The 144,179-nt window shown below is 41.7% G+C and overlaps 1 protein-coding gene and 1 long non-coding RNA gene across 2 annotated transcripts; one reads left to right on the top strand and one right to left on the bottom strand.

The window, feature by feature from the left end:
- The first annotated feature begins 11,979 nt into the window (after positions 1 to 11,979).
- sox9a (SRY-box transcription factor 9a) lies at positions 11,980 to 15,869 on the top strand. The gene is made up of 3 exons (XM_034143142.1): positions 11,980 to 12,722; positions 13,100 to 13,347; positions 13,643 to 15,869. Exons 1-3 carry the CDS (start codon positions 12,295 to 12,297, stop codon positions 14,401 to 14,403), a joined length of 1,437 nt encoding a protein of 478 aa, XP_033999033.1. The 5' UTR covers positions 11,980 to 12,294; the 3' UTR covers positions 14,404 to 15,869.
- Positions 15,870 to 59,470: 43,601 nt separating this feature from the next.
- LOC117492708 lies at positions 59,471 to 115,811 on the bottom strand. Its single transcript, XR_004556884.1, has 4 exons — positions 114,560 to 115,811; positions 78,388 to 78,449; positions 62,340 to 62,404; positions 59,471 to 60,314 (listed from the first exon to the last, which is right to left on the bottom strand). It is a non-coding gene; the product is annotated as an uncharacterized LOC117492708 (long non-coding RNA).
- Positions 115,812 to 144,179: the final 28,368 nt, after the last annotated feature.

Genomic DNA, 144,179 nt, shown 5'->3' on the forward strand with positions numbered 1-144,179 from the left:
CTCTCTATTCTGCATGTTAAATGAGAGCCGCTGACAAATTGAATATAAGTGCCTACTGAGGCAAGGGACGGAGCTGGGTGGAGGGGGTTAGACGAAGAAATTAGCTACTGGAGCCTGGTCTCTGTTGGCTTTAAGTGAATCTGATTTGCTGTAAGGGAGTGTAACTGAACCAAATTATGTCAACAACAATGGTTAGCATTTCCTTTCCTTAAGGTCTTTTTAAAAAGTTGGCAATACTGTTAACAAATATTTAAAATACACCTTATGTTTTAAAGCAAAGCAACGTGTGTGTCCTTATGCAGCTGTCAGGGTTTCACTTGGAAGTAAGTTGAAATTGGACGAACCTCTCAATGTTCATCCAATGCCAATGTAGGAAGTCGTGAGCTTTTGAAGGCTGAGGGTAATGGCCGTCTTTAATGTGAAGGATAGGTATTGGCATCCCCTCACAGACCAGTAATCATTTATTTACATTTTTTCATTTAACCACAATCCTAAACCTAAGTCCTCAAAGTGTTTGAGTTGCCAAAGTCTTAACCTTAAAGAAAAACTATAAATTATTTCAATGTGGGTGTCATCCTCCATTGTTTCTATCGGTTGTGATAACATTGTTTTCACCCAAGTGCTCTCTGTATTGCTAACATTTCTAGGTCTACTTTTTGGTCTTAATAAGTCCAACAAAGCAACAAGCGTGAGAGGCCGTGGTCTGCTCAGGATGAAAACAAACCCACATGTTAGTCAAAACATGCACAGAGTGCTTCAAACTTAGCATTCCTATTTTTTTGGCAGCAAGAATATTTATATCCAAGTCTCAAAGGTCTCTCCTTAGGCATCATACGTCATGTGCAGTGGCAACTTCTCCGACCTGTCTCAGCCAGACAGCCCGTCCACACACATCTGTTGCTGGTTTTAGAGTATTGTACTCTTTCGTATGCAATCCCTCACATTTTGCAAAGGATAAGCAATAATTGGCAAGACAACTGTAAAATGGTGATCAGTTGTTAAGTGTTATAGAAACCGTATGACAGCATGATAAACGTGCAGGTTGTCCAGCCTGCAGTTGTCTGGCTGAGTGACTGGCTCTGAGCTTTCATAGGCTGGATGTTCCCTCAGGGCAACAGCAGCCCAGGCTGACAGCTTTAGGGCGGTGGGGGCTTTGGGAGAACAGGAAATAAATGGTGCAGAGCATTGGAGGCAAGGGCCACTGGGAGACTTTGATTTGGGAGGGACACTACATCACTTGATGTTGCCTAAATAAAAAAAACAGGAATGGAATAGGGCCAACGCACGAGTCCAGCGAAACAGGGAGGTGAAATGAAGAGTCCAGCAATGATGATGATGATGATGATGATGATGATTAGGCTTCCTTTGGCTAATGTGACTGCTTCAGGCTGCCTCGCTAATCAAACTCTGGATTTTATGGTCGGATCAGTTAAGTAAACTTCATCTGGCTGCTGTCTGCTCCAGCCTCGTGCGCCTCATCGTCGTTCTGTGCCCTGCTTTGTTTCCCCTGTTCTTGGCCCATGAAGCTGGCAGAGACAGGGACTGAGACGTCAGTCTGTGTGTGTATTTCTCTTGATTACAGACGTCTCTAGATCAACCCCCTTCTGTGAAAATCAAGAGAACAGAAAAATATAGAGTTTCATCATTTCACAGACCATTTATATGCCCTAGATATCATGTCATTTTGTTTGAAACTCAAACCATATAGTATTTGAACTCTTATGATCTTAAAAAATAATATCTCATATGAAAACTTTTCAAAATATTCCTATGTAAACATGACCATTTTGCTTCCCGATACATTGACATAGCTCTTTATTGTGCTTTTAATTTATTTCACATATGCTATGAGTTTAAAGCCACATTTAGTCTATTGCATATATAGTAGGCTTCAAACTTCAAAATAAGTTTAAACCATTAAACCAAAGCGAAAGAAGCAGGGTCTTCCATCCTCTCTACGTTGAACATTTAGGCAGATGACAAACTCCAAAGAATAAAGACTTAGTGTTCAAAATTAAACTAGAATTGCTAACTGCCGTGTTGACAGAGTTCTTGTGCAGCTCCATTTGAGACACTTGTGTTCACATCTAAGCAATTTGCAGTAAAAGAAAAAAAATTGGAAGACACTTTTTTTCCTCGGTTCCCAGGAGGATAATAATGCCAGCCCATTCCATGTTTCCTGAGGTGATAGTATCAGAGAAACAGACTGGCTGTCATTTGGGATGTCTACACATGGATGAGATCATTATTATGTAATTGACTCAGCCTTTGCTGTCTCTCCCAATGTTTAAAAGCAGACATCACCCACACTGGCACCCTGTAATGCACTACACAATACTTGATGGCCTCCAGATTTCACTAAGCACTACAGGATGTCAGGCAAGTACAGTAAAGGGATTACATTAACCATTAGCTGATAAATGTTCATAAGAAGTCCATGTTAAAAAAACAAAACATGGTTTCCATAGTAAATAAACAATCTCATCACTGTATGTGTTGTGGATTAACATTTATGTCGCTATAAAGAATCATGGAGGAATATACATGAACATTCCTTAGGTTAGTTTGGAATAATTATAAAAATAATTCATATCAATTTCAAACAATACACACTTTAAATTAGATCAGTGCATGTAGGTTAACATAGTGGCATTATACAAATCCCAAGTTAAATGAACAATACTCTGTTTTATATATAATACTTCATTTTGTTGGTCATTCTCAACAACAAGTCCTGTTGGAGGTGCCAGTTTTTAAATTTGAACAGACTTTATATAAAAACAACATGGTATTAGAAAAGAAGAGATATTCATAACTTAGACTGCTGATGGAAGATTTGGAGCCAATATAGAATTACCTGTTATCATACGTGTCAATAAGAAATGTATGCAGAACCCCAGAGAGAGGTTGGGGAAGTGGAGTCAGTTTTCAAAAGCGATAAAAATCAGCTGGCGCCTGTTGAGGAGGTGCCTGTGTATGTCCTGTCACCGCCACGGACAAAGAGTCTCCCTAGTCACGCATAAAACAGGGATTTCTACCTTAATACTCACATAACATTTTGGCTACCAACTTACTAACTTTAGAAAAAATGTCAAGAGTTCCTTAAAACCAAATGTCAATTGAAAACATGATTTTGATACAATACTTAAATTGTCTTCCCACACTTTAAGTCAAATGCTGCTCTCGTTCCCCTTCCATCTCCTATTATATGTCATTTTCCCATGTTGTTGTTATTCCTTACTATTAGCCATAACCTTCAACTGTAAATTCTAGCCCCCGGTGGGACTGCACACCCCTTGTGTCGCAGTTTCTCCCTCCCTGAGCTTGTGATCTTTAGGCTGGTGAGAAACACACAGAGGTGTTCCTTTTTCTTCCTGTTCCATGCACAACTTTAAGTGGTGACCCGAGGGACTTAATATGGGCTTACTGACAAAACGTTCCACTCCCCCACACGTGCACCACGCCGGGTTTATCCATCGGACTTCATCTGCTCCTTCTCTGGGTCTGCCATCTGCCCGCGTACCCTACCATTATTAAGGAGTTAGGCCTCAGTGAGCAACTTCAACTAAACTAATGTGCGCTGAATCCACAGTTCCATCCACAGTGGTGCGCTGAGGTGTAGGTGCTGGGTAACTCTAGATTTTTAATTACAGAGTGTGTATGGCGGTGCGATAAGAGGGTCACGGCTTCCTGATAACCTGTTTGGTGAGTCAGAGGCTGTTTGTCGCCCAGACTGAGACAAAGCTGTGAGAACGGTGCAAAACCTCATCTTTGTGTAAATACGTCTCTTTGAACTTCCTATAGACTCAAAGCAAGAGCCGCCATCTGCCTTCACCTCAGATCATTGAAATCACACTTGAGTCTTTATCAAATTATTTATTTGGCATTGTCATAGTTGTAAATGGTGAAGACCATTTCCTCTGTTGCCTGCATACTGAGTTTATTAAATTACATTATTTGAAGGAATTCAGGCTACAAATACTCTCAAGTACGTGTTGTGCTACATGTATCATTGAGAAGAAAAAATTCACTCCAGGAAGTCTAGTTGGAATTTTTTTAAGGGTTATCAGATGTCAAAACAAAACACCTTTGACAGCTCTTAAAAGTCATTTTACTATTCGTGTCAATGATTGTGACCTGAAACAAGGGTTTTCCCACTTATGTTATGAAATAATCTACCATGAATACGTGCTTGCAGTGATATGTTTAGTCAGTGCATTGCGTTGCCAAATGACATTGAATATGTCTGCTGGAAATGTTGCTGAACAACCCTGCATTTTTCCACCAGACCACTTTGGGTTGGGCTCAATCATTAAATTCAATGAGATGTATGTTTAGATGATCTGAACATGGCCTTATTTTGTTGTGCAAAATCTCCATTTTCGATTGGATAGTTAAGATAGTTTAAGAACAACTTTAACAATCTTTGGTTCCATTCAAGACACTCTTTCTCTGGTTTATTCAATCATGTATTTTTTAATCCATATTACCCTCTTTAAAGCGTCATTCCATTAATCGTGCCAGCTAGCTAACCTGCGGTGCCAAGACACAGCAAGCTACTGCAGGCAGGACAACATTTGTGCTCTGCTGCAAATCTAATAAACCAGTTGCAGTTTTCTTTCTCCCACCAAGAATGGTAACCAAGCCGCTCAAATATTAGATCTCCGGAAATAGTGGAGGACAATTTCCTTCAAGCGTAACATTAGAATGCACAAGCCTGGCTGCCGGAGATTTGGGGCCACCACAGTTGGACCGCTCCAATTAGATGGAGCTTCCCTGCTGTGGCTGAGCCAGTCTGGACACAGGAGCACCAGAAAAGAGCTGGAGGAAGAAATAGAGGAAGGAGTGAGGAGAGACAGACACACACACAGCTCTGAGTGCTGTGTTATACTTGGCACATAGTCGGCCTAACGTCTCTCCCTGTCTACACTTCTGGGCCCTGAATATGCAGCAAAGTAATCATAAGACAGCAAAAAGAGAAAGAAAAGAGGAAATTCGGAGATGAAAACATCTCACGTTTGGGAAAGTAAAGACAAAGCTCCTACTGCTGTACAAGAAATCTCAGTTTTTGCACATGTTAATATATTCAGGAATCTCTATATTTTTTCTTCCTGGGTTTCATTGACAAAAAGGAAAAGATGCAAATACAATAAAAGTGTCAGAATTCAGTGGTAAATCAACCCAAATGGACATTTTTTCAAAAGTTTGATTCCAATTTCCAAAGTCAGACTCACATCTGACTCCCATCGTAAAAAGTGATCCTGGGTGGAGTACAATTCATTAAATAGCAACTTGAGGGCTCCATGTGGCTTTGTAGAAACCACATTTAACAACTGTTGATTCATGGACAATTATTTTAGACACAAACTTTTGAAGTAAATGGCATTTCTGTTTCTAAACATAAAGAATAATATAGACCTCCATGGAGCAACCAGTCCCAAACTAAGATTACAATTGAATGATGAGTTTCAAAATGCATATGAAGATGTTCATTTGAAATTGGTGCATACAATATTCAGTCACTGAAATGCAGATTGTTGACCTTCTCCTTTTCTTTTGCCCTAAAATAGGATTTATCAAGAATAGACTTGGCTTTCCCCATTGAAATAAGACACTGTTTAAAGCCCTTGAAGTATGCCATTGTTCATTTCACCCCTGCCCTTTCTAAACGTATTAATCCCATTGCCGCGGTCTAATGCTGAAATCCCCTGTGGAAACACCTAAGAGGACTGGATCTGCTCGACCACACAAGATATTCCCATTTCCCCAGCAACAAGTGATATCAAAGGTAGAACCGTGGTCACTGCTGAACCGCTAAAAGGAAGTACTACTGTAGGCCATCCACTCGTGAGCATTCAGCAAAGGTTGGGGAACTGGCTCTGATGCAGGTGCTATCCCCTGGAAGGTGATTAGATATCATCACTCTTTCATTACCTCAGAATTTCTAGTATCACGGTGACTGTGTGGAAAGAATGGGCCTTTTCATCGGTCGTACCAACTAATGAGCCCTGCTGAAAGGACCAGGTTAAGGTGGGAGGATAATGAAACAAGAGAAAGGGGGGAGAAATGTGACAAAAACATGACACCAGGGATTTGTGAAACAGTGCAATGTGGGTGTTTTCTAAATATATTCAACATTTTAATTTTAAATGTATATATTCAGGTTGTTTGAGCAGGACACTACGATCATTTAAAATGTTTTTTCAGAGCTAAAAATATTATTGTGAGAAATATATATGAATAAAAAAAGGATGTAAACAAGGTAAGGTGACAGGAATGAGAAGGGGAAGTTGGGAAACGCATTAGAGTTTATTTTTAGTTTATGAAACCACAGGCGACAACAACAGTTTCATTTACACCTGATCATAGAAACAGGTAGGGGAGGAGGGCTGAATATTCCATTACGTAGACCAGACCCGAGGAAATACAGGTTCCTTGTGAAAGGTGTCTCTGTGTGCAGGCAGAGGTGCCACACTGACATCATCCAGAGCTGCGGATGGGACTTTTCATGTGTAGCGGTGCCAGGGAGCTGCTATAGTACTGTCAGCCAGCCTGAGTCAGCGCTGCGCTCCAGACACGACAGTGTAAGAATCCATGACGGAAGAGAGTTTCACAACTTACACCACATTTCTGCTCAAAACTACCTTAACATGAAGTCTGGGCTCTGAGGGAGGAGTATATTTCAAAAACATTAGATTTTTTTTGCAGTCAGATGACAAATTGGAACATTTATTATTATTTTTCTGAGAAAAAGATGGGTGATATAAGCCATGATGAAATTTGAAGATTATAAAGCAGCTAAAACAGTTAAATAAAGTTTGAAGTGTTGTAGTGGTAAGCAGGTTGATTGTATAAAACATTGGATAACATTTTAAAGCAAGACTGTGTACATTTTGCAGAATGGCATCGACGGCCCATTATATTACACCATATTGATATTTTTTATTTCAATACATTTTTAAAACAGTGTGAGTTGCTTAAACAACAACATGTTAGGGTGTAAGAGCACGTTCTTAATTTGGAATCTGTATTTTAAGAAAAGGAAATTATACATTAAGGTGTAATCGTTTGCTTTTTCTGGAGTTTTCAACCCCATTACACAGTCTTTCTCAGTGAAATTAATTAGTTGTGAAAAGCTATAAGATAAAGAAAGAAAGACAAATGACACTGCTGCTAACATTAGATACTGGCAGCAATATCCCTTCATCCGTTGATTTAAGCAAGAGTATATTTTATAAGAAGTTTTCTTGGAAACAGGAAGGATTTTTTTTACTTGAGATGTCTAAAAGTTTCTCTCTGAAAAGCAATCGTGTTGCATTTGCAAATAACAGCAACAGCAGGATATGAGTGTTAGTTGAATTCACCCTTTCAACTTGTCACCTGCTCTCTGTTAAAAGGAGCCCTGTTGAGGATACGAGCCCAATGATTAGCCTCTGTGAAGACCCAGGTAATGCCATAACATTTTGTCACCACTTCAAGAATGAGCCATTGTCATTCAGACATAATAACAGGTCAGGCTCTATTATTTGAAATGCAGGAGAGTGACCTGCAGAGATCACACTCTGCTTTAATACCATTTCATTGTCATTTGAAACAACCCAGAGGTCACGCCACCTGAAGGCATTGAGGGTAATATAAAGTCACTCAGCAGAGTTCAATATTGGTTGTGCTTTTCAGGTGTGCTGTCAAAAAGGTTAGAACGGTGAATATTAGGATGTCAGGCAAGCAGCTTAAAGTAAAGCAAAGATTAAAAAAACAACAACTGAATTAAATGAACTTAAATGAATATTTTCACTAGTGAAATGATGTTGTGTTATCATCATAAGACTATGGGTCATGGCACCTATCCAACATTGATGATGTTTATCAAAATATTTTTGTTTCACTGCGTTCCCACATCTGCGTGCATTTCCTTCCCGGCTGATACACTATCAATGAGTGCCCAAGGTGTTTCAGTTTACTAAAAGCCAGCAGCAGATAAGGCTGAGATTACAGTGGCAGTATCGCCAGAGAAGGCCGGAGAAAGCGGAAGATATACAAGAAAGCGTGCGGCAGCAATTGCCAAACACTGCTGCTCACAGGGGTGAAGGCCGGAATACATTTGTTTCCTAGTTGGAGTTCCTTAGCCGCATAGCCAATGAGTTATCTGACCTGATGGTGGAGGTGGCAACTGCCAGGTTAATTAATAATTGAACAGTTATCAGTGCAAGCTTAATAATCTTTTTTATATAGCTGTTATGCGTTGTTTTTAGATTCTAAATATGCAATAAAGTATTATGTAAGTGTTTTCCAGAACAATTGAATGAATCTCGAAATATGCAATACAATATATAACATATCTTGTGAAAGTGTCTGCATGCTTTCACCCCTGGGTCTCACTGGTGAAGCCCTGGTTGCTGTTGTGGTTCTACGCAGGCTATCAGGGAGGTGCGAGAGAGTCAGAGCAGGGAAAATAAGCCCATCCTTCTGAGGGTGTCAGGGCCGTGATAAGTCCTGTTTAAACTAAACTACCCTTTGCTAAATGTGTCAACAGTCGCCCGTGGCCACAGCTCTCTGATCTGGTTAGGCAAACACCTGAGGCAGCGGGTCCATCCCTGTCTCGCCTTAACTTTTTCAAGAATAAACAAACTGCCATTTTGACCAGGCACCAAAAGTGGAAGCGGCCGGAAAAGGAAAGTTCACATGGTTCGCCGTCAGGATTTTTTCAGTTTTCCCTCTGCCATGTCTAGGGCAGTTGGCCCTAGTTGTGGAAAGTCTCAGACAGGTGTTATGTCGGTATTTAGTGGTTGAAGCCACCTCTGCCTCCACTGCCTCTGCAATTTTTACTCAGCGAAGTTTTCATATTCTTCATAGGTTTTATGTCACAGAATATAAATACTGAAAATGTGTTAATGCACGTCTTGCTGATGGAACATGTCTAATGGATTTCCGCATTTCAGAAGGTCTCCACCTAATCATGGCTCCCATGGTGATGATATAAACATTTTGCTAACTATTATATTTACTTCTATGAATATTACACCGAATCAAGCCGTTCTTTAACAAAAAAGTAATACAGGAGAAAAAATACAATACATGCTTGCCTTTTTTGATTATATTGTTTTGACAAACACTCTTCAAAGGCATTGACGCAAGACTCATACTGTATACTCCAAGTAGTAACACACCCACACACACACACAACACTGAAAGTTTACAAAAAGAGGCGGCCTGCTCAAACATTTGCAGTGGAATCTGAGCTAGCTCGGAGAGGTGGAAGACATGATTTGGCAGTTTACCCCCAGTGTTTGACTCAAAGTTTTGACGCCATGGCTCGAAGTCAAGCTGAGAAGTTTCCCAAGACCTGCTCGGCCTGCAGGCGGGTACTCCAGCTGTGTGCCTGGCCCCTGAGGATATGCGACCCCCACCCCCCCTGACCGACCGTAAGTCAGTCTGTAGGGCACCTCAAACCCTCTGCAGTCAGCACTGCGGGGGCGCGAACATGCCCCACCACACCTCTGATGCCTCGGTGTTAGCCAGCACTGGGTTTCCTCCTCTACATGTTGAGACCAGTCATCTCTCAAGCTCAACGATATCAAATGGCAGCAGTTCAGCTCAAAAACTAAAACGAAATGACATGAAATGTTCACCCTCTAATGAGACGAGTATGCTATTTTGTACTAACTTACGTTAAGAGTATCACATGAGCTGCAACCCTGAGAGTCATCTCAAAAAATTACTTTTCATTGGGGGAAATGGATCAAGGATTTCAGTCCAAGTACAGAGAATCAGGTTACTTTGAAGTGTTACAAAATCAACATAGTTATACCTATTAAGTGCCTATGATACAAAAACAACTTACACCCCTTTTAGTTTTTCCAATCCACTCTATTTCACATGTACTTTGGAAGAACAACATTTCCAAAGTGTGTGTTTTCCAATTGTATGCCGGGTAGCTGACAGGGCAGCCAGCCACAGAATTTAGTCAACCAATAAGACAAGGGGCAGAAAAAGCAGATTTATCTGACAGGGATATTAGGCTGTTTTTAATGAAAATGTCAGGGTCAAGCCAGACTGAAGGCTTTACCAGGAAACCTTGAAACGCTGCACTCTTTATAAAGAAATATGATATTCATGGCAAAATGTATATTATTAGCAATGAAAGGCCCTGCCTACTGACAAAGACAATCACTGATCAAACTTTTTCTAAAACAGTTTATGTAAAGTATATGGTAAAGTCTGATGCATAAATACTTAAAATTCATTTTAAAATGTTGAAAAGTTTATATTTACTATTCGGAATATATTCTTTCCATTTGGTAGATCATTTGCACAATCTTCATTTAAGTTATTACAGTTTACTGTTGTCTTAGAGTTTAGCTCATCAGCTTTGTTTTATTACCTATTCTATAATTGATAAAGAATGAATGTGTAATTAATAGTGTGACTTTCTAAGCAGGATTCAATGGGTGAGAGTCTTGTTATTGCTAAGATTAGCTTAACTAATAACATTGCTGTACTTTTTACTTAATCATTACTAAATCATAATGTTGTGATAAAAATAGAAAACGTTAAACTTTTCATGACTATATGTGGACTCATAAGTAACAGCGGATTTGGTTTCTAAAATTGAATACATGGATTATGGTGACTGAACTCTCTCAACAAAGTGTTCTTTGTCCGCAGAAAACAAGTGTTGGAGCAAATCCAGCAAAGTAGATTTTACTGCTGAGACACATTTGATTTGATCCACTTTTTCTCAGACTTTAACTAAATTGTTTTAAGAAAAACCTTTAAAATATAACATTACATTTTATATTTGAATGCACTGGTATATTAATTGTAAAGTGATGAAATGGTCATCATCAATAATATTATTTTATTAATGAAAGTATTTACATCATATTATTTAACATCAATATTCTTATTGATATTTATTAAAACATGTTTATGTTAATCTTCATGGTTAAAGTGGGAGATACAGTCTCTTGTTGATTCTTTGTGATAAGAACATTTTTAATAAAACATTTTTGTTTGTAATCTGGTTTGTCACAAATAAAATGTTAAACTTAAAGTCTTCAAATATAAATTTAGAGTAGGATGTTAAAATGTTTTTATATTTTCTGTATCACCCTTATACTTTGTTTTAATGATGGCAGTCAATGCACATGTAGCGAGGCTGCCCCCAAGTTTCTGGACTGTTGTCTCCCCCTATTGGTCCATGTGCTCACTGTGCAGAGCGCGAGACGCTTCCTGCAGACTCCACTGTATCTGTGCAACAGCTCAACTGCACGCGCTTATTCAGAACGAAAACAGAGTTCTACAAATATTGGATACGATTAAAAACGACACGACAACTGCTTTTATTTATAGATTATCCAAACAGTGTATTTTATAAGTACATCATAAAAGCAGCTGACTACTGCTTTCAGATAGAACACTTAGAATCACGATGTTTGACATAAAGCCAGGGATTTGTAAAACTGGGGACAAGCTGTATTAATTTGCAAATGAACCTTGTCACTATTGTTACATTTAAATAAGATGAGTTTAGTCAATGACCACGTATTAAAACAAAAATCAAAACTGCAATAGCAATAATTATGCGCTTGTAACAGTCCTATGTGGATTAGACCTATTGTAGGGTTAATGATAATAATGTTGTGTCTCGAAGAAAATTCAAGAAAATGTATTTTATTTCCTTTAATATTGCTATATCATTATAGTGAAACTATAAAATAACACTAGAGTAACCAGGCTGCAGTTATTTGCTCTACGCCCTAGGTATTAACTTTTAAAATAAAAAATTATACCTCAAATTGAAATGAAACCAAGATTATAAGGGGAAAAACACCTTTTTCCAACTCGAGCTGGTTTTTCGCCGTTGTTGACTGCAAGAGTTCTTCAGGGGAGAGTCATATTAAGTCTCCGCCTACCAAAAGTTTCCCCCAATCCTTTCCCTTGCCGTCAAACATAAATCCAGGCTTCGCCTCCTGTGTCTCTAAACTCTTCAGCAATCCTCCAAGAGTAGACCTCTCAGTCACCATTCTCTCTTCAGTCACAATTGCAAAGTTGACCAAAACATAGCGTTAACTTGCAATTTGCCTTCTTATCTGCAAAATTGTGAAAACTCGAAGGAGCTTCAAAAACTTTTGTTTTTTGACTTTTGTTTTTTATTTGAAAGGATTCATCTCTGCAAGTGAAGCTGTGCGCCCTCACAGCCTGTCACTGCAGACTCTGGGCACAGCACTTGGATTTAGAAAGAAGGATTTTCTCCTTTTTTTACTGCGAGCAGTTATTGTTTAATTTCTTCGCATGAATCTACTCGACCCTTACCTGAAGATGACAGAAGAACAGGAGAAGTGTCACTCTGACGCTCCCAGCCCCTGCATGTCTGAGGAATCCGCAGGCTCACCGTGCCCGTCCGGCTCCGGCTCGGACACCGAGAACACCCGGCCGATCGACAACCACCTCCTCTTGGGTACAGACTACAAGAAAGAGGGAGACGAAGAGAAGTTCCCCGTGTGTATCAGAGATGCGGTGTCCCAGGTGTTGAAGGGTTACGACTGGACGCTGGTGCCCATGCCGGTGCGCATTAATGGCTCAAGTAAAAATAAACCTCATGTCAAAAGACCCATGAATGCATTCATGGTTTGGGCTCAAGCTGCACGGAGGAAGTTGGCCGATCAATACCCGCATCTGCACAACGCGGAACTCAGCAAAACCCTGGGCAAACTTTGGAGGTAGGTTCGCTTTGCATTCTCAATCACTTTTTGCATTGAGTTGTACGCGCCTCTGTGCACAGTGCACGATTCCTTCGATGAAATGCAACACCTGCCTGCTGTTTCACGTAGTGCTTTACAGTCAACTCATGCATTTAAATTATATTTCTCTCTATTATTGAGTGTTAATTTTTGATACACGTCGTCATTCTATATTTGAGTGCATGCACGGCTAAGAATGTGCACATTTCTTATGTGCTTTTTATGTGATTATTTATATTGAAACAATGGATGCAATAATTCAGTACACTGTTCATCTATTAACTATTGTAAAAACCATTTGACGTGCTTGTTGTTGATTGGTCATTTTAATTTACAATTCTCCGTATTATTTTCAGACTGCTCAACGAAACCGAGAAGCGCCCGTTTGTGGAAGAAGCTGAGCGTTTGAGAGTGCAGCATAAGAAGGATCACCCCGACTACAAATATCAGCCAAGGCGGAGAAAGTCTGTGAAGAACGGCCCCAACGACCCCGAGGACGGCGAGCAAACCCACATCTCTCCAACCGCGATCTTTAAGGCTCTGCAGCAGGCCGACTCTCCAGCCTCTAGTATGGGAGAGGTGCATTCTCCAGGAGACCACTCAGGTAAGAAAACAAATAAATATATTAAATAATGAATTCAAGAAAAATAAAATTTTTTTTTAAAACGTAAATCATTGTGACACAGTTGAACAAATCAATATTTATAAGCCTTTTGCAGACAGCTGTTAATGATTCATGATTACAAGCCATCATGTATACACCTGTCAGTTTAGTGCCAACAAACATCTTGAAATCATTTACATTTTTCCTGGTATTTAACTTCATAACCAGCCCATCATGCAGGTAAATGTGATTTTAATTTTGACTGTAAAGCTAACAGTTCCTTTCCTCTACACAGGTCAGTCCCAGGGCCCACCAACACCCCCAACCACCCCAAAGACAGAGCTCCCTACCAGCAAAGCTGACTTAAAGCGTGAGGGGCGCCCCATGCAAGAGGGCACCAGTCGCCAGCTCAACATCGACTTTGGCGCTGTGGACATTGGGGAACTGAGCAGCGAGGTCATCTCCAACATGGGGAGCTTTGATGTCGATGAGTTTGATCAGTATCTGCCCCCTCACAGCCATGCTGGGCTGAATGGAGCGGCGCAGGCCGGCTACACCAACGGCTACGGCATCGGCAGCTCCTCTGTCAGCCAGGCGGCCAATGTCGGGGCCCACGCCTGGATGGCCAAGCAGCAGCAGCAGCACTCTCTGACCACCCTGGGTGGAGGAGGAGAGCAAGGCCAGCCGGGCCAACAGAGAACCACCCAGATCAAGACAGAGCAGCTGAGCCCCAGCCACTACAGTGAGCAGCAGGGCTCCCCACAGCACATCACCTACGGGTCCTTCAACCTGCAGCACTACAGCAGCTCCTCTTACCCCTCCATCACCAGAGCACAGTATGACTATTCAGACCACCAAGGTGGCGCCAACTCCTACTACAGCCACGCGGCTGGCCAAGGCTCCGGCCTGTACCCCACCTTCAGCTACATGAGTCCCAGCCAGAGGCCGATGTACACCCCGATCGCAGACACCACCGGGGTGCCCTCTGTTCCCCAGACCCACAGTCCGCAGCAGTGGGAGCAGCAGCCCATTTACACACAGCTGTCCAGGCCATGAGGCGGCCCTCGGCACTGACTGTACAACACCCATCACATGCATAGACTTCTCTCTGCCGGGTCCTTTGTGCCACCGTGCCACCATGCCACACCCTTCGTTGCCAACAGAAAAACATGAAAGGACTTTTTTTATAGTACTGAAAATATATCTTTGGATTGGCTCACAACAGTGCCTTTTGTATCGGTTGGAATTGTGATTATATTTTTTTAGATATAATGTTTAAAAAAAGTGAAATCCTCTGTGAGGACATACTGGTTATAAATATGTTAGTATGTACTGTGTATGTGTTCTGCTCTTCTCATCATCGTCATAATTTGTGTCATCAGCATCCTCATCATCACGTTTAGAAGATTTAACACATCTGAACGAGCGGGAATGCCGGGTAAAAACACCCTCAGTGGCCTTACTTCTCACTAATGTATTTTTTGTACAAAAGCAAGAAACATCAGTTTACTGACACTGCCGTCTTATTATACCTAAAGCCTACATTCTGCTTTGAATTGTTGTACTGTACATATTTTATTGTAATTTCCATGAGATGCAGGATTGAGCAATGCAGGTTTGAAATAGATTACATTTGTTTGGCCATGATATGACAGTGTCAACAGTGACTTAGTTAAATGTTCTTGTTCTTTGCTTTAGCTCAAAGTATTGTGTTGGAAACGCTATAGCAGGTGCCATGTTATTCTACTAGGGGCCTTACCGTGTTGCTTCATGTAACTGAGCAATGCTTACTTTTATCTGGGTACTGCCTTGATACCATTGGTGCCTCTGGAACCACAGTGGAGAGGCTCTTTCCTCTGGCATTGCAGTGTCAAAACCACAGCATAGTTCTGACTTCCTGCTTGTGGAGATGCAGGAAGTGACCTTTGACCTGATTCTCCTCAGCAGCCAGCAGGTCTGAGTCTGGCGTGCTTCTATCATTCCTACAGCTCCATCCTTTTTTCTAACCTTTTTCCTAATTTATTCTTTAGAATTAATTTTATTTGGAAATAACTATTTGCAATTATCTTTTTAATTACGCAGCAGCTAACTGAGATAAAAAGTTCCTCAGTGGATTAGTTTGCTGTCATATGTGGTACAGATTTGTTTATTTATCATTTGTAAATGTTTCCGTATAAAAGTTTCTTTTATTCAGGATTTAGTTATTGTACAGATTACTTATATAATTACACAATGAGTCTCTCTATAAAAAAAAGAAAACTGGAAGTGTTCTCCTTTTCTTTCTAACAAATGAATTAATGAGTATGGAAGTTGCGACGTTTGTTTTTGTTAAGGATTTGCTGGAATCAACAAGATACTTTTTGTTTTTGGAAAAAAGTTGTGTTCCTTATTTTTTATTCTGTATCATTAGTTCCCATTTTGTCATCTCCTTAATGCAGTTTCTGTAGGTAAACATGGCATTGTCTTAAAAGCTTATCTTTTGTATTATATTGTTTGCAATAAAAACAAAACCCTGAGAAATATATGATTGTCTTGTGCCATTAATTCTGAGCATGTGAAATGCAGACAGTGGTCTTATTCTTATGTTCATATAAAGTGATAGAAAATAAGAAGATTTTGTTTTAATGTGACACAGATAATCACATTTCTGCATTAACCAGCGTAGGCTAATCGGATATTTACTGCAGCAGTTTGCTAAAGTTATTGTTAGACCAATGTAAAGCAGAAAAAACAAACTGGTTATTATTATTATTATGCTACTGGGAACAGTGGTTTTGCTTCTGGCTGCTCAGACCATGAGGTCACAGTTCCATTATTACCATCGAGAAGACGTATGTCCACACCCCTCCCCCGCCTGTATACAGGACAGCTTAAAGAAACAAACTAGACATTGAATATTGTTTATTATTTACTTGCCAAGTAATAAAGGAATAGAGCTGACCTTAATAAATCAGCTGCAGTGTAAACACAATCAGGTACTATAACTTTGTGTTGAAATGTGAGGCTCATTCACAGATGACGTCTCTTTCCTCACATCAACTCGAGTGAACCTCTCTCTGCCACCCACCACTGCTTCTCATCTCACCGTGATGACAGGACAGTTTTACAAAAGTTCCCAGTTCCCTGTTGTTAAACTAGATTGCACAGGTAACTCAATTAAAAAAGATAATTATAGTGTTGTGTACAAAAAGTTGTCAAACTTTGCAGTTTTTGCAATTAAACCGTTTTGATGATCATTATTCAATATCTCCTCTGTAAACTCCCTAATGAGTTCTCCTGGTAAAAAGGAATATTTGTTCGTTCTCCAATACACCAACATGTAAAGAGGAATACATTAAATACTACTTGAGAAGAGGTTTAACATACTAATATATTGGTAATGTTAATTATTTAGCAATGCATGTTAGTGACTAGTTTGAATTTTCCAGAACAGATTTACATTTTTATCTGAAACAAACTTTCAATATATTTCTAGGTTAGGGACATGACATTCACTGACTGGTGACAGGTGTTCAAACGTAAAAGTATATCTACAGTTAGAACTGTGATTTAAAGTCAGTCCCATTATGTAACGTTATTCTTTTTTTATCCTGGTACAATAAAATGTCCGAATTTGTTTATTATGTTTTTCTTTGTTTTTGTTAACTCTGCTTTGGCTTTTTCTGTAACTTTGCTTCAAACTGATAATTAAAACAATATTGTGTTATATAAACCAGTAAAAAAAATAGAAAAATAAAACACATTAATATCAAGACAGTGATCTTACCACATGCTTTACTCGACTGTCTCTGGTTAAGAATGAAGGCTGACATCTCCCCCTGTGACGGTGAGGAGCAGAGTGTGTGAGCCCACCTCCCACAGGGAGCCCCCCTGAGGCACATCCATCACTAGATCCCCCGCGGCTCAGACCTGGAGCAGGGCAGCGGGGCCTCAGGGCCTAGCAGGGCACAGGGAGGCCAGTTCGTGATGGCTCGGGGGAGAGCAGAATGGTGGAGCATGAGGATCACAAGGAAAGAAAACGTATTAAGCCACCTTTTTTACTTCTACAATAAGGAATTATTGACTGACAGGACTGAGATATTAAGATGATGGGTTTCTTATTTTTATTTAAAATAGTTCAGAGTATGGTAAAGTGTCCAAACGGAAACACAACAGACTGTGAGAAAAACTAGTTGAATGGCATTATGGAGCTGATTTAACAAATACATGGACAGTTGTTAGGAGGAGTTCTTATCCGACTCAAACCATTGGCAATCGTCCTCACTATATCCTGATGTTGTCCGAGCAAAGTAACTCGCTGTTCAGGACATGATTGGCTCCTGATGGAAGATGTTGCCTGAGAGGTGAACTAAAGCCAACATTTCTGTTCAGCAAACAAGGGGAAAAGTCAACTTTAGTAAACACAGGTCCATGTTCCTCCAGCTCGAATGACCAGAACATTTCTGCTCAATTGTTTCATTCTCAGGTTGTTGGCCTGGGTGCAAAGTCTGAAAAGTTTACATGAGCATGTCCAACGCTTCAGAAAAATAATCACAATAAAGTCATTCTATTGTTTTGGGGAAAAATCAATCTTTCAAAATTATATAAATTATTACTTGAATTATTCATAAATAATAACTTTGTCGGACAAACATTGATTCTAAATGTCCCCTTTAATAAAATCCAATCCCAATGTATTTACTGATTTAAATGTAAATTAATAAACTGCAAATGAGTGTGTTTACATTTACTTCTCACAACTGGAAATTGTGTGCATGGGATAAAAGTTTATTGAGTTTAGTGAAATAAAGTTATACATGTAGTATCCAAACCAACCTTTGCCCTCAGAATAAATACTTGGGAGGTGTTGGCCACTTTCATGGTGTTTCATCAGAATAGTGTCACGTGTGTCACCCAAACAGGGAATGACATCATGATCGAGGCTTTCCTTCTGTGAGACCATGGTGACTCATTTGTTGGGCTATGATGTGCCGACAGCCTTGCCCAATAGCAGCACAGACACAACGATACATTGAATTTGTTCCACACATCAGCTCGTGAAGAGTAATGATAATGTGCACAGCAATAACAAGTAATGTGACTTTGCTTTCAAAATGAACCCAGATGTCTGTGTATTCTGGAAGAAACCCACTATATGTTTAAAGATAAAACAGAGCAAACAAATAAAAAGCATCCTTTCTAAACGTTGTGCCACAGATTTCTGACTTTGACTTGGAAAGGCTTGGCAGTGGCAGAGTGACCCAGCCAATGAGTGGTTAGGGGCTATGATTGGGACTGCTCCCGTCCAAACAGCAGGAGTGCCCTGATGAATGTTTCCAAGAAGGATCGGAAACAAGACCAAATTTTTCTTTCTTTCTTTTTTCAGACAGGCCTTTCCATGGGCAATTTTCCCAGGACGACCCCATTATTATTCCAAAGAGACGTCTGCCCCCTCCGAACCCTATGGGTGGTCTTTCTAAAGGCAAAAGGAAGAGGAAAAGAAAAGAAAGCGGGGAAAAATGTGGTGATACACCCACTGAGACTGGACAACAATAAAATACACAACAAAGTAAAACAAGACAAAACAAGATGAAGAGGCAAACAGCAGTCCGACATATTGCCACCTAAATCACCGCTAATGTGTAGTCTAGCATGCATGTGTTGCCTATTACAGTATTACAACAAAAACTGTTTATATCAAGGCAAAAATACATGATTTCAAATATAATCTCATAAACCTTATGACAAGTTTATTGTACTTTTTGTTCTACTGCTAACCATTCCTCTGTTTAGGTTACCTACAGGGACAGTTCCAATTGACCACCACACTGAGTTGCTTTTAAATTGTCCAGTCCATAAAATCCTTTCTTATACCAATAAGAACCATGCAGTGGAGGAAACCCTTGCTAAATCACAGAAAAAGACAAGCTGACCACAAGGCCGTTTCCATGGACGCTACACCCTCAGCTGAAAAACTGCTATGTGCTCATTCAAGTTGGGAGCAAAGGGAGGGCACATTTCCTACATCCTGAAGCATCTTGATTATTGTATACATTAAAACAGAAGAGTTACCTGAACAACAGTCGTCTGAGTCGACTCCCTCTCGGGGGAATTTTATTTATTTAAGTTTACAGTCCCACTGTTTGATTTTGCTCCCTGTTTGAGTAGACTTAGGAAGTGAGACTTTGCCCCCCAGCCATCCATCTTACTCTGGGCTCATGAGGACATCAGCCTGTGCCAAGAGGCCGAGCTGGGCCAGGCTGCTGGAACCCTTGGTGAGCTCCCTGCCTTTGTCTAAGGATGTGGAAGAAACCTGGCACCGGCCCGAGGTCAGCGTCACAAAATTATATTACCATAATCCCATTAAGTGTGTCTGAGGCCTCATGAGCTCCAGCTCAGTCTGGGAGCAAGGTAGGTTAGGGCTGGCAGTGGGTGGGTTTGTGCCTAAAGAACTCAGGGGATGCTATGAGATCGTGGCTTACCTGCACTTTATAGATTAGCCAATTTGATATTGTTGGGAAATAATGTGCAAATGCAAAGATCTATTATAAACTCACGTATTATTGTAGGCCTCATTTCAACAAAGTATGTAAAATCTTATGACAAACATATACTGCATAACCAAGTAACTAAATTAAAAGAACACATACATTTGCCAAAAATAAAGCCTACTCTCCACAATTCAAGCCAAGGGCCCATACAAGATGATGAATCAAGTAGGTTTGTCTATAAGCTTTACATAATCAAGCTTTCTCATCCTTATCTTTACTATCCCCCTTGCCTTAGAAAAAGGATTCTCTCAAATAATAATGAGATTTTCCATCCAACACTACATTTGTTTCCAATTAAAACACAGAGAGAAAAGTTCGGTCTGTCCAACCAACCACGGATACAGTAGTTTGTCTTTGCTAATTCCCTTGTCTGTACCTGGTACATCTCCACAGATCATATCGTTTTACAGTGCAGATGCCCATTGGGCAAATGTTTGAAGGGATGCAAATCGACATGTCAGCAAAACTGATACTATTCTCACAGGGCATGAGAGCTGAACATAAGCCGGGCTCTGGCAGTTGATCCTTAAAGCAAAACCCGTAGCTGTAACACATATGGAGAGATTATATGACGTGCCAAATAGGAATACAGCATAGTTTCTGTGTTGTTTCATTCCTTTAAATTGTGACCACTTCTATGTATAAAATACCCAAGAGCTCAAATGTTCTTCTTATCTTTTAAAGTTGCAGCTATCTCATTTTCTGCCATGAATTGTAAACATTTTTATTTTATTTGTTTAGCTACTGAATCCTTAACAAGAGGACTCTTGTAAAGTTTCTGTTTGCTTTGCTTTATAATTATCTTTCATGTTTGTCCTCTACTGGATAACAGCGTGAAAAACAATGTCGATTGAAGACTTCAAAGCGAGAGTAGGAAGGGTCTTACTTGCTGTGGGAGTGTACGTATTTGTAATATGTGTAGTGTATTTGTGTGTGCTTTTTGGGGGAGCAGAGGTATTAGTTACTAGTTGTCGCTGTGACTACAGTGAGCTAGGCTCCAGAGTATTGTCGTCAGCCATCTCTTTACTTACAGGGCCCAGTATCTCAAACATACCTCCCTATGTTTGTCCATTCCATCTACGGGGCAACCAGTGAGACCTAATCCCTTGTCCAAATAAGTTAATACCTCAACTAACATGTACAAGTAGAGTTCAGGGCCAGATGCAGATTCCTGAGAAAGACGGTGCCTAACCTGGCAGTAAACCAATTAATTACACACAGTGACTCAGTTTGTCATGGAGACATAAAGAGACACACACAGACACACACACACCCTGCGGGCTCTCTCTCACTGAGTCACACACTTACCAAAGGAGGAAATGAAAAACAGTTTTTGTTTTGCTTTTTCACTTTCTTTTGTTGTTGTTCTATTCCACCTCTTTTCATCCCTGTGTGTGTGTGTGTGTGTGTGTGTGTGTGTGTGTGTGTGTGTGTGTGTGTGTGTGTGTGTGTGTGTGTGTGTGTGTGTGTGTGTGTGTGTGTGTGTGTGTGCGTGTGCGTGTGCGTGTGCGTGTGCGTGTGCGTGTGCGTGTGTGTGTGTGTATCTGGGTTCCTTAAACTCCCTGGTTTTCACTCCCTTCTCTTTAGTGACCTCCCCGATACCCGGGCATGTGTTCTGATATGGTTCATTTCTGCTGCCTTTTCCTTTGGGAGAGAGGCTTAGTGAAATATGGGCAGAATGCCTTATGGTCAATGGGGTCTTCACTGGCCTAATTTCCTCCATGCAGAGCTCTGTCAGAGAGCGCTAAGCAGACCCCCCAGGCCTGGATGCTGACAGCACAAGGAGAAGCAGACAGTTTTGAGTTCCCTTAAAAATAAAGCAAATATCCCTTAACTTTAATATACAGAAGCAGCAACTCAGTTTGAGTAAAGAGGCTAAGAAGACGAGTCTTGTGACTTGCCGCTTAAGGTTCGCAGGGTAGATTACTGTGGCAAAACAGCTGACTGCTCACATAACCCAGTGACAATAAGCTGCAAGTTAAATATGCATTGGCTTTAAAACAAATATCTGAAGAATAATTGGAATAATTAGAAACCTCATTTGATGGATTTTTCCAAAAGAGAACGGAATCCTTTGCTCTTGCTTCTGTCCTGCAACTTTCACAAAGTTATGTGTGCTGCCTCCTTAGGGCATTAATTGGTAGCGGTTTTGGGATGGGGGTTGGGCAGGGCTTGGGTTTGTTCTGCTGTGTGCTCCTATTATTTTCTCCACAGGCAGTTTAGTGCTTTCCAACTACCTCTGAAGCATCAGCAGTTTTGGCCTCATCGTGTGCAGAAGGGAATACTTTGAAACAGGGTGCAGGAGGGCTCTGTGCAGGAAGCTTTTATTCAATTCTAATTTCAGAGAGTGGTTGTTATTACAGATGACCATTCCACTCATCTGGTTAATGGTCATGTCTCTTTTCTGGCAGGTTATCGTTTAGTAAAGCTCGACATACAGCGCCCTGGAGAGCTCAACATTGCAAATTAAGAAAGAAATCATGACGACACAAAAACTCATGTGATGTGATGACACATGCACTAAAGTTTCAAAAAAAGTGCTGCAAGAAGCTCACACCATGGAAACTAGGTCCAGGGAACACTTTAAAAGGGCTGTGCATGCTTGTTGTTGGATTGGTTTCTGGTTTATGAAGTTATTGAAGTCAGTGTGAAACATGATTCAGTCATTAGAGTAAAATGAAAAAGCTAACAGATATCTGCGATAATATCTGAATCATGCAATCTCAATGTTAAAGTGGACCTATCATGCTATATTTGAATAATATATTGTAGGGCCATACCTATATAAGGTATATTTATACGTTTTCTTTTTCAAAATACCAAACAGATCATGCATTTTAGCCATGCCTCATTTCGCTATATTTTGCTCTCCTCCACCCTGTCTTTGCATGCGCTGCAGCTGACCACGCCCCCCTGCAAAGGAGGGGGCCGAGTTACAAGCGTCATGTTACCATGCTGTTACCATGCCACGGCAACCTCTCATTCCCCTGATAGGTCAGCTCCTCCGTCCTGACATCAGAGAAATGTTCAAATCTGGATCGGTCTGTATCAGATCCGTTGCAGCCCCGTTTTTAGAGATTTGGGTATGGAGGAAAAGAGAGAGGGTTGTGTTTTCTGACACTTGGTGAGTTCCCTGGAACACCGGGGACACATATTCATGTATAAAAGATGTACAAAAGTGCATTTTGCATGATAGGTCCCCTTTAAAGTAAGCCAAACGTACTTAGAGCGCCAACCTTAATAACACCATAAGCCGCAGGGGGGTCCCAGCAACCATTTTAAGTGACTTTTCTGAATAGTTTACATTTTTCTTGTGAGCTTCTTGCATAATTTCTACTAAATCCTGTTCATGTCTTGTCAAAGTGGTGTTTTCCTGTGTTGTCACAATGGGGAAGATGTTTTTCCGCTTGTGTTTTCTTAATTTGCAGTGCTTTGAACTCTCTGAGGCACTGTTTATAGATGATTTAAAACTCCTCCTAATTTGGCAGCTGTTAAAAAAAAAGTAATCTTTTCCATACGCTTTTTCTCTGCCAGGGGCTCAGAGAAAATGGTATTAGTATGATGTCCCAGAGTGCCTTGCAGCAGCAGCTGTAGTTAACAGGTGTGTGTGTTGAGCACATGGCGAGGGTGATGAAGTCTGCCACATGTTAAATGCATAAAACAAAACAATGCTGCTTAACTACAGATAATTAGGTGTACTTCTATTGGACCTATGTGTTAGGCCAATGTTTTGTGTGTGTGTTAAATTAGGAAACTAGCCAATACCTTCGGAGGAAGAGACAGTAGGACAAATAATAAAAGCGAAGCCTCTGTTTGACATTAGCTAGATGAAGACAAAATGTGGATCTTTCTGGATCACAAATTGGGATGTCAATAAACGAGTGCCATGCCCAAATACAGAGTCAAAGTTGCCAGGTTTCTCTCTCCCTAATTCTCCATCTCTTTCCCTTTCTCTGTCTCTTGAGAAAAAGGCTGATTTCTCAAGTCACTTTCTGTAACTTGCTGTGAAATTCCAAGGAGACGTCAGGAAAAGAAGAATCTGGAGGCAGGCATTTCATGTGCAAACTTCTAAAAAAGCAAGTACATGATTTAACAATAATTGTTCTTGCAAAATAAAATGCAGCTTATTTTTGTGTCTGTTGTCTTTAAACACTCCAGGTTTCTCCATCAATGTTAAGATTGACCTATAGCAGATGACAGGGAGAAGCTTTCGAACTGCAGAAGAACACACACTGGTTGTCATGGTAATAAAGCCTGCTGGTGTTTGTTGGGCCTCGATGACCCAATTGGCATTAGCCAAAGGCAAGTAAGATGAAGCTCCTAACCCTGGGAAAAATCATGCCCTCTCCTGATTTATGATAGCTGTGAAAACTTCTAAATTCTCTCCTAGACGTGTCAACAAACATCACAGTACAGGTTCAGCTATGCGTGTGCTCATGTGCAAAGATCCAACAGGCCTGTTTGACACCTTGTTAAGGTTTTCCTCTCCTTCCTCTTGCCCTCTCTTCCCTTGCACATCCATGCCTCTGTGGCCCTCTGGGCTTCGGGCACTGACCCCAGAACTCGGAGGATCACTCAAAGAAGCCCCCTATAACCACCACAACTATTGTTTTTTTCCCCATAGTTTTCCACATGACCCACCTTTAAAAGTTTCTCTTAATTTTAAAAGAGAAAATTGATATGTTACCAGTGTGTCAGCTGAACCCTGTTATTAAGGCTATTTAATAATAGAGATTAAACACAACCTCATAAAATAAGAGGTACTTTATTGATTCAAATTTGGGACATTTTCGTCACCACAGAATCACAAATTCATAGGATTGGGTACACAACTTGTTGCCCTACAGTTGCTTTCTTTTTTTGTGTCCTTTCAGTTTTACAACTGCTAATTCAAGGGTCTGTTAACCTCTACATTACAGGTTTTATGTTAAACCTAGACCATGACAAAAGTCCAAGGACCTGTGTCCCTGTGTCTAATCTGCCAAAGTACGCCAGAATAACCATGAGAAAAGGCTCTCCTGTAAGATCCAGGAATGCACTGTTGCATATCAATGACCCACATCAACGGAGAAAGACAGAGAGAAAGAGAGAGAGGGAGAGAAAGAGAGACAACAAAAAGAGAGGATAAAAGGGCCCCTTCCTAGCACAGTCACACACACACACACAAACACACTACAAACACACAGAGGCAGGCAAGTCCGTGAAATATGACAGCCCCACGGTGAAGAAGGTGGGGGTGAGGGAAGCCATATTGTAACAATCTTATTCTGTGGTCATTAATCGTATCCTGCTGTTCCAGCCTCCCCGACCATGTGCGCTGAGCGTATGTCAAACACATTTCCCCTCTCTCGGTGGGCGCACTCCCAGCCAGCTCAAATGCTGCACAAAGACACAAACCCTGAGAGCTCCTGAAGGCAGACAGCTCAGATAATCTCCCCCTCGGACTCAAGCGCCAAGTCCAGAGCCAGCCATGAAGACAAGGAGCGACACAGGGCCACAGGGAGCGTCCTCTGGCCTGGCTACGGCTGATGCTACCACGCCACATTCACAACAAACTGGCATCCTCACATAACTTGTGAATAACAAAGAATTATTTCAACAAATCTCGTTACCTCTGTCCCTGCTGGCTTCATGACCGAAAGTTATGTAATGATACTGTTTAAATGTACATTGCCTCACTGCTGTTTTGTTTTTGCCATGTCTACATGGCTTTCCATAAGTGAGTTTCAAATATAGATGGATGAGCTCAAAAATGTGTCCTAGGTAGGCCTATATGATCAGTACCAACTCTTTAATGACATTTTAATGCAAAGGAAAATTATTTGAGATGCTCTTATATAACTGATCACAGTTTCAGCACTCCAAAGCAATCCAACATTCTGGTCATTGATAAACTTTCTGGGCAGCCATGGGTATTTGGCAACAGTAAAGCGGTCTCCCCTCTTCCTTTTTATCCTTCTCTCCCTCCATACTGCCTGTCTTGCTCCCTCTTTCCCCCTCCTGCTGGGAGCTGCCTCATTAGGGAAGTGATAATGTAACCCCTCTGTTTCATCAAGCGCTGCCATTTGTCATTATGACTGACAAGTGCCGAGGTGGGCCAACTGAGTGACAGGAAGAAAGGCCTCCCATTGGCCCTTTAAATAGTTGTATATATATCGCTCCACCTTTCTCTCCCCTTTTCTTTTAATGTCTCAGTGTATAAAGAATCCCAGACTTGGTTTTCACTGAATGCTACCCAATATAAATGCATAAACATATTGTTATTATCAATCACTGTCTATATTTCCATACTGTAAGTGGTTCTACATATGTCTAAAACTGCAACTGAGGACTATTACCAGACATTTGAGATGTCTCTTGACAAGTGAAGTCTCCAGAGCAGAGGAAACTAAGTCTAAAACCCCATCAATCACAGCACAGGAGATTGGTTGAAAGACGTGCTTTTCACTAACATTCTGGTCTGAGTTCCTGACAAGATAATAGATTGTGAAGCTGTCAAAATAGCCTGATTGTGGAGATGTATTGATCGTAGATCCAAGGCTTTCCAGACAGCGCAGCTAATGTAAATGATTTATTGGTATGACTACTGTTGCTGTTGGAAGAAAATCATTTATTGTGGTTTCCATTAGAGCTGCGAAAGTGGATAATGCCAATCACAGAATGGGATGTTTTATCTTACAAGTAAACTTGGTCTTTGTGACACCCACACCACTTTTTCAGTTGTTTACCTTTTTCAAGAAGCTATAGCTGAATCCCTTTTGCCTAAAGTAATAGAGAAACGTAACGCCATGGGTAGCAGTTCACTAGGAAAACAAAGGAGGTAGTAAGCACAACCAGTATAATCAAAACAATCAGAATTTGACTCAAATAAGTAGATGCACAATGTACACTCCCAGCATAAAGAAACACTCAACATGATCAAATTAGGCTTTTGGCAAAGGGACAAGAGTAAGGAACTGAAGATGCCTTGACAGAACCCTTGACCTGTGGGTCTTAGTTGAGGTGGGTTCCCCCTCAGTGGGGACAGGAGAGGGGTGATTGATTGGGTCGCTGTCAGCAGGCTCAGCTGGACATCCTAGAAAGATCTCCCCATCCATCAGATTGCACAGACCCAGGAGAAGCTGTTTCCAGATGGGCAGCATTGTTCCTGGGCCACCCTGGCAGACGTCTGGAAGACTCTGCAAGATCCACAGACATCCCACAACCTCTGCATCTGTGCCTGTCCGTCTAAGAGCTTTGGGATTCATAGCACACACCAGACCTAATCGATACCATTCAACAGATAGTCCTAGCAGAAACAATAGCTGTCATTACAATGACTGGCCGTAGCTCAGCGATCATCCGCAGAGTGGGTATGAGAGGTTGCAGTGATGGTGCGCTGGCAGCCATCACTGTGTCTAGTGCTTAGTGAGGCGTAACATGGAGTCTTAATTGTGGTGCAAGGCCTAATTGCACGGTCAGGACAGGGGGTAATGAGTTAATCCCGAGCCAGTCATCCATGATGAGAAGAAGCAAGTCCTCAGCACAGTAATTACACTGCAGCTCATTAACCTTGAAGCTGCAGGACACAGGAGAGCAAGATGTGTTTGATATTGATGATCTTTTATATTGTTAAGGAGGTTTGATAACTGAGAATTAGTCCTCATAGCATCCACAAGCCAACCCAAGGCGGCCAGGAATTCAGTCGTTGACATCTAAGAGCTTGCCAGGTTGCAAGATCTGTATTTTTTGTGTGAAGGGCTCTCCGGAAGAAGAGGACTGGGGAGATTTTCTGTGGAAAGGGTGGGGATATACGTGATCCCATGGCCCCGCTATGAGAGGCGTCACGCCACCCTCCGCGTAATGATCTCTTCCATATGGATCCAGGAATGGTCAGTCTGTGTTTACATGAGCTGATCCTTAAAACGTGTCCCGAGACTCGTTCACTGGCAGTGCAGCACAGGAGGAGAGCAGACGAAAGGCGCTTGTGCAATCAGAACACCCCCTACTGCAGCTCCATTAACTTAGACTGCACAGTGGCACTAAACAGAGCAGCAACCTGCCAAAAACACCCCAGCTCCATACGCACGTATAAACATAGACTTAAACACACACCAAGCACTCTTAAAGATTACACCCATCATATTTTCATAATTGTTGGAGGCACCTAGAGTCAAGGCCAAGTCAACACTTTTTACTGGCAGCCTATGAAAAGGGCCATTTATGTGGATTGTATATCAAAAGCATTTCATCTGTGTTTGCTTCAGTAAATGTAAGAAATATCAGGGTGTCACATTCAGATGGCATCTTTAATGGATCTGAGCTGCTTTGTCAGCCTTGGACTGAAAAAGGTGTCAAATAATTTTAACAAGGTGGAAGTCTAAAGTCTCTTAAGATTTAATGAAAAACTAAATTCTGGCAGGTATACTGAAGACCAGTCATTGCAACAGTACTTACAACCTTGTGCTCTGAAAGAAAATGCGAAATTTGGAACAGTTCGGACTGATTGGTTTGCAGGTGAATTATGCAGTCTAGGAGATTCATCATAGTGATATGTGACGATCTAACAGTGTGACAGAGACGTCTGCAACAACTAACATGAATGAAGTACCTTCAAGAGCTTATGATTTCATCAGCAGTGAAAGAAAGAAGTCTCCTTGATAGCCTTTCCTCTATTCAAAACACCAATTCACCTCACAGTATAAACCCCTCTGTGGATGTTTGGAAAAGGGGGCTCTCCCCATAGTCTACTTAAATAACCACTTCCCCTGGAATGAAAACAGATCCATTATAGGACACTGGTATCTCCTCGCAAATTGGGGCACCTCTCTCAGTCCTGACTGAGTTCAGGGTCTGGGCTTAGCGATGGGCGCTGTGATGGCGGAAAACTGCCCCTTCTCTGTTGACTCAGAGCTGGAAGTGAGTAAGCTGAACTCAGGCCTTGTCTCACTAGGGACCAGCCGCACCCCGCTAATGACATCCAGCCCTTGACATTCTTAAAAAGTCTTTGGTTATTAAGGAAAACAAACAAGGACATTGGACTCACTCACTTTCTGTGCTAACAAATACTGTCCCCAGGCAATCCGGTAGATTGCTGGTGCAACTCAATAGTCCCCTGTTGAAAATCAAATCAGGTTATGGTGATTTGGAATGTACAGCGAGTGTAGCCCAGCATACTGTGAATGAAGGAGACAGCCGTAGGTTTGATAACAGGCAGGAGTGTGTGCAGGAAGGGAGCGTGCCTACCTGACTTAGAGACTCAAGTTTTCCAGCTACTATACTGGGAGGAGCAAAGCACACACACACACACACACACACACACACACACACACACACACACACACACACACACACACACACACACACACACACACACACACACACACACACACACACACACACACACACACACACACACACACACACACACACAGGGTTGTGGTTCTCATCCCATGGAGGGAGCTTTTCCACCCCCTCCATCTGCCCCCACATCTCCTTCCTCTCCTCCCTTCCTCCCCCATCTTGCCACACATCATTGCCCTGCTAAACGCTGACAATTGGTGACAAATGGACTGCACTGCACACTGTGCGTCAGTTGCCCCTGGAGACGGTGGCGGACTCGGGGCAGGGAAGGAGAGCAGAGGAGGAAGGGAGTGGGGAGTCCCTGTAGCAGCAAGGCGCCTGGCACAGGTGGCTGAAAATCAATACAGATCCGGCCTCTGATTGGGCCTGACAGCACAAGAGCAGTGGAGTGTGGGAATCCACTGTGTGCCACACACAGCTAAATTGGATGATGGGAGGGTAGAGGAAGAGCATAGGAAGGGGGGGGGGGGGGCAAAGACACGTTACTACACATTATCACAATGACATTTTGACAGGGTGACTAGGACTCACTCCAAACGCATGCACACATATAACAAGATAAATGAGAAAGACACTTTAACAGATGGCACGTGAAGACTTACTCAGAATTCATATTTTGCATGTGTCTGTATCTCATTCAATTATACAACAGCCCCGAGGGAATTCAATGTTCAGGGTTAACAATTCAGGGCCATGTTGAGCTATTAGGGGACTAAATGCTCTGGTTTAGTTTGAATAACAGCGACTCATGCATGCATAAACACACGCACTTGCAGGCTTGCTTTCTGTCATGCACAAAATCACAATTGCTGAGCTTGCAGTCACACTAATTTGACCTAAGGCTGGATGCACGCGAAAGTGTGGCAAAGTGGCCACTGCTTGGCCTTGACATGTGACCAACCATTCCTGCAGGCCCAGAGATGTGCAGCAAAATGAAAGAAAGGAAAGAAGAGAGTGAAAAAATAAATCTAAATAACAAGAATAAAACTTGATCTAGAATAGGATAATTACAGTTCTTACAAGGTTGTCATCAACGTTGGCTTGGAAGAAATGCATTGGCACAACATTGACACAATTGTTTCAACACTATAAAGCAGAAAACATGTTCCATTGTTTACTTCTCTCATAATTAATCAACTTGTGTATGCAATATTTCCTCCAGGATGCAGATTTAAGTCCACATATCATATCAATCAAACTTGATTAAGTGCAGGAAACAAACTATGTCGTACAGAGAACGAAAGTGAAAGAAAGTCTATTAAGATTTGTATGGAAAATACTTGCCATACGTGTCAGAATTTTGTTTACCATGACTTAATAAACAATTTTACACAACTGTACTTTCCGGCTGCAGATAAGTCATTTGTGCACATTTGATTCATTGCTGATTAACTGCCTAAGCCAAACGTTTCAGAACTCACTCATGGAGACTCCATTTCACTGTCAGTCCATTTGACAGGGAGAAACCCAGAGTAAGTGACATTCCCACCCTGCAGCCCCCGGTGAAAGACCCCTCCCACATATGACAGTACAAATTAATCAAGATCGCAGACAAAACCTCACCCTTCATGCAACAAAAGGATTTTCCCCGGCCCTCTATGGCCTCACCAGGCAATTAAACTGCAAGTGCATGTGCGCATGCTTATTTGCAGCTATATCAACAACATCAGCCAATGTCATAAATTATTTCCCATGCATTAAACATGAGCAAATATCTATGTCAAAACCAGCAATGCATATTTACGTGCGTGAGTGTTTGCTTTGTAAGAGTGTGTTTGTACATGCATGTTGAGGAAAGTGTGTTTTGTTTAAAAAGGGGGGCACAGAGGGGCGCCGCGATCAGCTGTGTGCAGGTTGCCGTCTTTGAGGGGTGGCAGGGTGGGGGTTTGAGGACATGTCGGCCCTGTGTGTGGGAACCCCGCGCTCCTCACTTCTCATACATTGTTCTCTTGCTCCTACAAACCGTTAATGCCACAAAAGATGCTCAGCCTATTGTGGCCCGGGACAGCTGAGGAGGGAGGGCAATGGGGCGGAGGCAGGCAAGGGAGGAGGGGTCTGGCCTAGCCTGAGCCTGGTATGGCTGCCTTGGCTACCGCCCCTCCTGTCCTCTCCTCTCCTCTCCTGTCCTGTCCCTTCATCTCCTCTTCTCTCCTCTCCTGTCCGCTCTCCTCTCTGCTCCCCTGTCCCATCCTCTTCTCTCTTCACTCAGCTCTGCCACTTAGCCCCTCTCAAGAGGATTTGGCAGGGCCGGATTTAGGGAGCCGATGCTTATCATACAAAAGAATTAAACCAACTCAAGGTCCGAGCTTTCTCTTCTAGTCTGCTATGGCTAATCTGAGAATCTGTGAAGGAGGGCTTAGGTGATGTTACATTTTCATTAGACTTCTGATGGCAAACGGGCCACTAATGGTAAGAGCCCTGGGCGCCATTGTGATGCAAATCCTGATTATTTATTTAATTAAAGCATCAGAGGGGGGCAAGAGGGGAGAAAGGGGCGGAGTTGACACTGACAGAACTGCATGTCCTTACCCATACTAGACAAGGATTCTCACGTCCGTCCCAGACTGGAGATCTGGGGCTCTGGGGGATTTGGCTGGTTTGTGAAAGGCTGGTTGGGTTAGGGGATTGAGGCTGAGCCTTTGAATCTGTGACACAGGTCACCTATATCGCCTGAGAGGTTATAATTGTATTTAAGCCCCAAACAAGTTACAAGTTGCTGCAAAGAAAGCAGGCTGACAGTATATCCATTGAAGTGCACATGTATTCAAATGGCGCTCTGCAGTGAGCGGCGTCTATCTGAGGTTCTGACTGTTGTGCCTTTTCTCTTTTACTTTTAAGCTTGAGGTCACATTACTTCACAATTACAAAATGTAACTCACCACCATTTAAAACATATTATTGTTATGATTGCAATGTTAATTGCTGGAAAACTCAAAACCTCGAAGAAGATGGATTGAATGGGATCACTTTGAGCTGAACTGGAACCGCTCACAACAAACTTGCACACAATTGATAGCTGCGATGACCGTCTGTAACTACAGGGTGAAAAGAAGGCAGTTTCTGCTGGTTTCTATTCCCCTGAGATGATGTGCGCCACAAAAAGGGAAGGCAGATAAACATTGAATGTTGGGGTAGATGAGCGATCCACCCTCAGGATCTGTATTGTTTGTCCTCGCCACGGTTCTGGCATTCATGGGAACACTTTGTGTACCCTGTGCGACTGTGGACCAGATGTGTTCCATAGCTAACTGTGGGGCAGGACAGGGACCACTGTACGCACTGGAGACAGATGGGGGGAAGAGGGAGATGGGGGAGGCAGAGTGGTCAAATGTGAAACCCCCCCAAGAAGCGGGCGAGAACTGTGCGTGTGCACACGTGTGTCATAATGTTAGTGGGTTACGCGCGCTGCTGGTGATGAGTGTTCATGGTGGAGGGATGTTTGGGGGAGCGGATGGCAGGAGAAGAAGGGGTGTGTGTGGAAACCCTGAGAATTTTTGTTCCCTTGGCGTAGCTGCGCTGCTCTCCAGGACCACGGAGTGTTGCCCCCCTGCAGTTTAAGCCTCTGTCTCTTTTTGTCCCGAGCACAACAGCCTGTGGCATTCCATGGCAGCAAATCTGGCTGTGCTGTCACATGGGGGAGATTAGCCAAACTAAGACCTCAATAGAATGCTCACTTTACTCACCCATTCCAGCAGTGGCCGCCCCCCGCGCCCAAACACCCTCACACACCCAATTTAACCGTTCCTCGTCTAGACAGAGTGCAAAGCGATTATTATTGGCATTATTAAGTCTTGTAGGCAATGCTCTTTTTTTTCATTGTCACATTCCCAGCAGTACACATGAGCTGCCAAGCAATGAACCCTATTTCCCACTGTGAAAGGCACTTCCTAGTCAGTCGGCCTGTGCAGCATGCCACCTGGCCAAGCCCTAGCTTCTGAGACTTTAGACTCAAACTATGGTGCAGTGGATTTACATCTATTTCCTATACTTTTTTCTTCAGTAAATGTGGTTTCTCCTGCCTTCTGGCTCCTCCGGCCCACCTCCCCTCCATAATGCAGTTATTCTGGGCTTGGTCACAGATATTTAGAGTTATTCTAGCCACACCGCCACTACCCACACACACACACACACACACACACACACACACACACACACACACACACACAAACACACACAAGCCTTATCTGGCAGGGGGACACTTGGAGGAGGATCTTCCAGGAAACGAAGCTCCAGCAGGCTTTAGAGGTCTGTGGCTGCCTCAAGGGACCTAGGGTGAACTGGGAAGGGGACAGGGGGGAAACATTGAGATCTGGGTTGTACAGAACCTTCTCCTAGGGGGTACTGCTAGAACAAAGCCATCTGACTGCATTTATAGACAAAGAGGGAAACACATATGGTTCATGTTTGTAGCATGTCAGACTTACACCATTTGCCCTGTTTAAGCAACCCCTCCAGCCTCATTTACATATGTATTCATGCCCAAATGGGAATTATTAGATTACGATTTACCAGATATATTCCCTGGAGTTCTTTTTTGCAAACCCGCTTACATCAAGTTGGAGTTAATGCCCTGAAAGAGGACACCTAGTACTAGACAGAATCTGATGATGGTTATGATTTTAGAGTTAAAACCATTGTTCCAGTTATTGGTTAATTGAATCAAACGTACTTTTTTGCTTTTTGGGTTAGCTTTACAGACATAGGCAAGGCTGAGCTTCATGAGGACCAGGAGCCAGAGCAATAGTCTGAGTTTGCAGCTGGAGTCTGGGGGCCACAGTTGCAGTGGCACAGAAAATAATTAGGTTTATTTTCATGTAATGGTCTACTGCTCAGAGCAGCACCATTGCTAAGCATAGGCAAAAAGCTATTTAATCGCTGCCACTTAAAAGGACCTCTCCTACCGCCTCCTAAAATGGATATCATTAATGGACCAGGTCTGGTTGAAAAGGGGTGAGGGTAGGGACATTGCATGGGGGGGTATATATGGGCAGGGGCTGCCCAATCCAAACGGGCGAACCTCTCAGGCCGTGCCTCAGTGGCACTGCCTCCCTCACCTGTTTTGCATTACAGGCAAAGCAAAAGCAACAGTAAACCATGAACCATGACGTTTAACCATTAAGCATTGCAATATAATTGCGGCATATCTGCTCTGAAGTCACGTACTTGACACATATTGCCAAACGGGAACATAAAATATCTGAGCTGCATATAGACCACAAGGGAGGATAATCTAAACCTACGCTAAACTACAATCTAAACACAATCTCCTGCCAAAACCGTAACAGGTCACCACAAGCCATCTGTCTGGATAGCTATGAGAACATAACTCACTAAAGTTATACATCAATATATTGTTTACTTTCATCAACACTAAGATAGTTAATTCTGATTGAATCAACATATTTTGGTTCTAAACATAGTGGAGTGATTTTGTTTATCCTCTTCTCTCTGTCTATTGCCTGCTTCTGACGCAGCTATCTGGCAGCTCCAGCCATCTGCAGCCAACCCAGCGCACAACAGTCCCAGCACAGTGTCAGCCAGGCGTAGCCAGGCCTGCTACAGCAGTGGGCCTGTTGGCTTTTACTGGACAGATTAATTCATGCTTTTGCGTCTTGGAGAAATGTTGAGACCTGGCAATCACCTAAGACACCACTAGTAATGTAACCAAACCAGTAAAGGGGAGAACCAGTGACGTTAGTAAAGCCCATCATGCAAACCTCTCTGTCTCCAAGATAACACTATTGCCTAGCTCTTCTTGCACCCCTGGCTTCAGTGCTGAAATCTACAGATAAGTCATGTTTGTCTGTGTCTTTTCCATTAAAATGCTGTATGGTCAAGAAGGGGTAATAATAAAGTATAAAATGGATAGGCCCAGGAAGAAAGTAATAGCTTTGGATCAATGCAGAGCTTGAGGTCATGTGCGTGTAAATGTTCAGAGAGGGGGGAGCACTCAACCCTTGCAGTTCTACAGGTTTTGGGTGGGTGCCTTCATCTTTCACCTTCATGAGAACTAAGGCGCATGAGTTAAGTTTACCTCCCTTTGTCAGGCTTTGGGTGCCTGTCAAACAGACAAACCTTAATCACCTCCTCTTGGCAGTTGACCCAGTTCTTATAGTCTGGCTTTGAAACATGGAAGCTGTGGGCATATCCAACATATCCATTAACTATGCTTTAATCCCAACTCGTTGCATCCCCAGGGGCACAGGATTACAAAAAAACTAGGAAAATAAGGACCGGATTATTAAAGGGGAGACCAGTGAATGTTTTTGTCACAGATGTCCTCTTGACACTTTTGTGACGCACGCACGCACACACACACACACACACACACACACACACACACACACACACACACACACACACACACACACACACACACACACACACACACACACACACACACACACACACACACACACACACACACACACACACACACACACACACACACACACACACACACACACACACACACACAGTCAGGAGTAGGAGTGAGGTCAGAGCTTGGCACATCAAGCTAGTGTGGGTACCTGAGATGTCAGGGTACTGGCTCTACTCATTGAGGCGGTTATTGCCTGTTATTTCCACCCACAACAGCAGTGCTTTGCCAGTGGGGTCACCATCTCACACAACAGTCTCACAAAGCTGTATTGTCTGTAATATGCTAATATTGGTGGTAATATCACGTGCTTTTAGACAAAAATTGAATAAAGGTTTGTGATGTTGCTCAAAAACAATTTCCCCCCTGTTTAACAGATTCTGCTATCAGGCTTTTTCCATCTGTCTCATGTGGTAACCCTTCGGCTAATAGCATTAAAATTAGTATTCATGAAGCATCCTGCACTTCCCTGCTTGTTTGCTCTCTGCTGTGTTCTCACCATAAATTTAGCGCCCGGAACAGCAACTCACAATGGTTTAAATACTTCTTGTTTTGTGACTGCGTGCATATGTGCATGTGTGGCTATATTGGATACACATGCATAGGGGTAATGTGCGTTATTTTCCTTTTTTAACTTATTGACACATGTTGCCCACAAAAACATGAAATCTTAGAAGGGTTTTTGGAGTTTCCATAATAACCTGGGACATTTTGATGTTTAATCGTTTTTGTAGTTTACGGGGAAGCTTTCAGTTCTGTTCTTGTCAAATCCTTGACCTTTTGCATGACACACACTTTTATTGCAGCTTTTAAAAAAACACATTAACTGTGATTTTGAAAGGCTATTGGGATTTTTTAACCCATGCTTTGGTGTGGAACACATACAACCACAGCCATAGGTTGGGCATGAGAACAAGGGAGTTAGCATGCTGATACAGAAACTGAGAATCCCCACTCCAGAAGGCTACAGCTGGTAATGCGTGTGTATTTTAGTCCCCGTGGCACAGGGAATGCACCTCTGGAAGCCATCTCTGAAGAAAAGAGAAGCAGCAAACCACAGAGGTTATAATGGAATACTACTTGGAAATCTTCACGTCACCACACAGTGGGAATGACTGACAGGACGGTGTGTTCAAAAACACAAAGCAGAACTTCCCCTTCAGAAAATGTGTCTGCATGATATCACCCATGTCAGACATGACAAAACAGAGAGAAGTGAAAGTGCATATTATTTGTGTTGAGCCGACAGTGATGATGTCAAAGTGTCTCAAGAAGGTTAGCCATCTGACCATGCTCAAAATGTCTGCACCAAGTGAAATATAACTTGGAAATAACATGAGCTTGGATATATATAATAGGGTAATTGATTTTCTCTGACTGAACTGATGAGGTCAGGTTTTCCATGATTTTTATAACAAGTAAGTAAGTAAATGAAAATAGAGAAATTATCATATTCTAATCTAAAGTGTAATACACTTGACGTATCTGTTTCTGATATATAATATGTCCTTTTGTGAAATAATATGTTATCTAAATCATTATTAACCAAGCTGAGTTACTTAAAATCAAGATTGTAAAAGTTTAAATTTAGATAACATCTTATTTATTATGTGTAAATATAATAGCTGTTATTTATATAATTATTAGATTAAAGGTTTTCAGAATGTTGATCTTACAACTTCAAATAGAACATTCCTGTTATACAAAATTAACAGTTATTATTGATTACATATTTATTTTGTGTGTTTTTTTTTCCCATTTGATTTTATAGAATGGACCATAAAAGAAACAGACACAGAGCAGATGGAAAATTGCTTTCCACTGCTGGAACTTCAAAATGAACCATAATTGGTATTCTTGGATGTGTTTTTAGTTACTGTATGTGTGAACATTATATCCCTGAGTCTGCCCTGATGACAGTAACAGTAACCCTGGCACTATACCGGCTTCTGTCCCAGACTCACTCAACACACCTCTACCATTGTCATCGATTTAACACAACACATTGCACAACAAATGTGTCACAAAGTGAAAAGCAATACTGCACAGTGCTATGAGAGAAATGCAGAAGTTGTGGCCTTAGCAGACAATTTTTTTTGCAGCACTCTTTTCCTGAATGCAGTGGAACGAAATTCTCATACCGGGTATCGGTTTTCACTTTCCAGCTCCCTATAATTGAACAAATTGCTTTGAATCAGATTTGCTTGCATGGTCTGTTCTTTGTTATATGGGTTCAGAGTGATTACAGGATCATGACTGAGCTTTACCTCAAATGATGACAAACTACATGGATTCTCCTCGTAATGCGTTCTCCCTGAGCCAGCAACATATGATTGATATGTTGCTGGATTACTGCCGTATAGCCATATAGCTCAGATTAAAAAGGAAAGATGAGAGAAATGTAGATTGTTGTTACTAATATCTAAAGGCATCAACAACTCTAAGGGCAAATCATTGAGAGCATGATCCTTCAGTGTCCACTGAGCTACCGGCCCTGAGAAGCTGCATCTGAATTTACAACAAACACGTTTCATAATAAAATCATTTGGAAAGTATTTTTCAGCCAAACAGCTACATATTTATTTGGCCACTTGTTGCTTGCTACTAACCAGATTACTCCATCTTTCCTAAAATGTATATTTACATTATTTTCCCAATTCACATTTCACCCTCCATATGAACTCAGAAGCTACACTCAATCAGGTGCTGATACATGAAAACTAACACACTCCCAAATATACAGACTCACATGCACTTTGCCTAAATCTGACTATACTTGTTGAAAAATAATAATAGCCTGCAAGAATATCTTTATTTAGGAAACTTCAGAGGGGCGACCATTTCGATAAAGACACTATTTTAATCTTAGTAGTTTATTGATAGATAGCTATTTGTTCTGTCACGTAGATAAACATATTCAATGAAGATGACTCAAAACAAGAACGTTGTCATAATATTTAAAATCTTAAGGGCTTAATTTCTTTCCATCTTTCTTTCTTTGTAGTCTTTCTCCTTAGTTTTGGCAGAAAACTGCTGTACAGCAGTAAATGCAGCATGACGTATTGGCTTTATCAAAGCATGTACTACGAGGACAAATGAGGTTTACACTGTCAGCCTCACTGTCCAACAACAGTTCTGTTGGCATGTGACTATCGAATGATCCACCCGGTGCAGGGAAGAACAGTTGATTAGGAAGAACAAATTATAAAAGCCATGATCACAACAATCCACAAATCCTGCAAGCAATCGTGTTCAATTAATGAAACAACGAAAGGTCCATTAGGTTACCCTTTCCCAGAAGAAGAACACCGCTTCAACAATGTACTCACAGTAATACTGGCGAGTGCAATAATAGAAATGCCCTGAGTTTCAATTTGATAGACATTCCCATGGTTTCAGCTGTCCTAGGTGCCTGCCAGGATGTTGCTGGCCCATGCAACCACAGACAGCCATTTCCTCCCAGGCCCAGGTGATTGACAAAGACACAACAGGCCGCAGAGCCAAAATGACCCCCTGCTTCACTGCCAAGCACTCGGGGTAAAGTGCCATTCCCATACTGAACAAAAGCGTCAAGCAACTGGAGATAAAGAGCCATATCAATTTCAGTTTTAATAAGCACCTTCTGCATTCAAGGTTAACCAGTAGAATTATAGGCTATTATCCGAGTGTGAACGTGAAAAAAACGCTTTTTATGATTGTGGTTGTTATTCTATGGTGAACGTGAAGTCAGTCGCTGGCAGATTTATACTTTGATAATGACAGCATAGTTTATATGGAAGTGAGCACATCTTGCCTTTCAGCTATCATATTTATCTCAACACAGTACAAAACGGGATTGTGAGGTGTGACGCATCGGAAGTGAGGGAACATCATTTGCAATGATCAAATACAAATAAAAGTGAGCAGACGCAACATGGGACAAAACCCCGGGATTTCAGAGCTGTAAACAGCCGCATGTTATCAAGCTCACAGCAATGAGACGTGACCAAGCCTCCCTCCCTGGTGCATCTACCAGGATCACTACAAGGATGAGATACCATCAGGGGGTAGTGATAGCATCAGATGCAGGCCCAAAAACATCCCTCTGCAAACAATATTGCTAATTTGTTCCTCCTTTTACTTCCCCAGAGTTCCAACGAATGTACGTAAGCTTTTATTTTGTCAAGCGGAGACAGCGAGACAGATTCCTTGTCAAAACTCTTTACCTTCAGGCCTCTTTCATGAAGAGTTTGACTTCCAATCTGTTGACTGCACTGATGACTCCACTCATCTGTAAGGGATGTGTGTGTACAGTATGTGTGTGTGTGCGCATAGCCATACATAAGCATGCACACTTCCTTGCAGTAGCTGTTGAGCTCATCAGGCTTGCAGAAGACGGCTGCTCTGACAGGTGTCGTTAAAGTATGAGTAAGTGTATCTGTACAGGGGGATGCTCACGGGCTCACAGTTGCCTATTATTAAAGAAAACATTCGGCAGTCACCATAGCAATGGCAGCACTCTCAGATGGCTGCTGGGAGTGCTGACAAGCCTGTGTCAGAGCAGAATTTCCACCCCGCCATTAAGGATCACTCCATCTCTCCACCCCTCTTGACATTTCTTTTGTCAAACCACTGAAGCTTTCTCTAATACCACGTATACTCTCCTACCCCTACATACGGTATACTGTCAGTTTTCACTGTACCTTCCTCTGTCCACACACACACACACACACACACACACACACACACACACACACACACACACACACACACACACACACACACACACACACACACACACACACACACACACACACACACACACACACACACACACACACACACACACACACAAGATCCTCAATTAGTTCTTGAGAGACAGGCAGCAGCAGGTAGAGCTGCCTCAGTTTTAACACTCTACCCCAGGCAACTGAGATGTCTTCATATTTACCATACAGTCCCATTATTTCACACTAAACAGAGCTGTCATCTCCATCCGTCTCTATAGATTCAAAACAAGCTAAACAAGTTTTTGCATGAAAGTAACACAGATGTACAACTGAAGTCATACAAACACACCTGATAGTGTAGAGTTGGGGATGATCTGAGAAGAATTGAATAACAGTGCTTTAAAGAGTTCAACAAACAAAAAGTCAGTCAAGGACACAGAGGTTGCATTCCCTCAGTGCAGAGTTAGGCCCCGCTCACACGGGACCGTTTGCGTTTATGCACAGTATGCGTATTCAAAAGAGTCTTCCGTTCACATGCATTTGTTTCATTTAACTTGTCTGTTCAAACGAGGCCGCTGGAAACGCTGTAGTACATATGCTGGGACTGTAAGTGGCGCTGTAACTTCCGTCAAAATACACCAAAAGCCGCGAAGAAGAGCAACCCGAGCAGCCCCGCTGCAATGTTGCCATGGCTACCCTTCTGTTTAAGCCCCGAAACTGAAACTGAAACTGAAAGAAACTGAAGCACGTCTCCGTGGAGAGGACGGCTCAGAAAGAGAGAGATATTCTCTACAAACACCGGGTGAGATGCACCTTTGTCAATATAATGGATCAATGCATGAAATCTGACTCTGTTTATTTTGTTTAAGGAGTATATTGGGCGTTAACAATTCTGGTTTGCCTTTTATAATATTATTTCATTCAAGAACCCCTTGTGCGTTTAATTAACACAGCTATTTTTGATAGTTGCTACAGCAGTGAGCAGGAGAGGTGGGGAGAGGTGGGGCTATCACTATTTTTTCAGGAAATATTCGTATAGAGGTGATTACACGGACTCGGTTGACCCCCCAGAGCGTTTCGTTTGCAAATCTATCCACCTTGGGACCCGTTATTGTTTGTGGGGTCAGTTTCTATCGGCCTCGTGTAAATAATAGGGCTATACGCACGCGAAACTATGCAGATACAAGCAGTTTTCTCCTCGTGTAAACGGCGCCTTAATCTGCTCAGGTATAGCTCAGCATTCACACCGTCAGTCACTGTAACATGTTTGGAGTAGGCAAATAATGGTGGCTTTAGATGCTTACTGTATGTTGGCATTAAAGTAGCACATACCGGTTTATGTGTCTCACCCCGCCAGTATAGTTTACTGGGCACAATCTGTCAGTTTATGTGTTCTGCATGACTCAGATTTTCTGATTAGTGGCCTGTTTGCATAGAGCGCAACGAGGGAACAAATGTGCTGAAGAATAACTGGCATGTTTGGATGAAATAAATGATTAAATGAAAATCGAGGTTCAAAGTACGGTCAGTGACAAGTACATTTCACTTAAATAAATTGATTTACATGACTTAGATAAATTACTTAATACATGATTTGAAGGCAAGATCTCCCAGATATCATTCATTTTCTCATCTTATCTTCTGACATTTTATGATACACGAATAAGCAATATTTCCATTCACCTTTTTGTTGTAAAGCAAAACATAGTTATTACAAAATCCAATGAATATGCCATTGAATTATCTTTCTTGTAAGTTGGACACTGGAAGACATTTCTTATTTAATCGATTCCTTTTTTTTGTCACACATATTTACTTATTTTAGGTTGTTTTTGTTTGTTTTGTTACTTTTCTTTGGTTATTATTCATGCTTGCTAGTGAGTTTTGTGTAAATCGATATAAACTGTAAAGTCTTATAGAACTTTGTGTATGTATTTGGAACCTGGAATGACTTGAAGCGACAAATCTGAGGATCAGGGTGCTGGAAGGGACATAATAATTAATACAATCCTAAAATCGAGTCTAAAAATAACATGTAGCCAGTATAAAGAAGCCTGGCTCTTTATTAGTGTCACCTCACAGCAGGATACATGTCAGTCTAAATATGAGATCATGTAATATATTGGCAAACCATGCAGTGTTTTCCCCTGCATGCTTGGTTAGGATGCAATTGCCGGATCTTTGTAAAGTAATAGGCAGTATAATACAATTGCGAAATGAAACGTGTTGTTTATGTTGTGGCACATGTTTAATCTACCCTGAAATTCTTTGCATGGTGTTCTCCCGTTTCGTTATAGTTTGAACCATTGCAAATGCATTTGTTGGTGTATTGCATGTAACGATGCATTCAGCAAGCTGAAAATATGAATGTGGAAAAACCCCAGGTTAAGAACAGAAGGTAAAGATTATTGTTTCGCTTGATTCAAAGTTTGTTGTAGTTACAACAATGCATAGGAAAACACTGTTGCTACATAGCACCTTTAGTAATGTGTTGACGTGTCACCTCACCAAAATATGAATCTCCACCCCCTCTCAGTGGGCAAGCTGCTCAGTCTATAAGTGAAGGTGGGAGAATAGTTGAGTGGGCTCAGTGTGGATTATATTCCTCGAAACATATGATGCTCCCAACAGCCCTACAGACATATTTCATTCAGTCAGACAGCATTATGACTGATGCTATGTGGGGATTAAGAGCAGAGCTGTATCAAACCTTCACAAACAATGCATTTGTATAAGCTGCTTATCTATCTGTGATCTGTTGTGGCTGATCACAACATTGGAAGTTACAGTTTCGTATGAGTGGTTGTTGAATGGATGACAGTTTTGTGATCCATCTTTACGTTTCTGGAATAATGGAGGCAGACTTGGTTGCAGAAGCATCCACCCACCTTCCTCTGTATAATCTGTCAAACCGACATCTTTTTTTAAATAGCTTTTGACTCCCTGATCTATTTGCAAGTTATGGTCATGCAAAATGGAGCCTTTGAGAAATTTGTCATAGTGCAGCTACGTGACTTATGAAGGATTTTCGACTAATGTGAAATGATCACCAGTGTGCATTTACAAGCAGGATAATATCATAACATGTTGGAACCCCCCGCCCAAGTTCTTTCATCTCATTTTCTTCCTCCCCCTTAATTTTTCTCTTAATTATTAAGGCGTGTGGTTTATAAAGTAGCAAGTAAGATTTGGAAAGACTGCAATATGATGACAGATTCATGGTGAATTTAGAAAAAAGGATTTTCATGTGACGCACGATGAAATTGTTACATTTCAAGGCATGAATGGAGTTTGGAAACCTTTCTGTATCCAATCTGTTAATGAGCCACAACTGTCAAAGTACCGGACGAGGAGAAGTATGGGTTGTTGTGCCAAGATATAAATGCAGGGCAATTCACATACTTTATTCCTCTTAATAGCTCACCTTTGCTCTCTCAACCAGCTCACACACGTGCATGTGCAAATACGCTCACACACGTGCATGTGCAAACACGCGCACACACACACACACACACACACACACACACACACACACACACACACACACACACACACACACACACACACACACACACACACACACACACACACACACACACACACACACCACACACACACACAACACACACACACACACACCATGCAAAGAGACATCAGATACAGAACTGCTGACAGTTCCTTTGGACTGATACTCTCCAGCTACAGTGACAGGCAAAACAAGTCTGAGCAGTGCATATTCATACACTTGTCATTACCCTTGGCCTGAGGCCTTCGGCACATTAGGCAGGGCAGCACAATACTCAAACTGCTGGGCTGGACTCTTTTAGAGTTAGCACATATGAGTACTTTGTCTAAGCCAATCTTAACCAATGATATTTAACATTTCTGTTTTATGTTGTGCATGGAGGTAAAGGTTCATGCACATTCGCTTCAAGCTCCCTGACAAAAATACCTGAGTCCTGCATTTTTTACAGCTTTGCAGTCGTACACTAGCTTAAGTAACTGAAGACGTTTCAACACAAAGAACTGCACCATTCCCTCATACACATACATGACATCCCATAATTTGAACCCTGTCTCATTCTCGAGTGGATGTGTATCACCAAGACAACATCTATAAAGGCCTGTCCTCCCAGTGAACTGTGCTCTGTGCTCTGACGAAGCGAAGGGGAACAACAGCCCTCATGGCTATGGGATAGGTAAATTGCACTGCGAGACAAGGAGCTGTTTGTGTGAGACAGAAACATGACACGTTCTGATGCAGGAAGTGAGTTTTTTTTACCACTGTAAAATAAAGAATTAAACCCTGGGAAGAGAGAGCATTATAGAAACAATGCTGGCACCTTTGTGTCTGTGAAGGTGTTAGAACAAGGTGATGTATGACTGACAAGCAATATGTTCTCATGCCGTGCATGTCTCATCAAGTATAAAAGTGCAGCACAGTTTGTACAGAGGCATATTACCATTCAACACTGTATGGTACAAAAACAAATAGCCTTTGGAGCTTGCCCAGGCAGTAATTGAGCTGTGGAAGTGTTACAGTCTTTTGTGTGCAAGTCATTGCAGATCAGGCCTGAGAGGAAATCTCAAGTTCTCCTCTTTCCTATTTACAATTGCTTGGTAGGCTTTATGTTGTTGCACCGGGCAACATTGGTGGACAAAATACTAGAAAGCGGGATCCAGCATGCAGGATATATATTTGTATTCAGCTATTTTATCTCACCCCATTGCCACTTTTCAGCTTCCTCTTGTCCCCAGAGAGAAGTCCCTGTGTCTCTGAACATGTAAACCAACACCTTAACCATCCACAGTCAATCTCTGTGTCTTTATGCCTGTCTCATAAAAAATACTTTATGCCGCGTTTCACGATACAGCAATTATGAAATGAAAGGGATATGTTGCCTTCTGAGAAAGCTATAAGTTTGGCTCAAGAGTTGATACCCGTATGTGATGTGTAATAGTATCTGAATATGAAATCCTGTCTGCCTTACCATATAGCCCTGTTTTGGCAGCACTGATGTTAAGCTAACATATCACGTCACGGCATAGAACCATTTGTAATGCCAAGATGTAGAGACTCTAATGATTTTTGCTGTGTGGGAAAACTGGTTCACTATTGGTCGATGAGATCTAAAGATATTCAAAGAAGAGTAATATATGACCATAATATAGATACCATATGTTCGTAAATCGAAGGATGATGAGGTGTGGGAAGTCAGATCCTTGACACTCAAAAAGGTGGGTGATAGAGGGTAGGAGAGGGAAGAGATGGAGAAGGAAAAGTAGAGGGGATAGGAGGTTAGGGGTGCTGAGAGAGATTCAAAGACAGTTCCCATGCATCATGCCAAGCATTAGGCTGGGGCATACAGTCTATGACCTCACTGCTCTGCGGCTGGGTAGAGCTGCTCAGCAACCTCACTGCATTAGCTCCTTCACTTTTGTGGTTTTGTTTGGGACGGATCAAGAAAGCCCAAATGGAGCACAGAACATGGAGGTGGGCTGACAGCCCAAAAATGAGCCGGAGCCAGCCAAGTGCTTGTGGTCGTCTAGTCAGGTCAACCCTGGCCAGGGTAGAACATCGCCCCATCCATACAGTAAAAATGGCTCACCCTGCCTCTGTAATAACTGCGTCACAAGAGAGAGAGAAGCCCCCCTCTCTGACCAAGGCCCTTAGTCTGTGCAACCCCCTTTGGACTGAGCTGCCATGCTGCTGTACTGGTGCAGATGCTGGAGCCAGAACAAGGATCACAGCCAACTGGCAATGGAGGTGGAACCACTGCTCTAAACCTGCAATAATGTGAAAAGTTGGGCTGGATGTAAGAGCAAGAGGAAGGTCCATTCGGGGATTAGGGCACAGTAGCCTTTGTGAATAAATTCTCAAGTGGTGATGGAATACATCCCAATGACAAATGAATAGAAAAAAGCAATTGAGATGAAAGATAAATAGGAAGGAAAAGGGGATTCAATTTGAAAACCTGTTTTAAACACAGTGAGAGTGCTAAACACAAGCATCTCCTGGTTGCCATGCTCTTTATTTTTAGCAACCCTGTAAAAATGAATATGCTCTTACTCTTGGTAATTGTGATGAAAAATAAAGAAATTATTCTACAGACATATATAGTTTTGGTCCCATTTTCTGTGTACCAACTGCTTGATTTACTTCTGGTGAAGTTTGTGTGATAATGTGAGTTTGTTAACCCTCCTGTTGTGTTCGTTTTCCCCCCCTTACTTTGGTGTTCGCGGTCAAATTTGACCGGTCCTGTTTTAACTGCTATTGCATTAACACAAAAACCATTAATCATCACCAAATTTCATTTAACACCCTTTCAAACTGTAAATATTGTATCAGAATACTGGTATACATGATACACTGCAGTAAATATACAAAGAATAGACACTGAACATGTATTGTGTGTGCCAGGTGTGATCCATGTGGGGGGATGGGCACATAAGAGCGGGAAATGTATCAAATTGTTCTGTGTGTGTGTTTGTGAGTGCCAGGTGTGATTCACATGGGGGGATTGGGCACATAAGGGGGGGGAACACATCTAGAGTATGTGTGTGTGCGGGTGTGGGTGTTTGTGTGTGTGTTTTATCTGATCCTGATGGTTACTAATTCCTTTTCTTTATGGCGGTCATTTTTGACCGGGAACACCATGGGTGTTACAAAGTTGACAAAATCATCCAAAATTCAATGAAAGTGCAGATCAGCAATTTCATATGTTCAAATGTCTACTGTGAAGGATATCATAAAGCCTTAATGCAATCGAATGTAAAACAAAAAAGTTATGATTGATGAAAGTAGTAAATCGGTCAGATTTGACCCGAACACAACAGGAGGGTTACATGTAAAATCAATAAGTAGATTCATTAATGTCTGATATTTGCAATCTCATCCAGTACTAATGGCATATTATTAGCGCTGTTTGCCCTTATTAAATTAACCTGTTAATTACAGCTATGTTGTATTCTTATTTCTCACCAATGTGGTTCGCTCCATTTGCAAAGCCATATGCAATGGACTTGTTAATGTAAATGAAATGTGGTCTTAGTGTGAGGCATCTGCGCTATACTGTGTATGATGTAGTACAACAGAGATTAGGCTGAACATGTGTGACATGATTTGTAGGTTTTGAGAATGTCGGCAAGACGTCGGGCAGCATTCACGTCATGCTTAAATTAGAAAGCTCTTCCTCTCTTTGTAACTTTTATTTCTCTCCCACAGAGCTGAACTTTTTCCAGCAGCTCTATCTCTAGCCAGGATGCTAACCAGTCCCAGGTGCAGTCAGAGCTAGGCTAACACAGTAGGCCCACCTACACTTTAAGGCCTTGGGTTTCACCTCAAACTGCAGGCCGCGCTCAATTCAAGATCCAAATGATACCTTAAAGGTGCACACATAAGGTGCAAAGGTTATCATGTCCAATGATTACATATATCTGCTTTTCCATCATGCATTGTGAATCTCAATCACATTTCTAAGTTCTATGGACTAAGGTTGTTTGTTCTTGTTAAGTCCTCTGTAAGCTTTGAACAAAAGGGATTGCTCAATGTGCCCTGCCAACAGCAGGGCAGCAAATAAAAGATTAAAGCAAGCCAAACCTGAAACCAAGCAGTCTCTTTCAAACCTACTGTAGAAATGTTTGCTGTCTTTTGTTAATCCTGATCTCGCTGAACCACCAGAGTTAAGGTCTTTATCTGAACTTCCTGTATTACCCACAATACTTCCTGTTTCTGTTTGAGGTGTACTGTATGTGTCTGGTTGATAAAAATCAAACCGCATAACTGAGACCAGAGATGCTGGTCTAAAGTCTACTGATTTCTACTCTTTACATTTCAGAAATGTAACCTGGATCAAGAGATGACCATGCTATAATTTGCTGTTGAAAAGTAATGCAATGCTGTTGCCAAGTTGTCTGTCAGGTGTGGTGTGTATTCAGCAATGCATGCAAATATGGTCTGCACATTGCCTCCGTGGCCTTTTGCCAGCAGTGTGTGAGGGTAATGTGGTTGCAGTCACAGGTAGGTAAAGGGAGGGGTGCAGTGGCTACGTGCATGCAAAATGTTTTATAAAGGGGCCAGGGGAGGGCGATGCAGTAAGAGAGGATAAATCTCCTTGACAGTACACAAGGCTCTGCCACCATGCTCTGCATATAGATATGCCATATGCCTTGTGCACAGGAGCATACCAAGAACGAGCAAAATAACACGTAATCCCTTCCATATCACATCCATCACAGGCCTCCCTGTGTGCACGAACTTGTGTAAACTCCCCTCCCCTCCTCCTCACCTACATCCTCCTTGAGCACCTTCCAACTCCTTATCTCTCCTTCCTCCCCCTTTTTTCTGCTCCTCAAGTTAAAGCTGCCACCTTCCATGAAACCAGTGGTTCTAGATAGCAGCCAAAACGACTTGATGACATCATTTTTTCCACAGTTTCCAGCACCCTAATTACCCAAAATCCTTTGCACCAGTGTCATTATCTCCCCTGGCATCGGGCCCATGATTTGTTGTCTGTGCTCCCTGCCACTCCTCCCATTGCCCCTCGAATATACAGGGGGATGTACGTACACACATGCATACACACATTGCCACCTCTAGCGTGGAGTCTGAGCCAAAGCCTGCAGCAGACAGCGCCATGAGAACATGTCCCCACACATCCACTTTCTTGGAGGCCATTTTAACTTGTTTAGCTTGTCCAAGCCTGAGCAGAGGAGACATTACAAAACATTTTTTCTTGACATACATTTGACTTCCAATACAACATTTTGATATGCAATATCAACACCATGCAATGAAATGCACATGGAACGGTATACATCTCTCTGACTTCAGCTTTAACACAAAAACGTATGTCACTGTGCCAAGTAGATCCCACCCCACAGCTGCAACACTGCAGCTTTAGGTCTGTATTAGAGAAAATACACAATTGATGGTGCAGAATGAGAATATAATTGAATTAGACACATCTCAATTCCAACATGATGAAGTAATATCTTTCATCTTTTTATGCCTTATTTTGTTAACCAGATCTGAATCACTTTATCTTAAATGTTATATGAATCCGCTTGATTTGTATCTCTCTGTGGCCTTTTGTTGTTGCTTCGCAGGGTCAGCTACAGGCTAGCTGATGTAATCTGATTGTGAAAGGCTGATTTGTTTTTTATAGTGTCTCTATCAGTAGTCATCTTATTCAGCTACTGTTTGCTTTTTTAACCGACACAGAGAGAAGATTCTTGTCAACACTCACATGACATCATAAGTGAAGGCAGCACATTAGCACGAGTGAGGTGTTTTATTTAGTATGAGACAGGAAGAAAAGCAGAAAGACAGAGTGACAGAAACAGGAGAGGTAGAGCACACAGTAGGCCATGAGTTATGGGGATATGAAACACAAGATCCCTTTTAAAGACATGTCCTGTGGAGAGAGGCCGTACAGAGAGTAAGGTAGGGGCCTTTGGTGCACTCTATAATCTCTTTCACAACAAGTATTCATTCTAAACCCTTAACAAATACAAAGATCTGTCTAATCATGCAAACCACTTTTAAAGGCTGCACCACTTATGTCAAACACTTAAATTAAAGTAACTTTACGGCTACACCAAAAGTAAAGAAATGTTTGTACATGAACAAAAAGGTAAGTGTTAGGTCATATTTAATTGATGTAAAAAGACAAAAACTGTCAAAAGAAGTATTTTGACATGTCAATCGCACATTATATGTCTCATTGCAAATGCTGTCTGAGTTGCTGAGTTGATTAGTGAGTGATGAATGACTGTGTGGGCGAGTAACCACTGAGGAAGAACATGAAAAACAAGTTATGTTACTTGTCTGTCGCTGGTGAGTTATATATTTAAAACAAGAACAATAAAGCATTTCCGTTCATGCACCTTTGGCAAACATCCATTCATTTCACAGAAAGTGTTTGACCGTGAAGGCTGCTCATACAAAAGCAGGGACTGTTTGAAATGTGTACTTATAATGCCAGAGGACTTCAACTCCTCAGTCATTTAAATAAATGTGTATGTGTTTATGTGTGTGTGTCCAGTCCCGTGTCTTTGTGCAGGTGCAGGACAGAAAGTGAAGGAGGGAGGAGGTGGAGGACTGCATGGTGTTACGTTGCGGGGAGGCAGTGGGTGGTAGGGGTGGAAGTGCAGCGGAGATAATCCCCAGATTTTGCCCTAAGTCCTGTGCACGCTGGGCAGATCAGGGACTGAGGGAGGAGTGGTGCTACCCCGCGGCAGTCACCCAGCCGCGAGCCTTCCACCTGACCAGCCTGGCAGTCCTGCAGCCTACAGGCCCGGAGACTGAGCCTTCAACTCCGATCAGGAGCTGCTGAACAGTTCTGGCTAAGTCTGGCTAAACAGACTTTGAGCCTGCTGTCAGCGTGACTGTGTCCTAAACTGCCCCTGTCCACTCAGCAGTTGCATGTTCTGAGCATGCAGTGCCTCCTTTCGTGGTCACCTCAAATACTTCATCATACCGCATATTGTACATTTCATATTATTTGCAAATGAGTGTCTTGAGGCAGATAATAGCTATTGTTACTACTGAGTTAGGATGAAGTGCCATGTGTATCAATAAGCAGGACAGAGGGGGGTCAGTGGGTTAATGCGTTCAGTATGGCTATGTGTTTGGCCCTGGGGAGAGATGAAGTTGAGAGGTTAACCAAGGGGTCAAAAGGTCAGGTAACCCCAGAGCACTACTCCAGGCCGAGCCCAGATTCATCTGGACACCCAGAGGAGAGACCCCTTCAACCCACACATCAACCAGCATGCATGGGAGCACCAGCTGTTAAGAGGAGCAACAGAGGGAGGGAGGGAGCTCAGCTGACAGGATGTGCTACAATCCCAAGACATACTCTTTCACTTGCATTTATTCATCCCACACTGATTGTAATCAATCATACTAAGCACTTTCTATGTTCATATAAAACCATTTCCCCCATTTGTGTGCCTTTAAATGGCATTAAATTACACCAATTTCAGAGTAAGTTCTGAATATGAAAACTCGAAAAAAATATTGTGGTGTCACAGTTAATTGGTCCCCCCAGTGTCAATAAACTGTTGCTCTTACTCTGCCGGTCGTAACCTCTCCATAACCCCACCACCACCGCTGTCATTATGGCCATCACATGAGCTCTTAATCATGTGATATGCAAAGCTTGGCTCCAGCTGTGAGGCCGCAGCTTCACACCCATGTCTATCAGCTCTGTGCCCTGGTTGTAAACACATAAACAGAAATGTAGCTATGCTGGAGGGATTCTTTAGATAGCTGAGCTGAATATTCCCCCCCTCATCACCACAAAATCCCTGTCATTTACTGTACTTCTATACTGAATAAGTCCCGCTCTTGCTGTCCCTCTCTCAGGGGAGTTCCCATGTGCCTTAAATCATTGCATGACATTTGAGAAGAAGTATCAAAACAAGAAGACAGCTTGACTTGAGTAAGAAGCATTTAATGGTATGATTCTCAGTACAAGGGACAGTACAGTGTGATCAGATTGATTTTAGTTAGGTCTCTTAAATGTAGTTGGTGAACAATGGTTGTGCAACTGGGTAAGAAGAGTCGATAATAAGTATGCTGCTTTTTCAATTATATTACCTTTATTCTTTGAGTGTGATTTCTAATTAGACCAGAAGATATTTGTTTTCTATCCCATGAGAAAATGTGCCTGATCCCAGCAGGTGCCATATTACACTCCCCTGCAATGATGACAATGTCATTAAAACTGCTGCAGGTGTGGATGGGACTATTTGCTAATGGCCACTCTCAGGAGGATTCAACGTGGGAAAATGTTTTATCCAGCAATGAGAACAATAAAACTTTGCATTCACAGCAAGAGCTGAATCAAACAGGCATTTGTTGAATAGTTATATTAAACACGCCTGAGAGAAGCACGCAAACAAAGCAACAAATTCGCAATTAGAAGTTCCTGCATTTTCTCAAGGCAGCATTAAGGCACAGAAGTCTATCAACCAGACTTTCAGAAGAGGCTGGCTGGACATGTCCAGAGAGAGAATAGCCAACTGCTGGAAAATGTTGCACAGTCTTGAGTTAGTAACGCCAGGCACCCAACCTAAAACCACACTCACCGTCAGCCATTGATGTATGTTTATAAAGGCCGCAAAAAAATCAAAACGTGCCACAGCATATGAATGTGTCACACAACACATCCATATTCAAAGGGTCTGGCTTTTGGGACTGAAAAGGGGGGATTTTACTGCTCCACCTTTCCTGATCAGCTTGTATTATGCGTCATATGTTGCCACTAACAGACGCTACCGCTGCACTTTACTTCAGAACTCTCTCTGACTGGACAAAGGCCAAAGCAATTCTCTATCCAAATAAAATCCCCTCGAATGAGTGAATTGATGTTTGTTTCTGAGCACAGTAAAAGAAACTCAGGGGAAAAGCGCAGCGCAATTACTGTGTTGTTTTAGGAAATTGACTTTCTGAGTCGTGTCCAGACACTTCTGAACTGCTAAAACACACAGAGCTTAATTTCTAGAAATACTCGACAGATGTTTTTAAAATGTCCATAAAATAATTGATTTAATTTATAATTAGCATCATCATTGGAGGACATTAAAGTGTCAACATTGAAGAGATTACCAATACAAAATCTACTCCCATTTTGCTTTACCATATGCACCGAAAATAAATGTTTCATTTCACTAAACGCTGTACTGAACTGTGCCACTTTTGTAATGGAGCCATGTTTTAAGGAGAGGGTCCCTGTTTTTGTTTGTTACCATTGTGGTTCCACATTCACACATATCATGTGGGGGATGCCAAGCCTTCACACTGTTTCATGAAACTATATGTGGAGAGAATGTGAGATGCTTTTTTTTTGCCAAAAAGGCACAAAGGGAAGAAGAACAAAAACGAAGGTTTCAAATGTTTTTTTTCAATAGGCCTTTTTATAAGTTTTGTGAGGAATTAAATACATCAATCACATTTGTTATCTTTAATGAGACACATATGTGCTCTGAGTAACATTCAATGTAAACAGAAACTCTGTGTTTAAGAAAAATTAGATCAGAGTTATACTTACAGTAACTTAATTCACCAATTTTGGTAGCTTTTAACTAGATAAAATCAGATATTATATTCAACATATCTAATTGCATGACATTTAGAGGTAGGAAACTAGAAAAGTAAAATGTTAAAAACTATTAAGTAAACAGACTTTGAGATCTCAGAACTGGTCAATTTCCATTTATTGAAAGAATAAATAACTTGTGAATGTGATAATTATGTAACATGTCGAACCATCTCAAATGTATTTAACATGATATCCCCTATAGAATTATGAATGTTTTGACCCCAGAGCTGAGATGAAGAAGGAAGCGTTTTGAATTTCTGGCGAAGACAAGAACATTCAAGGGCTCACTGATAAGATCACAAATCGTCAACTTTCTGGGCTACATTTCCAACAGGATGAACAGGAAGACAAAGCTGCCTTTGAAATACAAACGCAAGTGAAGAAAAACCCTGAGTCTGCAGTATTTTGATCACCCTGAGTTTCAAGATAAAAAAGCAGGCCCCAATGTAGTCTTGGCTTCCTCTGTTTTTTGACTAGAGGATAAATGCTAGGTTGAACCTTTAGCCTCTTTGGTGTCGTTATTAGCAGCCTAAATATCAACTCATTAAAATCAAAGCAGCAGTTTGAATTTATAATGCGTCCTGTTGCTCATTCACTTTTCCGTATAAAAAACATAACTATCAGTATGCATTGGTCCCTGACAGAAGGTGGGAAAGGCGTAGATGGTGTCGATTTTGTTCATATCTTTGTTATGTCCTTGGCTGTGTGCAAATGGAGGGGAGATAGTTATCACGGTATACGTACATGTGTGACGGGGTTGAAGCAGAAGTGTGTGTTGGAGCTGAGGGCCTCACTGTCTTTGTAAACAGGACCTGACTACCCTTAGAGCTGATGGCTATCAACCATCCCAAACCCAGGAATGACAGGTCTTATCTGGAACTGGGATTGGCTTTGTGAGATTCATGTCTATGTTTGTGCAATACCTTAATGCTCTCAGTTCAAATGGTTCATACTTTGTACAGGAAGACAAGGGAGAAACATCAGAGTCACTGCGTGAGTGACACACCACCACCATCTTGTCCGTGCTTTCATTGTGATAGATGACCGTGTGATTTTTCGTTGTTCCTCACCCCTCTGCCAACTCTACACATAAGGAGACGAAATTCAAGTGCTGCATGTAAAAAGGAACTTTGTGTGTGTGGGTCAAGGGGTCACTCTTTTCTCCGACCAGAGGATTCCTGCAGCGTGGGAGGCAAAGAACGGCTAGAAATGTATGAGATACACTGAAATCACAAGTTATAACTCTAAAAAAGACAAATAACATTGGGAGTTATTCAAATCACAATATATACCTACTTGAGTTCAAAATTCAGGCCTTAAAGAGCATTATACAAAAAGAAACTATACCTAACATGAGTTATATTTATACTAGAGGCACTGTACATTTAAATATAAGTATGTGTTTTCTGGGCATTAGTCTTGAGATAAAGAAAATTAATTTGTTGTTAACACATTAGGCATTATTTGAGGTTTCAGAATATAATTTATGTTTGTTTATCTTCAAAGCCTGTAATGCTGCAAGCATATCGCACAAATAACATAGCTAACTTATTGTAACATTTCTTTCTGACAGCTTCACAAGAAGAAATCTGTTATCCCTGAAGCTGACATGTTGACACCCTCTGTCTAAATTCACCGGCAGCATAATGAGACATCTCTATCTGACTGTTTTTCCCAAGGTAAACTCCAGAGTATCACCAGACCTTCTAAGGGAGAGAATAAGTGCTGACCTGACCTGTGACATGACCTTTCTTTCACAGTGAGAAGCAATGAGCAACACTCAAAACGCACCTCTAAAAACTGTCTTCCATTTAAATCAGATCCTTCCTCTTTGACAATCAGTGAAAGGTCAGGCAGGCACTACTAGCTGCAGTGCTGAAATACCCTCAGCTGGAAGTTGTTTTTTTACAGTTTCAAATGAAGAAAGGGAGAAAATAAAAAATCATTAGTCATAATTCCATCGGGCATACTTGTCTCTGCGGCTAGTTGGCAAAAGTACAAAATGTGGTGTTCAGCAAGCTCGGAGTGACGTTCTCACCAAGCAGGGACAACCCAAAGTGTTTGAGGTGGTTGATCAGGAGGAATTCTGAATCCAGGAGTGAAATAGCCAGTCAGGGTGATGTATGATGTAGAGGGGACAGAGGGCTGGCATCCCTGACTTGAGAACTTTCACCATGTTGCTTCATTTCATGCAGACAGGCAGGAAGCACGCGAGACCATGAATTATTTTACCCTCACACATCCATCAGAAAATCCTCTGATATAACTACATGACAAAAGTGTCATCGTAGGCAATTCAACAATACTGGATACATTGAGTTAAATTCCTAATATAAAAGGACTTGCAGTGAATCAGCATTGACTGTAATTCATTAAAGGTTACTCTCAGTCATGTTTGACCTACAACATAAAAACCAAATGGCAACTGACTTAATCAGAGATCAAATGGTCATGTACACTGACTTCATATTTGATGATGTACTGTTTAGTTCCTCTGTCTATAAATATTTCCTTTCTCGTAATCACTTCTCCAGAGACCAGACACCAAGGAAAGGGAAATGCTGCGCTGACAAATGCTGCTCACATCGTCTTTGCTATAATGGAAAGTAACCCTGTTCAACACCTCTCTCTCTCTCTCTCTCATTACAACCTCTTGGCTCCTCTGGTGATTGATTTCCATCTTGGACTGACACCCCCTCATCCCGCCCAACCGCACCCCCAAAACTCTCCCACACCCCCTTGCCCCCGCCCCTCGCCTTGCCACTGCCTCTCTGCATTGATGCTAATAATTACGACTGAATGGATCTGCAGATTCCCATGGATGTCAGTGAAGCCTTTGGCCTGTTCTGTTGCTCCCCTCCTCCTCTTCATCCTCTCCTGCTTCCCGAGTCTCCCCTTCCCCTTCTCAATGGGGATTAAGAGAGAGAGCGAGAGAGGCGCGGGATGGAGAGGGTGCCCAGACTGAGGGATGGTTTCCCATGCAACTGCCTCCTCTATGTCACCTTGCCAATCAAGGCTGTCACCATGAATAAACCACAAAGGTCGCTGCATCTTTTATGATTTTTGGAAAGTATGTAACCTTATTGTCCCTATCAATTTACTCCGGATTTATGTTGTAACTTTTAACTTTGGGAAAATATTGTCATAATAAACTCAAGGTAAATCATCTGTAAAGAACAATTGTGGAAAATACAGAGAAAAAGAAAAGAAGTGGATTCCCACCATCTCTCCTGTGCATTGAGAGTGAATCAACGTCATAGGCGATGGGAGCCCACGCACTCCCAACATGCCAGAGGTAACCGATACAGTCAGCGCTCATCCAAGCTCACAAACCCACCAAAGCTATGCTCTCTTCCAACAAAGTCCAAGGAGGGGCCAACCCGGCACACCACAGTTAATCACAAAACACCACAAGGAACAGCAAGAAAAGGAAAGCATGAAAGCTTTAATGAGGTGCACTTTAAAGTGAATAGAGACTTGGCATGATGGGCAAGATAAAGACAGAAGGCTGTACGGGAAAAGCAAAAGTAGAAAATGATTGTCTTTTCCCATTAAAACCAGTATATATAAGCACGACCATACATGACTCTAATACAATGTAACGTTCAACAAAAATGGTGGCCATACCCCAAGACCAAGAAGTAATTGTGTCATTTTCTTTTTGGGATGCAGCTCCAATTTGAGGAAATGGTTTGGAGTGCGCTTCAAGGCGTCTATGCTGAAGGAGTCTTTGGAACCAATAAGGTTTGGCTCCGGATCTGCATGTCAACCTCACTTTAAATTATCCTCATTAACAACAATTCCAAGGGGAAATGGCCATTTGTATGTGTGTGATACTCATCTTGTACTATGCCTTTAATATTCCTGGATGCAAAACCAGCTTGAAAAGTGACATTCATTAGTCAGGGTCACAGGTTGAACCGAGCTGAGCAAGTCAGCCAATACCCAGAACTTGTTACTTGACACCATACAGTGACAAACGGAGGAACACCCCAATTACTGTACTTTTTCAGATTGTGGGTATATTGTTAAATAGAGGGTAAAAGTTCATATTTCTCAATCAGAGCAGATATCCCTGATAAGATGGATAAGGATGAAAATAAAACTAAATTTAGGGCAAATTGAAGAAACTTGTCTCAATTAATTATTCCCTCTTCTAAGGCAACCCTATTCCATTCCACACACACACACACACACACACACACACACACACACACACACACACACACACACACACACACACACACACACACACACCACACACACACACACACACACACACACACACACACACACACACACACACACACACACACACACACACACACACACACACACACACACACACACACACACACACACACACACACACACACACACACACACACACACACACACCACTTGAACCTCATGAGAGAGAAAGTGAGAAACAATGACACTTGGCCGAGCTTCAAGTGAGAGCTCGGCAGTTGACAAAAAGCTCGTGCTTGACATTAAAAGTTTGTGGCTTGACAATTCTTGCTGTAATACATGTGTCATTGAAGAAGATTACATTAATGGTCCCTATAAAGGAAAGGTTAAAAGAAGATATTTGAAGAATGAAAAATATATATTATCCCTTCCCTTCTTCTATCATTTCCGAAGATTGTTTACCACAAACACAAGAGCAACGCCGCCTGAGCTCATTATGGACAGCCAAGCTGCAAATTACTGCCAAGTCCTGCCCCACAGCCAGGGCCTAACTCTGTTGTCTTGGGAACCCAGCATCCAAGAACATGGAGGGGAGGGTTGGTGTGCTTGTGCTGGTTGTGATGCGTTGGAGAAGGAGGGGGTTTGCATGATGTCATCTTGTGGCATGGAGGGGGCCAATCAAACCCTGAGAAAATTATGTCACCTTTTGTTGAGCCGGTCCATTCATGGCTATAGAAGTGCGGTGAATTGAGAGCTGCAGAGAGGTCATTTTTCCCCTGAGCTGTGTATGTGTGTGAGAAAAAGCGGGGGAGAAAAATAAAAGAGGGGGAGGCAGGCAAGTAGGGAAGTCCATTGTGGACATGCTAATGTTGTTGACCATAAGCAGGGCCATAAAGATGTCATGAAACTCAACTTTCAAAACATCAGCGCCGGGGCCTTCACACCCCTTTTCTTTTACAGATGGAGATGACCTTGTCCCTCACAAATTTGATTCTTAATATGATCCCCATGATGCTTTGAACAACTTGTCAGAACATTGTCAAGCGCCAGAATAAAAGCCCGAGCACACTGCTATAGGAGCCTAACCCGGTCCGCTTTGTTTTATCGCAGAGAGAAAGACAACAATAAGCAACCCCTCGAGGAATAATTACCCCCTTAGCAACTCTGCTTCCCCGCACTCCCGCACCCCATCCCCCGCAGGGCCTGTAGCTCCCCCCTCGTGAGCCGAACCTTATTGAATCACAGCTGAAATTGACAGTGAAAGACAGTTGAATGGGAAGTCAGTGTTAAAATGTTAAACTCGCTTAAACTGATTTTCATGCACAAAGTAGTGAAAACTCCCTGCAGTTTAATTTTGTTCATTTTGACCTAGACTGTGACATTAAGCACTTCTCCAACAACATCATACATAGAAGCTTTACAGAAACTGAACCAAGCAGCAAACACACTTTCTATTTTCATTTGTACTCCTAGAAAATATATAAGTAAATGAGCTTATTGCACAAAACATTTTAAGAAGTGTTGAAAGACTATAATCTTGACCCATTGTCACATTAGTATTAGTAGAACTCTGATTTCCATAAGCAGTTCAGATAATCAATATTTAAATGTCACATAATTCCAATTTCACTTCACTTTTACTCTGCTTCTTACTGCCTGAGCAGGAGAGAGAGAAAAAAAGAGTGATACATCACCTGATAGTCCTCCTTGCAGACGATTAGCACATACTTGCCCAGCTAGTAATGAAGCCAGCATGACTAATCCTAAACGCATATTCACACACTTAACGAACATCGTAAAAGCATCTTATTGGTTGTTCATCTCATAGATCTGCAGTTGTAATAATAAAAAACAACAGACAGCAGCTTGGATACAAGTTCTTTATTTCTGTTAGGTTTCACAGACACAACTAAAGTTATGGAGCTATAAATCATCATCAGAATGCATTCCTTGACAGGATTATTAATCGAAAAACAACAAAGGCTGTCAAAGTGTCTATTTTAAATGTAGATGGTTTTGATTTGCATTCATAAGCACCTTGATTACAATGGCTTCTTTGTGATCACAATTAGAAGGTTAAGTTCCAATAAATGAGTAATCGTCTGGGAAATCTTGATCCTATCTGTTCAAATGTATTTTACACAGTACTGTGCACATGTTTTGTGCTCTTTGCAATATAAGTTTCGTATGTTGCTGCAATGGGCACGTGCTGTAATATCAGACCTAAAAATGAAAATACCATTTGATTATTTTCCATTTACAGTTCCAGCACTTGTTCATACTGTATCCAGAATAACACAGTATATGTCACAACTGCAGTGTATGGGCAACAGCGTAAATAAACACGGAATATCAAAAGCAGATGTATATATATGGGAAAATATTAATCCAGTTTCAATTTAGAAAAAGTCAAACAATGTGTGGATCCATTGTGGTAACTGCGATAAACATCTTTCATCAAGTTCACTTTCCGAATGAGAGCCTCTCCAGACAGTGTTGACTGATCTGTTCCTTAATGTCTGAGCAGCAGAACGCACTGCACTGTCATGCAGAGTTTGTTTCACAGCATCTCCAAGTCTAAGTTGCTGGCGTTGGATTCTGAGAGCGAGATTGTCAGTGATGGAGCTCATGCTGTTTGCAGACATGCCAGGAGCAAACATCTGCTGCAGGGGATGCTGGTCCTCAGTCCAAACCAGGATTCAGTATGATCCTAGAAACATAATACACAAACTAATGATTGACTGAGGCCAAAAACCACTTGGAAAAAAGACACCAGCTTGAACAGTGACACATGTTTCCCATACCCTTAGTGAAGTAAATAAGAGGATTTAATCATTTCTGGAAACTTAACTTTTTAAATGTTAAAGTAACTGTTTAGTGCCATTACTTAAAACAACCAGAGATTCATAAAACATCCAGAATTGGTCAATGCTAGGTTATTTTCCGATAATGCCTTTTGATTTAGTTGATGTTACCATCTTTCCACACAGAAAAGAGCATGAGGTTTCAAACTGGCATAATGAATAAGTAGCGGATGAACCACGCAAAGCCTCATCATTAGCTGAAATGATCACATTACGAGTGGTGGCAAAAACTGTTTTGCTTCCAGTAGTGTGGACACAAATCACGAATCAGTCTTGCTGCGCGGCAGCTGGAACCACCTGCTTTTCACTATAAAACCACAGTTGAGATGTCAAACCTACAATTGCTTTAGGCAAGTGTCTGATTTCAATGATAAAAGAAAAAGATAAAATCACTCTTTTTCAGAAGTGCAGGAACAGTTAAGAAGAGGATGATAACAATTGTTTTGTACAACAAGTACAAAAGTTTGTTGAATATGTTGTGTAATGAAAGTGAGTTAATCAGTGTACAACATCTGCTTTCTTCACAACATCACAGAGCAACCCGAGGTGAGGTAATGTAGGTAGGTGGCCTCTTGACAACCTGTAGTCTGCTTTACTTGTGTTTGCGCATACAACCTCCAACAAAATGACATTACGTCGTCTGCGCCCACGCAACTTCCACTCAGCCAAAGTGGCGGGACCGGCTTGTCCCGCCTGTTCATTGCCTGGGGAAGGAGCGGCATGTCAGAGGATAAGTAGTCATCCATCAGTGTTCCTCATCTTCTTTCTGCCTGTCTGCACCTCTGAGCTGGCTTACCTGTGAGGAGTCACGTTCCACCAGCGTACAGGATGTGGCCTCACTCGCGTACTCTTTCTTCATGTCCCTCCTACCTCACCTCTCTCTCCTTCCCCTGGGCCTCACACATAATCATTGCTCTCTAGCCTGCTTCTCCTAACTTTAAGCCAGAGCCACTCTACTGCTTTTTGTTAACACTGTTATATCTACCCTCATTTTTGTTTGTGTTTTTTCAACACCACTCAGCAATCGTCCTTTCACCTGATTTTCTCTATGGCTCCCTTTGACTTATATTCTGTTTTTTTCCCTTCCCACGTTTCTCTCCTATGCCTCACTTCGGAGCAGAGCCAGTAGAGCAGCATCAGCATACAGACCCAGGTCCCAACCTGCCTCTGAATCTCAGCCTGCCCGTGTACGCCTGTCTGTGCCTGGGGCCTGCGACTGAAAATGGCCCCTATCGGCCTCCCTCATCAGCACATCTACTGTACCTGTCTACTGGCAGCCTGCCATCCACACACACTGTTCCCCTTCATTTACCTAGAGAACCCGCTAGAAGGAGAAAAAAAAGATAATGCGAGCCTAAAATCTATTGAAAAAGTCTACTCATGTTGGGGTCAAGCATGTTTGACCTCCATTGAGAACACCCACGGCCACCCTGAGAGGCGCACGTATACAGTACCACTCATTCAACCTGCTGGCTGCCCCGCACAAGCCCATCAACAGATTTCTTTGAAAGCCACCGACTCTGTGGTGGGCCATCAAAGCATATCTTCATTCAGTTTCACTGAAAGGATCTGAGGCTCCTGAGAGACGCCGTGTTTGAAGTGATATCTCTGTGCCACTGCATTCTTTACCATGCTGTCATGACTTGAGTTACACAATAAAAAAAAAAGCAAGAACATGGGAATTAAGCCAGTGCCAGTGCCACCACCCTGATCATGTCTCACATATATGTGAACCATTGCTACTCTGTTTCATCAGTGGATGTACCACACTCTGGTTGTTTATAGCAACTGTCACTTCATAATAAGGCTGCGCTGTGTGTGATCACATATTCCACTGAATAAGGAACAAACAACAAAACAGTCATCCCTACCTGTTGAGTCTCTTGAGTTCATGTTTCTATGACTCAGCCTCTTCTGGGTGCTCCCTTGAGATCATCTGAAAAAGATAAGGAGGAGAACAAAATGATTGAGTGAGGAGCTCATTCCAGAGTTCAACAAATGGACAAAAAAACGGATAAATCAGATGGCAATAAGTCTAGTTCTGCCCAAACTTGCATTTTCAATCACACACATATTTATATAAATGAATATGAGAATAAAACAATTATAACAGCACTGGTTTCCAACCTTCAAGTCCAAAATAAATATGAGAATTCATGAGATGATTAACAGAACAGAAGAATGGAAAGCAAAATGAAGTATGCAACACAACATTTCTAAGATTTTCTGACAATCCTCATAATGGATCATTGTGCTTCTACATGACTCTAAACATCACAATACTGTTTTGCCTTTTTTCCAAGGCTTTTTTGGTCAACCAAATCTGGTTTTACAATGACAACACGAGTCAAGACCTTCTCCAGTATCTATGACTACTATTTAAAAAGCTAAACCTGGAGTAGAGGAAGATTACCCAACTCTGTTTTTTGGAAATCTAGGTTTCAGTGAAACTCTACAGTAGCTGGCAGGTCAGGTAAAGGGAAGCAGTCAAAGTGGCTTTTCCATTTGAAATGTAGTAGTGTGTTGGACTTATTTTATAAGGTTAACAGGTTCAGGTAGATATTGGATGAAGACATTTCTCTTGATCACAGGTTTCTTAGACGTATTTAAGACTAAAGCTGTACTATCTGGACCAATGACAGCTCCAGTCCCTCTTCATCCATTCCCGGACAAAGGTGCACTCGGCTTCTTAGTTTCACTGTCCCAGACCTGTTACCTAGGCAACAAATGCACTGTTTCCGAGTGACACAAAGCCTGAACTTAAAAACCTCCTTTCAGGTTGAAGGCTCCAAGAGTTGAGGGGAAAACAGCAATAACAGGACAGCGGGGAGAGAAACTGAATACCGGCAAATTGCTTCCCAGAGTTTTTTTGAGGACATGGTAAAATGATTCTTTCTTTCCTCTCTCTTTTAAAATACCTTTCCCTGGCACCAGGCACCATAGGTAGTTGTGTGCTGGTCTCATTTCTTTTATATATCCCTTCTTATATTTCTGTTTTTTCTAGCTATCGTACTGAGCTAAGTGAGTTATCATGTAGACCAGTAGGCTGGAGCAGCATGTGGCTAGGCTAAACCTCCAGATGAGGTAATGTTTAGAGGGTTGGCAAGCCAGGAGAAGCGTTGGTCAGGTCTTGATTAGCTCAGGGGTGTGGGGCTCTCTTATATTGGACACCCCTTTGTGTGGTGAGATTACTACTTTATGAAAAACTGCCCCTGCTGACATGCCTGATGGGATCAGTGCTTCCTGCTCACTGCATCATCCTGCTTATGAGCTCTCCACACATGGGAGAGAAAGCACACAACCAAACACAGGCATGAACACGATGCAATCTCACACACAACGTGTACGTTCGGTCCATGCTTATGTGTATAACAAGCATGTACACAGACACACCAACAAGCACACACAAGGCGCCACACGTCACCTCATAGGGCCCCCTTCTTCCACTTGTGTATGTGATGACCACAACTGATGACCCCCAGATGGAAAACAACCTGCTTTTATTAACAAGGCCAGATGACACACAAACACACGCTCACTTGCTTTACTATGGTCGTCTCCTCCGGCCACCCTCCAATGAAAATCACATGATGGACCACATCCAGCAGAGAATCTCCACCCCAAAAAAACATCAACAAACAATGCTTAAAAACAGAGAGGTTTCCGAGGCGAGGCTTTAAGGGGATTTAATCTCAGTAGTCCTCTAAAGAGGGCTGAGGCTACAGGATGATTTCAATTATTTGATATAATTTCTGATGGTCCATTAGTTTAAAATAAAGCTGTGATTATAAGAGAAGTGTAAACAGAAAGTTGCAAACTGCATCAGAGTGAAAAGCAGAGCTGTACTTTATTCCAGATGTGTAATGGGCTGTTAATTAGCAGTGGCTTTACTTCCATGCAACCTTTCCCAAATAAATCTGATTTAAAAACAAGAACAATGGAATAATTGCGTAGCAAACTTCAACACCTTTCTATCTCTACTGTTTAGTGGCCTGCACTAAGACATGCTCATATTTCTGCAGGGGCACTTGAGAAAGCAAATAAATACATGTAGGTGTATAGCATGCAAGCACACATGCATGGAGCTATTCCACACACGTCAAGCTCATGCACAAAAACACACACAAACCAGTTAGGGACGCTGGCACAACCTTGCGCCAGTGGTCCTTTAAACCAGTCATGTGAAACGACCCGTTCATTTCTGCAAATCAGATTACATCTCCTAGCTGAGGTCTGCAAGTCCACACACACTTTTAAAGCTCAGAGCTCAGGTCCACATAACACACACACACACACACACACACACACACACACACACACACACACACACACACACACACACACACACACACACACACACACAACACACACACACACACACACACACACACACACACACACACACACACACACACACACACACACACACACACACACACACACACACACACACACACACACACACACACACACACACACACACACACACACACACACACACACACACACTAATCAGATTGTGTCCCACACACCCTCTCGTCTTTGTGAAAGTACGCAAATACAAGTTTCAGCGGGGCCCGGAAACACTGGTTCAAAATGTGCATATAATCTTACACAATACATTATACATAACATATATGGAATAATAACGAACTGCAATGAGTGTAGCTACAGTAAAGCCACATATTACCTTGAATAGGAACAAAACTATTTATTTGTCAACGAAAATCATGAAGGGCTGTGATAAGCCTCCTTTCAGCAGTGCTTGACTGCTGTTTGGCAGCTTTGCTATGGAATGAGCACATGTGGAAACATGTTTATAGTGCTTTTGGCAGGAATGCAAATGATAGATGATTCGCAAATGATTCAAGTCCTATTCAGATTACCAAACACTGATGTGTTTAAGCAGTTTCTTCTGCTTAAATTAATGTCAAGTGTTCCTGGGTCGATTACTTTATTGTGTTTTTTGTAATTATTCTATTAAGTGATTGAGTTACCAGTTAAATAAGGACATGACTGGTTGAATAAGCAAAGTAAGAGTGGTAATACATGGTGAGCATGCAAATATTTGTACACTTCTATCGTACTGAACACTTTTGAAAGCTCTGCACATTTTAGCTTAAAGGGGACCTATCATGCAAAATGCACTTTTGTACGTCTTTTATACATGAATATGTGTCCCCGGTGTTCCAGGGAACTCACCAAGTGTCAGAAAACACAACCCTCTCTATTTTCCTCCATACCCAAATCTCTAAAAATGGGGCTGCAACGGATCTGATAAAAACTGATCCAGATTTGAACACGTTACTGACGTCAGGACGGTGGCGCTACGGCTATTGGGCCAACTCTCCACCTATCAGGGGAATGTGGGGTGGGGCCACGGCCGGCCATTGCTGCTCGAAAGCACTGGAGACGCTGTAGTACATATGCCAGGCCTGTAAGTGGCGCTGTAGTCTGCCACAAAAGCAGCGAAAAACACCCACCTCTCCACCCCGCCTCTTCCAAGGAACGAGGGGACCGTGCGGCAGAGTTTCAGTTAGTTTTTTTTTCGCCGGTCAAGATGTCCGTTAAAGTTTAAATCTTCCGGACAAAATTAGAAAAGTGCCGGTCAAAGGTCTTCTTTGTTATTTATTGAGCTTTAAAACAAATGAATAACGACTCTATATAATAATATAATAAAACACGGAGGACGGAGATCCCCCCCTCTTCTGACAGCCCAGCAGCTGATCAGAGCACGCTCCCCTCTCCTGCAGGGGGGGCGTGGTCAGCTGCAGCTCACAGAATCAGCCCCCTGCAAAAACAGGGCTGGAAAGAGCAAAATGGAGCGAAACGAGGCATGGCTAAAATGCAGGATCTGTTTGGTATTTTGAAAAAAAAACTATATTTATATACTTTATATAGGTATGGCCCTACAATATATTGTTCAAATATAGCATGATTGGTCCACTTTAAGTGGTCAGATTGGCAACTATCTGAGTTTTCTTTAAATCTACTGTAAGTGACAATGTAAAAAGAGCTGGTTGGCTGGCTGGTCGGTCTAATTAAACCCAGACATTTGGAGGAAGTACAATTCTCTGTCCCTACAGGATCTACATTAAGTCTCAACTACTAATCAGAAAGCCTTTCAACTACAGCATGTCCCTCTGGCTCAAACAACAACACAATCTAATATGACTTTGCAACTTTCTAGGGAAACTTAAATGACTTCTCTATTGAGTCCGGAAAAAACAATTACTGTCTCTTTGTTCATCATTAGAAGAACATCCTAAATAGATCATCTGTGTAGTGAATTGTCTACACTCGTTTTGCCCTTGGTACCACGGAGGTTGGAGGGTGGGAGGGTGTGGGTGGCAGGAAGCTGAAACAGTTTTGCCTACAATCGGGTGTCAGGACTCTGTCAGTCAGCCCAACTGAAGTTCAACTCAAGCGGGTTAATTCTCTCTTCACATTGACATCTGAGAAGACCAGCGATGGAGACCCGCCAGTGGAATGGAGGAGCAGAGGTAGATTGCAATGGATGTACAGATAAAATGACAGGAAAGGGCAAATTGGGGCAGGGCCACTGGGGGAGCTGGCTGGAGCTAATGTTACCCCAGGAAGAGCTCACTCATCCCTCAGATCACCTACCACACCTGTGGAGGTCAGGATCCAATTCAGTCACACAGTTCCACTGGCCAGGAGTTGGGAATTGATCACCAGAGCCTTAACTTGGACTCAATGGAAACTGATGTCGGGGAACTTCTACAGCAACTGTGAACAATTAATAATTGTACTTGTGGTTTTTATGTGTTTTGGCTAAAATATACAAATATGTGTCTCCTTGACATTGCTCACCACCATTTTCCAAAGCATACCAAACCAAAGAACATCAAGTTTTTGGATTTAGAACATTCCTGGCAGGAGTTGTTTTTCCATTGATTTCAGCGCAGACACAAAACTTTTAGTGACTTCAAACATGCCCAACTCGTAATTCATCAAACTAATCTCTGGAATTTCTTTGTAAAAGTTAAATTGTAAGTCCTTGATTCCTTTGCGGAAACAACCAACAACAGCTTTTTAATGTAAAAAATTAGCAGATGTGTGTGAGCCTTTTTCTTTTTGTATGTCCATGTTAATCTATTTTGGGTCCGATTTGTGAGTGCACATAGATATTAATGCAACACTGACGATCTGCTACATGAAATCCTGAGTGTGTATACAGCTGCAGTACCTCGTGGTAACAGCAAAGACAAGCAGGCTTCAAGTCTCTAAAGGTTAAATGTAAACATTATTGAAATTAGGAAAAAAAAAAAGTTGCTGGCGTAGTATATAACCGGAATAGAAATGCTGTGATGTAACTCAAAATGCATATGGTAAGTACAACAGCACAAATTCCTGACAACACACCGGTAAAATAAGACAGAATGTAGTATCTTCATCTGGATTACATTTCCTGTCGAAGTTTCTTGTTTCTGTTTTACACTGCTGCATCTCTTTGTCGTAGCTCCCTGTCTGTACAGAAACAACTTGTTCACCACTAAAAACAGAACACAACTTTAGGGACAAAGACTGTAGAACATTCTAAGCAATGATCACATCTGCAAAAATCCTATATGGCGGATTATGTTGGTTTAGTGTATAGTTTGATAAGCATGCTTCTCTGTTGCGCTTAATTTTCTTACCAAATAAACATGGGTGACTATGGGTATTGATGATAGGATAGGAAAGTTACATCAAACATGTCTTAAATAAGACTTTCTCCCATGGCGGACATTCTGTGCGTGCATAACTAATTTGTTTGCCAAATTTTAGAAGGGAAAAAGTCAGGAGACAATTCTAATCGGCACCAAAAGTGGTGATGAAACAAACAAAGATGTCACCAAATGATCTCCCATCACCTTTTTAACCCAGTGGAAGTAACCAGGAGTGGTCACAGAAGCTGTTAAATGTTAGTTTAAGAGTGAAAGTAAACAGCCTCTCCCATGGTGGGCCTGTACCCTACACAGAGTAAGCAGATGTTTCCCATTGTGGTTAAAAGAGAAGGGGATTAAAGTGTAGTGGAGCAGGAGCCACAGCCATACACCCCATGGTGGGATCACAGTACTCTCAGGTCTTTCAGTACTGCTGATGCAGCCCAGTTGGAATTGACTGGTGTGTAGGGAGAAGCTGTGGCTAGATCTATCAGATGTACTAGTCAGGTTTCCCTAGAGCCCAAATATGAGGCCTTGCTTTAGGGCGGAGGAGGCAGGCATGTTACCATGTTGACAGAACTGCCTGACTAAGGCTGGCAGGCACTCACAAAAACAACGGAAAGGTAAGGCTTATGAAGAGGTGTTGAAACAAGCGGATTTAGCTTTTCAGAGGCCCAGTACTGTCCCCATGAACAAGAGATCACCTTCAAAACTCATATTAAAGACAGAAACACCAATAGAAAAAAAGAGACTGAAAAAGAAAGCAGGTTAACAGTCATTGGTTTTGGCTGCATAGATGAGGTTTTCACCCCAGGGCCTCAGGGTCAAAAAGGTCACATTCAGGTACCACAGGGGATGGTTAAAGCAGGAGACTGTGACTGTGCTGCCAATTAAAGGACACTTTAAAAAGCCAAATAGTGCAAGGGACATTGAGGAAGATATGCATAGTGGAGCATAACTGCACTTACGAAAAACTGCCAATTAACCAACACCCCATGAAGCTCAGCTGTGACCGCTTCAGCTGGACAGCTTCCATGTGCAGTGAGTAAAAACACTTTGTGTGGAGGGTAACAAAAGATGTATTGGGAGGGGTCTGATACCGTTAGAAAGGTTTACTGAGCATCATTCAATTCAAAAATCGGACCCAAGTCAGGAAAGTTATAAATTGACTGCTCCAAAACCTGCCTAAAGACTTGCATTGAGATTTGAAAGATAAACAAAGTGTTTGGTCAGACTTTACCCATAAGTATTGTGCTTATAGATATTAGGGTTATAGTTATACAAATTATCAACATGGGTTTGGAAATAAAATGTTAAAATGCTACATCTTGAATAATGTACTTCAAAAAACGTTGAACTTTCCCTGGATGTATCCTAAATGACTTGAAACTTGAGTCTGCTTTGCCCTAAATCGTGTCTACTGGAGTACACTTTGGTCCATTCAGTGACATGAGGTTCTCACACAGAAAAAATGTAGTCAAGTATTCAAAAAATGTATAAAGTTTCATGCTTAACCTCTTGGTCTTCAAGCCCACACACATAAACATAGATAATTACATGTCTGTGTCATAAATGTCTGTCAGTCTTACATTGGTGTATCTTCTTCTGTGCGTTTGTGGGAGGAATTAGGGAGGAGCGATTTTGTGCGGGGCCCAAGTGTTTGTGCAGATTTGATGGACTTTCTCACCCATTAAGACATTATGGTTAAAAAAAGTATGGCGTGTTAACGTGCATGTGCGTGGTCATGTTTGGTAGTGTGAGCTCTTTAAAGGTCACACTGAAAAAGTTAGGTCTGCTTAGTAAACCCTGTTCCCTCTATGAACTAACAATCGGTAAAGAAACCCTGTAAGCACCACTCTGACCACTTTCTCCTCCCTCATGGCATCAGTCATTTCCGATTTCCAGTGACGCCACGCTGACGTTCAACGTCTCTGATTAATTAGTTCCTATAGGGCTTTTTGTGTGTTTCCGTTTGAGAAAAAACAAAACGTTCTACAGCCCTGAATTGGTAGATCCGAACACGCCTCAAGCTGCAAGCACAGCCACAGATCAAGATGCCCTGGCATGGGATAAAGTATCAGCCACAGTAATAGAGTTTTCTTATTGACACTGATGACTGTGTTACATGGGATGAAGTTAGAGGTCAGATATCTGTCAAACCTCCCTGATTATCAACATCCTTCAGCGACACATGTGAAATGGCACCAGATTTATGCATCAACACACAAACCAAAAGCACGCCATTGCATACACATGTTTGTGTGTTTCTTGTGCATGCACATATTGACAAAAGACGCAGAACGTCTTAATGAAATGCCAGAAACAGTGGAAAAAAGTGGGATGAGGAACACATCAGGGCTAATCCGGCCAGGGATTAGGAGCAGGCAAATATCACCAATAATAAACAAATGACTAACATTCCCGGTCTGTGTGGTTACAAGCCCCAGGGCTCCAGTTCAAACCCAGCAAGGTCTGGATCCAATCCCTGCTGTTTATCAGTGCGAGTAGAAGCGGCCACTTGTGAAACCTCCGTGACAAACACTCGGAGGGACAAACACAGGATGGTGAACAGTAGGTCCGACCAATCACTCCTCCCACTTAGATTTACAGCTCAGACCTAAGACATTCACTATGACATTGTCTTCTTATTAGCTATATACTGTGGGGTGACATTTTGATTTAACCCCTAACACTCTCCAGTAACACATATACAGCTACTCGAAGCATAATTTTAAGTGAACCCTGAGGCTGTGTAAGCAAACATACAGTTAGAATAAATTGAGCAAGTTTAAAGACATTCAGTCAACTGGCTTCCCAGATATGATCAATGTATGCTTTTCTGTGTTTTATGTTTTATATTTTTTAATAAAAAAATGTTGGGTTTAGAACTCTTCTTCAAACCAAAGATAGAATTTGAAGCCTGTGATTTTTTTGTTACCATCTTCTGATACTTCACAGACTTCACAATTAAAGTACAAGTAATTAGCAGATTGATAATTAAATCAAAGTTATAGTCCTGATTTATTTGTTGGCCTTAACATGTTCCAATTTGGACAACATGCATCACATTGTGTTGTATTCCTTGATAAAATGTATAATGCAAGTCTGGAATCATGCTACAAAGTCCTAATGCTCAAGGGCAGAAGGTACTTTATGACAAGAAGTCAAAATAAGAAAGACAGCAGATCAGCACACCTGCAACGCATTATTGACAAAATATTGATTGCTTGTCTAGGCATCACCATGGAGATTATTGCAGAGGAATGTTGGACAGATAAAGTAATGGGCCATAAATTGCTTTAAGTAGGAACAGGGTTGGATAATTAGCAGCGTGTGATGAAAGGGAGATCAAAGGTAAAACAGTGAAAGCAGTTTATAATTTGGCCAGTGCAGCTACCAGGGAATATTGCGCTACAGGAGAAAGGGCTTGGATTGGAAATGCAGACACAGCACTTTCCCTCCCTCACTACCAGCTCTTTTGTCTTATGTGACATCAGATGAGATGCTCCAATAAATCTTAACCTGGGTGGATGTTCAGAGGATTAAATCTCACTATGCATATGGGGGTGTGTGGTAAGGGTGTGCTCAGAAGTATGTCTACTATTTGCTCTAATCCACTTATTTTGTTTCGGTCCACTGTTCAGATTCAAGCTGGAAAAGTGCCGAGACGGCAACGTTTTGCCTTCTCAGTGTGTCTGGCCCACAGTGCCATACCTGCTGAGCCCAGAGCCTCACCAAGCCTGAAGGACTCTGTGGCTTTAACCCTGTCACCAAATATGTCCCCGGCCCGCACAAAAGCCATCTGGGGTGCGTCTGAGAGCTTTAGCAACAAAATAACTCTTTCAATCGGCACTCTGCATGGTTCTGACTGCAGGGCGCTGAGGTCGCCAATACTAACACTCTAACTGGACCTCCTCCTCCTCTCCTCCACCCTTTCTAATCCTGGCCTACATGACTGACTTCGACTGAAAGCCCCACACGCCAGAGGTGGGAGCCAAAAGTACTGTGAGATTCAAAAAAGACCACCTGCTCATCAAACTAAATTACACTCACTGAAGGCGAGGGGGAACAGAGAGAATGAAAAGGAGGGGAAGAGGAGAAAAAAACAAGTAAGAATAAAAGAAAGACAAGTCACTGCTCTCCCTCTGTGATCTTGGCAGACAAAAGAACAAATTGCATTTCTGCGTCATGGCACCCGAGGGTCAAAATCGGCATAGGGTCCCTCTCAGTGCTGTTTGTGTGCGAGCATGTTGATAACGGTTCCATCAGTTCCCACAAGAAAGCCATAGAGGTGCACAGGCCTATGTTTCAGCCTTTCATCTTGGCTTCTTTTGTATTCTGCTACACTCTGTTGTCTCTCTCCTCTATTGGGCTGAATTGACTGTTATTATTCCAAACAGCATTATCTTTATTAATGCCACAGGTCTCGGGACTGTGCACTCCCCGGGAGCCGGGTCTGGACAGAGCTGCAACCAATCTCCCTAGATAAAAGCTCAGCAGAGAGCTGTATGCAAGCCAGACAGCTCAGATAGGCCTTCATCCTCCCTCCTCATTCTCGGAGAGAGGTATAGGCCCTACAAAGACCGAGATATAGCTTTAATCTTAGCACTCTCAGTCAGACAGAAACATTTGTACTGAGAGCAGCTCACTAGAAAGCCATCAGAAGTTGCTTCGAGCTGTTGTCTACCAGTCAGAACAAACAAATTGTATTATTAGTAAAAAACCTTTTGATAATATTTGATGAAAGCAAAAATAAATATATGCATAATGAAAAAGCTTTGACCACATGTATATGCATTCTAGGGGTGTAACGGTTCACAGAATTCACGGTTCGGTACGTACCTCGGTTTTGGGGTCACGGTTCGGTACGGGTTCGGTAAAAACAACAGTTAAAAACAAACTACAAACAGTACCACACACACTCAGATGGCCATATTATCTATAATGGCTGATGTCAAACAAAAAGGTTTCATCAAGCTGTAAAACTAAAAAGAATGTCTTGAAAATATTACAAAATAAATAATAAGAAAGTGTTTCAAGGGCGCATAGCCGTTGAAATATATATGCCAATAGCTTCCGTTATTTATTTTGGTCTCTCGGCTTTCATGTCTATTGGCTTCTTAAAAACAGCGGGGATAAGCTGTTGAACTGCTGTTGTCTTTTGCCGGGCTCCGGTGATTTGCAAATCTGGGTGATGCCTTCTGATATGATTTAGCATGTTTGGCGTGTGTTAGCATTAGCATACCGCACCGCTGTCGAACAACACCAATACACCGTCCTCGTCCGATCCACCACTCGCACTCCATCGTTATTGTAGTCCACAGGGAACCCGAAATGTTCCCACACAGCTGATTTAAAAGAAGCAGGTGGTTCTTCTAGCTCAGGGGTGGGCAAACTTTTTGGCTCGGGGCCATTATGAGTTTTAAAATTTGACAGACGGGCCGGGCCAGTAGCAGATCGGTGAAAAAATATTTAGCTGTCCACTCCTTATTAAACATTCAGCACTCATTGTCGACTTTTCTTTTCTTTGGTCAACTCATTGTTACAGATGCAGGTTCAAAGGTGAATTAGGTTCAAAGGTGAATTATTGCGTCATGACGTAACCGTTTACGTGCCTTCTTATGACCCACACAGCGTTTTGCGTCGCTGATTTTCTCCGAAACACCGCTCACAACAACATCAATAGAGAACTGCGTCGGGTAGTGTTTAATCATACGAAGCCAGATTAAATTAAATAACGACTTCTCCAACCTTATAATTTTCTCCTGAGTGTCGTGGTGCATTGTTTATTAATGTGGTTCAGCGGCATTACCACCCGCTGCAGCGCTGCTCGTCCACCGGAGTTTATTCTCCCGTTAACTCACGGCAGCGGCCGCTGTAAAGTATTCACTGTCTGACTGTCACACAAGCAGCTGATACATATCCCCAATTCCCCATAAGTGAAAGTGTGTCAGTCTGAATTGACGCTGTCTGGCATCACAACGCTGTTATGAAAGTTTCTCTGGCATTCTACAGGTGATGTTAGCATAGCAACCGAAGCTAATCAGACTATCTTGACTACTTGTTGCTATCATATTGTGGCATAAGCCGTTTTCTAAACGCATATTTTACCGGTGTAGTTTTCGTTATGATTTTACTTGTGATAGCCACATGTAGCCCATGTATTGATGCCATCCGATAGCTGCTATAATACAAAACAAAACGTCTGCCTGCTCTCCACAATGATCAATAACAGCGAACGGATGGTCAAAGTAAGGTACAAATAAACAGAATCACACGAAGCCTGGTTAGTGTTGCCTGACTTTATAAAGTGTGTTTTTGTTTACAAGTGTGTGGTTTGCTCAGCGCTACTGCTTGTTACAACTTGTATTTGCCGTACTCGCCATGAACTGTTATGGCTCAGGTTAATCTCGCCCCCCTCGGACGTAAGCGTGACCTATTTGGTTCTTAGATCTTGCCGGGTTGCCGAGTGGGGCCAGCTGAATAGACCAGAGTCCAGCAAAGGTCAATTGTGTCTAGAGTCCGCCATCTAGTGGGATCGACTGAAATGCCGGGTATTGCAGGAAAAAGGCTAAATGAATGCGCTCTTTACTATAATTTGGACAATTTTGCACCAATATTCGGCGGGCCAGATTAAAAAGATGAATTACAGCAAACATGTGCAATATATCCATTATTACAGCTCCGTGGGCTGGCAGTAAGGCGATATGGGTCTTATTGTGCATCCTTGGGTAAAGATAAACGCATGTAGTGCTGCTGCTGAACACGTAACATGAACGTGCCGGGCGGCGCGGTCCCGTGGGTTAGATGCACGTTCATAATGCAGAGGGAAATAACTCACAGAATAACGTTATTAGCACATTTTTACAACTTGAGGAACGAATGTTTTTAATAAGGGCTATACAAGTGTTCATACTGGGTAGTTTATTTAATTTAAAAAAAATTATCCAACGATTTACAGACCACTCTTTCCCCATGTAAGTCGATGGGAAAAATTGTTTCCGGGCCTGGCAACCAAAAGGAAGTGTAGTACCGCCGTTTGGCCAGCACGAATATTTTCATCTGAGTCCGGCGCACTTCCTGGGGGCTTGGTTCTAGCTCCTGTGTGTTATCTAAAATCGCCATACTAACTTTTCTTCTTCTTGTATTTTGTTTGTTTTGTTGTGTTTTCTTCTTGTTCTTCATTTGTTGTTTAAGGGCGGCTGGCAAACAGCTTTTAGGCGCAATACCGCCCCCTGGATTATATATAGTGTAATGGATACTGCCCTGAGTGACAGACTTTTTTCCCACTCATAAAAAAAGGCGTATTCGTCGTGTGACTGCATGTGCCGAACTGTGACGTCCGAACTGTGACGTCTGAACCGTGGCGGTTCGGGACGAATATGGATACCGTTACACCCTAATATGAAGGGAAAGGTTTTGGAGTCACGCACTGCTCAGGTTATAAGTTATGAAAATATATTTTCTGGTGCTACAGTTAATGATTGTGCCCTCTATTTCTACTGCGGCTCAAATTGACTTTGCACTGAGGCCGTTTACCGAAGTCAGCCATGCATGACGAGTTATTTTAAAGGTGGTGTGGAGAGCTGACGTGTGGCTAGGCCAGGCCAGGGCAGCGGCTGGGGTCTCGGCTTAGTGCCTCAAGCCCCTCGCTCCAATGGTCACACAGCATCAGCTCCCGGCCCGAGCCCGGACACTGATTTATGGGACAGGGGGATTACCTTCAAACCAGCCGTGAGGACCACCCAGATGGTGGCACAGGACGACAGCCGCACAAACACACACAGGCACACAAAATTAAATATACTTATACAATCATACAAGCACTTACTGTACATGCATCTCTTTACACAGACACCTAAATAAATCTACTTACTTAAATAAATAGTGACTTATACACAGACAAAAATCTTGCTATCAGGATATTAAATATTAAAGATTGTGGAAATAAACAAGCATGAAAACTACATATGCCATTTTTAATGACACTGCTAACCACACACATGCACTAGGAGGGATTAGTTGAGGCTTCCTCATTAGCTTTAAGATAGGAACCAACATTGCTCATCAAAGATCATATGTATCTACAGGATGTGCCTTGATAGAAGTAATTCCTCAAAATCACATCATTTTTTCTCACATAATTTAGCATAATGCGTTATTGAAGGGTGACGAAATGTTTATATTTTTTCTATCTGGACTGACCTTTATATATACAGTCTATGGGACTGACCCAAGTCCTAAACAAGAACTTTCTATGTAGTGACAGATGGCGAGCAGAAGCTGGTCCCGAACTCTGGTTTTCATCAATTTTGTAAACTCTCTAAAATTGTTGACATTTAACTTGATCATGATGTTTAATAATTAACTTTCCACTTTTGCCTGATGCAGGTTTGGACTCCGCATTTTCATTCTGAATGCATTTACTATCCCTAATACTTTTCCACCAAGTCACATTTTCATCTAGGAACATGTGCAAATACACTGAGCAAAAGAGAGAAAAAAAGAAGAAAAGCACATATTTCTCACTTGCCGGGGCACAGCGCAACTCAACTTCAAGGCATCAGATGGATGGGCTTAACAATAAGATTCAATGACAAATCGGACGTGGTGCATTCCTTGAGCAAACACTCACCTCATAAAGGGAGACGGGTAGACAAACACTCACCTGCCCTAAGCTAATAACTTGTGTGGAGGCAAACACACACCCAGCCACACTTAATCTTGTTGATATGTTGGGGAAATGAGAGAAAATGAACTGCTGAAAACTGTGCTAGAATAAAAATAGGACCTGATTTCAGCTCAAAAATCAAAATGTAGTATTTTTCAAAACAAAATCCTACCAAAGAGGAAAGCCGGATCTATTTGTACTATTTTACTGTGCTATAGAACGTTACAATTGACTAGTACACAACTATAATGTACTGCTAGTTTAAGGTTTCTCTTAAACAAAGCAAAACAATTAACATACATTTAATTATTTTAACTATGGCCAACAAAATGGCTGCAGGAGGAGGTTTGATAAGGCTTACACATAATGTTTTTTTCTGATAAAGTGACATTAAAGACCTCATGTTGTGGTCACGTGTGTGTTCATATCTCCAAAGATATTTGCATGTTTGTGTCAGAAAAACATTCATGACTGGACTTACTTTCCTCCCAAACAAACCACACACATTTTCCCCCATGGCCTTCTTTCCCAGCAAAGCAAAGCAAAGCAAAGTGACAGCACAGCTTCAGCGGGATGCACCCTCAACATTTCCTGACCATGTAATTCTCTCCAGCTGCCTTCTGATTGGATACTAAGAGGCAGCGAGGATGAAGAGAAGAGTGGTGCGGTTGTGGTGGAGGGTGGCGGGGAGCTTGTTGGCAGCGGACGCATGAGAGAAAACAAATTCCTGCCCCATTGCCATGGAGATGAGTCAACAGCAGGTCGGGGGGGGGGGCAGAGAGGGCCGGGGGTTGTGGGGCACAGGGTGACCTGCTGTAGTTAACAATTCATCCCCGTATCCGGCTCCCAAATGATTGGGCAAACACGGAGTGCTGCGGAGTCAAAAGGGCCCCAAGGGGCTGAGAGAGGTGCATCACCCTGGGGTGACATGCTGACAGGCACACACTGGTTGGGAGAGGGTGGACCAGTTGAATGAGGGAGTAAGGGATAGGGGGCACCAGTGGAAAGGGAGGGGGGCTGATGGGATGTGGGAGAAGGGCTAAGTACATTGAGTACCACAGGCTATAGCACAGTCACAAAACAGTATTGATGGCTGTGGCTTTAAAAAGCAGTGTCATTAAACGGTTTGTGTTAAAATGTCATTTTGAGGATGAGAATAATCTCTTAAGTAAACCACAACAAATACCACCCCGTAAATTATGTTTAAATTCTTTATGTTAAGCTAAATAATTAACATTTGGCTGCCAGTTGTGCCAACAGTTAAAGTAGGTGTTGCGTCACTTTTATAAGCCTAAACCACAGTAACACTAAAAGTCCCTGGCATATGTCCGCTTTGTTTAGGATAGTAAAAACAGTCAGCACATCTGCGTAAGCCACACGATCTGTAAAGTAAAACACTACTGGACAAAAAAGCTTGGCGAAATGAATATAACATCACGTTATGACAGTTAAGCTTGCCCAATAGGGACACGGCTAAGACTACAGACGTAGCAGAGGTTTACAGAAGAGAACTTTAACACTGAAACACCACAAGCACACTGAGACTATTTGCAGTCTTTAGAAACATTATATACTCACCAGAGGATCCCTGGGAAGCAATTAAAGGTTGACATCTCATTCCAAGAATTTGGATTTCTTCACTGTGAAAAAAATCAAAAGAAGACAAACGTCACTTCACACACCAACTAAAGTATAATATTCCATCTGCTTAACTCTTCACTATCCGTTTGCTCAGCTGGGTTCATTTAGGTAAAACAGTGTTAGAGCATGTAATATGAGGTACAAATGGAAAAAGTGTTCAAAGCCTCAACCCACAGGACCAGGTTCCAAAACACTGACCACTTTTCAAAGGTGCAGTGCGCTGCTTGACAATAATAGTTCAGGGACAGAAATAACAGACGGGTGGATCTCATCAATGTCACATCATACAGAATAAGAACCACAACGCTTCAATACTGTACTTAAAAAAGGCTAGACTTTTAGTAGTGTAAGGTTTTGTCTCAGTCAGCAGAAGCCGTCATTTACAACTTCATGCACTGTCACAGCTTGGTTTGCTCCCCAGAAAGGCAAACCAAATCCCATTATCCATTTGGCCATCTTACTTTCAGGGGTTGAAATGCCACCATTACAACAAACCTTTCACTGGGCAGCAGTGTAAGGAGGGTGTGTAAGCAGAGAGGACTTGTTACTGGTTCCTTACTGCTACTAACGTCAGAGCGCAGTTTTCATAAACACTCATGAAGCATGTCTTTCCTTTAGTGGGAATTAGTATCCTCTCTATAATAATCCACCCAACAAATCTTATAAATGAAAAACAGGACTGCATTATTTTATAGTGCGTCTGAAAAAGAGTGAGGAAGGAACAAAAACAAGTGGAAAATAAAAATGATGATAAAAATAGCAGATGTTGAGAGTCACTTCTCGAAAGGTGTGTCATTCAGGGAGTTTGGGATGAAGTTCTGGCTGCAGCCGAGCTCTAAATTTAGCATATTTACTAAAATAAAAAGTGAGTTCAGTCGCTGGCACTGGAACTTTCTCCTCCCCGTTTATGACCTCAGTGGTGCAGCCGGCGTCACTCATGACGAAATACAAACCATATAAAACAAAGAAAAAAGACCTCCTCAAATACCCTGAGTACATAAGCAAACAACCACAATCTAATTTCCCTATAAATGATCTTATTATGGCAGTACAAGTCCAGATAAACAGAGAAATATGGTTGTGTTCATTCTAAATTTAGACCTTTAGACTTTGAGCATGAATCACCTTTTACAAAACAACTTTTAACTGAAGACAGTCTCTATTTTTATTTGAGAACTAAAGTGATTCGCGTTTAAATGAATGTATACTTGACTGTGTGTACATAAAGGGAATAAAGGATGTATGACACATGACACAAGCTACTGTGTTTGTTTACTGTCTCCATACATGCCTGGGATGAGCCTGTGTGCGGCAGGCTGGGGAAGAGGATGCCCCTGGGCCAGGCTGAAGAGTAAGTGAAGCAGAAGTCCCATCTAAGCTCTAAAGCATGCAAGTATCAGGCCTGTAACTAAAACACAAGCATAAACACAGGCGATGTTAGGGATTACACCCTGCAATATCGCCGCAGGAAACCACAGACAGCACAGGTGTAACCATCGCCGCGGACACATTCTTCCACATCTCCGTTCTGCCAGTGGCGGTCTGACTGACAGCTCATCGTCTAACCTTGTCGGCTGTGTGAAACTTGTGTAAATATCTGCAGGGGGTTTGTATGTATCTTTGAGTACATGCGTGTTAGCCTGTGTGTGTGTGTGTGTGTGTGTGTGTGTGTGTGTGTGTGTGTGTGTGAGTGTGACTGTGAGTGTGCGCGTAGTAGAAGCCACAGGTGAGGAGGACACACACACAGAGAAGGATTACAATGGCCTAATGTCATGTCAAAGAAGCCTTGCAGCACAATACCACACACTGTACATTTTTCTTCGAGAATCAATGTTATTGTTTTTTAATTTGTATTATTTGTCTCACTTTACCTTGGGAGTTAAATCTGATCTGATATATATTTTGAAAATAAGAAAATACGCTTATAGCAATAAATCAAAGATACACACATAACATTGTAAACCTTTTTACTAATAAGGTAGAAAACATTATGTTTCTAGAGCATTAGTTAGCGTAACAAGGGAGGGGGGAGGAAAGCACATTTCCTCAGTAAACAGCACCCTCTAGAGCAACACTCTCCATGTAATCCTACCCCTCACTCTCATTGTTGCTGCCTTTCTTTATAAAAATCAAGACAGTTATACTAAGATTCATCAGGAACAGTTACTTAACATAAAATGCTAAGAAATCCATTCAATTGTCAAAATATGAAAATCCGTCAAAGCCCACAGGCTTATGTTTTTTCTTGTGTAAGGTTTACCAAATAAGCAGGTTGTTTTGTTCTTTGGCTTATTTCTGGGCCACATACGCACAATTACAGAGGTGAGGTTGAACCACTCATTTTCCCAATGTGAGTTGATAATGAGGCAGGCCGTTATTAAGATGTTTGCTTTAATCGTGTGCAGGGTTATTAGGGGGGGTTTACAGTACACAAGAGAGATTATCGTAGGCCACGCATGACGGAAAGGGCTGAGGAGGCCAACGATAAGCCAGCTACCCACAACTGTGAAGCGAGCTGAGAAATATGAGCGCACAGTAGGACATGAAATCCAGCAAGACAAACCTCTCTCCCCCTCTCTCTCTTTCTTTCTCTCTCTGTCTCATTTGCCCTCTCTTTTTCGCCTCAAATCATGTTACACAACCACAAAGGAATGCCTTGTATATCGGAGACAGATTTAAAACAAGAAGAAAGAAAGGAAACAGTAAAGAGGGGATCACAGAGGGATCTATAGAAGCAGTAGGTATTGTTTGCTTCCTTTCTGTTTGTATAAAAGTTTGTATGAGAGAACTATAAAGGCACACTGCAGTGACACACAAGTCCAGACACATACGCACCTAACTACTTCACACAAGCTTACATAAACTAAATCACAGTTGTGTGCACCAACCCGAGAGCACTGCATGTTTCATCTATATTTTTCCATTCCTTTAATAATAGACATTTCTGTTCCAATACATTTCGTTGGAATTTAGGGAGCACTTGGAAATCCATCATTTTATGAGCTTTAAACTTTCCCACAGATTTCCCACTGTTTCTTCCGTGCATTTGACCCACACACATTAAAGTAGCACTCAATTAGAGCGGCACTCGAAGCCTGAAATGTGGCACTTGTATGCTACTTAAACATGACATATAACACTCAAGTTTATGAGACCCGTTGTATTACAACAACAAAAACGTTCCATCTATGTGGACAATGGAAAATTATTGAAATACAATTAAAAGAGAGAAGTTAAAAAAACAAGTTTCAACTGAGACCAAAACTGAGTAAAATCGTGTTGGTAGGGATGGATCATGAAAATCCACACATATTATCTATTATCTTTGATAAGAAAACACAAGTTTAATTTACATCAACATTAGGCCTGTCTTCATTGCTTAAGATGATTTAGCTGCCAAACTAGCAAACCACAAATGCCTGAGATTAAAATGAACATTTCACACATATTTTTGCACAGCACAGTTTGACAGAATTAGTAAAAGGTGTGTTTGTGTGTGCGTGTGTGCGTGTGTGTGCGTGTGTGTGTGTGTGTGTGTGTGTGTGTGTGTGTGTGTGTGTGTGTGTGTGTGTGTTTATCCAAATGTGTACCAAGTTAACAGAAGGTCAGAGTAGTGAAGTATTGTTTGCTCTCTTCCATGTACTCTTGGGGACCAGTCTGTTTGAGAGTTTGAACAGTGACGTGTGAAACCAGTAAAAACAGGACATAGCGCCACTGTGTTTGCTCAAGAACACCCAAAGAATGGACTGCCATTACAAAACAAATCCCTCAGCCTGCATTCCTCCTGTCCATCAAACCTTACCTGCTGAACAAGATATGACACAGAGCGGAAGAGGTAGTTACAAGAAGATCTACTTCATGGCGGGATGACTTGCAATTTGTTCAAAAGTTGGCAGCTCTCTGACCTTCATATCTGACCTCAGGAAAGAGGCATGCATCCACACGTTTGCATAATATGCTCTTTCCCTCTCTCCTCTGAGTATGAACATGTGCACAACTAATGCAGATAAATACTGTAAAAATGGTCCCACAAGCAGGCATTAAACACACATGATATTTAGTAAATGTGAGTAAATAATACGTTACTTTAAATGTGTGATTGGTTGAATAGTGATCCTTAAAATGTAGTTATATAATTTAGCCAATAACGCTGCAGATATACTGTTGGACCTATGTACACCTGGGCATAATACTTCCACAATGACCTTGCAACATTGTTAATCATGTCTACAGCACAGTTTATCAGCTGAACAATACGAGTTTGCAAACATCATTTTTGAATTGAAAAATTGGGAACACAGCACACTTGAGTCATCACTCAAACTTCTGATGTCCAGCTGTTCGTTTAAAGTTTAATTTGACCTTTAATTTGTTTATTCTACAGAGAGCATCTAAATCCAGTCCCAACCTTCCTGCCATAACAGATCAATAGATCTAAAGACAAAACAGGTCAAAATATGAAACCATCCGAAATACCCATATGCTTCCAATAATAATAGCAAAAAATAAAATATAAAATTAAAAATCTATTTTATTTGATCTATTTTGATAATAAATATTTGTAAAATGCACAATATTTTCTAATCAGCTACAGCTCCTGAAATATGGGTTTCTTAGTTTTACATGATTGAACTGTTTATCAGATTATATCATTTTTTAAATGTATATTTAGAATTGTATACTACGTTCTGATCTTCTTTTTTTATTCTAAATGGAATAACAATGAAACAAATGGGGCATAAACTAGATATTATTATAATAATTGTTTAAACAGTTCCTTTTCTTTTTTTTCAATTATTGTATTTTATCCATGGTTAAACGTTAATTTAGTGACATGTAGATTGTAAAGAAAAAGCAGCAAATGCTCAGGTTTGTGAAGTTGTAACAATAACATTTTATCAATATTGCCTAAAAGATTTCTTTAAGGAATAATAGAAATGCTATATAATTGTAGATGACTTGATCAACAAACACTTATTGCAGCCCTGATTTATACTTTGGATGCACACTGTTTTGGTTAAAGTGCTGCAGGGTGTCATGATAGATGATATCCCAATAAATTGTATCTCACATTTTAAAACAGCAAAGGCAACAGACAGTTTAATAACCTGGCTTTTTCATCCTTCTGTCTCGCAGCTGTTTTATGAAAGATTTTAATGATGTTTTCGTGAGAGATGCCTGACCTGCTCTTATGTAACAGGTGATTCAGCCCATTAAAACAAACCGATGGATCCGATAGTAAAGCTGGGTGGAAATTCATCAACTGGAACATATGAAAGGGGAGAGAGGCACCAAAGGATTCCAGCCCCCTATGCTCCCTGCCATCATCCTCGTATCAGAGGAGCCACTGGGAGAACTGGATGTGATTTGTATGTGTGTTTTTGAAGAGGGGTGCTCATAAACAGCCATGAAAGGGGCCCCTCTATTCAGCCCGCTAGCAAAGATGCGCTTCAATGGGCAGGCCTTTTGTTTTCCCCTGTTCACAAAACCTTAAACGTGGAAAAAAAAAAGGGGTCGATTCTCTGGATGTGTGCAGGCCCAAATGATGCCATTAGATTGGTGCCCGCTTTGGGTGAAAAAGGCTTCAGTAGCACTTGAAGTGATTTAAAAGATGCAGGAGAGAGCTGCCTGCAAATCCTGTTTGGGAATAACACTGGAGGAGAATGGGGAGGCAAAATGCCAAGCGAGTGATCATTCTATAGTATGCAAAATTGCTCTCAACTCCATGAGTGCCGTGGATGTTAAAACAAAAGATGCGGAACATTCCTTTGTCACGTGATGAGGGTCAATGTGCTGCGGTGTTGCGTGGGGTCAGGAAGTTCACCAAACTTCCCACGCTGCCTTACACCATAAGATCACAACCAAACTATTTATTATTGGCAGGGAGAATTTAGTCAGTAAGAGTGCCAGCACAGAGATGAGCCATCAGAAAAAATAACAAAAAGGACTTCCTCATCAGCATGACCAAGCTAACAGACTAATTACACATTCAGGATGAAAGAATGTCTTAAAAAAACATTATTGCACAAAAAAACACAACATTTCACAAGCGATTGTGTCAGCTATGCAAGGGATGTTACAGTTATTCAATTAATAAAGTACAGCTATGTCATCTATTGACACTGTAACACTATAATGCAAAAAGACAACGCTTGTGCACCTTACTCGAGCTGTCTAGAAATATCCCAGTCAAGCGAGCAGGTGATAATGTGACAATGTGCCAACCAGTAGCATTGTGCGGGACATGCCATCATGGTGCCCGCTCACCGACAGCAACCTAATAGGCATGAGAACCTTGCAGTGTCAACAAAAGGGACAGTGCCAAACAAAACCATTTGTTGTTAGCCAGAGGGCTCCTGAACAGGCTAGGTCCGGTTCCACTCTGCTCGGCCTTCATTTCCAGTTCAATGATGTCTACTTAACATTCACTCGAGAATATTAATTAATTTGAGGTTGAATTTCTTTATGTTTATAAAGAAATTCAACCTCACAACTATCAACAGTATACACAAAATGTTTTACATATAAAAGGGTTATTATATTGGTGGCTATGACAATTGACAGGCAACAAGTCTTGGAACTACTCAGGGTTTTATCTATGCAGGTTTTCCACATTCCCCAGGGCGTGAGAAGAACAATATTTTTTATGAGTGGCATGGTTATACGAGACTCATGGGAAACGTATCTTCAAAAAGGTACAGGACATTTCTAGTCTCTAAAAACATATTAAGAAATCATTATTTCTACACAAAAGGTGAGCTAGACCGAGTGGGTTGGAGAAATGTAGTGACTCAAATGGACTCCAAACTAATGGGTTTTCCCTCCGCTTGGCATATTTGTCAGCTGTCTGGCCTGCCAGGAAACATCACCTCTGATTGTGAATGACAGTTCAGTCAATTGCCCTAAATACCTCACTTATCAGTGCTCGTTAGTAACACAGTTTCAGAAGTAAGAGATAAAGTTCCTGCGTTAGACTACAGTCACCTCTGGACAGTAACTTTATGAAGACACGCTGTTTTCTTCTTAACAACCGCTCATATCTACAGTATCAGCTTATTTTCAAGGTTTGTTTTTTTTACTCAGGAAAAGATAAAGATCTAAACAACTTTTTTTAATTACAAAAAAGTAACTAACCAATGCTCAGCCTTGACGCAACGCTTAAACATTTGAGCCGAAACACTGTGTGGACAAATTCAAACATTACACCAATGAATCTGCTGCTCCTCTACCTACTGTATGTGATACCAGTGTAATGTAATACTCTTCTGGGATGCACGACACAGATTGCAGAAGTCAATCAATTAACTTTCAAACAACCTTCCAGGACAACAAGCAATTGGATTGTTTTTTTTTATTTAAACAAAAAAATGTATGTCATGTCTAAAAAAACATTAAAACCAAGTAGATTAATATTTTTTATATGAAAATCAATAATGAAAACATTTTATGACTGTCTCCGTTTCCCAGTTTCGTGTGATTTTTCACATTAAATAAAAACAAAATGTCTTTGCAAGTTCTGTACCAACAATAATACTGTTTGGAAAAAACGGGGAAGAATTTCAAAAGCTGTCTGCGGGACACAGGACACCTTTACATGGGAGTGTATTCAAATTACAACTGAAAGACAATATGTGGTTAAAAGTGTTAATGCTGCCATGAAGTAGCAGGTTCTTGAGGGTGAAAATATAGCTGGGGAAGAGCCATGATGTCATGATGTCAGTGGAAGTCTTTGCCATGGCTTGATATGGGTCCTGTGGGCTCCTACTGATAAGATTGAGGCGCAGGTCATTTGGAAACCCTCAGTGAACTGCTTGTTGGCTAACAATGCTGCCTCAGTCCCAGCTATCGGAACATCTCACCACAGACCACATGTGGGCCAGCCGGACACAGGTAATCAGGGCCGTCAGAATGCAAGCAGCTCCTCTTGCAGAAACCACAAACCACTATCTCCACCTTATATAACTATAAACATTCATGATATAAACCTGTATATAAACATATTTTATGATTTTTATTTTAAGAGCAAGTATAATTAAATTCTGACGGTAGCTGGGCACTTTTGCAAGGACTCACTGTGTGCTTTGTCTCAAGTAAACATTTCCCACTTCTCCTCACTTAAGTGACCCTCCTTCCACAAGCAGCACCACAGACTCTCTGTCGAACCGGTTGGTGCGAAATCACTGTTCATTGTGATGCCTGTTGTCATGGATACACCCAGGTGTTGCTCCCGAGCCCAGGCAGACGAATCGGAAGGCACTCACTAATCCACCTCCATACCAAAGTGTGTCAATAATCAGGAATGCACTGTCTAAACTAAACCATTGTTCCTCTGCCAAAAGAAATCACAAATATAAAAGCACTGACATCGCCTCTGGGCACTGCCGTCTCTGGGACTGGAAAAGAAATGAACTGAAGAGAAACAACAAGAGTCAGAGTAGGAAGAGGGAGGCTTTGATAATGCTCCAGACAGCTTAATACTATCTAAATCATGAAGCTGTCTTTTACAGTGGGGGATCTATAGTGTTGTGATTGACTAAAGCTGAGCAGTAGCTTCTTTATTTGACAAAGTCTGCGCTCCTGAGAAGACCAGCTGCTGTCAACAGTTGGAAGGCTTTGAACTACCACTAAGCCCTGAGACAGAGGGAAATATCCTCTTCATTTCTTTGAATTCAGCCCCATTAGAGGTCGATTCAGAACATAAAAATGTAAAAGAAAATAATCTCACAAGGATTTATACAGATGCACCTCACAATAGCGTCTGATCTTTGTGGATAAAAGCTACCGATGTCTTCCTACTGTTCAAGTGTCCTGGAGTACATTTTTATTACTTTGCTCCGGAGAATTGTTTGAGGAAAGTTGCAAAGTTCAACATGACAGGGGAATTTTGCCCTCTGTGTCATTACTCTTACTTTTGAGAGGTTGAAAGGGAGCCGACATTTTTAAAAGTCATCTTGACATTTAGCAGCAACTTGGGAGTCTTAAAGAAAAAAAAGTCCATACTTTGAGATCAGACATGCAGACATGAGTAGCTCTAAGTCCACCCTATATAAGAAAAGACAATAGCTCGCCTGTTGTCTCTCCCCCTGTATGTGCACATGTGTATTGTTGCGGTATTACAGAACAGAGAAGCGCAGAACCGGGTATACGGATGCGGCCGTAGGGGTGAGACCACTGTGGAGCGCCCCAGCACTGAAAAGGTCCTCCTGAGAGCCTTATTGTGTGGGGTGGCTAGCCACAGCAAGTTCTGTTTCCCCGAGATGCAAGGCTTTGCTGCAAGCCACAACAATGAGCATCTTTGTCGAGCAACACTATTATCTTAGCACATTACTGTAAATGACAGGAGAGGGTAGTGTGTCGGAGATCCCACTTAATGAGCTCCAGGTATGTGCTTGTCATAAAACAAGAAACTAATTTAAACATCTGCAGAGCCAAGAGTCTTTTGTGACTAAGAGCATGTAAGTGGGGATTTGAAAACTGCTCCTCAAAGTTATTTTAGAGGATTAAGCTCCGAGGAAATTGGGATATGACACAGAATAATTTTTGACAAATGCATTTAAAACTGATCTTCTGAGAGTGAAATGGACTGTTTTTCTTATTTTCTTTCTTAAATTATAAATGAATATGTGAAATGAAATGTTTAATCTACAGCATAATATTATTATTATTTGTTTAGGTTCAAAATCTAAAATTGAAATAGTGCTTGAATATGTTTGGATGCAAAATATACTTGGATAAAACTTTGGATGCCTTTGTGGTAGTTTACAGACTTCACTTTGGCGCTCTTTAAACCAGGTTAAACCAAAAACAAATATGGCTTCAAACTTATGCATTGTAAATCTTACAAGAGATGCTCCACAGATTGAATTGTCCATTCTTGGTGTCAAGTCCCCCTGAAGGGCTAAAAACACAGATCATCTTGTTAAGTCAACAGGTCAAAGACAATCAGACGGGCAGAGGCACTTGACCCGCTGTGCTAGATTACAACTCAACCTGAACTTGAACTCTCTGTCACCTGATTCAACAACCTGTATTTTTGACGCTTGGTATTACCCTTGTGTGTCGTTTAGCTAAACATGGTTAATATTGTCTGATAGCTGAGTTTCTTCCCGTTAAGTGGGTATGACACATTAATAGGTTGTTAATGTTAAGAAACCCTGAGACACAGTTTTGTGCAATATTGTTGTGTTTGCCGCCGGCGGGGGCAATCGGGCTTACGAGGTTAAGGATCATCTAACCCCAGACGTGTCCCTCCTCATTTGGCAAGTGTTCACTTGTCCTGATGTCATGCGCCTAATTGCTCCCGCTGCGTGGGATGTGAAGTCTGATTTTAGGTACATTGTTGACTGTGTGCGCAGGCTTGTGTGTGTATGTGTGTGTGTGTGTGTGTGTGTCTTATGAGCCAAGGTAGCACTTGCCTGCAGCAACACACACACTCATGTCTTCACCCGCCACAACCTATCATTACCGCTGTCACGTAGCCACCTCCGCAGCGGGCCTCACAAGCCCCGACAACCACCAGCACACACACCTGGAGGGCCAAACACTTAGTTCCCAGCCCTGTGCTTCGTAAACACCACCTTTTAACACACACATACACACACACACACATGCACACACACCTATTCATATCCTGCAGCCTCAGCTTCTACTTTGCTCCTCCCATTCGCTGTAAAGTATGTCTTACTTTTCTATCTCCCCAAACATAAATGGTTTAGTACTTTTTATGTATTTCCTTGCTATCATTTTCCACACCAGCTGTGTGAAACAGGCTTCCAGGCTGCTCCTTTGACTACACAAATAACATGCCACAGTATGTAGTCAAGAGCAAGCACAGTACAGAGAAACAGATTCTGAGAATTCACCCTGTTAAACAAAATACAAATTATTTTCCAATCCATTTCCAGGCAGAGATTGTTATTAATCTACGAGCCTGATACTTAATCGCATGTCTTCCTCCTTGCACATTTCTTCATCTATGTTTGCTTGAGCCAGGGCAACTTGAGTGTGCACACAGTTGAAAGAACACATGAGACCACTGAGCAAACACGTGGCTGCCGTTGCACACCTGAGCCCGGCCTGCATGCCTGCCACACAGACGTGACCTTTACAAAAGCTGTCATCATGAAAAATCAGACACAAGAATAACTCTGTATGATCCCAGCCTGCCTGTTGTAGGCCCCTACACACCAGGCCGATATCGGCCGTCTTCGGTTGTTTGGCGACAACGGGTTCCTTGTCACCCAAAGTAAATTTGGTGTGTCCCGAACCCTCGGCCGTGACACGCCTTATTTGGCCTTTCACGGTCAACATGTTGAATCGGCCGGGTGTCGGACACAAGCTATCAGGCCAAGAAACCACTCTGATCAGCTGTTCAGCTAGCAAATGAGAAGCGAAACGGAAGTGAGGGACGTAAACAAACGATTTAAGGCACAGGACAGCAGCTAAACACCAGCAGGTGATACTTAAAGACATCAAACATAGCCCTTAAATGTCCTCTCTTACCTCCCACACATAGCGGGGACATCTCTGATATCGGCGGGAGCGTCCCCGGCTGTCCTCTGCTGAGAACTCCGTGATTTGTTTGGTCAAGTCCGGTTTTTCATCTCATCGTAAATTTAGCAAGAAGTGGCCATTATTACATTGCTGACTCAATAAACTACACACCCGCCAGAACACTGCGATCATCAGATGCAGGTCTATTAACTGTGATTTTATAGTATGTCTGCACTTTATGTGCTCATTTCATCATTCATGTATTTTTATATTCTAAAACATGTTTTCGATGGACGAGAGTGAAAATGGAACGCACACGCTATTTGTTTGTTTATATCAGTCTGTTCTTCTTCTCTGTCTTCCGGTTGTTGCCTATTTTGAATGACGAATACACACTACCGCCGTCTGCTGGTAAGGAGAGTTATTGCCACTCACGCATGCGCAGTTCGTACGTGCTCGGCTGAAGTCTTTGCGGTGATTTCCAGTGCGACACACGGCCAAGACGCAGGAGAACTCGTCGATGGAACTGTCGGTGTTTGGTGTCGGCGAGTTCTCTGGTGACTGCCTGGTGTGTCAGGGCCTTTAAGGGCTGCTCTGTACAAACACACACTTTAGTCAGAGTCAATCGAGGGAACAATAGGGGACCACTGGAACGTGCTACCCCAACAGAAGCCTTTGAAAAGGAGAAGAATCACTGTGCTGTTTGCCCTCCTTTGTCATGTTACAAGCTTGTCTTTGGCCTGTGCTTGCTCTGCAGCCTGTTCTATTCAGGGAGGGCTTAGTATGTAACAGGTTACTCTGATAGGTGTGTGAAATCTGAAACCAACAGGCTTTAGAAGTAAACTGTACAAATGGAGATTCCTGAAAAACAGCTTGTCACACCTTGAGAATCTAGAATATAAGGGCATTTTATTTCAAGGACCTTGGACAAAAAAATGTGTTTTCTTGCAAATTAGTTATTGCATGATGTCGTGTAGGATATTATATGCATGGCTAAGGCAATCTGTCACCAGACTAGATGCATAGAGGGTTATGGCAAGCACTTGGTTTGAAAAGAAATGTGTGTAAATAAAAGATAATATCTCTTGTTCTGATGCGTCTACTTAAATCCCTTTTTTTATAAAGAAAAAAAGATTGAAGGAGTGTTATGCTTAATCTTTGGAATGCTCTTTTGCCATTAGTCAGTTGACCGTAGGTACATTGAAACAGTTCATACTGGTCATTAAAAGATGCATGTGCAATGTAAGGATTCTGACCTTATTACTGTGCCTACAACTGTGTTCGCATGGGTTGCCTATGTGCGTTTATGTGCCGAGTGTTACAAATGACCTCATAAAACCCTAAAATATACAGCAAGGGGGTCTGGGAAACATCAGCTTCGAGCTATGCTAGAGTGCTCTGGCGGTGTCTCCCCGCTTCATTTACATACAACAATATACAGGTCCACAGCCCACTCCCAAACACACATACACAAACCATTCACAGCATGCTAAACTCAATCTCTCCCAGAGAATGTCTGTGTAGATGTGTGTGTGTCTATAAATGGGCTGTAGAAAGGGTAATGTTCTCGAGAAACATGTCACCTCCATTCAGTATGAAGAGGGGTGTAGTGAGATGGTACAATCAATATGTTTTTCAAAATCAGTTCAATATTAAATAATTATTTAATGTTTTTTTTAACGTTAAACCACAGCACAAGGGAAGAGCGGTGCAAACGTATTCCTTCTTATCCGCTGTTTGAGGCACAATATGTGATTGCTGTGAGAAATATGCAGAGCTGTCTCCAGTTAGAGAACTTGGGGAAAGATGCCTCAGGATGTGTGTGTGTGTGTGGGGGGGGGGGCTCAGGCATGATCAAACAAAGCACATCCAGGTACAGTTTGCCATCTGTACTTACCCCCAGCCCGGCAAAAATGTATTCGCCCCCGCCCTCTCCATCTCCATACAAAGTCTTCGAGGTATATGGAGTGTCAGAATGAAAGAGGCCTTGTCTAAGAGGCTAATCCTTGGGCGATTAGTCAACGCGTCTCGATTAAAAGCTGGCAATGCTGACACGCCCCGAGCCCTCAAACACCAGTGGAAATGGCAGCCCACAGGTGTCCATACAATGCGTCTCATTACAAAAAATTGGGTGGTTGGAGTTGGGTTAGAGACAACTTTCTCATGAGACAGGAGAAGAACGAGGCAAGAGTCTGAACAACCCTTTACAAAAGGCATGACAACGGCTGCAGAAATGCAAAACACAGCAACATTTATTTTTCTATTTTCTTTTTCCAATACTATAATGCCTATATGCTCTTTCCATTGTTGGGGTTAAATTAACTATTTTCATGAAAATGTAGGAACCAAGGGAAGTCAGTAAGAGAGAGAAAGAAAGAAGTGGCACTTTTTTTTGACAGATTATCCCTTCATCAGTGGATGTTTTCTGTAAACAGTCGTTTTGAAGTGGAAGGATTGAAAGCAAAGACAGGTATTTCATCTAAACAGCCTGAGCCTTGCTTTCCATCAACATTAATACCTCATCTTAGGGGTATTCCCATGCCAGAACATGCCAGCAATGACTAAAATATCCTGACTTTTACAACACTGTGCACAATCAGGTATACCGATATTTTAAATCAAAACGCACTAAGGTAGCTTGAATGCATACATAGTCAAAAACTATCTAATACAGTGAACATGTTTATTCTCAAAAAGATGACTGATGATGCCCCCGTTTTTATACTGTATTCTTTGCAAGTCTGTATCACATAAGTGATAAGGGTGATTTTAAGGGGAGGTAAGTGCTAAAGGCCCTTTTTTTCCAACATGAAAGAGAAATATAGATGCATACGAAAACATTAAAAAATCATAAATAAACCAAATATTTGTAATGATTACATTATGTTTCCCATCGGCTTCAAACTACAAACAAAGTCTGACCAGTTCTTGTAACTACTGTGTAACTACATAACTATCGGTGGCTAATTCATCCATTGTCATTGTGAGTTTAAGCCATTTTTCTTAATCTGCTCCTAGTTAACCCGTGGCAGCTTGAGTATCAGGAAATGACCTTTGGCCCTGGGGACAGACTACTGTACTTCCTCAATCACATTCATCGTGTGCCTAACCTTGAATGAAAGCTCCAAGCGGGAGGGAGGGGGTGTCTTTGGAGACCGGACACAGAGAGGAATCGCTTACCACTTTCCCCGAGAGACCCCAATGGCGTTACACAGAGGGGGGATTCATATAACAATGGCAAGAGGGAGGGCCTGAATGTTTCCTGAGATCACATGTTGTTAAGAAGATCGCGGCACTTGCTAACAAGCCAGGCAGTCCGGCTTTATGCGGAGGTCCATGGGGTGAGAACACACATGGTTTGAGTTTGCCTCTGTGTAGGACCAGGAGGAAAGAAGGGGCCTGGTAAGAGGAACCCTCCAATTCTCACTTCCTGCTTCTGCTGGAAATGTGATCTTGGTGCCCGTCGTCCCCATCAACACAGAGCACAGTGTTCACCCGGCAGCCGAGGAGATGGCATGTTCATCCGAAGGGGCACCCCATCACACCAAATCAGCTTGTCATCACCCTGAAACCCAGGCTGATGTTTCCCTAATGAGCTGGGAGGGGGGCAAAGACAATCCCATTCAATCATGCCTTTAATTCTCCAGTGCCACACAGCAAGTTAAGTGATATTTGTTTTCTATTGCAAGAATTTTTCTAACACTGGGGTTAATAAATCTGTCCAAGTTGAATGGAAAGTTTAAGAAGTATTTCTTTGTCTGCAGCAACACAAGAAACAAACGCCATAGGTAGAGCACTAAACAAGTGTTCAACAACATACAGTAGATAGATATTTGCAGCTGATAATCTGAGTAAAAGGAGACATGGGTGACGCATGGGGAGAGGCCATAATTATAGGCTAGTTCAATAGTCTTAATTACCTTTACTACCTGAAAGCCAAATCAGTGTCACTTAAAGTGCTCCTGCAGGAAAGAACTCCAGCTGACCTTGCCGTCCCTCCTTCACAGCGGAAGATGACTCACTCCAGCATACCACAGGTTACATTTAGTCAGGTAAACACATCGCACCAATAAAAACTCTCATCAGGGCTCACATGTATGGACCAAGAACCCATGTTTCCACTAATAACTAACAGAGAGATGTCAAATACGGTAAGACAATACCGAAGCTACTCTGGACAACTTTGCAGGAAGTGAAGCAGCTTTTGGGCAGCAAGAACTGTTTTGTGAGGCAAGTGTGTGCTGTTGTGTGTCCATGTGTGCTTTGTGTGTTGCCAAAGCCCTAGTTTCATTGTTTATGCTCTGCTGTGTCTGGGTCAGCAGGGCTCTTGACTGAATTCTTGCCCCAGCATGAAGAAAGTTTTAACTGTGTTGATGCAGGAGGAGGAATGATTACATTATAAAAATACACCGCACCATATGTCCTAGTGAGAGATCAAACCATGAGGTGACATACAGTAGAATCTAGCAGGCCTTTAACCCCCCTTCTGCAGCTCGCAAGGTGACACAGCCTCAACGCAACTTTTGGCAATTTACTCATCTTCGGACAAAGAACACGATGGAGTGACTTCCTAAACAGCTAATGCTTATTCAGAAAGTCCCTATAGTTGATGGTCAAATTGGACAGAAAGACATCACAAGGGAGAATGTGTGCTTTGAAAGCCTTCAGCCACCTTAATGTCTGGTTTTTAATCCTGCTGTTGTGACCCCAGAGTTTGTTTTAAGTCCAACCAAACACATAAGCAGCTGATTTTAATGATGTCCACACTCCCTTCACTTCTCCATACTTTTCTTGAAGATGTGCCAGTCAGTGCAATTAGCTGGCCTAGTGTGTTTGGTTAGGCTGAAAACACGCTCCTTGGTCTTGATGCACCATTCAGCTTACTGAGTGGGGCACTGTGGGAAAGGTGCCGGCAAAGAACAGTAAATGCAAATGCGGCTTTGGCAGCAAAGGTCATCAGAGCTACTTCACCCAAATACAAACACGGCAAAACCAACTTAGAGATGGCTAAAAAGCTTTTCCATACAAAGTTGCTTCTTCTGGGTGAACATTTCCCACAGAAGTTCATCCTGGTAAGGAGCCAGTTGGTTACCTCGATCAGAACCTCGCCCTCTTTCTTCCCATCTCCATTTCACTCTCTCTGTACTCTCCTTGTGTCTCACAACAAGACGGAGCATGCTCACTGTAAACCTCTTGGGGGGTGAAAGGGATTTGGAGATTACTTTTATTTTGAATTCCTTCCCCTTAATGTGGCAATTACCCCCCTCCCCTTCCCTCTCCCTTACCTCTTCTCTCCTCTCCAGCAGCACAGCACGGAGTTTGTTCTAAAGCACATCTCGTTTATGTTTTGTACACAGAAAGCATTTCTTTCAGCCCCATTTGAATCTAACATTTTACGGCATAAATAGCCTGCTACTCATCAATTTAAGGTGGATTAGATGTGCCTGTACGGCTGAAAAAGTGTGTGCTGAATAGGAATTCCTTAGTTTGAGAAGGATAAGAAAAGATCCAACCTCCAAGTAATTACTAATAAATGTTACCTACAATTTACAGACCTACAGACTTTGGATTAGAAATGGCATTTGAAGTGTACTTCTGTTAATCACATGTAATGAAAGTTTTATTTTAAAAAATTACAAGTACATTTATTTATAAAACTTTATTTAAATAAAAGTTTACAGAAGATTGGAAAAGGAAGCTGTAGGGCTGAACTTGTGAAATGTATTTTCCTTAATGAAAAAAAGTAGATGGCTAAAAGCTTTAAAACCATAACTCTATGAATCCTAATCACACGTTTTATGCTGCGTCATAAGCCTAGTTATTTGTGTGTAATCTTATTAAGCTGATCAGAAACTGTGTGTGTGTGTAAGATGTTACCGTGACATTTTTTCGACATCCAAGACAAAGGTCAGCAATGCTACAGTTACAAAAGTGTCTGTGATGTCCTAACTACCTGATTTAAACCATTTGTGTAACAAAACCAGCCGGGGTTGGAAGATATCTCTACTTCATTTGTGGTCCACTTTTCAACGGTCTGTGTCTAACCCCTCAGAAGTGACACAAACTCTCCTTGGTAAAAGAATCCCATCAAAAAGGCTCCATTTCCCTCTTTTCTTTGGTTGGAAGGCCAGTCACAACCCTCTTCTTGTCACTGAATTGTCATACAATCAACGCCTCCAAAATGGTCTCAACTAAACTACTTAATTGACCGTTCTTTACAGGGAGGGATTACCTGCTAAGAGGGGGCAAAGAAAGGGAGGGAAACCAAAACAAAAGAGGAAGTGAACGGTCAGTTGGAAGGAGGGTGGCAAGACACCAAAGGATTATCCCTGTCATCTGTTCTGTGATAAAAATACATCTTCAGATGTGTGGGGAGACTTTGTGAGGCATCCAAGAAAAACGTGTGCTATCAGGCACTTCTTCTAGGACAGAACAGAGGAAGGCCCCTGCAGTGAGCATTCAATATTTCCTTCAGTAGCTACAGTTAAGATACTCTGAGGACTTACAACTCTTTCCAAAGGCATGCCTTGGATATTCTCTCACAATGTTTGGCACAAATCTGTCCTGCTCTGTTTCCTTATGTTACACAGCTGCCCAGGGCCCAATCGTGCACTAAATATGTAGTTGTAATGTTATAATCTGTTCTTTCCATTGTTTGCCGAGTTGCCAGCATGTTCTATGATTTTCAATACCAACAGGGAAAGTCGGGTAGTAAAAGGAGGTTCCGTGCTGTTGCGAGGTCTCAAAACCCTTTAGAGCAAAACTGTAGAACGACTAAGTACCACACACACACACACACACACACACACACACACACACACACACACACACACACACACACACACACACACACACACACACACACACACACACACACACACACACACACACACACACACACACACACACACACACACACACACACACACACACACACACACACACACACACACACACACACACACACACACACACACACACACACACACACACACACACACACACACACACACACACACACACACACAGCCAGCTGTGCCACTGACGTAGGTGGAGTCCAAGTATCAAGCCAACACAGGCCTTTATAATGGAGCTAGATTTATAGGTGTGGTGCCCTGTGTTCTATATCCAATTACAGATTTTTACAATGATAGCATGTTAAGTAAAATGTAGTACAAGAGTGTTAGTGCCATTGCTTTGACCTAGACATAGCAGCCTTACGAAGCCCTACTGTTTAATTTCACCATATAAGGTTTCAGCAAAATGGGCTGATAGGCTTTCTCCTCAAGGGTGCAGAGGTAATGTCAGAAATGCAGACAGGAAAAGGTTTTTTTTATCTTCCAGTCTGTCTTTCCCTCAATCTGCCTCTCATGTTCAGGCTTATCGCTCCATTCTGTCTTAGCTCACTCGCTCCTCCCCCATTCTCCTTTTTTTTCTTCCCCTTTCTCTCGAAGGTGCACTTTTATCTTGTATTTGACAAACAAAGGTGCCATTAAGTGGCCTGCCTTCTAACAATATTTCATTAAACTAGTAGAAATGGCTAACTCTGACTCCAGGGAAATTCCAGCTGGGGTTTGACAGGGGCTGCGGGGCAGTGGGAGGGGTTTGGTGGGAGTGAAGCAATGCCGGAGGATGAAAGTTGAGCTCCATCTCCTTTTTGACGGATTGGTACAGACAGGGAAACTTTACACGTTGTTTATTTGACCATGCTTTCCGTATGCACATATCATATTAAAAACCACAAGTGTCGGGAGAGGATTCAAAAGAAAGGGCTCTTTCCTTCCCTCAACAATACCCGAGCTGTTCGGGCTGATTTATGCAGCACAAAGGTCTCAGCAGAAGAGAAATACACACTTTCATGTGTCACTCACTAATACTCTCTAATGCCACCGATGATCTGCAGTGACACTTCGAAGCTGCCATGTACACAGAAATATATATGGACATACTGTTTGCACACACACAGACACACACAGTTGCGGCTATTATCTTCCTCTGACACCTGGCGATCAGCAAACAATTATTAAGCCATCAAGCTATTCAATCCTGTTGGTGTTGAAACATAATAAAAAGGCGATGGGGTGAAACTGGTGACAATTTACATTGAAACTGTAGGAACGGCATATTTTCAAAAATCCTAACATAACATAATCTAATCTTAAAGGTAGGGTAGGTAATTTTTGAGAAACCAGCTCGAGTGCGCTAGACTTTGAAAATACACAACTGGAAAAAATCTGCCACTTCCTTACAGAGCCCGTCCTCCAACACACACGAACGCGCACATGACCAATGAGGGCACGAGATAAGTTTGTGCACAGATGGAAGGCTGACAGGCAGGTAGGCCATCCAGTTATTTTAGCCGGGCCGGCTAAAATGATTGGTCGTGCTTTTCACAGTATTACAGCTTCCACAGATGACTTTTTTTATGGATTTTTTGTCAAAACACTTAAGATATTCATTGCTATCGGGATGTTAAGAGCATTCCATGGAATATAACAAAAAGTGTATCTCGAGCCGGTTTCTCAAACTTACCTACCCCACCTTTAATAAGAAGCATGGTTATAAACAAGAGGCATGCATTTTACTCTTGTGAATTTAGCACACTTAGATTGAATTTGTTTCCACCTACAATAAAAGTAAAAGACACAAAAAGCATGCCCTTATTGTCAGCATTATTGATATCACAATACATAAAACTGTGTGTCAGCTGAGGAGTCCTACAGCAGTCTCCATGCGCCTTCACATTTGCAAAGCAGATGTCTTGATTTGCGCATACCAAGAACATTTGTCATTCCCCCTCGACAAGACGAGGGACATGAAAATACACACAGAAATGTACGTTTGCAAAGTCTAATGTGTTCAACAATAAAACCACTCTGTTTTTCTAATAACAACATAGCATCCTGAAGAATTGACATATAGGACGTCAGATTGCACAGTAAATAAAATATTATAGTTGCAGTCCAAGATGATTAGCAAAAAAACGAAGACCACCCGTGTTCTTTCTTATAAAAACTGTGGCTCTCAGGTCCAATCACGAATCATAGATCAGACTGTTTATGAGACAACCTGTAAAGACCAGAGGCAAAGACTCAGCCACATGTTTTACTGCTCTGTTTGAATAATCAGGTACAAGTAAAACAAACAGCTACAGAAGAGATGTTTAGCAAGGAGCTCAGGATCCAACTTGAGGTAATAAGTGTTCATTAGTTTTAATAGCATGGCTCCTGGAGCAAATGAAATGAAGACCAGGAGACCACATCCAGGTAATGTAAATACACCAAAATCTCCTCCACCGTCTGTCATGACTAATTTTCTCACTTTCTTTGCAGATTGCGTAAAAGTAAGGCAGGAACTGAAAGATTATGCCATCCTGACCTAACAGTTTGAGTTTTAGCCTAATTACAAATAGAAAACTGAACATTTACAAAAATAATTAATGCTTAATAAAACAAGAGTGACTCTTTGATAAGTCATTTTATTTTCTTGTTTTGAAGTGCTACGCTAAGACTGCAAAGTGTTAAAACTAAAATGTGTGGAACACGAGTCAAGGATTGTTTAATCTTCAATGAAAGTTTAAAAATATATATCTCCAATGACCCGATGGTTATGTTGTAAGCCTCTGTTAGTCCATTAGGCAGATGCTGGTGTTTGGTGGCACATCTTGATTCCACCTGAGCCCAGAGAGAGGCGGTGAGGCATGGCCCAGTGGTCCAGATGGCCCCCCATCACAGGCCTGAACATAAACATGGCTTGGGTCTGGTTGAGGAGAGGGAGACCCCGTTTATTTATGGACATGTCTGGGTCTGGGACACAATTATAGGAAGATAGATAGAAGAGGCGAAGGACAAAGGAAACGGGGAGGGGTTAGTGAGTCAGTATGGTCAGACAGTTGTGTGATCTGGCCGACCTACACAGTAGTAGCTAAATATTAGTGTATTGGCCAGGTTAAATATCCCTTTGCCCCTAATGCTCTCTTATCACATTCAGTCCAATGTACGAGCTATAAAGTGAAAGATATTTTTTAAGCAGGAGGGAGGAACCTCGTTTATTTGAGGAACTGACGTCAAACGTGCCACAAACAAGTGCATGTAGCCAGAGGTATTGGCTGCAAGGCGGCAAAAGTAGAGTGAGGGTGTGAGGCCGGGGAATTCAAAGAATTTTCCTGTGTGCTTCCCGGTAAGAACCAAGCCCACTGTAGGTTTATGAAAGTATGGCCCTTTTCATCTTTGCTGCACTCTCCTCTACTATATCGCTTCAATCTAGATTTTTACAATAGGGCTTTACAGCTTAATAGCCTGGCTACAGAAACCCAGACATCGTAAGGTGTTTTTATGGTTCTTGTAGTTCCTTTATGACTGGGAAAAATGTCATAACTTTACTGTACAGTACAGGGGCAGGTAGTTTTACGGAACTAAACACTTATTTCATTTTCATAATCACTATAGGATCAGTGATATAAACCTGAGAAGTGGTGGTCAGGATGAGAAAGCCTTGATAAGTACACCATTGGCTCTGGAATACACATACGCACACAGTTTGCACTCAAAGACCGCAACTACACTACATTGCCTCATAAACTCTGCCAGCTCATGTGTTTTCTGTTGCCTTCCACAAAACAACCAATTTGAAAAGCAAGTCACACACTGAGCCAAGCCTTATGGGAGCCCCTGTAAATCTGCAAGATATTTGATAGTTAAGAAAGACAAATCAGTGTCATTCTGTCTTGTTACTTCTAACATTTTTAGTGATGTAAAGGTAGGCATAATCTTGCAAAAAGTAAGATAAGGTAAGTATTTGTGCTTTTGTGCTACAAAAGCAACTTTTACATGCTGATATTAAAAGTTATCAGTCATCAATGTCACTATGACAGGCGTCTTTCTCACTACAGCATCGTTACAACATCGCGTAGGGCAATAAAACGCAGGCAGGGTGATTAGCAAGGTGGCCTGACACAGCCTGCGCACGCACACACACACTGAAGTATAAACATTACACAATCACACCAAACATACCAGCAGCTACAGCTAATTAAGACCACGCTGCCTTTTAATGCCTGTTTATATCCGACTCTTAAATGAATACTGCCCCTGGAGCTCCTTCCAAAACAGCTCAGTAGAAGAGCGCAGGAGAAGAGAAGGGAACAAGGTGATAGGGAAGGTAGGATGAAAATTACAGTAAGAAGGGAACTAACAAATCATTTTGCCCTGCAGTGCCCTAAAGGAAAGGTTTAAAAAAAAGCAAGGAAAAACTGTTGTGTTAAATGGTTGTTAATTGGGAAAGCAGTTCAGCCCTAGGTTGGTGGTTATATTATTTAAGCAAACCTGTTCATTAGATTATTAAAGAAGTCTACACTGAGGCAATTTGAGAAAGCAAGACCTTTGAGGCGCAAAGATTATCAAACGTGCCGGGCTATTCCAATTTCTTTGATCTCCATGATTCAGCGAATAGGTGAACGCCAGCAAAGAAAAGTGAACTTTAATACCCCTCAATCAGAACCATGTGGGGCTTTATTGGTGTGCTGCTGCCATTCTTGCTGCCTTGGCGGGCAAGAAGGACACGGAGACCCAGGGGTTAGAGGGACTGGCCATCGCTCGCTTACATCGTTAAAGTCGATAAGCTGGCAGCTGGCAGGAGGGAAACTTGCCATCAGTAACCACCAGGTCCCCGACCACTTCACTCACATTTTCCAAAACCTTTTCTCAAACTGCTCTCAGCCTTTTCTCCTGGTTTGCCTGGTCGTGGCCATCCAGAGGACAGACCAGCTGGGTTGATGCATGGCGCCACACTTCTGGAAGGGATGGAAAAGCCCGACCTCACCTGCGAGACCTTTGCCCTTGTCCTCAAGGCCACCAGGCTCTCCATCAAGCCTCTAAGTAACAGTAAACATGTAAAACTTTCCCATACCTCCCTGCCTTTACAGGCCACACAGTGCACATAATGCACTATTCATACAGTTTATCCTGATTTTAGAAATGTCACTGCAGTAACAATATATCTGGTGGATAACCTGTTTTAATATGCACAGATTTTTGGAACACCGGGTTTGATTTCAAGTTGCAGCTTGTATGAACTTGACTGAGAAGGTGGCATAGGCATATACTGTATGTGTGTAAGGGAGAGACAGATGTCTGGAAGAGGCTAGGTAGGCAACGTTTACAGTAGAGGAGTGCAGGCTTTGTAAACGAACAGAGGAACACACACAAACATACGTACCCACCTCATAAACTCCCCTCCTTACACCACACTGAAACCCAAGCTTACAACAGCATCGGCGCTAATGTGTTCCTCTTGGGTTTAGGTTGGTTTGAGAGTAGGTGCGCACGTCTATGTGTGCTCCAGCTTTGCTACAAGTTGAGCTCTAAAATTCCCTTTCTACAGCTGCACACGTCCCAACACACGTGCACCCCATTTAGGTCACTGCTATTTAAGAGCTGCTGTACCGACTGGGGGTAGCAGCATAAAGGGAAGATGTAGTTATTCATATAATTGCGCTAGGAGTTCCCTTGGTTTTGAATTGAAGTATTGCCAATGGTATCCCTGAGGGCCCAGTGTTGCAGTGAAGGTTCCCCCGTGGAAGGGTGAAACAGTGTTGAGCGGAGAGAAGTGGGGGTGCTGCTGTACGATGAGAAGGCCTGTAAAGGAGCTGCTGCCACTAACAACACCCTATTAACATCAACCACAGGGAGCAAAGACACAGAATCATTAGAAATAGTAAAAGAAAAAGGCTCACCATTTAATGCTTTATTGCACTGCTGCAAACATGTGGTTGACACAACAGCCAGCATATGCATTCTGAGGTTTCAAATGTGAAAAATGCAGTTAATGAACACATGTTTTCCTAATGCCTCGCTTGCCTGCAAAGTACAGAAACCCTGAGTTGATGATTAACTTGAACAGACAGAGGTTTACCTGAGAAATCGACTAGACAGATAAACATTCAGACTTCCTCCTCTATCAAAAGCTCCATCTTGACTTGCTCACTCTACCCACTCTGCCATGCCTCAACACATTGCCTCAGCTTGGGAAAAACATGGACGTTTCCCTGAGGGCAAGTGAGCTCCTTCTCTACCTGCCTGGCTTGGACACGTCTGGTCAGGTTCTCAGCTCCACTAGCCCGCGGTAGGGGTTATCAAAAGCTGCCGAAGGATTTAGGTGATCGATTATTATGAAGAGATGAGTAATTTTAGGAAAGCTTATACAGAAAGAGATGGGGAAGATAAGCAGGTTGCAGAAGTGTTGCAACCATTCACTGCTGTGTGGCTTAGCAATTGTTACACTGAACATTTGATTTGACGCAAGTGCCAATGTCAACAAGCTATCTGTAAAGGCAAACCTCCACTTTCACTGAGAATATAACAACAAACTAGGAGAAGAAACTGATACGCTTCGTTTCAAATTTGATTTTGGTAATAAACAAAGGACACAGTTTATAAAATATCACAAAGGTTAGAAGGTTAGAAGGTGTAGGGGGGTGTGTGTGTGTGTGTGTGTGTGTGTGTGTGTGTGTGTGTAACTTGGCACATGTCTTCAAGGTGGATAAAGTCCCCTCAGTGACCAACCAAAATGGAGAACTCTGATTAGCTGATTATGGGAAAGTAGACTTTTATCAGTGCTAGAGGCTTGAATAAGTGTGTATACATAAACACAATGTAGTGATACACACCCTTACCTTGTGATTCTTACTACACATGTTCATAGATACATAAAATGCAGTATGGATAAATGAGGTAAAACTATTTATAGTGAACATGTTTTATGTGCACATGGCTGCACAACACACAAATGAAATATGTGTAAACAATTAAAGTTCTGCTCATGCCATTTCCTCCAATGATCTCTAACTGACAGAAACCTGAATAACTTCATATTCATAACTAGAAATCGCATAAGCTTAAAGCAAATTGGTCAAAGATCAAAAATGTAGAGCACACACAATGAGAAGAAAGGGAAGAGCTTCAAAACTGAGCAAGCTCTCAAAAGAAACAACAAAAGGACAATTTGCCGAGGTCTGAAATACAGATCTGAACACAAAGAAAGTTTGTTGTAGGTTTAACCATATGCATGAAAGAACAATCATTGTGAATGACCACTTGGGCCTGTAAACAACTGTACGTTTCACACAAACCTGAAACAGTAGACGCATACAGGAAACCAGTGGGAACTAAACTGTAATTGGCACTATACTTGTGCTATTACTGTCACACAATAATAAGCTGCCCCACCTGTTCTTTGGCCATGTCACCTGCATCTTTCTCTCATTCATTCTCAATGTGCTGCAATGCCGGAGGTTCACAGAGGAAGAGTGAAGCCAACAAAGAGCCAAAGGACTTGCCAAGTTTCCGTATCATGATTTAAACAACCAGACTAGTTGCAGATGGTTGTTTACGGATTTGCATTGCTACTTAGCTTTTCTGTTGTTGGTTTATTTGCTGAACAACACTACTATACATTTAAAATGATATCCTCTACTTTGCTGATTTCTTTTGTCTGAAACCTCTAACTTTGAAGTAAGGCCAGAAAGGAGTTAGGATCGACAGATGTACAAAGTGAGCAGTTGGCTTTATTGGAGTTCACTCTGGGTTTATCAGTGTCGGTACACACAGAGGCACACGGCCACTTTGATCTTCAAAGGGAGATGAGCTAGAATGAGAGGCAATAAGAAGATAATAATGCCAATCTTCATCCATTACTCCATAGATCACAGGGTTACCCGGACATGCTGAGTAGCTTTGACTTCTCTGACGGGGAAAACTTATTTCATGTTACCACATTGCCATCTAGTGATTAAACTTGGGACTAAAGATTCAAGGTTTTTATTGTCATTCGTACATAGCTACAGTGTAGTTATGTCGATGAAAATCTTAGGTCCGAGGCTCCTCCAACAGTGCAACACATTAAACAGATAAAATAGTGCAAGTAAATACAATACAATAGAATATAAATAGTGCCATAAGAGTCTATATACAAGTGATACATAATTTGTAAGTTGCAAACAGGCGAATGTTATGGATATTCTTAGTTCAGGTGTTTCACAGTCTTATAGCCTGGAAAGACTTGCATACAAGAACTGATTGTAAAATACATGAAATGGCATCGTAGCTTTACTTAACAATTTCTCCCCATACTTTCTAGTCTTATGCAAGAGCAGCATCTAGTGGCTAATGTAGTCAACTGTTCTGCAGACATATTTTGCACACCAAGAAAACAATGACACTTTGTTATGTGCAGTCAAGGGAGAAAAGAGCATGCTGATAAAAATTAGCACTGTACATTAAAACAGTTTAAACTCAAGAAGATACACAATACAGCGCTCTAACTTTGTGATGGCAAAAAGAAGAAAACTGTATTATTTTATGCAAATATAATAAAACACTAAATAATCGTTACATTACAGTATGTAACAGTAAGTTAGCAGTGGAGAGTTTGAAACTATTTATCTTAAACATGTAATAATGGTGGCACAACAAACAGGTGAACAAGTCACGTACGTGTAAAACCTCTGCCAATGCTTCCCATGACTGCCAACTGACAGAAACCTGAATAACTACATATCCCGAAATCTCTTTACCTGAAAGCAAATAGGTCAACATTTCACAACAAGGAAGTGCACACACACTCTGACAGGACAAGAGAAAACGGGTCTTCAAAAATGAGCAATAGAGACCTTAACAGAAACCACCAATATTCAAAAGGAAATCGGTTTAAAGAGCTGAATCAGAAGCAGATCAAATGAAACAGTGGTTGGTAATTGAATTTTATTTTTATTTTATTTGTTTATTCCACACATGGCAGTTATTTTAAAACAAAACATTTACAAAACATGTACAATTATACTGTGTTTTTGTTGTTTTGTTTTTATAGCACATGGTGGAAAGGAGCAGGGAAAAGAAAATCTTATTTTACCTGCCCCTTCTTACAAAATCTTATTTTTTAAAACAAATGAAATAACCATTAAAAAGTTAAATAAAAGCAATGTTCTTTCAGTCACAGTTGCTTACAAATACTGAAACATAAAACCAGAACACAATCAAAAGACAACTTCATACTGTCTAATAATGCTTTCTTTATACATTTTCTTAAACATAAAAATGTTCTTACAGCCCTTTAAATAATTCGGCAAAGATTTCCACTTCTTTACGCCAACTACAGAGACTCACATCTGCTTTAAAGTAGTACGTGCAAACTGATGCTTACAATTTAATTTCCTCCTGTGATGCACATCCTCTGAAATTAAAACAAATTTGTTTTGTATATTTTCTGGCAGTATTCTGTTTTTTGCTTTATGCATAACTAAAGCCGTCTGTAATTCTATTAAATCTTAAAATCTTAACAGCCTTGACTCAATAAATTGTTTGTTTGTTTGTTCTCAGGTTGTACATTATGCAACATTCTCGCAGCTTTTTTCTGTAATGTAATTAAAGGTTTTAAATAACTCATATAGGTGTTGCCCCACACTTCAACACAATCATTTAAATATGGCAATATCAAACAAAAATACAAAATGCGCATTGACTTGTAGTCAAGCACATATTTAGCTTTATTCAACACAAAATTACTTTTGGACATTATAACACCCACAAATCTAAATGTAGACACCTTCTCTATACTTACTCCATCTATACACAATGAAGCATTCTCTAATTTTCGCAGATTTGCAAAAACCATATACATTTAGTTTTGTTCAAGTTTAAAGATAACTTATTTACTTCAAACCATTAAGTTACCATTTATTTTGTAATACTTTCTGCCAAAATAGTCAAATCATCCCCTGAACTAAACAGATAGATAGTAGACTCCAATGAATACTCCAATGTACTGTGCAGTAGTTAACAGTCAGTAAGCAGTGGAGAATGCCGTTGTGTTTCCAGACAAGGATCCAACCCTGACCTCTAGTGGCATTGAACAAAAGTGACATGCTTTTGTGACTTTAAGGTATGCAGTAATAGGTAATGTTGTCCTTCACAATTCATTTCTATGTGGAAAATGCTTAAAGGAGAGGTGTCATGGCCATTTCCACTGATCATAATTCCATTGTTGAGGTATACTAGAATAGATTTTTATACTGTGCATTTTTCCAAACTCACATTGGTTTCTCATACAGCATCTCTGTAAACTACGTGTATTCACTGAATTTCACTCTCTGCCTTTAACGTTGTAGCTCCAATAGCTCCAGCCCCCACCCTCCCTGTGAGCACGGTGTGCTCTGATTGGTCGGGACGTTGTGAATCGCGCTGAGCTTCCGTGTTGTTTCCTTGTTTAGGATACATAGCGATACACAGCCAAACTCATCCTGAGCACACACAAACTCACAGCCGGATTAAAAACAATAAGTGTGGCTTGATATTGAGTAAGAAAAAGGTTGATAACGCTGTGAGAATGGGTCTGCAGAGAGAATTTCGCCGCGATCCCAACTGTCTGTTATCAGCCTGCAGCCAGGGAGGAGAAATCAGCTGAGCTGCCTGCTCCCTGCACACAGATGTGTGTGTGAGGAAGTCCGTGGATTGGTCAATTTGGACCAATCAGCGGGGGCTTAACGTAACGGCTCCGCGGACGTAACGTAACGGCTCCACGGATTGGTCCATTTCGTTCCGGGTACGGCATGACATCATTCCGGGTACGGCATGACATCATGCCGTACCCGGAAGAATCAAATGGACAATGACGAGGCGTTTTGGGGAGGTATTTTCTGTGTTAGAGTTTTACTCGCTACAGGGTGTACTTTGAGGGTTTGTGACTCTGCAGACCGTTTACATGCATAAAAACCTTCATAACACACAAGGGGACGGGTAATAACCGGAAAAGCATGACACCTCCTTTAATAATAACATAAAACAATTTTTCTACATGTTTATATAATATTTAGAATAAATAAAGAGGGTCTTGGATACATAGATAAAAAACAATCAGTATGCCAAAACTTGCAAGACTTTGCTAAATCTTAAATGTGTACATTATTTTGAACATTATAAGTTTGGAGTTCATGTTTTAAGTTTGGATGATGACATTTGTATACATAAGGCCTAACTAAGATGTGGTTTCAGGATATCCTGAGTGGGTTGGCTGTAGAGTGGTATTTTAACCAATTTTAAAGTTGACTTTAGATAATAGAAATAAAGTTGAGGATTAATACAGAGATGGAAACAATTAAACTTATAAAAACAAATCAATATATTCACAGACAGGTGGTTTGTTAGGGATTTAATATATAAAAAACAAAAACAATGATGACACTCTTTTTATTTCTTGTTTGGCATAATATCCAATCGCACTGGGACAGCACAAAGAAAACTTAAATAGGAACTTTGATTATGTACTGAGGAATTTGGCAAAGCTATACTTAAGATTACAGAACTTTAAACGTTATATAATACTATGAATTATTATATTCGATCATGACTGACAGTGTTAACGGTTAACTGTTATTTATGTAAATACAAAGATTACTGAAAGCCCTTCATGTCCTTACTAAGGTTTTCAATTAGCACCACAAATCTTTAGTGGCCAGAAGAGGAAATGCAGCCCAGTAAACTGCTGATGTTACTACCACCATTGTCCACAAGGGCGCAGCAGAGTCTAACAAATTCACAAAGCAACCCAAAAAACCAACCAGAGACTCTACTACAATACTGTAACCAAGATTGTTGAAAGATTGAGAGTCAAAATATGAATCAATGTAAATGAATCGTAATAAAACCATTTTATACAGCCCTTAAGTTAGAACCAACATTTTAAATCCTTTTTAAATGTGACACAAATCTAATGAAAGACCCAGTGAGGAAAATTAATGTGTCTAGTTTCAGTCTGTTGAATGAGTGATGCACTGTGTTGACAGCCTGACGTCTGGACAACTTCCAGTCGTTTTAGCTGTCATTACAGCACTTTGGCTCTGTATGCTTATCTGAGACTTTGGTCAGGGACACTGACAGCCACTTCCACAGCACGTCTAGCTGGGATCACTGTGGTAGCTTCACCACCAAACCTACAGGCCTTCTGGGAGAGCCTTGAACATGGGAGCATCTGCCTCCCAGCCTACATGCTTTAATGTGACATTGTAATTTGTGTGCACAATCTAAATGTCAGCACACTTAATCCAGCTTAATAGCACTTTATATGTTTAGTAGAGTCTAAACTGACCTCATTCAATCTCTTTTAAACAAAGCAAATTAAAAAAAGACACGCACTTAAAGCTGTCAGCAAGATTCTTACAGATCTCCTAGCCACACACACACACACACACACACACACACACACACACACACACACACACACACACACACACACACACACACACACACACACACACACACACACACACACACACACACACACACCACACACACACACACACACACCACACACACACACACACCACACCACACACACACACACACACACACACACACACACACACACACACACACACACACACACCACACACACACACACACACACACACACACACACACACACACAACACACACACACACACACACACACAACACACACACCACACACACACACACACACACACACACACACACACACACACACACACACACCACACACACACACACACACACACACACACACACACACACACACACACACACACACACACACACACACACACACACACACACACACACACTTACACACACCACACACCACACAGTCTGAGGAGCCTGGTGGTCTGCTGTGTCCCGGGGAGGTCACACAGGAAATGTCACGCTCCTCTTCACACTGAAAATGTCTCCTTTATCCTCCCCACTGAGAACGAAAGAAAAGGGAGGAGGATTGAAAGAGTGGATCGAATGAAAAAAAAACGGACCCAACTCCTCAATGAGGATTGCTTACTTGTGTAGGTGTGACTCGTTGAAACGCGCTTGAGTTGTCGTGGCAACCCACACCCAGCAAAGTAAAGGCTGAATATGGTCACAGGTTTGGTGGAATGTGACATTTGTGAGAGGGAAACACAAAGGGAAGAATTTTCCCTCCAAAACGAGAGCACAAAAAAAGAACAAGTGAGGTCAGTTTGAGAGAAAACAGGAGGAGGAATATCTGGTATTTAAAGCATTGCAAAACAAAGTTGTTTTTTTTCCTTGCAAGGAAGGCCAAGAAGACACCTGACGATCCATCACCATAAAAGAAAAATATCTTTTAACATATGGTAGTGAGTGCAACATTTTGGCCTGTTCTTAGCATATCATATAAATCACTCTTGTGTGTATCCAGTGTCCTTGTAGGGAGGTGGGTGATGCATGCAGCCTTTCTGTGGCTGAGGAAGTTTGAATGGAGTGCTGTCTGTCGGCGTCCGGGCCAACAGAGATGCCCCTATACTGTACTGTGTGTCTTTGCTGTTTGCTCTGTGTGTCGAGGAGAGGCATGTTGGGAGAAAGAGTCTGTCCTCTTCCCATCTCCCTTTCGCCTTTCTGTGATCTCCATCTCCCCAATGCTTTCTACTTCATTCCTGCAGAGCTGTACTCACACAGGAGGTCAAGGAGAGCAGGGATAGCAGGATTTAAAAGAAAAAATTCAGAGGAAGTGTGCCAGATTTGAATCACCCAATTGGGAAAAGCGGGCCATGATGCATGGAGTTAAGTTCAAAGATCTAAACACCAGGTGCAGAGAGAGGTTTATCAAAGAAGACAGGCTTTAAGAGTCAGACCCAGAGGCATCATTTTAAGGAATCCCCCACTCATGTTCACCACTTCCTCTAAAGCCTCCCTGCCACACTCTCACTTTAGCAAAAGCTGTCTCAGCCTCCCACTTCCTGATAACTCCCAAAGCAGGATAACACCCTCGTCTACACACACACATATATAAACACACACATGCCACCCTCTATGCAAGTTGTGGTTTCCCTGTAGGAAATCAGCAATCTGCTGCCATCACCCACCAACATTTACCCGCCCCCCCCCCCTCTCTCTCTGCTCCCTTACACCCCCCCCCCCCCCCCCCCCCCCCTTGTATTTCCTTACCACCCCTGTTTAGACAAAGCATCTTTCTCTCATGAGCATCATTAGAGAGAGAGAAGACAACTGTTGGTAGGCTAGTAGAAAGAGAGCACCACACAACAAGCCAAAGGAAAACATAAATAGCTAATTCATTTGTCTGTTGTCATAGCATCACATAGGTCCCTAGCTGTGTGTATATAGCTTGATAGACATGCTACTCTGTTGTGAAGAACTGAAGGCAGTTTGCACTATGATGGGAGCATTGGTCACCTCTGTTTGGCATCTTGACAGTAAAAGGTCTTAAAGTTCATGTCCTCATAGCTGACATTCAAAACACTGCATACAAAAATTGTATAATTCAGGGCAAATTCTTACCTGTTCATAAATAGACATGTTTTGATATGTAATTCCTTAAACAGGTTCCCAGAGAATCTGTCACAAACCTTAAAGCAAAGAGAAAATCACAAATGGAGGGGAAATCACCAAGGCGCTGAGGAAAAGAAAACTTTACACAGTGCTCCCAGCTTTTCAAAACCTCTCTCAGTCTCACACAAACACATAGGCACAAACACATACACCTAGAAACAAAGGTGCCATTTACTCAGGAAGGGTCAGCAGTTCTCTCCATCAGACAGGGGCTTGTTCTTGGTCAGAGGCTGCTGCCCAATCTCAGGCCACCCTCCCCTAGCTCCACCGGCCCCCCTCTGGCCCCCACCACCCCGGAGACAAGCTCCCCATTGTTCCTGCACTACTAATAAATGACAGTTCTCCTGTTCAGACAAACTTTAGAGTCCATTCTAAACACACACACACACACACACACAGACACAAACACACACACACACACACACACACAGACACAAACGCACAAAGACTGAGTGTAAATGGTGGTCTATATGTAAGAATACACAGCAGCTTATTTACAGTCTGATATTTCTCATGGAGCTCATTAAAGGTTATCTGACACTAATGATGGAAGGATATTTTCCTGCGATTTGGGGCTTGTGCCCCAGGGGTCTGATGAGGTAATGCCGAGGGCATATTATGCTAAAAAAACAGTGGTAATTAATAAATGTTTTCCTAATGTATTACATGTCCCTTCAGTGGTCAAAAATGGACGTGACATCAAGACATAGTTCAATCGGGGGTCACACTGCTCCGTCGGTGTTGTCACCTGTGTGCAATGTCATACAACCCCACACACACACTCACACACACATAAGCCAGATACTGAGCTCCATCAAGGCCATGACCCAAAGTGAGCCTTGAGTTTAGACATGATAAATCACCACTCAACTTAAGCTCATAAACACACCATTAACACGCTCGGCCACAGCAACTTGATCTGTTTACCTTAACCACTGTGCTGGGGACTATCGCTCTCAGGCAGGCCTGTATTAGCATGCCTGGGGGCCTGATGCACATGTCTGTCACAGGGGCCGGCCAGCTCCAGCTCAGAGCCACAACTCAGGGGCGCTGCTTCAACGTTGTCTCAACACTTTATGAGGTCATTTTCCAGCACTCGGCTTGCTTCATTCAGACTAGGTTTTTACCTTCAAGATGCAGACTATAGAGTTTGGAAAGAGTGTCTGTTTAGTTTGAAGTGTGTATGATACTTGATTCACATAGGTAACAACAAACATAAGCTAATCATCCTAGGTCTTGGTGGTGTGGGTAGCTTAATAAGTATCTGAATATGGTTACATTTAAGTTTAAAACAAATGAGAATACAGCGGAAACTTAATGCAAAGAATTGCTAGTGATGAGAAAGTTCTTAGGAAATGTTGAGTGGAGTAAATACAGGGTTGTTAAGTGACTCTGACCCTGGTGTGTGTATATGGCTCTCTACTGCGGTTCACCACAAGCATATCATATAACAGCTCAGCCAGCACACTCAGCCCTGAGAGAAAGTAAATTCTTGCTTGGCCATTTTCAGCTATGGAAGACATAAACAAACATGTAAAAAAAAAAAAGTAGGTCTGAAAAGTTTGAAAGATTCTGGCTGCTTGGATGCCTAACAGTCAGAGAAGTGGGTGTAGGAGAGTGAGCTTGAAGGGGTGTATCTGTGTCTGTATGGTGCTTACACAGCACAGGGGTGATGTTGGCTGTGTGCAGGACAGATGCTGGGCAAGCGGGGTCACATCAACAGACATGCTCCCGCTACACCGTTCAAACGACAAAAGGAGGAGGAGGAAGAGGAGGCAGAAGTTGGTAGAAGAGGAGTAAAAAAAGCCCCAGTGTTTAGTCAAGGCCTGCTCACTGACACAAAGTCTGTCTTTGTCTGCCTCCCAGGGTGCCAGATAAAGGAATTCTTGTGTGTCGGGGGCTCTGACCGAGTTTATTTGACACTTCAGCTCCTTTTGTGAAGCAAGTGTCCCACCGTCAATGCTGGCCATGAGAGTCACTTGGCATTAGACAGAGGGTCCCTCTTCAGTGGAGAAAGGGGGTCTTGTTTGGAGAAGATTTTTAATGGAGGGGGGTGTGGGGGGTGCTGGGTCGGAGGAGAGGGGGTGCTCGGTCTGTGCTTTGCGCTGTATACAGACATATAGTGGGGCTCTGTCCCCTGCCCCAACAATAGACGGAATTCTTCATTACTAAGGAAGTGGACGTTATTGAGGAGTGAGAGCTGAAGGGGTGCAGGAAGCTCCTTCATCAGATAAGTTGCATGAACACACAAGTACTTGAAATGCAATGCCACATATGTCACAAGTATGCTCAATAAAGATGGAAATGCTTACAAGCTGAACAGGTACAAACACTTCTCTCATATGATCCTGACTTTTTAGGGTGCATTGTCTAGCGTGTTCACATGCACCTGCAGGTTCCACTCAAAGGGAGCATCTACACATCATCCATTATCTTTCTGTGTTTTAAGAATAAACATGCCGTGTGTCAAGTAGCAGCAGCTTGCTCTACTGACAGTCACTTCACATTGAAGGCCCTCTCTGTGGGCAAAGTTCTGGAGACAGATTTACTCTCACCTGAATGGAGTCACTGTGGGAGAGGTGAGTGGACTGCATGTTGCTTTCTATGGTCACTGTATCCACACTGTTCATTTACTTTACTGCACCTGGCCTTTCATAACTTATTATAGGCCGTGGCTCTGTGAATAGTATGCTGTCACCTGGGACTGCAGGTGTATGGCTATGTCTGGTGTAGGACAGGTGAAAAAAGAGCTCAATTTGAAAATAGAGTATTCAAGTCATGGGTCTAAAATACATCAATTTGAGTACTTTTAAGGGTTTATAACGGAGCAGTGCTCTACCAATCAACAGGTGAATCCACATTTGACAGGGCTTTTGTATGAACACACCCCCTCGACAGAAACCGTTCAGACTAACTAAATAAGTGTTGTCCTTCTGGATCTCATCTCAAAGGAGTTTGATTGTTAAGAGTGATTTGGTTGTGAATATGTAGGCCAAATGGGTGTGTGGTGAGATAATGACAGAACCTTTGGTCAAAACAGACACTGTTCAACGTTGTTGTTTCATTTGTGAAATAACAGCGGATAAAATGAAGTTAGACCTAATTTGGTACCCTTTGGAACATCACAGAACAACCTGACCCTTTTTTTACAGCTTATAATAATTCAATGACAACATTAAATATGACAGAAATTAAGTAAACATTTCAGTGCTCAAGGTAGGTAATTATCTTACCTGCTGGAGGAGGAGATGCGTTCTGTCAGTATCCAAACAGCTGGCCATCTGCTGAGCATCGCTCTCAAAATATATTCCAGGATATTCCTTTCGTTGTGCCAAAATCCACCGCAACAAATATCGATTTTCAAATCATATCAAAGAGTTAGCCAACTATGACACTGGCCACACGCGCGAAGTATCCCAAGAGACTCGTCTGTCCGACAAACGGCTGGTCCAGCGGCAGGACTTAGGCAGCAGGAGAAATGTACACCACTCATCCCGTGAAAGAGACATTATTTCCTCATATCCTAAAAGACGATACAACTCCACAACTCCTGCGTTGAATCCATCAGCTGCTGCCATCATAAAGTTTAAAAAATAATAATAACAATAACTCCTCCACGTGTGTCAGTGCTGTAACAGCAGCATTTAATCCTCTTTATGCGCCAAAAGAACCAATGCGTAAAGTGATTGCTGATTTGGTCAATCAAGCTGCTTTGGTAAATCAAGCAGATTGATCGGTGTGATTATTTCCAAAAGGCAGTAAAAGCAGCCAGGTTATCCTTGGTCTCCAGTGCAGTGATGGTCCCTGCTGGAGCTCCAGCTAGCGTCTCTGTAGCCGGTACTTCGATGCGCTCCTGTGAAGAGCCTGAGCCGCACTGAGCCATAGTTGGAGCAGAGCAGCGAAGCACATGCTGCTCTCAGCCAACGTAGGCGCGCAAAGCATGATGGTAAATGGAGTTGATTTTGTATGCTACCTATTTCTTTTAGATCAGGAGTAAGCCATTCGATTAAAATTAAGAAATGCAAAACAAAAGTCAATACAAATAAAATGTAATCATATCAAAACAAGAATAGTGGCAGCAGAGTGTAATTGACAGTACTGTATAATTTGCTTATGTTGGAGGGTGAAACATGTTTGCCTGTGAGGGAAAATGTTCACTTCACACACAGAATTTGAACCCATGTTAAACAACCCTGTTTACTAATAACAAAGTTTTTCTCCTGGAATTTTGACTATACTTTTTGAGGATTTAAATTAAATTAATTGTAATGTTTGCATAATTGCACAATTTATTTTATTACCTGGCTATAATAACCTAAGTAAATGATGATGTGATGAATATAGGCTGGTATAATTGTGTTGTATTGTGCAATCACTCATCTGTCAGTTTGATCCCAGGTTTGCGTGTGAGCCCGTGTGAGCAATGTGAGTGAGTAATACTGATCTTCTGTCGCTGTGCACAGATACAGGGATGTCGGTGCCTTGAATCACCTTCCCATGAATGAATCTCTTGTCTTTCTTACCTCACTTTCATGTCTTAACCACCTCCAGGCTTGCTTGTATTTCTGGGATCATAGCTTCCCTTAAAACTCAAGACAAGTAGTGGATTCCCTGGAATGGACTGTAGCCTCAAAGACTAAAATCAGAAAGAAAGTTATATTAAATTAAAGTTTTACTCTGTGATTGTGTGTTAAAACAAAACATGTTGTGTTATAAGACAATTACATTTTCCTATGAATAAAATATTTTGGAAAAAGTACACTGAGGAAAACATTGTAAACATACTGTAAATGAGTGTGTGAATTATGGAAGTATTTGATAAAGTGTGGCTTAAAATAACCTCTTAAAAAAAAAAGACACAAATAACAGAACAAAAATATGTTAGTAAAGTGGATACACTTTCACAAAAAAAGGGATCCCCATCTTAGGCATATATAATATTTTCTATATACACTAGATTGTATCATCCTATCATTAACTTGTCACTAGGAAATAACATCTTTCTAAATACTGGCGTAAATGTATTGAACGTCAAAGTGGTTTACCTTCCACTATACCACTGTTACTAATCTCCAGTCACATGACGGTGTGTATTACACTTTAGGGCAGGTAAAGCTCCACTCCACCTTTTCCTTTACTCCCCATTTGGCCGTGCTCCAGTACAATCCTGGAGTACCTGAATTGCACGCAATTCTGTCAATTGCAGGTACTTGATGGCTTTCTTGTGTGCTGGGGTTGAAAGTTGCTGGAGGTTTGTGCACACAGCATTGCGTGACTAGAGCTGGGGATGAAAACACAAAGACATTGTTTTCAGTGATCAAACCCCCTTTATAGTAACTCAACAGCATTCCTGTCTCGCATTCCTAAGCCACCGCTGCTGTGTGAAGGATTTTTTTCCTTTTGAGAAAAAGAAAGAAATAGAAGGTTACACATTTTTATCTGGTTCACTGTGTTGACCTCGCTTCTTCCACAAAAGCCATTCTGCACCCTAAGCTCATTAATCATTAATCAAGGCTGAATTAAAGTATTAGCAGAGGCAATTATCTTGCAGAGGTAATTAAGAGGTAATGATCTCTTATCTAAATCGAAGTGATGAATGTAAACAGTGGAGCGGTAATCCTGCTTTCATCTTCAGCAATCACTCCACCTTGAAACTAAACCAAATGAATTGCAAAAGGATTATTTCTCCATGTGTGTACATGCATAATGCACGTGTGTCTGCATGATTGTATGTGTGCAAGTGAATACTTTGTGCATCTTCCTCCTCCATGTTTCTACTCACACTAGTGTGTGTTCTTGGGTATGTGCTAATGTGCACACAAATGTTTTCCAGATTGGTGTGACAAGGATAATCATATCCAGAGAGCACAAAACTATTCTGAACACTGCTCACACAGATGGGCGGAAAAAGAAAGAATGCTTCAGGGAATCCAGGGTGAGCAAGGCTGAGAGAGTGAAGAGAAAATGTAGACATTCTCAAGCAGCAAATTGCACAAATTGCCTAGCATGCACATCAAAAGGCACAACTCTAACATGTGTGATGCAGAAATATATAAATGCATATGTGGCAATATCCTCTGTTCAAAATGTCCATGCAAGCAGTGCAGTCATCACCTGTTGGTTGTGTTAAAACAAATCTAATATTTACTGGAAGCAATGACCTCTACAACTGTTGCTTCAACATACAAAACATAGAGAGGACAATGGAGTCAGTCATATCTCCAGTGTTTGCTCTGAGAGTGATTAAGACTAGAGGACATTCATTACTGGCCCGGCTCAGACAGAGAGGGGCTTCAGAGCAGAGCTCTTGTGTTGGACTGTTTGGATGTCCTATCCCCTTGTATCTCTTTGACTACCTCAAACACAAGGCTCTATTCAACCAGACTGGGAACAAATGTTTCCTTATGTGGCTCTGAGTGCCCAAAACCCAGCGACAGGATAGAGAGCAAGAGCCTATGAGACCAAAAGACAGAAGGTTACAATAATGCAGGATATACTGGCGCTATTTAAGTAATCAGCTCATCTTAATGATCCGCATTATTAGGTGTGTGTATGGGGGGGCTGATGTCATGGAAACCAAAAGCTAGATGAGACATAAGTATTTCCTACTAACAGAATGCCCTTCTGCTGGCATGGCCCCCACCACAGGCTCAGTAGCCTGCCACACTTGATTTCCTCCTTTTTTCCCCCACTGCTCCACTGTTCACACAGGTGTTATTATTTCTACATTTGACTGGAAATTAATATGGTAAATATAACCCAGGAAACCTGAGTTTGGTTTCCAAGCAGCTTATGTTATTTCATGTTCCGCCTGTTGACTTCCTTTGCCAATCCATGGGAACGGGCAAAGTGAAGCTAAACCGGGGTCAATGCAAGGTTTCACAGTGGCATGAGTGAAGATTACTTAAGGGAAAACGGTTTTAAAAAATGGCCTGTGCCTGCTCTATACAATGAGACATAATGAGACATAATGCGACATAATGCGCTGTGTACCCTTTTTCTATAGAATAACCAAGGATAAGGAGCTAATCCTCTTGTGCTATGAGACTGATAGGGTTGGAGTACTTCCAGCACCTCAGGGTGCCAGATCTTTGCAAGGGAGGCTTTCTCAAAGGAGACCATGTAATCAATGACCCCCCCCCCCCCCCCAACCTACTATATTAGTCTTAACATAGTAGATTATAATGTCAAGTTTTGTGGTTAAATTGTGTAGTTTTTTTTGAGCACTTGTCATTTCCCATTATCCCTCGCTGCCTTCAGGCCTTCCCCCTCTTGCCCCGCATTAAGATGTCAAACTGCAAAGGGGTTCTCATGTTTACTCAAACATGTTTTCCCACTTAAGAAGAAATTAAATGAACTTTTGGCCTGGACTGGCAGTGCAGTACCACTGACTCATTCCTCCTTCCTCCCCAACACTCTCTTACATTGAGCAAAGGGGGAATTTCTTTGGACAAGCACACCCTTCCTGGAGCCTTACCATAGTGTGACCATGAGAATGTTTCAGCCTGCAGGTGCCTAGGTTTATTTGTAAAGGAAAATAAAACATAAAAAATAACTAACTTTAAACAGAAATCACCTTCATTTCCTACAGGATAAATACTACATACCACCCTGGCATGCATCTGTCTAACTGCATGCGTGTCATTTTTGAAAGTCTATGTGTTTACAGGACATAAATCTTGGCTCCATTTGACCCGTTTAAACTTGTTTTAAAGTGTAAAGTTATTTGAATTAGTAACATGTAAATGTTAAGGGTTTAAATTAGGGATCTACTGTGAGGAATAAAATTAATATCTGCTCTCTGTATGCTTTTCTAGGGGTGTGTGTGTGTGTGTGTGTGTGTGTGTGTGTGTGTGTGTGTGTGTGTGTGTGTGTGTGTGTGTGTGTGTGTGTGTGTGTGTGTGTGTGTGTGTGTGTGTGTGTGTGTGTGTGTGTGTGTGTGTGTGTGTGTGTGTGTGTGTGTGTGTGTGTGTGCGCGCGTGTGTGATCTCAGTGGCAGGCTGTGTGTAGGCAGCTGGGAGTGTGGCTGGGCTATGCGTGACTAGGAGAAATACACCTGTCTCCAAGCACAGGTACGGAGGGGGAGCCGGCACGCAGAGGCCTGCCAGACGAACAATGCTCCCTATTGTACCTGTGCTCTGACTGCAGACACTCACAGGAGAGGAAGCCCTGAGCCCAGTGTGTGTGTAGCTCTCTCTCCCTCTCTTTCACTCTCTCTCTTCTTGCTCACACACACTCACACGACATACAGAGTCAAATTATTTATAGTACACATATTGTGCTGACCGCAGGCGCCCCGGGCTAAATCCCCAAAACTCTGCCTTTTACACGCAAGCTGCCAATCATAGCTGTGAGTGACAGATTTGACTTCCAATCAAAGAGAAGAAACAAAGTACTGAAAAAGGACACAGAGAGTGTTTGGTTTTAAGCGTTATTGGCCTATGAACACTTTGCATGAATGTCATTATTACAGTATTTTATGAAATGCAGTGTATTATATTTCCTCAGTTAATGGCTGTTAAACAGTCAAAAAGTATAACATTTGTGTTGTTATTGTTCTGGAGAGTATTTAAAAGTTAATAAGGATAGTACTCTTCAGATATTATCAGTTTCACAGAGGTAACTAATGTACTGTAAGGTATATAATAATAAAGAGCTTTACAGTAAATATAAACCCCTGTTGTGGCTATTGTTAAGTAATCTATTATCAGTGTTACACCAGCCTAAGATTTTCCAGGCTTTTTGTTCTCGGTACAGATAAGGCAACCTTGAGATGGAGAGCCAAGATACTGTAGATGTAGAGACAGCGGGAGACAGACAGAGAAAGACACCCCAAGAGAAAGCAAGAGAAAGGTCGCCTGTCTGTAAATCACTGGGGCTCTCTGTGGCTTCCACTACAAAGGCTGAATCTCATTTTGTCTTGATTTGTTGGCTAATTATGAAGAATAATGAAAATGGCAACCGCAGAGAGGGTCGGGGACGAGAGGGAATGCCAAACATCTGCTTTCAGGAGTTTTGGTGCTTGGTTGATCTTGGATAGACACAAGTACCCCTTCTGTCAAACAGGAACTCCAGCTGTTCTACAGATGGGGTCAGTTATTTGGTGTAAAATGTGTGGGCCCAAAAAAGTCAAAGCCTCTTTGATCCATTATCTAGAACTCACACAATTATTTTACACCTCTCTTACAGGGTTACAAGGTGACTGCAGTGAGACCGCATCGTTTAGTGTGTGTTTGTGTAACACCAGCGGTATCATGAATAAGTGTGTGTGAGTGTAGGTGTGTGAGTGTGCGTGCTCACTGACTAACGCAATACAGTCTTCATAAAGGTAGTATTGTTAAGTTGCGTGCGAAGCTCATGCTTTAGGCTTTGGGTCCCCGCCCACCCATGTAAACCACAGCCTTTTTTTCCTCTGCTTTTTTCCCCTTCTACACCTTCCCCTTTCTTTTTGTTACAGGTAAACATTTGATGTCCGCACGCAATCCCCAGAGAGTCTCCTCCCCTTGTTCTCTCCTCGGCTCCCTGGCTTCCACTCAGCGTTACTCACACTCTCTCTCACAGACACACATACACACCTCTCTCTCCGATATGCACACACAGACACGCTACCCTTCCCTCCACATTCCTCTCCTCACTGACTCAGCACCTGTTTCCTTTAGAGGTTATGAAGTTTATTTCTCTGTTGCTGAATGACCGACAGAACTTTTGATTGACTGGAAACACTTGTCCACTATCACGCTTCACTAGCATTCATCTTTCATCTACTTCTTGTGCTTGTTTATGTCTAAACAAACTTTATAGTCATGGGTCTTATTTGCACTCAAAAATTAGCTTGGCACCATTTCTTATAGCCTGGATCCCTGTGTACTTTTATTAAAATGAATGCCATTATTGTGAGAAACAAAATGGTTTTATTTAATCAAATAAAAGTAACCCATGACAAAAAGATGAAACTAAAATCTAACCATACTGATGTGACGAATCTAAACCAATTACCTCCTGAACTCAGAATTGTTCTTTTAACAACAAAGCTAAGGAATAGAAAAGACTAATTAAATCAGAAATACAATCAAACAAAAATTATTTCAAGTATCCAGGCAGACAATGTATCTGCCTGGGCTTCCTCTATGCACTTATAATGAAGATGTACATTTCGTGGGCTTTAATAATTCAGAACAGTCGGACATTTAAAGTCGGAGTTAAAGGCTCCCTTTTTAAGAGTATGCTTTTCTGAGGGTGCTAATAGGAAAGAATTGAGTAAAAAAAAAAATCAATACAAATAGAAAAAGTCCATCTGAAACGCTCTGCACTCTTACACACACACAATGGTATACTAAAACATATATACTTTCCGTAAATATAATTCATAAATACAACAATCTACCTCCTTTTCTGAATGCTGCTAATTGTTTACAGTCCTATAACAACTTGAAACGGCAGTATAGAGAACAAGTTGAGACAACACCACAGGATTGTTTCACAAGTAGCCAGTTTAAGCTAATGGGAGCTAAATCAACATCAGATAAAAGCCAATTAGTTCAGAAATTGCATTTTGCCTCTGACTTCCCATATGGAATGTTCACCTGCATCGATCTAATGCCTGATCTTATGTGATTGGTCGATACTACTCTGACTACAAACAGAAACCACAATGCTTTCGATTGCCAAAATCTTGTACCTTTGCCTACAGATTCTTCATTAAAAAACAGAATCTCCTTGTTTTTTAAAAGATTTTCACAATTCACTAGTACTGTGTTGTTGCTTAAAATGCAGCTTTTAAAGCGTCCAGGAAGACAAAATGTGTGAATTACATCCAAAATATTTGTTGGTGCGTGTGAATGATTGTGATCTAACAGATGTTAAACACTAAGAGAAGGTAATAAAACAACCCCAAATTTGGTGTGAGAACTACAGCTCTGTATTTCCAATGCCAATCTCAGTCACGCACATCCCTCAAGCTGCACTACAGCAGTTACTGCAAGACTGAGGGGAGTTCTGACTGGTTCTGACACATCAAGGGCAATCATCGTGTACAAGCACAGAAAAAACTAACTTCTCTGCCAATGTTACCAGCACCACATATGACTTCAATCAGAGCTAATTAATCTATGGGCAAAGATGGATTTCTTTAAGCCCGTTAACAATACAAAACACCCACTCACGGATTCATGTCAGCACAAATACTCATGTGCTGCCTATTGACAAACCCAGACATGAGGGTTCAGTTAGGGAAATGCAGACTGCATGGTAACTAGGGTTGCAAAATTCCGGGAATTTTCAAAGATGGAAACTTTCCATGGGAATTAACGGGAATTTATGGGAATAAACTGGGAATTTTCAAAATTGAAGGTTGGCTCTTCATAGGGAACTTAAATATAGTTGGGGAAAGTATATTTTAGCATAATCTTGACTAAAACAAACAGATGCCATTCAAGTAAACTTGAATATCCATGCCATAGCACACTGCTTACTGCATGGCTATTGAGACCACACCCCCTACAGGCACTGTGCATTCCTCCATCACATGCACAGATGATTTTGAGGAGACTGGATCACACTTTTGAGCCCAAAGCACAAGACAAATGAAGCCACATATTCATTTAACATTTTGAATGGGACTTTGTGGGGATTTTTGGATGGGGGGGTGCATTTTTGTTCATTTTTTAATGAGTGGGGTTGGGGGGGGGGGGATGAGTAATATTTAATTCAACATTCCTGTTTTCGTTCTTCAATGAAACAAATAATTTTTCAATAAAATAATTAAAACTTGTTCTGTTCTACTTAAAAAAAATCTGTTGAAATGTCATGTTTTTTTGTTTAATTTTGCATCGAATATTTCCAAAATTCCCCAGCTTAACTTCCCATGGAAACTTTCCGGAAATTTACCGGAAACTTTCCGCCCCTTTGCAACCCTAATGGTAACCAAACATTATTCCTGTATAATATTCATTAAGATTGAGACACATAAGCATAGATCATGGCTTTCTAAGCTCTGGCCTTCTAGTCAGAGCTGAGCATGACACCTGACATTTCCCTGTGTTTTGTTTTTATATTTCTGTTGTCAATTCTTGTCTTTTCTTTCTTATGTTATTGTAGTGTGCTTTAGTGTACAGCACTTTGGCTCGACCAAAAATCGTTTTTAAATGTACTCTATAAATAAAACTTGATTTGATTTGAAGCTTGAAGTTCAGCTGAGTCCTTCCTGTACTCTTTATTTAGAAAAATCATCAGACCAGAGGTCGCGCTAACCGAATATTTTCCGTCTATGACGGAATTCTTTTAACAATGACGGAAAAATCTGAAAGCCGTCCGTCATTTTGACAGACTAGAACAAATTCAGAACAGCGCCAAAGTTTCCCCGCAGCGGGGCTCTGGTATTATGCCGTGTTATGCATGCCCGCCCAAAAGGAAATTATATATCGTTTCCAAACCTAACTTTGTCGAACAGATCAACAAAAGTATTTGCTTTACGCTGTGCGCGCTCCCGTGAGCGTCCACACCCCAGTTGACAGTTCACGAGCGTGCAGCTAAAAAGTCTAGCGCAACCTCTGCATCAGACTGTCCAAGAGGAGACTCCAATGCAGGCATAATAGGAATTATTTCAATCCCTGCATTGTTGTGTCTCCTATAACAATTGTGGTCGCAGCGCTCTTTGATTAGGGGCTTTTCGCTCTCTAACCAGCCCAATTAGCAGCCCAGCTGAGGTGGAGTGTATTATTAAAATACAAACAGTTACTGTACTAGCCCCCATTGGTAAGGCTATGTTAAATGAATATTAGATTTGTTGCGCCTACAACAAGTTACCTATTGTTGTGTTGGCCTTCTGCTGCTCTGGAAAAGCCATTCAAACAAGATAATCTGTCTACGTCTCGTCGTTGCAGCGCACCGTTTCCCTGTACACGGACGAAGTGCTGAGACAAAGGGACTGTTTGATTTGGAACATGAAGCAATTGGTGCGCGAGTACAAAAGGGATACTTTTTACAGCCTCCATTGTTTGTCATTGGACTCCTTGATACAGGCACACTGATCCCATTACAGAGACTCAATTTCACTTATTTTAATACCTCACATTTTCTGGTATTTACATTTTGTAATATCTATCCCCATTTCGCTGTTATTCTGTCTCTATTGTTTCATGCTCAGTTAATCTCTTTTCACCTTCCCCTTTGGAACAATTGCTTTTGTCCACTTAAGGGAAGTCCTGGATATAAGGTGTGACAGTTGGGCTGTGAATGAGCTGCATTGTCCTTCCTTACACTCCAAGGTGTACACGAACAACGTGGCGATGTAGCGATGAAATACGTTCACTCTGTAAATACGTTCTCTCTGAAAAGGTCTACCACATGGCTGCTAAAGGAACCATTGTTCATGACCCGAATTAAGTGGTAAACAAACATGTGTACATTATTAGAAGGATGACAGTGTTGTATGATGAAGTAAATTGTTTGTTTGCACTTTATAAGTAATTAGTAGTGGTTTTATCTGTTTTAGAAGCAGATATTACTGGTTTGCTCCAACACTCTTACACAATGGCTTTGTTTTGACACTCTTACCATAACATGTTATCAGTAGAAAATGTCACCGCAGACAGAAACAGACAAGTTTGGGGGGGGGGGGGGGGGGGGGTTGCAGTGCATAGTGTGTGTGTCACTTTCTCTCCATGCTAGGCTGCTGTTTGTAAACAGTACAGCCCACACTCCAGCCAGCTAATGACAGGGTTGAGCTGGGATACAATGGTGGCTTCCAGGCACGCTCTAAAGAGAAAAGAGCAACACTGACAAAGCAGCTTTGAAATGAAAACAAGAAGTTCATAAGCTACAATCAAGTAAACATTATAGCTGTCTATTTCACGTTGGATGTATTGGGGACAGTTGATGAACGTTCCTTCATGCATGCTATGCAGGCGATGGGCCAGTTGGTAGTTGGATTTACTTAATCTGAATAAACCAAAACATTTTCTTGTCATTGCAAGAAATGAAAGATATCCTTCCTCTACATTTATGAGTCATTTAGTTTTGTTTATAGTAGCTCTAATAGCTGTGCGCTAGAGTTCAAGAACTCAGTGACATTTCTAGATGAGCTAATTCAGCAGGATCATCAACAGGAAATACTCTTATAACTATCAGGAATCTTAAAACTGTTCAACCCACCCACAAGGCCAGAGTGTTGGTATTTGGTTTGCGGTTTGTTTGTATGCATTAATTGCTAACACAATTCACTTGTGCGTTTGCGCAACATCATACTAGAGGGATGCCCTTCTTGTTTCCGTGCAATGAAAAAACAACCACACCCCAGGTAACACCTCTAACAACCACTTCAAAGGAACAATAAAGAGATTATCTGACAGGAAAATCCAGTATGTTTAGCACTGACACGTACAGTATATCGTCACTAATGCCCTCGTACCTGGCATTACATTGAGATCACACTTCACAATGTTGTTTGTAGCAGGTCAAAAGAACTGGTCAAGAAAAAGGATTGTATGTGTGAATACCAAGCCATGGAGCCTCCCTTTGATGTGTGAGAATGGTATGCTGAGGTCTAACTTCTCTTGCTGACGCTGACTCACTCAACTTGGAACTAGCGTGACAGACGAGGCAGGTTAATGTGTTCCCCCTCGAGAAAAAACACAATGAAATACGACTGCCTGACTGTTGCCTTAAGGCTGAGGAGATGAAACGCGGTGGAAAGATACTTCCCTGTAACATTTGGGGAGTTTTATTAGCGAGTCCTTTGCATAAAAAGAGTAGTAATTACATAGGGTTTATGTCGTCTTTGTATTTAAGAAGTAAGAGCAATTACTGTGATGTACCACATTTTTGTACGCACATTATGGCCCATTTTAGAAAAGTATCATTACAAGCCCATTTGAATCCTCAAGTGAATGTAAATCTATTTTGCCCATGGGAAGATGGAATACGCTGAGCTCTGTTAAAAAAAGCCCTACGAGTGTCTTTAGGTCCCCACTAACTCCACATCATATGAGTATTCAGGTCCTTACTGGATACAAGCCTGATGTTGGTTTTGGGTTGCTGTTATTCATGAGAACACAAGCTAAATATTTTTAAAAGATAAATCTGAAGTGATAACTGATGATTGATTGTGAAAAGAATGACGGAACAGCGCATGACATGTCTGACGCTTAAGACAAACAGCAGTCTAAGTCAACCTTAGCCCTGGATCTGTACACGCATACACTCACAACACTCATTAAACTCTTCTGTTCAAGTTTCTCAGACAGCTGTCAAAGCTATGGAAAGAAAAACACATTAAGGGAAATATTGTCCGATTGAACAACAGTGCTAAAAGTGTTCACTTAAAGCAAATGATTTAATCTATGGATTCTTTAAGATGAATGTAATGTGACATGCAACACCAAAAACAAAAGTCCAACAAGCTCAAAGAAGGTGCTCTTTGCTAGGGAACACAAAAGCGTGAAGAAAAAGTTAAAGGCACTCTGGCAAAGAAGTTAAAATGCCTTTATAAAAAAGCCATTTCATGGTGAAAATATGAAAACAGACAATTCTTGCACAGGGTAAAATAGAGATGGGTTAAAAACGGTTCTATGTTTTTAATTCCACCATAAAAATGCCATCTGATGTAAGACTTTGCAACATATTTCACATCATCTGCAATAGACCCAGAGCACATTACTGTGCACCCGTATAGCTGGACGATGTGGGTTTGTGTAAAAAAGCAAAAACATAAAGAGTGGAAAGCTTTTCAGAACCATATCAGCATTATAATCACTTACTGTTTATTTAGTAAGATGTGTAAACCGTGCATAGTTCCTGTGGTTGGATCACTGCATGCGTGGGGAACTCTTTAGGGAAAGCATGGTGGTCCTGCTAGATTGAAGCGAAGGGGCTATAGAGGATCTGAGGGCAAAGGGAAGTGGGTAAGTTAAGTAGTATGTGGTGGTGGTTTGTAGAGTTTGGATGATTTGTTCTAAGGGGGCAAAGTATGTGTGTGTTTTGGAGTGGTTGATGAGGGCTGAATGGGGCACTTGTTAAAAAAGGAGATTTTGCAATACAACCACTGCTGGTGGCCCCTTCCTTTTTTATTATTGTGCATAGTATCTCTTCTCACAGGAAAGCAGAAACCAGGGGGACCAGGTTTAGAAAAAAGGCTTGTGATAAGATAACAAAGAAAGATCCAGCCCGTTCCTGAAAAATAGTAAGCCCACCCTAAAGACAATACACTCATAGTGGAGCACACACAAAAGGAGTTTCAACACAGCTTAGTTTGAACTCTTTCTCATCTCTTTCCATTGACTGACATTTATAGCACCAACAATAGACTGTTAACCTCACAGTAGCTCTTTATGATAGAGAAGGATCTGGGTTTTTATTACAGGTAACTGTTGAAATGACTACCCATTCTTCTCCCCAGCGCTGCGATGTGTGATTTCCGCCTGAGACACAAAGTCCAGAGTCTGCTTCCAACACACTGAGGATGACGGAGGAGATTTGTTCACCCACTGAACACCTGATAGAGCTGCTTGCCAGGACAACATAACAGTCAGGTGACCCACGGTTTCTCTGGGTTAAAGTGTCATCCAGGAGACTGACAAAGGCAGTAAAACAAGAAGACACACTGATTTTTTATTACATTACATGTCACTTGTTAGACGCTTTTATCCAAAGCGACTTACATACTCAATACTGTGGGCAATCCCCACAGGAGCAATTTGGGGTGGAGTGTCTTGCCCAGGGACACAATGACATGCTGACTGCAGTGGGGTTTGACCCCCTGATCCGAACACCAACGCACAACCCACTGCACCACACGCCTCCGTTTTGATCTAGACTGTGAACAACTGTTTTTGTTGGCTGAGGAAAAAAAAAAAACCTTCAGTTATTGCTTCAACATTAATAAGGCACATTGTGTCCTTGGATATAATTGCATGTACTTTTGCTTTAGGTGTTTCTTGTTGTAAACACTATGATTAGGCTACATAAGGGGCGTTCACACCAAGTACTTTTCCCACAGTAGTTCATGAGAACTTTAGTTCATGAGAGCTCTTTAGTTCTGATGAACTAAAGCAGATCGCGTTCACACCAAAATGAGTTCCTGGGGGTGGATTAGGCAAATGAGCCGCTGACGTCACTTCTTCTTCTTCTGCTTTGGGTTTACTGGCAGGCCGCAAACAACTTCACGGCGAGTACAGTAGGTGGCGGTATGCACCTTAAAGTTGCAATTCGCCAAAAAACCGAGAGAAGAAGAAGAAAAAAAACTTCCGCTTCCGCTGTATGCTTCTGTTTACCTTCCGACCTCAGGCACGGTATGGAGTTGACGTTTTGGTGGTCGTGTTATACAGCTTCGTAACTGAGTTATTTAAGCCAATAACCACAAATACAAATAGACCATTCAAATGCAATATAAATGCTGAGTCGGAGGCGAAGGCGGTTAAGAAGCCTTAATAAAAGGATTGGACCACGAAAAGCACACGCTATGGACATTTTCGCCGTAGGAGAGCTGAGCATGATGATCGTTATCACGCCCAAAGAACAGCAATGGTACGTTCATTAAATTACATTAATACTATCTAATGTTGGATTTATGGAGTTATGTAGGGCTAATTTGTGTCTTTGTATGTGTTTCCAGATATGCGAATACTACGGAACGCGTCGTGTCCCGCGCTCTCTCTGGGTGAACAATTCGCCTGGAAGCAACGTTGGGGAGAGGCATCTGAACAGCATGGAAATTGTAAATTGACAATAAAGCTGATCTTTTGTAGTGCATTTGGTTCTCTCTTTTATTTACCAGTCAACAGACACAATTACAATAGTGCAGACACACCTTAGTGCAAAGATTAAATGTCAGTATCAAAACAGTACTCATACTGTATATTTGTATATTAATGAGTATATTATTATGTTAAATGTGTGTTAAAGACAATGGGATGAGGTTAAAAACTGTTGTATACCATCTTTACTGTGATAAATACATACATGTTAAGCATACACACCTGAAGAACTACGTTACACACACACAGGTTAGTCTGTGCACTGCTGCTGGTTTAAACAAAGACAGTCATGATGCTAGTGCCGTGCATGTAGGTTCTCTTTTATTTATCAGCAGCAGATCAATAAGTGTCAGTAGTATCAACACAATATAATAACAGTGGCAATATATATATATATATAATAACAATAGGTAGGCTCTGCAGCAGACACACCTTAGTGCAAAGTTAGGTGTCAGTATTAATAACAGTGGCATATATATATATATATATATATATAATCACAATAATACAAAATGAACTGTCCCAGGTGTAGGCAATTTGGGGTGAAGTGTCTTGCCCAGGGACACAACGACATCCTGACTGCAGTGGGGTTTGAACCTGTGCTCCCCTGATCCGAACACCAACGCACCAGACCACTGCACCACACGCCTCCCAACAAGTCATTGTACAGTTTATCAACGACAAGTTTTTCTTAATTTTTGTATTGAAGGCCTGTTGGATTTAATCAGCTCGCTTAGCACTGCCAGAAGCCCAGCCTGAAAGGTATTTTGTTGCTCCACCTTGATTCCTGGGCCTTGTGTGAATGCAGCAGCCGTTCGTCGTGCATCTCCTTGGCACGCAGGTCCTCATTCTCCTTGCTGACCATGGCACGGCGGTCCATCGCTATGATGGTGTCAAGGAAGCTGTCATCGCGTGCCCACTTTCCTAAGGTGAAATATGCAAGATACAAGATCAGTTTACTCGCAACAACGAGACAACATTGTCCAAATACCGGAAGGGGAGCAGCCCATAACAGAGAGCCCCCCCACGTCAGAGTCATCACTGTGGGCGATCTCCACCTCTGAGTCTGTCTCTGCAGGCACACAACAGGAGGAACACGGGGAACACCTTTGATTTGACTATTAACATTTTAAATGGTGAAGGCACTAGCAATTGGGGGATGGAGGGCTCTCAGGACATGATAGGGAGGCGTGTGGCGCAGTGGATAAGTGCATTGGTGTTCGGATCAGGGGAGCACAGGTTCAAACCCCACTGCAGTCAGCATGTCGTTGTGTCCCTGAGACACTTCACCCCAAAGTGCTCCTGTGGGGATTGCCCACAGTATTGAGTATGTAAGCTTTGGATAAAAGCGTCTAACAAGTGACATGTAATGATTCAAAAAGCTTTTGAATATTGAATAACAAACCAATGTGGTTTACTTGTTATCCACAGTTTAGCTGCTAAATGTTTTTTAGCAATGCTTTTCTTTGTGCTCCACATATCTAAATGTATAAAGTGTGTTTTCACCTCCGTTCCCTCCTGTTTGCTGCAGTATGGCAGCAGCGGTCAGGATGGGATCCTCTGTGATCAGATAGTAGTCCTGATGGTGTCCGCTGACCGGGCACAGGGTGTGGAGCTGCCTACTCTCAGCGGGGGGGAACTGAACGTGGAAACTGTGTTTCTCTGAGGGATCCTCCATGTAGTCTGAGAAGCCTTCTGAGGAAACAAGGTCAAACTATTTAGGATAATACAATGACAAGGAACAATGTTTAGGCAGTAAATAGAATTTCAATTACATTTCTACTTAAATGTGCAAAAATATTAGAACATCAGTCTTTGTGGCATGCAGGTAATCAACTGTTTAAGCTTTTACCATTAACATGTAGAATGAATGTTGCAAATTACTTGAAATTATAGCAACTACAATGTATTGTTAGAGGTAACAATACAGAGGTAGCATTATGTCCAGCTAGCATGCTAATTGCTAACGTTATATTATCGTTTTATCCCGGAGGGGAAAACTAGTTTCTAATCCTGAGAGAAACACCTCGCCTGAAACACACGATTAGTGCCATGAGTTAGTGAAGCAAATTACAGAACATTGCACACTTATTCACAAGTCAAAACGTGTTCATAGCGGGCACGGCTGAGAATAGCTAGCTAGCTAGATGTTGTTAGCCAGCTTGGACCTAACGTTAGCAAGTTCTAGCATGGCTAGCTCGATCTACTGAGCAAATAAAAGTACATCTAAGACCAGTATTGTGCAGATTAAAACAGTGCAGTGCATGTATTTTATTTTACCTTCGTAGTCGTCCCGACATGACTTTGCCAGGTCTGCTAACTTTGCTGATCCACGGAAACGGCATTCAGTAGAAATACAATACAAATACAATGGCCGCTTCCAAAAAAAGATTCAGAGTCAAACGGGCGTGGTTTGCATTCCGCACAGCCAATCAGACGTACGAACTATTTTCTCCCACGACAGTCCCTGCTCTCTAGCAGGGACTGAAAAGAACTAATTTGAGCTACTTTAGTTCCTGGGGCTTTTTGGTGTGAACGCAAATATATCGTAGTTCTGATGAACTATTGTGGGAAAATTACACCAAAGTACTCCGGTGTGAACGCACCTATAGTTGCAAATGGATTTATCAAACTCAAATATCAACAGCAGTGTACTGAATAATGTACTTGCATGTATAGAACTATACTATATATTTGTTTTCCCTCACAGAAGGTGATGCAGGTGTTGTTGATTAGATGATTTACAATTAGTAATAGTGACAAAGTATAATAAAATATAGACCCTAAAACATTCATTTTATAAAGATTTGTCAAAAGAAAAGCACATACATAAATCACTTTGACTTTATGCAGCATGCATGCAAACAATACCTGATGTGTAAGTGGTTTTAAGAGGAACAACTGAGTCAGTGTGAGAAGGTGAAATAGAGGAGTGTGTGCTAAACTGCATACCTGTGTGTGTCTACATGCATGCATAATTTAGCCTATACGGTAGGTGTGATGTGTGAAGCTGCATCCAGAGCCATTCCTTTGTTGCGTGGAGCAGCGTTGCCCCGAGGGCTGAAGCAGCGTGAGTGTAAACTACGTGGTGCTCTGGAAACAAGAAAAGCGGCTCTGTTTTTGGCTGTCTTGGCTTTGTATGAGCGCTTGCTGGCACGCAGTCAAGATCCTGCCCCTAGAGAGGGAAGATTAATGACAGCTAGTCACGGAAAGGCTTTACAGCAGCAGAGAGCAAAAGAGAGGAATAGATGGAGAGGAGGGAGGGAGGGAGGGGGGGAAACAAAGGTGAGAAACTGTTGTGTTTAAATGATAGACGTAGTTATGAGTAAAAGGTGTGTGACTGAGTGTTGGTGTCATCTCAGAGCCCAAACACAGATCTAACAGGTTAATACAATCCTCATAATCATTCATAATAGTCGTAAAAACATAGTGAATACAGTGAGTTGATGCATTCGTAGGATGTCATAATACTAATCCAGCCAATGTCCGCATGACAGCTCTGACAGCCTTACAACTGACAATTTAACTCGCAACACCTCACCCTTCGGTTCGCCTGAGAAAATGCTCCATCTACTCAACACCTCTGCTAAATCCTGAGGAGGGTGAGAAATGGCTAAAATTACACAGGTTTTGTTTGGTTACGGTCTAGACATTACACAGATACCCTGTCTTGTGATGACACCTGAACAGACAGTGTAGTGAACCCTCATCAAGCACATTGTTTTTCCTCACCAAGTGGGACGTTTCTTACTCAGGGTTCCTCGTAAACAAAACCAAGGGTGGACATTTTTTACTATGTGAAACAATTTTTTGCTAGGATTATATGCGCTGTAAAAGTTATCAAGATTTGCAAGTGTTATTATTAAGTTATGTTTCTTCAGCGGGAAAATTGAGGATTGGTAGACAGAGCAAAGTGAACAAAGAAAAACTTGCGCAGAGATTTTTTAGGGAAAAGACTCACAAGTGATGAATGAGGGAAGAGCTCAGAGGAGAATGCTGTGCCACTATAGTTGACCTCTTCCCCGTCTCTTAGCCCAAACCCCAAAACAAAGTCTCGGGCTTCAGGGCAGACACAGGTCATGGTGACCTCACTTTCCTCATCTCTTCTTTCATTCCCTGACCACACAGCCTATGACCTCACTCCTTATGCAGTCCCTAGCAGTCTTTGTATCACAGATGAAAAATGATCATGAGCCAAGTTGAGACATTGAGAGCGAGTAAGAAAACATGAGTGTTTCATTTTCAAGCTGTTTACTTCGTTGTGGAGACATGCTGGATGACTCCATCATAATGCTGGTAAACTGCTCCATTTCTTGGTGCCAGGCACTTTTGACCACAAGAATGCAAGGAAAGTAATTCAGTAAAAACAAAATTCATCAAGTGTTGAAATATAAAACTAAGGGGCTGTATTCATATCAAGCTTTCTGGGAAAAACATTTATATTGGACAGTTCTGCAGTACACAATGTATCTGCACTGCCAAACTTCTGTGACTATTCGGGGAGTAGTGACCTGAAAACAAAGTTTTGGAGGGAGCACTAGATGGCTTTGTGGTCCAATTCGAAACTAAAGTAATTCCCCAGCAGTACACAATACAGTAGGTTTAACAGTAACTTTCCAGCACACCTCTCAATCCACAACACTTCTTAAAAGGTTTTAATCTTTTAACCATCAAAACTTGGTTAAAGGTCTTGGGGAAGACGACATTTATTTAAAGAAAAAAGTTACATAAGCCTTTTGTGGTTCCAGAGAGAACCGGGCAATGTATACAACATTGCCTCAAGTGATCCTTTTGAGGCAACAATGCACCTTTTTAACTTAATATGGACAAAAATGTTGGCAAACAAATCCTTATCTACACATTCAACACAAAGCTAAATTATAATCCATGTGGAGTTATGTTTCTGGCAACCTGATGCATTTAAGTCAACTATTCACTTTTCGTGCACTGTTTTTGGTCTTCAGCAGCTCCTGAGGGAAATGTCCTTCTCTTTATCTACTAAATGCTCCACTTTGCTCACCAGCTAGTCAGTAACCGCATTCTGTCTGGATTTTCTAAACTAAAAACAGCTGTCTGCTGTTGCTTAAAACAATGCCATGAGAGCAGTAAGAGTGAACCAAAGCTTGTAAAGCTTGTATTTCTCTGTGGTTCATCACTTTAAAAGACCCCTTAAACATGTTCACGTTGGTTATACATTGTCATGGTACTTCATTATAAAAATGTGTGGACCGTTTAAATAATTTAGATAAGTTTGGGGGGCTTTCAGGATTTCAAATGTCTAGTGAGCATTTTGATGTATTTTCAATATGTCCAAACATATAATAACTTATTCTAAAATTCTGCCATCACCACATTAGGAGTGCGGTTCAACAAAATTGAGAAAATCTATGGTACATCACTCACTGAATCCCTTTAGTTTCTCCATTGGAGCACCTGGAGGAAATTAATTTAGCTAAGCAAACAGTCAAACCCAATGATACCTTTCAGCACCGTTTTGTCTGGCAGACTGTAAAATTACAGCTGTGACATCTCAGAATCAGTGATGGATAATCTCTAACTATTGGTTATCAACTAATTATGACACTGCATGTGTTTAACAGGATGTTTCCAGCCATGTTTATCAGAACTTAAAACTGTTTTTACAGCATTTTGAGCCATTTCCTGAAAACATATACTGTCTGATACCCTTTTCATTTTTACCAAAACACCTGTCCCCCATTCTGTCGACATTACCCAGGAGAGCGCAGAGTGGGCGGCAGGGAGAGAGGGAAGAAGGGAGGGGTGCTATTGTTGGCACACTCCTGCAGTTCTGTAGGCGGGGGAATGTGGAGAGGTGGGAAGGGGAATTATAAAGAATAAATATTATTCTTACACAAAACTGCTTTGAATCAGCGTTGAACAGCATATTTAAAAGATGTATGGATTTGATGAGATCATTTGGGGGAAATGCTATGACACCCAACATAAAGGAAAATAAAAAGTTAAGTGGTAACCCAAAGGTCAACAGGAATGGAGGGAAGGTGAATGGAGATTAGAGCCTAGATGAACTTTAATAAAAGTCTAAAAGTAGACTCACGGCTGGCAACTAAAAGGGCAATAATAATGGGAGGCGTTAGATAAGGAGCAGCTTTTTTCAACTAGAGGAATTTGGTGACTGGAGACATCTATGAGCGGAGCTATCTTAAATAAACATCTGTATGTACATATAGTGCCGAGATGCATGTTGAATACGCATTTCAGCAAAAACAATGAGCCACATCATTTTGGTGACCAATAGAATCAAATAAATACTTTATTTTTATACTATTCTGGCTAAAGTCATTTCTTTCTGTGGGGTCTTCATTTTGGTTAAGCGGCAGAGTTCAAGAATATGTGGTTTAAGGAAGGCCTGTTACCAGAACTGTCATTCAGATCCTAATTTTGGAAATCACAAAAGACTGCATGAACAGGTAGGACGTAGTGGAGTCAAATGTTTATGTCATCTTCACTTTATACGTTTGCCCAGTGATAAATCTAAAAAAGGAGTGCGATAAGGTATGTACTTTAGGTATGGAAACACAAATGTGTCACGACCACAAGCATCGATTCGGGATACAAACATTGGATGGTTAGTCCTTTAATGCAGGTTATTTTGGAGATGACAAAACAGCACTAGTGATCTGTTAAAGAGGAGCTAGTTGGTGAGTTTTTCTAATATTTTACAAAAGACTGAATTCATATGTATAGGAAGCAACACGGTATAGTAATTATTGTAAATAAATATATACAGTGTCAAAACATCTATCCATATGCATACTTGGAGACATCAGAACATCCAATTGAGGAAAAAATGCCAACTACCACTGATCAGTACCATTACGACCCTTTTACTGTTCATAAGGTAAACTCATACCGTGAAATCAGTTACAGTAGCTTTAACAGTAACTGTATAGCACACCTCTGCAGTACATGCCCAAATCTTGCCACACGATTAGCCCTACTGTAGACGGAAGTGGGCACTGATCCCTGCTGAGATTTGGCTGAAGTGGTCTTTGGGCTGGTCCTGTCCACAGAGTCCAAGAGCAAGGACGAGAGACGATAGTTGGTCCTGGGTTGTAGGGCACAGAGAGGGCAGTGTCTAGGGGAGAGAGGAACTCTGATAGACGGGCACAAAGGGACCATTGCTTTGGCTCGAGACGCAGCGGGAATTCAGTTGGAGTTCCGTGGGAAGAGTTGGGCTCAATGAGACAGATCTCTCTCCCTCTCTTTCCCTCTTCTCAATGAGTTTGTGACAGAAGCGTAGATGGAGACGTCAACAAAGCACTCACAAGCAGCCCTTAATAATTCAGTGCAGACATTTTTTCAATCCAACATGAAATATGCACCATTACAATACTGCTAGCGGGGGAGTACAACTAATCAGACACAATGTGATGAACTGTACTTCTGGAAATCATTATAAGTAATTATTAACATGCACTTTTAATTGACTGTAATGTTAGATGTATAATACAGAAAAATAATAGAGTATAGAGACTAGTGTTATTGTTAATCCATTAATACCTTTCTTTCCTCATAGCCAAGTTTCCCCTTGATTTTATCTGTATTATGACCCAAGCCAAGGCATGTTGCAATCCAAAGCACACACAGATTCCAATGAAATAAAAGCATCAATCTGATCCAAAACTACTACAGAAATCCCATTGTTCATCATGCAACACTGACCCTAGACAATCAAGCTCTATTGGGAAACTCGGCACGGTTAAACACTCAACCAAAATACACACATTCACACACGTCGGTGTTACTGGTGTTAGATGGTGTCCTGGCCTAAACTGACTGCATTTTTTGCCCACCCGATCCCACCACTCTGTTTATTTTAATTTTGTAATGACAAAATAAAACCCATTTGGTTCATTTAAATGAAAGAGATAAGCAAAAGCTTCACCGCAGAGGTGGTATATACAGCAATCTAACATTAAAGATCAAAGTAAGTCTTCTGAGCATCATCCACGGATATATTTTCGGGTGTAATCTCTACCAATGGAATTTTCACAAGTGTATTAACCAGTGGGAATTTGTCCAGTGGTGAATACCTCCCCTACATATGTGACAATGTAATAATTTCTCCAATGCTCACTCCATCAACATAATTTGAAGTTGTTTGTGTTTCAGGAATGCTACTTGTGGAACCTGGCCTAAGGAAACGTATATACCACGAGGGTCTAGAGGAAGATATTCCAAACGGTGCTAATATCATAAAACCCCACCACTGGGCATCAAGCGACCCTGCACAGGAGGCATAAAGAAGGAATGTCAAAAAACTGTAATAATCCAGTTCATTACTTCTTCTAATAGCTTACTTCTATACCTGTATTTGATTTCTAACCATGTTTGAAGTGGGTTTTTAAACCAAAATGTACATTGAAGTGACCCCTAGGCTCCAAGTCCCTTATAAGGGACCACTGCTATACTAAAGTCAACTACTCACTTCTCGCCCCAAGCAGCCTTTACGACCCCCTCCACTTTTCTAAAACCCCCGTGACCCCCCAGACTCGCCCCTGCCCCTTGCTCCACCCCACCCTCCTATGCCCTCCCTGGCACCTTTGCCCCACGGCCCAGCTTCATTCATCTAGCCACCCCTCTCCGGCCAGGGGAGCTGAAGGCCCTCTTTGTATGTGCTCCCTGGGAGATATTAACCCCCCGTCTCCGCGCTCCCACCAAACAAAGGAAGCACTTACTAACCGCTAAAGCCTTCACAAACAGCGCCTTTCAAATGAACCCTGCTCCATGCGGTGCAGAGGGAGGGGAGCGCCCAGGAGAGAAAAGCCCAAAACATTTGCCTGTTTTCGCAGATTACAGAAAACCTGGTGGTGCTGTACTCAGATCTTGTTGAGTTGACGTGCTACATCGCTAGGTTCCTGAGGTAGAAAGAATGGCATAAGTCCATATATGCTCACACAGAACAGGTATTTTTATTAAGATGACATCCTATCGAAACCATATATTCAATCTTGACTGTACACTAGATTGTAATTCTTATGTTGACTTTACCTACTTGCAACAAGAAACAAAACCCTGGCCCTTAATTTGTCTGTTTGACCAGAGACCAGGTGCATGTTGTGAAAATATTATTGTTACAGTGGATGAAGGGGGTGGGGTAGGGGTGTCTAAAGTCAAAGATGAATCTTGATTGGGGCAAATTTGACCCCGAGTGACCCAAAACAATGCTTCTGGGTCTTCCAAGACCTGAACACCAAATGATACACTTTTTTTTTTAAGAGACCTTCAGACTTGGCTAAAATTGTTAAAATCAGTTTTGTAGTGTTTATATAGCTGTTGTGGAGGATATCATGAAGCCTTGTTCCGATAACAAAAACTAGAGCGTAGTTATTATATCATTTTAACTTGAAACGGGTCACGGGAGACCCGAACACAACATAAGGGTTAAGATAATAAGATCAACACCTTAGCATGACATGACACACTTCATAACTGCATGTAAAAAAGATACAGCCCTACAAAACACTAACAGACCTTTTGTGTAATGAAAACAGCAGCTGTGGCTGTTGTATTGGTTTAGTTCATCAGGACCTTTCAAGACAGTGAAAACACATGATGTCTTGAACAAACAGAAGCACACACAAAAAAAAACACACACCCAAATATCATAAGCAATTTTTTGGGCAAGTGTGTCATGTTCTTGAGGTTCCCAGCACAATCAAAAATCACACAAGCTGCCTCCCAGGCTGGAAATAAGTCTGCCAATAACCTTTTATCCCCTTAAAAATGTGCACTTAATATGATGGGGGGAAATGACTATGATTAGTTTTCCCTCAAACGTTTTGGCGAGTGGATTGCTCTCCTATTCAGGAAAAGAGAAGAAAAAGCGTTGGAAAGACAGAAAGAGGGAAGGAGGGTCCAGATTCAGTGTAACTATTGACCTCAGATGCTTACGAGTTTAATGAGAGTGATGACACTGCACACCGGTGAAGAACAAAGACAGAACAATCACACACATTATTATCCATGACGTATAACGCCAGCACATAGTTGAACTCACAACAGGTCAACAACCTCTGAGCCTGAGGGATAAACTGCCAGTCTCAGCAAATTGAATTGCAAACATAGAGTATAATCATATTGTTCAATTAGGAATGGAGAAATGGGAACAATATGTGCAATAGAAAGGACATTTTTTGAATAATGCGTTTACTTTCATGAGTTAAATGGTTTTGCCTTCATCAAGAGTTAAAGACTATAAAAGCACTTGCTGTAAAGATCTTTACAGCCATTGTTCTGCTGCGTGATAAATGTTGTTTAAACTGCATAATGTAACCTTTATTGGACTTCACCTCACCATGACATGTTGAGGGGTTTGTTTGCATTTCTTGCTTTGTGGACTTCATGTGTGACATCATTTCGTAAAGGAACTGTACATGTGATTTACAAGAACAGTTTGTTTGATTTTTTTGTATGAATGTTTGGAGTATTAGTCATATTTGTCGGAGCCAAAAGGTAAAGTTTCACCCAAATGTTGGCACTTGCAGGTTTTTCCCAACAATGAGTCACACAGAGCAGTAAGGAGGGATTGTGGGTAAGCTTCCTTAAAAAGGTTGCCTGTCCTCTCAAGGTGTGCTATCACCTTTACAGATGTCTGGTATATTCCTGCAGGCCACTGATTTAACATTACTGTACTGTAACATTATTGTTAGTTTTGACAGCTCTATTTGTTTACACTCCTCAGGCAGGAAAACTGTGTATTGTGTTAATGTGCACCTTCCCACTGTCCAACTGACATTCCTCTATTCATCCAAACACATGTGGTACAAACCCCCCGTTCACAGGACAACGTGAGCCCAGAAGGAGTGGACCGGCTCAGGTCCAAGTCACAGGAATCGTCTTCCCACATCTGAGCTTTCTGCCAATGAAAGAGGCTTTGTCTGCAGAGGAATGAGATCCATATCTCCCATTTGGCATCGCTCATGTCGTCACTAATCAGAAGCAGATGAGCAGACAAGTTACGCTCTGCGCTGACTGTGTGTATGTGTGTGAGTGACTGACTTTGTGCACACATGAATGTGAGCATGTGTGTGTAGAGCTTAGATTGGTCTTACTGCTGAGCTATGGAACATGACTGGGGTTAAAAACATGGTTTATGTAAAGATCAGAACACGCTGATGTGAAACATACACTCTGGTCCTCATCATGTTTTATGACCACTGTCAGAAAATTATTGTTACTATGTCTTCATCAATACATCAGTTACATTTAGAACTATATGTTGTGAGACAGATTTTGAAAGTTGTCTGTATGAATGATTTGTAAGTGAGTCTGAATAAGGCAGAAGGAACAGTAAATGTACAGTATCCACACGTCAAGTGATGAACTCTGAAGTCATCCAGTACACACACACACACACACACACTGTAGCTACAGCTGAGCTGCAGCACAGACAGTGGAAGGAAAATACAGGCATGTGCCACCCATAGGTCAGAAAGAGAACAACTGTTTTCTCACGGAACAAGAATGGAGATGGTATGAATCAGCTAGGTGTTGTAACAATGTAGTGTACACTTGTATCTCTTGTTATTATTAGTAACGCCCTAGAGTACATTTTATAAATAAAAAAAAGAGTAAATAAGGAAATAATCAAATGAAGTTCAAAGAAAAAAAGGTGTATAGACTAAAAAAACGATTTCTATTACAGCAATTCCAATACGAATATTAAGGCGAACAAAAGTGCAATGTTGCTCAAGGGCCCATCAGTAGGGCAGGCGGTTGGGGACACAGTGTTGAGGCTGAGCAGTTGAAGGACAGTGCCTCTGTACCGAACACATATTTGGATGAGGCGATTTACATCAAGGCTGACTTAAGACATTTATTATTTTGGGTTAGGGTCCCACACACGTTGTGGTTTGGAGTAAGTGGCTCTGTCTGTCAAAGTAAGGTACCAGACATACGGCCAACCTCAAGTTCCTATGAGGAAGGTGATGGTTTCCTACCAATGGGGCTTTTTAAAAGGCAACTTTGTGATGTTTCTCAAACCATGCCGTTCCCAAACTTCTCATGGCCACATTCACTCTGTACAAAGGATCTCTGTTCGCTCTGGCCTCTCTCAGTATCCCTTTGTGAACTTAGTCGGCAAGTCCTCTGCACTGGAATGCCTGTTTTCAGAGTTAGGAGGTAAAATGCACACAGAGGGACACACAAACACATACCCACATATTTTTCCAAGACACCCACATTAAGACATCAAGTTAACCCAAAGACAGGTCACTGTGCATCCCAAAATGGGCAAACTGTCTCCTCTAATTGAGATATGTGGCCTTCGTTGTCATTCTGGTTAACCACGGGTCATAAGTATTATCATATGTTAGCCTCTGGACATGAATGGAAGAACATTCACTCTAACAAAGAGAGTGACGGACACAGACAAAGTTTGAGGAGTGAGGGAATATCTGTGAGAATGACAGGAGATGGAGAAGGAGAAGGAGAGAAAGGCTGCAGAAAAGGGTGAGAGCTTGGGAGCTTCAGACGACCTCTTCACCAGTAGAGACTGTACGAGGGGGATGAATGTAGTCCTTTGTGCGGGGCAGACTGTGGGCTCCAATGTATGTGTGTGTGTGTGTGTGTGTGTGTTGTGTGTGTGTGTGTGTGTGTGTGTGTGTGTGTGTGTGTGTGTGTGTGTGTGTGTGTGTGTGTGTGTGTGTGTGTGTGTGTGTGTGTGTATGTGTGTGTGTGTGGCGTGTGTGTGAAAAAGAAAGAGAGTTAGGCAGCCCAGGCTCAGGGCCTACAGATGTCTGGAGCTGCGCCGCTCACCCCCGGCCTCCACAGGCAGCAAGCAGCTGTTGTCAGAGAGAGACAGGCCGCCCCGGAGAGACTGGGAGGGGGCCAATGGGCAGAAAACAAGAAAGAGCCTCTTTCACAGCCTGGTATGTCCTTCTGGATCCCCGCACAATGTATCCTTTGAGGACCCAGAAGAATAACATTTAGATTTAAAGTTTTCTCATCCTGGGAAGTTTGGGTCAGCTCGCTCAGTCCTCCTGCTCTCTAAACTGCCGAAGGGTTGATGCTGAGGTTATGTTTGGGGCTTAGGGAAGACTGTGGCTGGAGTGAGGACAAGAGATGTGGCTACACTCTCCATCCAAGAACTCCAGCAGATAAAGTAAAGCATCCACATATAGTTCAAGCTTTCCTTTGACTAACACAGAAAAGGAAATGTCAAATTGTATATGATTTCCATTGTACTTCTCACTTGTCTCAAATATATAATCAAAGTCCTCACCTTGTGGTGACTCAACGAGCTAACAGGACAGTCTAGACGGTCTATCACTAACTGTAACCCAGACAATCACATTTCAATGTCAATCAGCCAGGATTCAGAGTTACACACAAACTAAACTCCCAGCAGGTGTTTATGAAATCACTCCCAGCACCTGCAGAGTCGGGGAACTGAGCCACTCTGTGTTTCCAAGGCTCCCAAGTCAAACATGGCACAACGCATTACTTGTTGTAGTACAGAATGTGCCTTAGCAGTTCTGGAGACAGGTTTGCTGAGATGTTTCCACAGAAGAATTAGGTAAGTAATATACTCAGGGTATCCAGGGAGGAAAGGTTTTCCCGTGGTCTGGGAAAAAGTTGTGTCAGTTGGAAGGGAAAGGAAGGAAGGAACTACTCTTTTTTTTTTCAGCTAAAAAAGCCAGGCCTGACATTATTGGAATTGCTTTAAAGTACTTTTATACACCCGCCCTTGGCAAGGAATGTTTCACCTGTAAAGTCCAGCAGAACAACTCCAAAAGAAGGAGTTCTTATAGCTCAAAGATCAGATTAAAATGTGTTTAAAAATGTATTGTGACTCTTAATTCTCATTTGCCGCTTTTAATATTTCATCTTTTTAACAGTTTTTATGTTTTTTTAAATTACCCATAATTACTATATTACATTTTCAATAAAAAAAGTGAGCAACAGATTTCGACCCCGTTTATGACTCTCGTCTCAGAATTACACAATAAACAAAGAGGTGTTGTTAGAGAAACAAAGCCTGCATAAACAACACATACATAGACAGCTTTAAGCTTATCACAAAGAAAATAACAAGATTTACCAAACAGAAAAGCAGGTCTTTAAGGTCACCCAATAAAAACACAAGCCATGTTGCCCATTCCTTGTTCTACATATCCTTGAACATCTTTTTTCTTCTGCCTCTGTTGCACATGTGGGATTACTTTTGGGCAGCTGGCGGACGTGGTGCAACAGGGAAGGGCAGGGTGGCAAAACAGATCATACAGAGAGGGAGAGTCTGCCAAGGCAAACACAGTGGAGAGTTGGGAAGTCACCGGCTGTCTGCCATACAGTATATGCCCAGAACAAAACATCGGCATGCCTGGGCAGGAATTAAACCTCATACAGTACATTAAGTTAAATCCATTGATTAGGTCTGAGACAAAATTAATCTAAAACTGTGAGACGGAATTGCATATGCAGTTAGGATAGAAATGGTAAACTTTAATTGTTAAGTGATAAACAAAATCATAAAAAAAACTACAAATATGAGAGTTCATAAATATGTTCTATAAGAGGACTATAAGCTAAGCTAATGCAGTGTATGCTCCGACCGTCCACACTCACAAGAACGGCCTACAGACATAAATAAACCAGCGACTGTATTCGCCATGACACAGACAGTCTGTGGTTTGTACTTGTTTAACTTTTGTCTAGTTTCTGAACAGATATGAGGAGCTGTGAGCTCTGAGGGCTAACAGCTAACGGCTGATGTTGGTTTTGTGTTTCGCATTGAAGATGACGTCACGGCTCCGCCTACACTGCGTTACTATAGATACTGCCCCAGTTCCTAAACTGTAATGGAAATGCGACATAAAGTGAGCCAGTCCTAACAAGGCCTAACGAGGCTTAGCCATACCGAGCGAGGCCGAGCGAGGCCGTGTAGTAGAAATGCGCCATTAGAGAGATCCAAAGCATAGTAACTATGTGCTGAGATGCATGTTGCACAATGTTATTTTTGAACAAAATGTGATTTCTTTCAACAACTCATTTGTATTTCTTCATTTACTGTATTTCTGTATAGCAATCTTTCTCTGCAGAAACCTCTATGTACAGAGCA

This window comes from Trematomus bernacchii, unplaced genomic scaffold (genome assembly GCF_902827165.1).
Source record: "Trematomus bernacchii unplaced genomic scaffold, fTreBer1.1, whole genome shotgun sequence".
Lineage (NCBI taxonomy): Eukaryota > Metazoa > Chordata > Actinopteri > Perciformes > Nototheniidae > Trematomus > Trematomus bernacchii.

Excerpts from the sequence above, each read along its gene's own strand:
- sox9a (XM_034143142.1), top strand. The coding sequence starts at position 12,295 with ATGAATCTACTCGACCCTTACCTGAAGATGACAGAAGAACAGGAGAAG. Across the intron at positions 12,723-13,099 it reads ACCCTGGGCAAACTTTGGAG|ACTGCTCAACGAAACCGAGA; the intron begins GTAGGTTCGCTT and ends TATTATTTTCAG. Across the intron at positions 13,348-13,642 it reads TTCTCCAGGAGACCACTCAG|GTCAGTCCCAGGGCCCACCA; the intron begins GTAAGAAAACAA and ends TCCTCTACACAG.